The sequence below is a fragment of the Canis lupus genome, chromosome 2 (assembly GCF_048164855.1).
Source record: "Canis lupus baileyi chromosome 2, mCanLup2.hap1, whole genome shotgun sequence".
Taxonomy (NCBI): Eukaryota; Metazoa; Chordata; class Mammalia; order Carnivora; family Canidae; genus Canis; species Canis lupus.
Window position 1 is genome coordinate 22,170,232 of NC_132839.1, and position 144,179 is coordinate 22,314,410.

Genomic DNA, 144,179 nt, shown 5'->3' on the forward strand with positions numbered 1-144,179 from the left:
TGCAGGGAGCCCGACGTGGGACTCCAAGATCATGCCCTGGGCTGAAGGCGGCACTAAACTGTTGAGCTACCCAGGGATCCCTGGTTGTAGGAATTCTGAGAAACTCAGTAGCCCTGTAAATCTGAGTTTGATGGCTACACAGCTGTCTTCAGCGTCAGCACATCCCAGGCCGTGCTTACCATGAAAGTGCAGGTACCATTTTAATTCCACCTCAGTATTTGAGGGCAGTATTTATTATATTCTAATATTCTTCTAATTCTTTACAAAGTTTGACTTTTTTGGTTTATTTTTAGTGCCTTCTAATTGTAGAACAATGAATGAAATTCATGAAGCGTGATTTTTTTTTTTTTTTTTTTTACATAGAACAGAAGCTTAAGTTGACAACCTTCTTACGCAGTCCAAGTGAAGCAGCAGTGCTGCTCGTCTCTGTGTAGTGTTCATGCCTTTGATCCTGCTTCTCTTTTAGGTCACTAAGCTTTGGTATCAGAGCAAGGTCCACATTTATTTCTGAAAAGTCTCCTACCCAACCCCTTTAGAAAGTTTGTGGTTTTCTTTCATCTTTGACCCAACTAGTTACTGCAAGGCATACAAAGGTACATGACACATTTCCTATTACAGCTTTAGAGATGAAGATAGCATTAAAATATCAAAGGCAGAAGAGGAAATTCCTGCCAGGGGAATGGAGGATGATAGGTCAGTATCAGTGAAGACTGATGAGTGATGGATGGGGTAAGAGTAAGTTGCCGCGCACTAGGATTTGGCCCTCTTTTGCATAGTGTTGAAACATTTCTGGAGTGGTCACTGGTCTATCCCTTCTGGTCCGTCCTTTGTCCTGTAACCCAACTGGGCTACTGCCATGGCAGTGAAGCAGTTGTGACGGGAAAGGTCAGGGGAACTGCGTAGACACCAAGGAAAAGGAGGCTGTTCGCCTGCGTCTGCAGAAGAAACAGCCTCCAATAGCTGACACCTTTGCTATGCATCAATCTTTTAAAGCCCTGATTGTTTTTTTCCTGTATTTTAAAGTGTTAACTGAAGTGTTGCTCTTGGAAAGTTATTTACTGTGGAAAATGCTTTTCTGCCATGTACTTTTTGTAGGCCTTCTCTCCCCTGCACACTCATGGGAGAGAAGGAATTGTGATTCTTCTCTCCGGGCCTTGCTCTGGTGCTAAATTTGAACTGCCCCAGAAGGAGGAGGAGAATGATGAAACTGAATGCTGAGCTGTATTTAGACAGAAGTAATCAGTTATTCAAGATAACCCTTGGTTTTATTTTAACTTAAACCCTTGTGAATATTTCACAAAAATACATATACAGAAGCAAAACTATACAAACTAAATATGCAGCAGATAGAACAAGTAGTCAGAAGTTCAAGGATGGATAACTGTGTAAAAAAAAAAAAAAAATCAATTTGGAAATGAGTACTTTCAACAAAAGCATTCCAGACTTTTAAACACAAAATAAATTGTAATCTACAGAATGGATGAATGGGTAACATGCATTGATCAGTACAGTGACCAATAATATTTATTGAATTCAAACTATTTACTGTTGTAAACATTTAACGAAAGCATCATGAGATCTAAATACAGTCTTTGACAATTCCAACAAAATAAGTGGTATGTTTAAAAAATAAAGCTGATGAGCAATAGATCATATTTTCTTTCAACAGTTCCAGCAAGAGAAATAATAGCACAGTATTTTAAAAAAAGTATACAGCAAAGATTGTTCCTATTATAATGGCAGACTCTGAAAACTGTAAATACAAATAGTCATTGAACAGTCAAACGGTCATATTCCTAATCAGGAAGAAGTTACAGTAAGAACAGTCAGCAATCCAGTTAGAATCCTTTTCCTTGTCAGTTGGTTTCATAGTTCTTTTTCAAAGATGCAGCAAAACTTTGGCAATTGGATGTATTGAAAATATATTTTCCAAGTTCAAGGTATAGTCAGTCTCATAGCATTTTGTCATGTGAAAGGTGATCTGTACACAAAGGCTCAGATGTTGGTAAAGATTGATCCCATATGTGGAAAAAGTGCAAATTTCCTGCACAGATAGCTTACAAAGCTGCTGGCACATTTAGTCACCAGCAGAATCTTGGATTTTGTTTGTTTGCATAGCTCACACATCACTGGAATGTGGAAAGGTGTGCTATTTTTTTGGCAAGAGCAAAGGAGACATTGTACTGATGTGAATTACCATGTTGGGCATGCTGAATCCAAGCAGAACACTTGGGCCAAGGCTGCTACCTGACATCATTAGTTTTTGTATACTGGTTTTGTTTTTGTTGAAGCAGTTCTGTTATAGCCAGAAGCTTTTTCAGTACATGCTAAAACAAGGAAAAATAGTATGAAAATAATTAGTAAAGAAATGAAAGTTCAGTCAAATTTCTGGGAACCTGGATTTTGTAAATAGTCACGTTGATTCAAAGGAATTCATAAAATATTAACCATTTACTTAAAGCATAAAATTTTGATGCTTTCTATCATTAAGTCCTTGACTCAGTATAGAATTTTTGTACACTAGATAGAAATTCATTTGGCATTTTCATATCTACTTGCCAGAAGATAGATTTATCATTACAAAGGACATTATTATCCTTAGTGGATCGAGGATCAGAACTACACTGGGCCTAAAAATAGGCCAAATTCTCCAATAAGAATTTTATTTTAATTAAGGCAGATCATAATAATAAAATGTCCAGTGTAGCTGCAAGACATTGTATGTACCACAGACACATAAGTGGGCCAGTGGCACATACTCTGCTAGTGATTGATTAGAATCTCTGGTTGAAGAAAACTTGGAATCCACAAATACAATGCTTTATTTTAATCTCTTCTCCAAGGCCCCTGCCACATGGTTGGCCAGTACAGCAACAGCACTCAGGAAGAGCTCATTATTTTCAAGGCCACACTCCAGAATCTCTGAATCTGGAGCTTGCAAGTCATTTGACCACGTGCTGTGTACGTGTGATAAGCCCACATCACTACTGACTTGAGAGTTCATGCTGTGTGGTGTCAAACACACGCATTTCTAGTCTGGGTCCGAGATCTTTGGGGAGGAGGATTCAGATTCTTAAAAATATAACTGATTGATAAAATAACAATGTTGACCACAATTCAGCTACTTCTCTGAGTCTTATGCTGACATTCTGCTTAAGTGCTAATCAAACATCACTGTTAAGGAGGCTGGCAAAAACCTACCTGCTGTGCACCACGTTCATTGCTGAGCGTTCGTAGTTCATCTGAATGGGCCACACAAATCTCATGCAGTGCTGCTAAATCACGGGACAGGTCGGTTCTAGAATGCTCTGTAGTGTCCGGAAGTTCGGGTACATTCTTTATGGGAATGATAAGATTGCTTTTAGAAATACAAATCATTACAGTCACTTCTGAAAAGATCCTAATTGCTTATAATAAACAATTTTTAACATATTTATTCTCTTACATTTCTCCTAACAGTCTAAGATGCTGTGTAACCTTCAGTACTAAGATTCTGGGACCTTAATATTCACATCAAAACCAGGCTCCAATGTTCTTAAACAGGACAGAAACTCTTAATTGGTATTCAGAATAATAAGAATACCGAACAAGAGTTTCGGGGTTTTTTTGATTTGGCACATAGATCACAAAACAGTGTAACTGCTAATCTGGATTAAATGCAAGCAGAACTTGAGCTACAATAGTTTGTCCAGATTTATCAGTTTATATAAGTTAGGAGTTACACTGTGGAAGCGTGATGAGAACCTATCAGGCTATTATTGTGGCCTGTGCCCAAAACACTTGGTAATGTGTGGAAATGATCAGTGTTGATTATGGCATCTTCAGCTAAGGGTCATTAAATAACTTAGTACTTTTTTGTACTAAACACCAATGTTAGCTTGAGCCTTGGAATAAAATTCAACATGGGCTCAGATTGCTGGTACTTTTGACTAAATCCACTGCATTCCTAAAAACTGCGAAATAGTTTTCTATGCCATGAACAAACAATTGAAATATAGTCCATTCTTGTTAATTAACTCAGTTACCCATTTATTCATTCAGTGAATGGAGGATTCTAGAGGGGAAAGAGAACCAGTATTTGCCTTCAGAGAGCTTGCAGTCTCTCTAAAAGGTAAACCGACCATAGCAACATGGATATCCAGGATTGCAGAGGATACTTAGGAAGCAGATGAAAAGGTCTTGGACTCAGGTTTAGTTCCCATCAAAGCCCTTCTGAAGTAGATAATTTGAAGTGAGTCTTGAAAGAGTAGTATGGATGCAAGTAACTTCTTTCACACTGGTTTTATCCCTGAGGTAGCAAATGAGGGACACTCAGGCAGTACTGGTTAGCTGCACAGCATACTGGTGTGGTTGTATTTTTAACTGGATCTGAATACATTAAGGCCGAACATGGGCACCTCAGTCTCCTACCCTAGCATTCCCTAATGCCGTAACACCTGGCTAACCTGGGAATCTTTTTGATAAACCTATTTGTTTTTTAATGAACTGAATTACTAATATACTTTAGTTTTTAACTGACCCAGTATCTGTAGGTCTATAACAATAAAATTAAGCTTTACTAAGAAATACAGGGTCTTAGGGAATTTTTTAATATATAACCATTTCTATTAATTTATAAATAGTGATTTTTTGGTAGTCCCACTGAATGAAGTATAGTATTAAATCCATGTGTTTTATTCCTAGTGAAGCCCCAAGAACATTCACTCTACAGTCCATTTACTTATTTAACCTGGTCAGATCTGGGTCATCTATCTTGTTTCAAGTACAGCTAAGTACTGCAGTAAAGAGATGAACCAGCTAAAGGGATAATGGAAAAACAAGACATACTAAAAAATAACACAAGAAGCACAAAAGCTACCATAGTAAGTACTTGATATAAACCATTTGGTGTAAAAATAAGTGGTTATAATCAATAATTTGCTTATGAAAGTAGACAAAAATAGGCAGCTTTTTGCTTTTTTTTTTTTTTTAAGTGGAGCCCAATGTGGGGCCTGAACTCCTAGCCTGAGATCAAGAGTCAGAAGCTTAAATGAGTTAACTCTCACTATGTTAACTATAGGTCTCAAAGTACTTTAAAAATTATATACATACCCCAAGTTCATCTAAAAACATGATCATACGATGTTTGTTACTTTTGATAAATGGATTGACACCCTCCATATAGGGCTCCTAAAAATAGAACAAAAAGCTTACTGTATGCATCAAAACCAAATGTGTAGCAAGAATTCTTATGTATCTGATTATGTACATCAACAGCAGTACATGTTCACAAGAATTAACTTTTCCTTCTAATAAAAGCTATACCAAGGAACTAGAGTATTTTAGTGAAAGAGTAAGAAATTCTGGATAAAAATAAAACCCAGAGCACCACCCCAAGTGATCAAAAATCCATAAATAACTTGACCCCCCAAAACGTGACTGATAACCTAAAGTTAATTGACACATATTTTGTATGTTACATATATTCTATTGTGTATTATTACAATACAGTAAGGTAGAGAAAAGAAAATACTAAAATAAAATACATTAAAACCATGAATAAGTGGACCCGTGCAGTTTGAACCTGTGTGTCAGAGGTCAACTGTAATTCATTCAAAAATAATTATTGAGAAACTATTATTTGCCAACTGCCAAGATCAACATGGGCCCAACCCAGAGCTTAGAATCTAGCAGAGAATATAATTAAAATACAGTGTGCTAAAGACTGCAACAGGAATAGGTAATAGAACCTTTCTCACTATTCAGATAAATTCAGAAGCTAAGCCATACAATAAACTGCTCTTCATACTAACAACATATTAAGCTTATTTAAAAATGTGCTATGATGTAAAACAGAAAATGTTTAGTATTAACAGAAGCTCTTTTAAAGTCAATACACAGAAGATGATAAAGACCTCATCAGTCAATTCCAATGAAACAGACGTGAAAAATCAAAGTAACATTATTCCATCAGGTTGGCAAAAAATAAACAATACTGAATTTTGGCAAGGCTCTGGAAAGCAAAAAATCTTACTTAGGAATTTTCCTCCAAACTAAGTTTAAGGAAATAACTGGAAAACTTTGAAAGGAAATCTATATGGATACTTGTAACAGTGACAAGTTGGAAGCCATCTAAATGTTAAGTAAAAGACTACTTAACAGCTATATGATGATGTAATGATTGTTATGTTTCCGGGTATGGCAAGAAGTTTGTTAAATACTGACAAAATCAGGCCACATGGTACAACCACTACTAGATTATTAACAATCCTTATCCTTATGTAGGATCACATATAAATGTTTTAAGACCTCATCTGAGTTATTTACAGTAAATGTTTATGGTGAAAATAAATAATAGGTACATTTAAAAATATGCTTACTTTTATATTTAAGAGTAGGAAAATATGAATATATTGGAAATAGAAAATGTAATTTTCTGTATACTTGCTAAAACAGTGGTTTTTAAAATTTCATTAAAATATACATTTAAAATATACATTACTAAAATATAGTAACATTTTTAAAAAGACATACATACCAACAAAAATGTAATAGTCTTTATGCAAGAGACACTACTGAAAACTTTATATTCTATGGTTTTATCATCTCAAGGTTTCATTTGTGATTTATCAAAATGTTTTTACCTTAGCTCCAAATTCCACAAGATTTGCTAAGTTCTGCACAGATTTAGCCACTAATATCAGTGTTCTTGCAGCAATAGGAGATGGGGAATCTATAAAAGAAAAATTGGGCACAGGTAATGACACAGACTCCAAAGGCATTTTCAGGGAAAGCAGTATAAAGTTTAACACTTAAACATTTTTTTCCTGCTAAAAATACTGACATTCTTGGAAATGACATGACCTGTGTAATTCACAAGAAAACCTGAATTAAAGGGGGGGGAGTTAAATACATTTATTAATACTTCTAGTTTGTGAAAAGTTGCTGCTACAAGACTCAGCAATTCTCAGCTGGTTGATATTTCCCTTAAAGCTTTATCTTTATTGCTAAAAACACTGTCACTCCACACACCTGCTTCATGATAATTCACAGCTAATTCCAACCCCTTCAGGTTAGCAATTTGCAATCTGAGCAATTCCCTATTACCAACCTCCAAATGACTACAAAATCACTTTAGAGCTCAATAACAAAGATAAAATCTGGGACTTCTGCTATATATTGAAGAGAAAAAAAATAGTATCAACCGTAAAGATTAGTCCGGAAACATTTCCCTAGAGAATATACATAGTATGGTGTAAATGAAATCCATCTGTAGTGATTAACATATAAGCCCTGAAACATAACAGAATTATGTAACTAAAAATGTATAGGTAGGTCTATCTGACTGCCTGATTTTAGATTAATCTTAAGCTGAACTGTAAATGAGTATTGCCTAGTGGTTTGGAGGCCAACATTCAGATAAACTAATCTCTCCAACAGAATGCTAAACCCGTAATTCTTAATAGAACCATGGTTTTAACCATTTTAATAGCAATAGAAGATAATGACAAGAGATGTGATGACTATAATAAGGTAAAACTTAAGATGCAGTCCAAAGTATTTTTGAACACAACTTTGAGCTTCTAATTACTAAAAGAAAAATGGTTCTGGTTCCTTCTGTTTTTAATGGCTCATTATTACATTTGTAGTCACAAATAACACTGTTCACCTTTCTTTGAAAGAAACTTATGGCATCTGAAAGTCCTTGTATAATGGACATATGGGCAGTAAGCAAACTAAATCTGGTTTGTTGGAGTTTAACATTATCTAACTGGTCACAAACTTCTGTATCTCTCAAGGGCCACTGTCAAGTATTCACAGAGTACTACTGCAACTGTAGTTATCTTTTTGACTTTAAAATACAGCTTGCAATGGTAGTGACAGGGTCTGGCATGGGCTAAGAGAACACAGAATCCTCTTCCCAATTGAAAAAGCCAAGTTGCAGAGTGGAAAAAAATCATCATAATGAGAGTTGGAGACACAGGTGGGAATGGGGAAAAAGTGATACGTGTCTAATCAAGCCACCTCAGGTTTCAGATACTAGATGGAAAGAAAAGCAGCAAAATGCAGAAGGTAAAGTAGCAAAAGGAAAGAAGGAGATAAGGATGCGTTGGAATGTTTTATATCAAGTCTTAGAACTGGAGAATAATAAAAAATCAGATGAAAAAGAAAAAATGAATAACCTTACCAAATAATATGAAATTTTATTCTAATTTTTTTAATTCCAAAATTTTATCAAAAGCTGATTACCTGAGATGATATTAAACATCCGTGGATTCAGGATGGCAGGACAGATAAGTCGAAGAAAAACAAAACCACTGAATGGGAGGGAAATTTTTTCTTTTTAGAAAACTACTATATATGTTACATAAAAATAATAAACAAAAATTTTAATACTTGTAGAACCATGAGCTTTGAACTGATGTAAAAAGCCCAAACAAAGTTTTAAGAAAATAGCTTAAGTATCTTACTTAAGGTATGTGTATCTCTGCTTCTTACACTATTTACTTTTCCCAAATTTGGAATTTTCAGTTTATTTTGGGAAGATGTAAGTTACATCTGTAACATTTACTGTCTTGACAACTCCTTATTTATTCCAGTATACTTACTCTGAGGAAGCAGTAGCTTTAGGAACACTAAGATTTTCTGAAATACTATAGGAGTATGAATTAATCCTTTTTATAGAGACAGGCCTATATGGTGCTAAAACTCTCATTCTCTCACTTCTTTCTTTCCTTATTTAAATAGAATAGCCAAATAAAATCTGTATAAATCAAGTTGATTATAACTGATTTTGCTGGTGAATCCTAAAAATAAGAATCCATTCTAGTAGAGAAAAGTGACTTCTTGATAAATGGAAATGTATACAATAGAATGCTATAAATATAAAGCTTTTATTAAAAAGACCTCACTTTTCACCTTCTCCATTACAGAGAGGATAAGTCAACTTTATGACATTTACTTTCCAACCTAATGACAGCTTACTACTTTTTGGACTCTTAGAAAATGATTGTTACTTCTCAGATACCATTTATTGCAATTATAATACACAATTATCAGCTCTTTAAATATTTTTTTAAACTAATTTATGAAGAATCTTGCACAAATTTGCTTGAAAACATTTTGATACTTGTTTGAATTTGAACCATAACCTATAATTTAATCATGAAAGAATTTCAGTATACAAATCTATTTTCTGTGAATTTGTAAAGGTGATTTTAAATTTAAAAGGAATACTAGATACATACATATATATTTAAAGGCTTGTTAGTAGGGACAGAAATCATCACCTTGGGCATCAATACCCCTTAAAAACCCTATCGTGTCAGACGATTCACACAGCAGAAATTCCTGCTGTGTTTGCTTAACAATTATATTTGTTTGAAACAGTTTACAGAGGCTTTAATTTACATCACACACAAAACTGTGCTGAAACTTATGCCACTAGTGAAAAAATAGAGAATCTGTCATTCGTTCTTATGTCATATCATTACTAACCAAGAGAAATATTCTCTACGAAAGTAGAAGCCTCTTTACAAAACTTTGGTTGAGGGCAGGATTAACACTTTTTTTTTCAAAACTAAATGTATGCTATTGGTGTCTTCAGTGGTTGTCTAGTTTTTGTTTTTTTGTTTTTTTTTAATGGGATATAACATGACAGCAGGATGTATTCTACTGAATCTATTATTAGTAGACCCCTATATTCTCTGATGCTTTGACACTGATTTCCAGTGGTCTTCAGTGGGCCGGGTGTACCTATCAAAAGCCTACAATGGTGTCAGAGATCTGACTGGATCTTAGAAGGCTGGCCTTTAGTTCTGCCTTAGTACGACCCCTTTCTATATAAAGTTAAGCAAACAATTTTAACTTCTACAGATCTGCTTCCTCATCAGAAAAAGTTAAAATAGTGATATCAAAGTGTGTCCCGCTGCCGTACAGGAGGTACAACATCCTGTGACTTGCCCAAAGCAATTCCTCCTAATTACTGTGTGGCAAGCTCACTGGAACTGGAGGTTCTGGCTTGGAGCTTAGCACAGAACCACTGCTACAAACCCATCAGTCAGCACCGCAGTGGTTCCGTTATTGCTCTTCCTTGGTAGCACCACATCAAGCTCTGTTTCACTCCTCCCACTCTCCCCTTCCCTCTTCTTCCTCTCTAGATGTATGTACATGCGTGTAGGTAATGTGATGTGTATACGATTACTACTATATAAAGTTAGCTAAAGAGTTTGCTGGTTATGTAACTTTTAACCTTTCTGTCCACAGGATAAAAATTCCCAATAGTGAATTGATTATACGTAAGCGTTGAGGTTTTCAGAAATGCACAAAGTAGCTAAATATCTCTTGGTAACGTCCCCCCAAAAATAAAGTTAAAACTTAGTAGCTGTCCGAACTCAGCCAATATTCAACAGGGTTCTGAGATAAAAGTAAAATAAAAAAGTCTTGAGTTGTATACTGTTACTCCAAATTTTCAGCCACTCTGCATACTATACACAATGATATATAACAAGTAAATTGATGAGCCTTACCTAACAACTCTCGTTCTCATGGTGGTATTTGTAGGCCACTTGTGCTGGACAGATTTCTGTAAACACCCATAAATATATCTCAGTGTCCTGCCAAAACAACACAATCATCTCAATACACAAACCAAGGGAAAAATGCTGATCTCATTGCTGCCAGAAGCTTAATTTAGTAAATACACATATGAATGCAACTGGCCTTTCCCCCCAAAAAAGTACTCTGTTACAAGGAAGGAAGGACACACTCAGCAAGGGATAAGGAAAACAAATAGTTTTCATCATCATTTAGTCAATTCTTTACATTTACTTTGGAAGAAATCTTAACATTCTTACAGTGCCTCTGTATTAATGCGGGGAAAAGTACCGGAAATAAGTTCAGATTCCAGTGATATAGGATAACTTCTACCTAAATAAGTGAATTCACTTACACTAAAAGCTATTAAGCAGGTACAAACTGGTGTCCGTTTAACTAAGATATCTATGATCTCAAATCTGAGATTATAAGTCTCTATTCATGACCCAAGTTACTATATAAACCAGACATGTTAGCCTGTATGAAAACACAATTTTGTTTTAATGTAAATATTTCACCACCATGGTTTCTTCAAGTCACTCTTTTGCCTTAAACACAGTTTACCTTGTAAAGACAAAAAAAAAAAAAAAAACTTCCAGAGTAAAAAACATTAAGATAGTTCAAAAGTTTACATGTTTTAGAAATACAGATTTTTCAAAATGCAGTACCGTTTGTCAAATTAAAATTTCACCACTTACGGTGGAAGTATTTCTGAAGCCATGAATATTTTCTCCACAAGCTCTGAAAGTATGTTCAATAGGTGTGCTAAATTAGTGTTCACGTCTTCATTTTTTTCTAACTTTGATGGACTTAACTAAGAGAAGGAATAAATTAATATAAATGCATCTTGGCAATGATAAATGCAAATGAATCAAGGTAAACAGTAGTTCTTCAAGGTTCTCTGTTTTTCCATTTTTCAATCTGTTTTAGCTCTTGGGGGGGGTGGGTATAAATGGGAATTCTTAAGTAGTTTGCTCTATGGAACTCATTTACCACTGATTCCCAATTACTCAACTGTACAATAAGCAGTGATTACTCAGAACATTTTAGTTGCTCTGGGATTCATAACAGTGATAAAGTTCTCTTATTCATTTACCACAGATTTTTAATAGCCACAGAAATTAGATTAGACTTTATTTTTAAAACAATATTCTCAACTACAAGACAGAAATCCAGCTTTAGTGATCACATACACATAAATATACTGAGTATTTGAGAATAATGATCACCATGTATTATAAAATCTTTAATTATATTTGAAACAACCCTCATATTAAAATAGAAAGGCTTTTCTGAATGCTGTAGACAGAATAATGAACCTTTCTCAAAATTTTTCCAGTAGCCCTTGAAAATCTAAGACTTCTGATCTAGAATCAGTGGAGTAGATTCATCTACGTAAGTCTGAATTCCCTAGCCTGAATCTAAGGACTCAGCCAGAGACTCTCTGCAGACTTACTTCATTTCAGTAGGCCAACTATGGCATTACCCCAAGTTTTAAACACTAAATCCTCAATTTCTTCCCTTTAAGCTAATTAGTAAAAATTGACAACTTAGTGCAAAATTAGCCTCTGACAGCTCCCAATGTACATTATCAAAAGCAATTCCTTGTTTTATTAAGCTTCTATCAGATCTTTAAAAAATGTATCTAGTATCTTCCTTCTGTAGTTGCTCTAATTAGCTTCAAAATAAAATGAGACAAGAGTCCTGTGAGATTCCACTCTCTCTCTTCATGGTTTATTATGAATTTACACTGAAGCCTTAGTAATCCTAAAAGAATGTTTTTATCTGCTTTTGAATGGATTATGTCCTACTTCTTTACCCCCAAAACCTTCAAGGACACCCCTGGCTGTTATTAGGAAGTGCTTCATAGACCTTAGTAACTAGGTTATACAACAAAAGTCTCTAGCAAAACTCCCAATTTATGTCATGTACACTTTCTGAAAGCAGCATATACTTTGTACAGTAGGATAAATGAGAAAGTAATTTGATTAATTTCTGGTACAATTTGAGGTTTTTAATCTCAAAGTACATCTTTTTTAAAAAGTCTGTTTTGTCTAACATTTTTCTAAATGTATTTCAAAATGTGTAAATGCTCTGATGAATAATTTTAGAAAGCTAATATATTTTCCTTAAAATGTAATTAGCTATAAAGCATCACCTATTAAAATATGCTCTTTGCTGAAATACTTAAAATATGAAATCCGTACCTCGCAAGACTGCTTGCTTTCCATTATCTTTAATATAGAGTCTTTCAAAGCATGATGAACAAATTGTGTAGCAGTGGCTTTCATATACTGCTCCATCAAGGTGCTTGCAAGTGTTGTGGCTCGAAATAGAGTAGTGGCTTCATCTACATAAATATTTATATTAAAAGATTATTTATATAAAGGATTGTACTAATGTGAACAAGATTAGAAATTAAATGAATTTTTTTTTCCCAAACATAGCCATTTAAGTATGCTTATTTGCATGCAGCACTGAAGTATGGATTATAATGATATCCCTTTATTTCTATAAATTTAACTCTTCAAAGGACTGTATTACTTCATTAGATCAACAGGAAAAGGTGTTGACACTGCCATATTCATAAGAAAAACCAAAGGCCTAGAATGGTCACACGACTTGTTAGGACCAAAGAGCCACTGAGTGACAAAAATAGGATCAGAATTCAGCTTTGTTATCCACTGAGCCCTCGCTTTGGAAATTCTGGGTTAATTTCCGAATAAGAACATAGTGGTATGAATAATTAGACTTATCATGAGGGTCACTTGGTAATGTATAAAAGTACCAAAGCGCACTATGATGTATAACTGAAACTAATAGGATATTGCATGTCAATAACACTTCCAATTTTTTTTAAATGCAAAAAATGGGGGAAAAAAAGACCCACAAAATCCTAGTATAAATTATTACCTTAAAAAAAATAGCTATTAATGTAAAACACACAAATATTGCCCAAAAAAGACAATCTCAGTGTAACATCTTAACCATCACTCTATCTTTCCTGACAAATCTTATGTCTTTTATATTTTCTAGTTTATTGGGGAGCCTAGAAGCAAGCACTGTTACTGAGCCAAAGTGCTAGCTAGAAAGGGATTGTGACAAATTTGTAAGCTGTCACAAAGCACTGTGTGTCCAGGCCACTTAGAAGCTAGAAATAAAATGCAGCTGCCACCCAACTTTTGAGCACTGAATTAGCAAGTAAAATATAAACAAGAGAGTATTGGTAGGCACACCAAACTATGCTTAATAATCAAGCACCCTGAGCCACTGATAGGGTTAAGAAGTCACTTTCTTTTGACTTCTGATGGAATAATTTACTAGGACAGAAACCACCAAATGTTAGCCAGCACAAGGATCAGAACTGACATTCCAACTTTAATTTTTAATGAAGGAAAGACAGAATAACAACGTATTTTGCAAGATGATTTGTTTTAAAGTATCACACTAAAACATCTGTGCTTTACCTTCCATGCTTATTTCTCTGTCATTTAGTGTACATAACAACAATGATTCGAGCTTTTCATGAAGAAAAATCCTTAGCAGGATGCTAGCCAGTAGTGTTCGGTCCTGTCCACATACATGTGATAAAGCATAGACGACATGAAGCTCTTTTTGCAGTACAAGCTAAAAAGGACACCGAGAAAGATTGTTCAAAGTACACGGCATTAAACATTCTCAGTGAGATTCACAGGAATTATGTTCTTCTATTTAGAAATATGTTCTATTGAATATATTAAAAACAATTTTACAGCCTACACATTTATAGTCTCTTAAGACCAGTGTCATACTCCCACAAGACTTTTCAACCTTCTATGCCTCCCACCATGCACTAAGCTACGACATTAACTATGTTTAACTTAATGGATCTTGTGTTTAAATGTTAGATATTTGTTAATTCCATCAAAAATAATCAGACCGGTAAATAACTTAATACCTCTTTAAATTCGCTGTACTCTTCTTCTGGCATGATTTTTTCCATAGAGTATCGTGCTCGGACACGCAGGGATCCTGGTTCAATACCTTTTAATGGTATATGGGAGCTAAGCAAAAACCATTCATCTGTGGCATGTCCTTTCTGTAACCGGCTCAACTGGCAGCGCATAAATACTTTGATAGAAAAACATCAAATGATTACTTGTCTAAAAAGAGGACACTGTAATTTGTCATACCAGTAAATTTTCCTGACATTTTGTCTTCTCTATGGTGTTAAATGCTTTAAAGGAGTTTTCAGTAGTAACATAAATTCAATACTTGATGCCTGCTTCATTAATCTACTCAATGCCTATTTTGTGCTGGACTCTGGTAGGCAAGATACAGACATGGTCTCTGACTTGCATGGAAGTCACAGTAAGGCAAGGACTCAATCCTGGTACAGGGTGGTAAGTGCTGTTAACAGTGGTTAATGCTACCAAAGTACAGAGAAATAATATATAATTCAGCCCGTGGAAAAATCCATTCCAAACAGGTAACCCTTAAGTCGACATGTAACAGGATGTGGAGGTGTAGCTAAGTACAAAGGCAGAGAAACAGCGTACAGTCCAAATTGAAGGTATGGTGGGCACTTTTACAATCCGTGGATGACTTATGAGCGCTAAGAAGGCTGGTCTGTCTATAAAAGAATATACCAAAGATACACTTAGGAGAGCAACAGTGAGGAAGAGTGGAACAGGAAGGGCCTTTCCTCTGTGTTTACTATGGGTTTGGATTTTCTTAAAAGTAATGGGGGACCACTAGAAAATGTTAAGCATTTAAGTAGTACAGAAACGAAAGAATAAATACTTTGTAGAGGAAAATTCAGGCTTTGATCTGTTAATGCATATCACTTCTTTCCCTAAGCCTGACTTTTAAGACGGTATTAACCTAACTCACGCTGATGCGATCTAAATCCCCACTGCCACCTGTTTCAGCAACAGGCTGGGTGGGAGAAGATGTGCCAACTGAAAACAAGATCGATAAGGTTCACCAGAAATGAATACAATCATAGACTAATTTAAAGAAAACATGTTAATAGAGGGCTTTTAACCACTTAGGTAACAGTCTATGAAAACAGGAAAAATGTAAAAAAGTAGAAAGAAGGGATACTGGAAGCACCACAGAAGGACAGCCACTCTTCCTGTTCTCTTGCTCCCCTGTCCTCTGGGGACCAAAGGAAAGAGGAGAGAGAGTTGAGTAGCAAGGGCTGACATTTACAGTATGCACAGGTTAGCCATTTTCACCTTTTCTTTCTTATTAGAGAAACTTTTTCTCAATCAAAATTTTTAGGAGTACGAAAAGAAACTATGTCAAACTGTAGTATTTGCACTTTTTAAAATTTTCATTTTAGACTACATTTCATTATGAAAAAAAGTATGTAACATTTTTACTTCAGAAAGAAATTTCTGCATCAACTTACAGATATCAGGATCTTTGCTTTTCTTTGTTTTATTACTAAGAGTTATCTCAAATCTGTTGATGTCAGGAGGAAGATCACTAGAAGAGAGAAAAAGAATTAACAAAATATTCTGGCCTCAAATTCTAATTCTTTTATTTCTAGTATCAAATAAGTCCCTTATTTCTGCTACTAAACAATTTGAAATGCTAAATTTAAAACTAGATTCCAAACATATTATTATTTGAAATACAGGAATGCAGACAAGCAAATGATACTTTTCCTCCTATCTTTGACCATTATAAACATTTTGTATGTGTCTTGGTATATGTTTTTGAACTTGTCAGTAACACTAATTCCTATTAGGAACTAGGTGAAAAACCAAGGATATAGCACTTTGCTAATAAAAGCAGGGGAAAAAAATGTAAGTACTATTAAAATGCCTGGACTTGGTACCTTGTTCTGATAGTTCAGACAGACACCCAAAAAAAAAAAAAAGAGAGAGAGAGAGAGAGAGAGAGAGAGAAAATGCAATAGGGTAAAAGAAGAAGATTTAATGTAATGATAAGTGAGACTTACTCAAAGACAAACTCTTCTGACCATACAGGGTTTTGCCCTTCCCTTGCATGAGTTTTTGCTACCTGGACACTATTCAGGTAGATGTTACAATATGGATTAGTAAAATGTTTTACAGGCAGTTTATGGGCTTCTTCAATGTGTAAAACAAGACTGCTGACCTAAAAAAAACATAAAAATTGTTATCCCAGATTTCAAGAATTATGAGTTATGTTTCAAAAGCAATTATTTAAAAAATACCAAAACGGATTTTTTCCCTTTCTTCAGACATTATGACCTGTAATTATATTTTCCTCTTTATGTGATACAATGTAACATTCAAGCATTTAAATTATTTCTTGAAGTGCAGTTTTGCTTTTTAAGTTATTCCTCCAATAATATTCTTGTAGGAATTTAATGAAATGCACCTTTTTTACTTAAAAAATAAAAAAGAGAAAATGAAATAGAGGAGGATTTTTTTATTAATAAAAGTAAACAACTGTCATCCCCCAAATCAAAATCCTTATCTGGAAGATTTATCTATACACCTTCCACAGCCAGAAAACACTTTCACAACACGGATTATGCCTCTCATTTACAGATAAAGATACAAATCCAAAGAAGCTCAGTTATTCATCAGCTATGATGCCAAAACTTAGAGATCATTCACTTTCTAGCATGAGGGTCTCTTTCCCCCCTTAGCACATACTACTCGCATGGCGCAGGACAAGTCAGCCTCTCTGGACCTCACCTCCTCAGATACAAAATTAGAATAAAGTCTACACTGCAAGCTGTTTTAAAGATTAGAGGTAATACATGGAAATACATAGCAAAATGCCTGCAGAAGGGCTCAAGGCACATTAGCTATGATTTTATTGTATTATTTTTTATTCTATTATAGCTAAAAATGGTAACTTCATAGCTGAAGTCTCACACAAGACACAATCTGCAAAAACTGATTTTTCATGGCTTACAAAATGTTAAAATATGATTTGAGAACACATAATAATTATGTGTAAAATTAACTGTCCTTAGGGAAAGGGTCAGACTTTTGGTTACAGGAAATATAATGTAATCATCTAAATATTAACCATTTATTGACTTGCAATAGAACATTGTACTAAATTCACAAAGCTTACTGGAAATTTCCACGAATACAACAAGAATCACTTCGGTCAATAATACTGTACAAAATGTTGCTCCAAACTTAAAGAATAGTAAAATAACCTTTTCCAACTATCCAAAGATAACAATACAGGGGGGAAAAAAGCAAAGATACGGAGGGTATAGAGTTGACTTTACACACCTAGAAAGTCTAGCTTATTAACTCTCTATAAATTGAACATGTACGACATGTTAAAGTTCAAAGACAGGACACTACCTAACAGTTACATAACAGACTTCAAAGGCAATTACTATAAAGTGAAAAACAAAAAAATTTATTTGGAATAATAAAGTCAGATGATCTTTTCAATAATTACTTTTAGTTGTACTTTTTTGAAATAGGCCAAAATAATTTTTTCAATAAAAAACTAATGAAGGTGCCCAACAGAATGGTTTCTGGCTGTTGGTTTGGTATTGTTATTTCAAGTAGAAGGAAAAAAAAAATCTTTGGTATGTATTCAAAAGATGGCATTATGGACTAAAGTACCCAGCAGGTATATAAAGAATATTTTTTCATAAATATTTCTTCTGTTACTGAACCAAGTGAAAGCATGGCTTTAAGATGCCTGAAAAGATAAACTTCTCTTAAGAACTCAGAAGTGTCTGAAAGGTTACCCAAAACAATTCTGATAGAAATAAAGAGTAAAGTAATAAAGCGAAACGTGGGAACATGAAATCAAAGAAAATTAAGTTTCACCTGACGCAGGCGTTTATTAGATGTCCCTGGACTACTTTTCCGTAAATTGCAAAATGCCTGCAGACCTTTCATCCAGTCCTACAAAAAATAACAGCATTTCAAAAAAATATACTATACAATAGTTTATTCAGTTTTCAATAACCAGGGTTTTTTTTTCCCCCAAATTCAGGAATTCTTTCCTGCTCCAGACTACTATTTCTATACTCAGAGTATGCTGCACTTCAATATATTTGTGGCCCCATAAAACAATGATCAAAACAATTATAATCATCCCTAAAATTATATTTCTATTGAATCCCTAAATTAATGTTAAGTATGCCACGAGTGACAATTAGACAAAAAATATAATTCACATCAAGTTATTAAGCAGTTTTGTATTGTGAAAGGAGGGCTGACTGAAAAACCAACTGATCATGTGATGACTGACTTCATGACTAGCATTCTAATCTTACCTTGGACCATGATGATATAGGTAGAAATGTGTAAGGGGATCTGGGTTAATTCATAAGCTTTTCAAATATAACATGAGGTTCAAAAAAAATTTCATGCTAATTTTCACATTAAATTGAAGCTGTATTTTTAAATGTTTATCTAGTGGTCTGGAGAAAGGAGAAAACAATCTTAGGCTTATCCAAAATAAATCTAAACATTTCACTTTGGCTTACTTACTTCCAAAAGCTCTGCACTGCTGCTTTACTCAGTTATATCCTTACCTTGCTGACTATTTCAGTCTGAACTCTGAATGTTTAGAGGACATCTTTACAGAACAAAATACGCCCTAATCAATTACTATAGCTTTTGGAAATAGAAGAGAGTAACCAAAGATCCCATAGGCCACCAAAGTAACAGAGACTGGAAATACAGGTAGTATTTTTGGACTTTAAGTGGTATGTGGAAATAAAGAATAGGTAAAATAGTTTACGTATAAATACAGTAAGAAAATGTTCTACTTATACTGAAATGTTACCGAAGTATATAACACATCTTTATTGAGAAAGAGGGAACCTGGTGAAATAATTGGAGCATAGGATACAAAGGTTAAATTTCTTGACTAACTCAATTTCCAGCATTTAAAAAATATGTATCTGTTACTGAAATGTTTTCAACTCTACTTTTTGCATCTAAATATTAGGGATAATACCCACAAAACAAGGTTTTCTGTGTTATATGTTTACAGTGTTTATTTGAAATATTTTGCAAAGATTTCAAACAGGACATTCAGTTGTGAACCATAAAATAATGTGGCTCATTCATCAAGTTTATTCTGGACTCTAAGACTTTTTCATAATTTATGAATCAAGGACCCAAGCCAAGATCCAGTTCTAAGAGCTACTGCTCCATATCCAGAGTTGGCAAATTATCTTCTATTTACAATAAAGTTTTCTTTGACCTCTTAACCACCTTCAGATTCTTTCCATAGAGTACAAACAAAAAAATATCATATTTGTACAAAATACCAGTAAATACCACCCCTGAAATATTATGAAGAATTCCAAGTATTTTTAACAAGAGGTTTTTTTTTAAAACATTCTCTCATCACAGTGATGCTTAAAATTTAATAAAAGTTATAAGAAGGGCATTGCACATGGATCAATGCCTAGTGCTAAAAGTAAGACATCATATGTAGACTTAGAGAAAATAGAAAATTCCTAAAATACTTTTTATTTTTGATGACTGAACTTCTATTTTTAGACCTGGAGTTCACCCAGTGAAGAATAACACTGCTTCTCAGGAAAACTAACTGCCTTACCTTTCGATTGTACTGAGAATATCTATAACCTTTCTGCAGAAAGGACTTTAAATGAGCACTTTGAGTTGGCCTCAACATGACAAAGTATTTAAAGGTCAATTTAAAATGGAGTTTTCATTTCTAATAACCCTTCACTGAGTTTTTCTGCATTTCTTTAAAAAAAAAAATTTACACATCAAAGTTCTCATTCCTTGAAATAATAAGATGATTAGATTTCAGTTTTCCTTTTTATTACTTATCATAAATGCAGAAGTTTCCTAGTTAAAAAGAAACTTTGGCTAAGTAAAGGTTTGCAGTAATTGAGAAAACAATGAACTTACCTCTGCTTGTTCTGGAGTTTCTCCTGCAAAGTAAAAAATGTAATGTTCTTCACTAAAGTGCTGAACCACTATCTGAAAACAGTTTGGCCTTTAAAATATAAACAGAACAGTTATTAGGAAGCTTAACAAAAAGCATCAAATGACACCAACTTTTAAAAAAAGTCACAACATATAATTATATAGGTCAATTGACATAATTCTTAATTTAGAGAACCAATATTCCACTGTCCAGATCATTACTGAAAAGAAAATGTCAGCTGCATACATTTTAATAAACTTTTTGTCAGTACCACTGAAATTTTACCCTTCAAAGTTTAAAAATGTTTTATGCTAGAATTGCACATAGCTCATCTAAAACACTTTCTTAAAATTAAATGTTACTAAACTCCTTACTTCAGAATAATATATATTATACATTTATATGTGCTGGAAAAAAGACATGTTCTTAGACCAAAAATGTTCTTAGTGGTTATCTCTCAGTGGACTATGGGTGACTTTTTAGAAACTTTTTTTTTCTTTACAACTGACAATTTTTCCTCATCTTTTAAAATGGAAACATCACCTGCTCACACATATGCTTGTTCTGGTGATTAAAGAACCCAACAGTGGTATACAGCACACATTAGTTTTTGTCCTTTGTCCTCCAATAGTATGCACCATACTAGAATTCATTCCACATTAGGTACCACATCAGATAGTAGTTTATATCTTTTTTGAAGATCTGTTTTTTATCTTTCCAACAAGACTTGAAAATGATCATGAAATGTTTATTAAGGGCCTCCATGTTTTTGAAACTCAAAATTCAATAAATGTTATTCCTATTTCTTGCACTAACCAAAGATTGTATCTTTTACTTCAGTATTAGAAGACCACGGCAAAATACCCAGAGTACAAGTTTAACCTTTATTTTTAAAACCATTCTTTCATGCTTTGAAAATGCTATAAAATAATACAGGTACAAACTGAATACTTCAGCTTCTGAAAGTGGCTTGAATCACACTGGCCTTCCTGACTCCATAAAATACAAATAAAACAAAAAGCAACTGTTCGAAATCACTGGAGAACCACCAAAGCAGCTCAGACTCGAGAAGCCAAGATCACAGTGAGCCTGAACTTCTCCACAGCTTTTCCTTTCAAGGTGTCTGCCAATTCCTAAAATGCGCAGGGCAAAAAGTTGAGAAACTAAGCAGAAGGAAGGAGCCCCTAAGAGGCTCAAAAACTAACCAGCACGTTCAGCAGTTTCATATTGCCAAGAAAGACAAATGACTTTAGGACCTTTAAAAAGGAAGGCTTTCATCTGAGACTCCTACCCATGCCTTCAAAATAAGGGCACCTTTCAAATAACTGTAATTAGAAGGTTTAATAAAATAGGTAATAAAATAGAGAATTTTGTCAGCTAACTACATCTATAAAAGAATCAAATGGAAACTCCAAATTGAAAAATGCAATAAAATTAAGACCTCAAAAAATGCATTTAGCTGCAGAGAGCATATTGGTGAACTGGAAGACAAATAATATCCAGCCTAAGGCACATAAAGGAAAAAATTATGAAAAACATACAAAACTATATCATAGATACATGGGACACAGTAAAAGATGGAATATGCTAGGGCAGCTTCGGGGCTCTGTCAGTGAAGCGCGAGACTCTTGATTTCGGCTCAGGTCTTGATATCAAGCCCTGCTCAGTGGGGAGTCTGGCGGAGATTCTCTCTCCCCCTCTCACTCCGCCCCTACTTGTGCTTGTGCACACACATACTATCTAAATAAATTAATTGAATCTTTAAAAAAGATATACCCTGTAATGTGAATTTCAGAAGATGAAAGAGAATGTGGCAAAAGAAGTGTGTAAAGACAGAGTTACCAAGGCTTTCCTAAAACTCACAAAAGACATCAGGTATTGAACTGAAGAAGTTCTACAAATATTAGGATAAAGTTTTATCTAAAGAAAATTTACCGTAGGCACATTTTTGTTAAACTGCTAAAAATCTAAAGAAAAATCTCAACCAGAGAAAGATGAAATACAGTATACCTAAAGAGAAAAAAAAGATGTATTATCTCTAAAAGAGAATCATAAAAGAAAAAGTTGGAAGGCAGAAAATAATCCTTAATTAAAACACTGAAAGAAAATAACTGTCAACCTAAAAATTTAATATCCAGTGAAAACATCATACCTAAATGAAGATAATAAATATTGCCACAATGAAAGATTCAGCGCACAAAAAAGGTGTAAACATTCCCACATATTCACTACAGTAACTCTTTCACTGAAATGTCTTTCAACCTGTGCTTCTTAAATGATTATATTTAAACTAAAGCAATATTAAAAGTCGTAAGTTTAATGTAAAGAAATGGTGTGCTTAGTGACTTCTTAATATTGAAAATAATCTGGAAAACTTGCATAGCTCTGCAGCTAAAACAGTTCGGGAAAACAGGCCAATGAGCAGTGCTGCCTAAACATTCCCTCGCCGTGGCCTGAGTAAGCATGCTGTCATTTAACCTGTGTTGCAAGGGGCTGTTACCTTTCACATTACATTTCATTCAAATGCAGGTCAGGCAGCGTATTGGGTTCTATGCAGACACAAAGCATAAAATGTCCAGCGCCAGTCATTTGTGTCAAAGAAAAAGATAACTGCATTCATCCACTATTTCCCTTTTCGTACATGATATTTGCATTCTGTGTTACATAATTTGATGTCAATTTTTCATTAGTCCTACTATCTGGTAGAGGTATCTGTTCACTTCCTTGAAATATATTTTGCTGATGCTGTTTTTCTTGGGATCCACTCTTTCTTGGTACTTCCCATCTCTTTCCTAGTAAAGGCCCTCAAAAATAGAGCTGGTGATGGTATACTGGCAGACTTTGGGGGAAAAACTCAGTTCTTTAAAAATAAAAGACTTGTACCATAGTTCCTGTGAACATATCATTTGTAACACCAAGTTTAGACTTGGTATCATTAAATTCAATGTCAAATTCTTAAAAGCCACCTTCAACAAGAAACTCTGCACAAGAAGCAAGCTGTGATCCTGTAGCAAATGATAAATGTGTATTTACTGCTTTTCTGCTTCCTTAAAACTACTTTCTTGATAGTAACCATAATAGAAATAATTCGGTCTCTTTAAATTGCACTAAAAGACCTGTTCTTTAACTCTAGCCATCATTTTCTTTTTTTTTTTTTTTGATACTGCAAACTGGTTTTCAGTCCGCTCACATCCGTTCATAGAAAGTATGTCAAAAATAATTTACAGTTTTCCCCAACCACTTTTACACAGATGTAGCTTTTATTAGTCTAAATGATTCTAAGATTCTTGTTATTCAAATTTTAAGTATCACTAGGGAATCAATCATTTTTTACCTTCATTTTTCCAAAGTTGAATTTCTGCTTTGAATCCATAAACCATCAGAGCACATTAATATATTTTTGTGTTGTATTTCTAAATCTGAGGAAGTTTACCTATTCTTCAACTAATCTGTGATGTGGAAATCATTTGCCAAGAAGTTTTTTTTTTCTTGTAGATCTTGTAGACATCAGCAGAAGTCTCCTTTTGGACAGCTTATGGACTCTGGTATCAAATAGCTCAGTGGTACTCTGATCCCACTTCTTCCCGTGAAAGTGAAAACATGTGTAGCTGAAGCAGCTTGGATTTTATTAGACTCATTTTATGATATTCAATGTGGAATTCTGGTCTACAAACAGACTTTAACATGTAAGAGCCTTTCTGTATTGCTTATTTTCCAGAATGAATTTTTGATGTAAAAACCAATGATGAAGTTTCATCATTGATCATGAACTTAAATACTATTTCTACAACATCTTCTTTGTTTCAAAGGATTAATTTACTGTTTTGAATACTTCATATTTTATAATTTCTTTTGGTACTTCTTTGGATGGCCAACAATTTACCTCCAAGTATTTCTCTAATGTTTGCAGATTTATCAGTGTACAGTGAAAATGTAATCTCTGGATCTGTATACAGCCTATCATTTGATTCACCAATGCGTTTATTGATAATACTATCTGAACACAATCTAATACTATTTGAAAATAATATTTCTTCTATTTCTTTTGCTTTTTGGCTTCAAACATACAATTAGCAATGTCCATACAGACTGTTTCAACAAACAAATTCTCCAACTCTGCATGAAGCATTTTGGCTTTAGCTTTAGCTATTAATTCCAAGGTCTCCTAACAAGCTTCCCAAGTATACTTTGATAGTGTAGGAACAGATCTATGGAAAGGAGGGGGTTGGGAGGGGAAGCTGTGTGGACAGAGGGACTTTTACTTAAAACTTACAGTTCTTTAGGGATATGGTGCCAACACAATGTGCTTGGTACCACTGATTCATTCAACTTATATGCAAAATATTTAGGCTGAGGAAGAGAAGATTTACTGGATTTAGTTATCCCAATACATTTCTTAAGTGGCCTAATAGGTTGAATTTTTTAAATTAAGCCTACTGTCTTTATCTTGTGATTTTAATGACTTTCCAGCTTTATAATCATCTAATTGCCCTTGGTGGTAAAATAAGTATCTATACATTAAAGCCAATCAAAGAAGTAACAATGAAAAAAATATCTAAATATCTAAAATATCTAAACATCTAAAAAATATCTAAGTTATTATTTTTTGAGGAACTCCATTATATATTTTATAATAATGAAATTCTGAAATTTAAAACATTTAGTATTTTATTACAGTAACATTTTACAACAGTAACATTTTTTACAACTACCAATATCTCAAGGGACCCCTATAACCTATTTGTGACACATTGGTTGGGAAAGCTTTGATCTATCTAGATGAATGAATCCCCATCTTCCAAGACTCAGCTTAAGAACCACCAATTTCTTATTACCTATTTCCCCCAAATTTCTTCCCTTTTGTAGCTGTTCATAGTACAAATAAACCATGTTTGGTGGTGAATAATGCAGTTGTCTCCTCAGCATCCATTTCCCGCTCCCACAGAGAAGACCATTTAAAAAAGTCTATTAAAATTATAAATAACACTAATATGATGTCTGGAGAAAAGAAATGACAAGATTGTATGTTCCACAGCTACTTGTGAAGTTTTCTGAACTTAAACAGGATAAAGCTAGACTTGCTTAGTAGAAATGCCACCTACAACAGAAAAGGTTGTAAAAAACCGTGTTTTTAATTGTCTTTATTAAAAATAATACGTAATAAAAATAAGTTTGTCTAAAAAAGACTCTAGAATGGATTATTAATAATACTGATAGTGAAAGGTAAAGACAGGCCATTGTTCCTGATCAAAAAATTAAAAGTAATCAAGAGTTGCATGTGCTTTGTGATGGTCAGGATTCACTTTTAGCTTACACATTGATATTTATTTTTTTAAAAACTTTGAAATTAATTTAAGAAAAAATGCTTCAACTCCAAATCCAAAATACTCTCCTTTTCCCTACTGAAGCAATTGTTTTTATATTAGAATTATTTCTTAATGTCAAATTTTTTACGAACATGCTTATTATCAAGTTAGTAATACAACTGAGTGTACTCAGTACTATCAGATGCAATGAGTTAAAGAGAATGGGATAAAATGGGAGAGGACAAGACTCCCACTGAGTTACTCAAAAGACTGGGGCTAGGCGCAGGGAGGAAACATGCCTTACACAAGCCATGTTTAACTACAGGAGATGTCATTCCAAAGATTTCTATGTAATACAAGAGTGGAATTTCATGCACAGGTTAGTCTAAAATAAAAAAGGAAGACAGAAATCACCCTAGAAAGTAAATCGGACATTTTCAGATGATTTTAGGACTCTGAAAATCCACTGGCTATGCTTCAAAAAATGATGAACATATCCACTATTTTACGATTAAAGCAATTCCAAAAAGAAATAGGAAATTAATTTCTTACCTGCCAAAGAGACTATCATGAACAACATAGACAGAACATACACTGAGATCTATTAATCCTTTTGGTTTTGTAGCTCGTTTTTCACTTTCAAAATAAATAAGTTGGGCATCACTGCCTTCTAAGATAAAATATAAATTTTTCCACCGTTTTCCTTTGCCTGTTTAAAAAAAAGTTTTCTGTAAGCCAAATAATAAACTATGAAGCCATATATATTAAAATCATAAAAATTATTGCTGAAAAGAAAAATTGTATATCCATTTTTATTCCAAAGCTTCAATCACACATCTATCCTTACAAAATGACAAAATACCTAAATTTATCTGTAGAAAAATGCCTTATGCTATACTGCTTGTTTTAATGAATCACAGAGTAAATGACAATGGTACCTTAACTATATCTTTGAAAGTTTCATGAAGATAAAAATCTTTAAAATTCTTGCTTTGGAGTAATTCTTCTCTAATCATATGAAAATACTCTTCTACTCCACATCCTAATAACCAACCCCCTACATTTCTGAATGTTAAAATGAGGCAAATATATAAAACAGAAATATCAAAACAATGAATGTGACCAGTGTCATCAGAAGTCTCTCTTTAAGAAGAAAAATAATAATGAAGTGTGGGGTAGAGAGAGGGCAAAGAATCAAATATCTTGCACTGGAACTGACCTCAAGAATGAAAGACACACTTGGAAATATGTAAGCTTGTTTCATGAAACTCTGCTTGGAAATGTGGACTTGATATACCTAGACTCTAGATTTTTTTATTTAAATTCAATTAATTAACATATACTGTATTATTAGTATCAGAAGTATTGGTCAGTGAATCATCAGTCTCATATAATACCCTGTGCTCATTATATCACCCAGTTATTCCATCCCTCTAAGTGCCCCCTACCCTCCAACAACCCTCAGTTTGCTATCTAGGATTAAGAGTCTTATAATTTGTCTCCCTCCGATTTTATCTTGTTTTATTTTTTCCTCTCTTCCTCTATAATCCTGTTTTGCTTCTTAAATTCCACATGAATGAGATCATATGATAATTGTCTTTCTCTGATTGACTTACTTCGCTTAGCATAATACCCTCTAGGTTCCATCCATGTCATTGCAAATGGCAAGATTTCATTTTTTTGATGGCTGAGTAGTATTGCACTGTGTGTGTGTGTGTTTATATATACATCTTCTTTATTGTAGACTCCAGATTTTGAACGATGCTTATAAAAGCTTTAACCAAGGGTCAATTATTAATAATTCATATCAAAACTTATTAAATACATCAGTGGGAACGTTTATGCCAATATTTATAACGTGTCTATTAAATATTAATGGTAAAATACTAAAATTGAATCTTTAAAGTTAATACTTACCTTTTTTTAAAAGATAACCCTTTTTAACAATATTTTTATAAAAGGCATCCTTTGTTTTTCGACGAATTGTATTATAGATTTCCTTGCCATCAACTGTATCATTGAGTACTTGTTCTTGATCCTGAATTTTTAAAAATATTAAAATTATTTCATGAATTCTTGATAGAAATCAAATAAAATCTACTAAATTACCAATTTAAAAAACCAGGCTGATTGTCTATGACATTTAAAAGAAGTTTTTAAGACTAAAATTCTAAAAATGTAACAACATTAAGAGATCCTTTGTTTTCCAAATAAAGTCTCAAAAATACAATATTGTGTTACAGCAAATAACATTGAAAACATGAATTTGTCCCAAGAGAACTGATAAACTGGGAGCCAACTTAAGCATAAAACAAAAACCTGGTTGCTTATGCAAAGTTGTATCTGTGAGGAGGACTAGATGAATGCACAAAGCTATGCCCAGCTAAAATGAGATGCATGGGAATACAGAAAACATACCTCTAATACCTTACAGCTCTCAATTCACCAAGCATTCTATGCCACACTCATTCATCTACACCTGGTGATAGAACACCATCTGATTTCAAATAATCCTCCTTCTACCACTTTATAATAATCACAACCCTTCTGGTGGTAGCCTCTTCCACAAGTAAGCTTCAGGTCTTTTTCAAGGTAAAGTACCATATTTATTGTTCTGGTTAAACATTTCTTAACCAGTTATCACATATAAAAACTATACTACGTTTTATTAGGTTCTTATCTTTATGTGTTACTGATGAGGTTCTTGAGTGTTGTACCCCATAATCTCACCTTCCTATATAGCCTATCGTTCTTACTACATGGTTTTACATAACTGTGACTTGTAGGAATGGATGCATGTGTCTTAACTGCTAAATCCTCCTAAGTAACAAAAATATTTCTGACGTCAGGGAGACTATAAAGAGAAGAGTGTCTTTATAATGATCTTTCCAAAATAAATCAATCACCAATATTATCAATGGGATCCACTAGACTTAATTTCAGTTTCTTAGTTTCTTTTTTGAGCAGTTCTTACTATTTCCAAGGATTAATACTTAATGAATGATTTTTTAAAGACTTCATGGGTCTTTCTGATCCTTTTATAAATCTAAGATATGAGATTTTCGTAAATCATATTTTTCCTGTATCTTAAAACATCCTATTTCATCATCCTAGAAATCATTTCATCATTATTCAACAATTACTTTTCAAGTATACTAAAGAGCAAGAAGGGTTGGCAAACCATGGCATACGCACCAAACCCAGCCCACTGCCTGATGTTGGACATAAAGTTTTATCAAAACACACCCACATTCATTCCTTTTGTCTACAGTTGCTTTTATACAACAAAGGCAGAGTTCAACAGGTGAGATGGAGACTGAATCGCCTGCAAAACCTAAAATATTTAATTATCTGGTCCTTTACAGAAAAGTTTGCCAACTGTTAACTTAAAGGATGATGCAAGAGTGAAATAAACCATCTCTATTGCATCACCCTTTGTTGTTTTTTGTTTTTTGTTTTTTTTTTACTATGCTGCCAACCGTTGCAGCATCTTTCAAAAGTATAAAAGCCCATCTACCATCTGTGTTATCTTTTCAGTAGCCTTCACTGAACACAGCCCAGAACTCTCAATGTTCTGCTAACAGCAAAGAGAAAAAATTGACATAGGAAGATGTTTGACAATTATTAAAAGAATCAAAAGACTAATGCAAAGAGGTAGTGGCATTTTGGGATCTATTGTGATGATAACATTGATTTCTGATAAGCAAAAATCTCAGACTTTAATTCTTCTAATGCAGTATCCTTAAACTTTCTCAAACTCAAGAAACACTGAATAAATGATAGATTTCTACGTGGGGGGGAGGGATATGGGGTGTTTCTATCTAGTCAGTCATTTAGTAGGAAGGATGTCTTCATGCAATATTTTGTAACAAGAATCTAGACTGTCTTGTTTTGCTAAAAAGAAATAACGGTTCTTTTAAATTTTTATGTTTGTGCACCAAGATTTATTTAAGATGATTTGTAAGTGGCCAAAAGGTATTTTGTATCCAAAGGTTGCTGAAAGGAAACATAATGTAGAAATTTTAAAATTCACCATATTTATCACTGTAATTGATGTTTAAAAATCTAAACAGAAAAACATTTTACCCCTATGGAGTGAAGAAGACTATACTCTCCCAATAAAATTTATATAAACCATACAAGTTTTCAAAAGTATTCTATTTGATGGATGATTCAAGTACATGAACAAAAACCAAGAATCATCTGGAATCAGTATTGGATTCTGACCGTGAAAGTGTGGGAAGAATAACCTGAGTAATTATAAAGCAAAAATTAATTAGAGATGTATCTGAAATCTGGAATTAGGATTTAATAAGATGGATACGTTCCAGGTCCCTGCCTGAGAGTGGATTAACAGCTGCCTATTTTAAGCCTTTATAACCAAGGAAATATGGAAAAAAATTTTCAGTTTGCTATATTTAAATTCCTATTATTAAACTTTCTATTAACTTTTTTGGACTATATCTTTACTCCCACTTCTAAGAATTATTCATAAAATGACTTAAGAAGAAAAATTTTAAAAGGATACACTGGACCCAGATGATAAACAGTGATGACTACCTTCCCAGTTATATGGATGTGTACTTTTCAGTCTTTTATTTCAGTAATGATAATATTTAGTCTTGGCTACAGAATGGGCATATTTGTAGTGTGTGCATTAAGACATAACTATACTATTATTTGGATTTAAATATCTGATTTCAGGATGATCTCCATAGCACTTTTCTAAATTATATTAGGAGGAGGCTGATATACTCATCTACAACTTCTGAAAGATTCTAATATATTAGAAGAAATTATGGCCAAGGACAGAACTTTGCTTTCCAAACTCCAGTAAATCACTGGATGACAGAAGAAAAGGCTGAAATCTACATAGTTCCAGAGAAGTCTTAAATGTTTCCATACATTTAATTCAATAAATGTTAGTTTAGTGTCAGGGTCTGTTCTAGTTCTTGAAATACAACAGCAAACAAATCAAAGATTCCTCAAAGATTATCCTCAAAGAAATGAGGGAAAGAAATAAACAATATATAAATCATACTGTATGTTAATAAATGGTTAAGCGCTTTACAGGGTAAGGCAAGTACCAGTATTAAATAAGGTGTATGGGTAAATCTCATTGTGAAGCTAATTTCTGAACAAAACCTGAAAGAAATAAGAGAATGAGTGAGGCAAGTGGATATTGAAAAAAAAAAATCATTTTGGGCAGAGTGAACAACTAAAGCAAAGATCCTAAAGCAGAAAAGAATCTGGCATATTTTAAAAAATAGCAGAGAAGCCAGTATGACTGGAGACAAATGAGAGAGAGGATGGTAGTAAGAAGTTCAGAGGACTAATGAGATGACATCTATAGTCTGAGAAGCCACTCTAAGAACTTTGGCTTTCACTCCAAATGAAATATAAAACATGTGCAAGTGAGTATTAAACAGAGGAGTGAAATGATCTTACTCGCATTTTAAATGGATCCCCCTGACTGTTGTGCCATAGGGCAAAAGAGGGAATACGGGGACAAAGTCAGATTCTAACGGTGGTTATGTGTTAGATTTGGAAAGCAGAGTCAGCATAATGTACCTGACAGTATGGATACAAAGCATAGGAGAGAAAGAAGTCAAGGAAGACTCGATGCCCTAAGTTGTTATTTCCCTATTGTACAGTAGTTCAACACGTTGTTGAAAAACTAAATAAATTAATAAGAACAGTGTCTAAATCATGGTGCAAAACAAAAAAAAAAAATGTTGCTCATTTTATTGTGGGCTGCATTGGCTCAAAAGGCTCCTTCTCTTCTAACATCTGTCTTAACAAGTGTTAGCTCCAGAAAGTAAGCAAACCTACCAAAAACTGTTCTTTCTATTCCAGCATCTTACTCTGAGTGGGGGTAGGCAGTCACCTCAGGGGGAGTGAGCTAATCAGTTTTTCCATTAATAAAGGTTATTATTACACTTTCTGTTCTGTAATAGAAGCCTGCTGGGAAGGATAGATATCAGAAGGATATTCTGATTCCCAAACTTCTACAGTAACCTACTTTTAACTCCAGGCTCAAATTAAGAGACTTCAAATAGCATTTAATGGTTTTTATGTAGCAACCGAATTGCTTTGTAATTGGCATCAGTTATTTCTGAAGTATCCAAGGCACTAATTGACACTTTTACAAATGACAACAATTTGGGGTTTGTTGACTTATGAAACCACAACACAAGAGTGCAGCAGACTATATAGATGAAGTAATTCTTAAAACAACCTTATAACTCAAGTACAAAAGTTTACTAAAGGTCAAATACTACTTATTTATTGTGCTAAATAAGTTTTTATTCTAAAAAATAAACTTTTCTAAAAATTTTTAAATTAAAAAATTCTAAGCCCAAATCCAAGATGGGAAAACATAGGACTTAATTTTTAGACAGAATCTGTAGACTTCTGAAACAAATTAAAACCATCATTAACTCTAACAACCAGCGTGAATTAGAATTTAGGATACAGCCGTGAGACACAGTGGCACAATCTTCATCTGGAGGTAAAGGCACATCTGATCCCTAATAAAAAGACCCTGAGCAGTGCTTCTAGAAAATAAACTGTGATAACAAAAACAAAACAACTTTTTTTTTTAATTCATTTTAATATGCAGTCAGCAGAGCAGTGAACTGACACTGTCTGCCCAAACTGCCAAAGCAGGACATCAAGGCTGACTACCGTTATTTGGAAGGTGTCAACAAGGAGAAAGTGAAACTTGAGATGGATCTTAAAACTAGCAGTGTTTCGACAGTCCTAGAGGAAGGGGTGGACATGGAGATAACAACAAGCACAACGATATTAAGACACATTGTGATAATACAGAGGAGATGAAGTGGGTGCTTCCTACTGGAGAGCAAACAGTTATCCATTCAGTAACACTGATGCTACTCTAGACACTGGGAATATAACACAACACCCCTGGCTCTCATGGACCTTACAGTCTACCAGAAAAGTATGAGGAAATGAAGCTACCATAGTGTGACAAGATGGTGATGATTCTTGAATGGATATTAAGCATCAGAAAAATGATCCCCCACCGCAGCAACTTCAATGACTAGCAGGGACAACCCTCTGAAACTAACATGTTAGGAGGGAAAACTGAGACGCTAGAGACACTATCAGTCACTGGAAGTTTAGTTGGGTACCCCCAAAAAAACTTTATGTCCCTGAAGTATCAATTCCTCCATTTTCCACATAGACAATTCCTAATCACTCTTTTGAAATACCTGTTCCTAGCATCTGCTAAAATCTTTGCCCACCACTCTTCAGAAAGTCTAAGTACACAGACTAAACAATCACCCTATGCATTAAGCAGCTAATACTGAACAGGCCCTCTTGTTAAGACCAATCTTCCTTCTTATACTGTGGATTTTAGCCACTCTTGCCTGCCCTAGGAAATTGTACATCAGGTACTGCCACTACCACATCTCACCCTCCTCATCACTAGTGGCTTTACACAGAGTATGCAGACACGCACAAAACTCTCTCACCATAAATCTATAGCCAAATAAACCATGAAATAAAAAGTTTAAATCCCTCTCAACCCTACCTTCTTCTAGAATTAATTTTCATTTTATTTACCAAGCTCACCTAGGTAAGCCCAGCTGTGATTTATCCTTGTGGTCTCCACTTTTGCCTCCAACAAACTCATTCATTCCTTGACCCAATGTAACATGGCTTCTGTCCCACCACTGCTTCTATTCTCAAAAAGCCACAAAGGCTAGAATCAACAGAAATAAAAACTAAGTGATTCTCTTACAATGTACTTTCTGAAAGAATCTGAGTAATGGCAGTTTTAAATTTTATCCAATTTTAAATGCATGACTGTGTGCATAAAACATAACACCAAAAATGCATTTTAAAATAAAATGCTTATTACTGCAAAAAGAAAAACAACACTGACCTGCATTGGTACAGGTTCCTTAAGATAATACCCTTCAACAATTTGTTCTTTTCGATAGTGATCTATGATGTCCCCAATGCTGTTAAAATAAAAATAACTAACATTGACATAATTTGTCTTATAAAAAAATGCAAATCCTGAAAATACACAAAGACCCTGTTGGCAAGAATTATGTATTTGCCAGTTTTTTCCCAAAGAATATAACCCAAATACAGCAATAGTACATAGGATTATAATAGTTCCATTATTTTGGAAAAGCAAGATTTGGTTTACAGGTCAGAATACCTGAGTCAGAGATTCCAATTTTGCATGCACATACTGAAAGAGTCAGTATAAGTAATGAAAGAATAAAAGCCTACTTTTTTTTTTTTTAAAGAGTATTTCTGAGGAACTGAGAAAGAACTGATAGAGAAATAGCATTTATATAGCAAGTTCAGGTAGATTTTAAGAATTTTTATCATGAAAACACACATTCAGCTTTCATAATAATCAGATGAGTTAGATCGTAAAACATATTAACAGCAAGTAAAAGGAGAAACAAACAGAAGACCAACAAACAAACAAACAAACAAAGAGATAACTTTACATATAGGATTATCACTACAACAGAGAAGGCTTATTGATGATTTTGATAAACACTATAAAATATTCTTACTATTTAGGAAATTTTACAAACAAAACTGAAAATAAAATGACATTGTATAATGTATTTTAACACATATTTTAGAAAGGCATAATAATGACTTTTCTCAATATTATTTCTGTATAATCAGTAGCTCATTTTATTGTCCTAACTATTTAAGTTCTAGACTTTTAAACTTCCCTTTAATATCCTGCAGGAATGGGTATTTTAGGGACACCTAGGAAACATTTCTCAAAAACAGATCTTGTTTAACCTTCCACTTGATTTTTTCCAGTTCTACTGATGGAATTGAAATATATATATTATCTTCAGAGACACATATGTATATGTGCGGATACACACACACACAAACCCCTCTCCAAAGATACACACACAAATATATACATATATATGTCTCCAAAGAAAAAATATCTCTGCTATACTACAAAATTAATTTAAACCAAATGTTAAAATAGCGAAATAGAAGACTTGAAAGGATTAATGAAAAACAATCATGAATGGATATGAACTAAATACCAGATGCAGCATTCTACACAAGGGGAAGGAGTGCAAAATGAGACAAATAAAAAGGTATTAACATTAAAAAAGACAAGGATGGTTATACATTTTTAGAGGAAAACTAATGCTACATATAAATCCAAAAATGTTAAAAGAAGAAAGAAAATCAGAAAAGAATACATTTGTAGACATAGAGATGACTATGTGTTTCAAAGCAAAAGGAAAAAGCATCAAATCTATATAAAACAGTAAATATCAAAGGTTTCTGATTCATTAACTATAAAATGCATTTGATCCTGTGGAGCTTCTCAGTGTTACAATGTAAATTCTTGTCTAGCAGCTCAAAGATAGGATACTGTTGTGGAATGCAGTTCAGGCTGCCCAAGAGCAAATTTAAGTGTGTGACAACCAATGGGAAATATTCTTACAAGTGAGCTAGACTTTCAAGATTTTTTTTTTAAATTACTTTATATTCTACCCAGATATACCTAAAGAAACAGTCAAGGAAGACACAGCAACCCAGAATTTCCTAGACATTCCATGAAAGTTTCAGATATGAAATCAGATAGGTTTATATTTCAGAAAACTAAAACATGTTCACTATATGTCAGTGAAATAAATGTGAGTTCTGAAAGATACTATATCCTATACTTTTATTTTAATTAATTTACTTAATAAATAAAACCATGTCTCTCTCTTTGAACCCCCTAAATGTTAGTAAGCTTCAATGTTTGACCAAAATCTTCCTCTCTCTCTTCCTTCTCATCACTACCTCAACTGCTCTCTTTCCACTGACTCTCCTATGCCTATGTGTACATCCCTGAACTTACCACAGTCAGCCCACCATCTTTTTTCATAAACCTGTACCTCACAGAACTTTCTCTTTAATGTATATGCACAGGATCTATACAATATATTTCAAAAAGCAAATTAGTTAATAAATGCTTGCTGAATTATATTTGCTTTTAAATGTTTCTCTTGCTTTTCTTAAAGTTTATTTATAGGAAAGTTAAGAGTTATGTCTCAAAAGCACAGTTTCTAAATGAAACAGACGTAACTACCTCTCTTTACCAAATGATTAATATTGAGTTAATGGGGAGAACAGACAGTAGAGTATGGCTCTTTTATAAACATTTATTGGATAATTCAACTTTACACTTACATATCTAAACAATAACTGATAATCACAAAGGTGTATCTTCTTTTTTAAATTCATTTATCTTTTCTTAGTAATCTCATCCAATCCATATTGGATAATTCAACTTTACACTTTCATATCTAAACAATAACTGATAATCACAAAGGTGTATCTTTTTAAAATTCATTTATCTTTTCTTAGTAATCTCTTAGTAAAACTCACAACCCCAAGATTAAGAGTCACATATTCTTCCTAATTGAGTCAGCCAAGTAACTCACAAAGGTTTATCTTCTAAGATTTACTTTATTACTGACACTAATGCTGAAATGGTACATATATATATATATATATATATATATATATATATATATATACACACACACATATATATATATCCATGCTGAAATATATACTTCCAAAACAACTATAAAACTGCCTTTTTCCCCAGACATCAGATTTACATAAATATTTCTTTTAAAAATTTTTAATATTAATACTAGAAACAACAATCCCCCTTAACTTTACCAAATGAACAGAACTATAAAGAAAATTTGTGGGTGTGGGTGCACCTCGGTGGCTCAGTCAGTTAAGCGTTGGACTCTTGATTACAGCCCAGATCAAGATCTCTTGAGTTGTGAGATCAAGCCCCACATTGGGCATCGCACGCTTGTTGGAGAGTTGGCTTGGAAGATTTTCTCCCTCTGCACCTCCCCCCCAACTTACACATGCTCTCTCTCTAAAATACATAAATAAATCTTAAAAAAAAAAAAAAAAAAAAGAAAGAAAGAAAGAAAAAAAATTAGGGAGAATGATCACAGTCACTAAATTAACATGTACATGTATTTAAAATTTTGTCATTTTGTAAGCAGACTAATAATTTTGCAATTTAGAAATATACTTCAAATACTTCTTTCTTCCTGCTTCACTCTAGTCTTTATCAATAAAAAAGATAATCTTTATACAATTTACAGATTTCCCCCTTATGTAGGAAAAATTTTCATCTTTGCAGAATGTGTATCATAAGGAAGTTTGTTTACTGACAAAAAATAAACCAAGTAAATTATTTTATCTTTAAAAGTTTCCATGGACATTTATCAATTCAATTAAGAATATATGTTTTCAATTTACAGTTTTATATATTCTAAGTGCTTAGAAAACTGGACAACGGGACAAAGTAGTTTACCTTCATAAAGAGCTCAAATTGCAGGTAGCTAGATTTTCCGTGAGGATGTCTAGATTGGACTATTAATGTAGAAACCACTCAAGTAGCATTTCTGTATAAGGTGTGTGAAAGGATTCAAACGTCTAGACTCACGTCTTCCAGTTGATGTCTTATAACTGTCCATGGGCCTTCTGTCAAGCAACTACAACTTGTTTTTGTTTTGTTTTGTTTTCTAAGATAAACCAGTTGCTGGATCTCTATACACACAAAGGTCAAGCTGGAATTAAGAAAAATTCTAAATGGGATGGAGAATACTGCTGTGGTATTAAGGGATTAAACTAGGCAAATGCCACCACTTTTGTTTATAAAAGCCTCCAAAAAAGGAAGACAAAACCACTCTAGAGTTAACTCATATGGGAGATTATTCACATTCAGAAGAAAATAAAGAAAGAAAAAGAAAAGAAAGATTCTTTTCTAATATATGGGGGGGGGGGAGGTTCTATTACATGGTTTCTTTATTTTTTAAAAAATATTTTATCTATTTATTCATGAGAGAGACAGAGAGAGGAAGAAGATGGGGTGGGGCACAGACAAAGCAGAGGGAGAAGCAGGCTCCATGCAGGAAGCCCGACGTGGGACTCGATCCTAGGTCTCCAGGATCATGCCCTGGGCTGAAGGCAGCGCTAAACCGCTGAGCCACCTGGGCTGCCTTATCATATGGTTTCTTGATTAATTTATTTTCTTGCTCCAGTGGCTATAGTTCATTCTGAGTTATGGGATAAGCAATGATTTTACTGTAATTTTTAAAATGAGAAGTAGGAACCAATAATCACAAACAAGAAATATCAACTTGAGAACACCCAATAACATGGGTAACATTTGTAATAAGTCTCAGTTTACTCTTTAAGAACTTTCTTTCTAGGGATCCCTGGGTGGCTCAGCGGTTCAGCGCCTGCCTTTGGCCCAGGGCGTGACCCTGGAGTCCCAGGATCGAGTCCTGCGTCGGGCTCCCGGCATAGAGCCTGCTTCTCCCTTTGCCTGTGTTTCTGCCTCTGTCTATCATGAATAAATAAATAAAATCTTTAAAAATAAATAAATAACTTTCTTTCTATTAAAATGTCTCCCTAAAAAAATAAATAAATAAATGAAATGTCTCCCTAATAGAAGAATGTAATATATTTTCTTTATCTTAGAACAAATGTTTTGTTATCCTATAGTTAAGGACTTAGCACATTTGCTGTAAACAGTTTGCATATAATCAACAAACAAAAATTATCTTAGAGGAAAACAAATTACAAGTTATTAACTTACATTCATGTTTTACATTGTCTGAATGTAATGTAAATTGGACATTACTACTTGGACATGACTACTACTAAATTGTATCAAAGGCCTTATAATTTTAAATGTTAAAAAGTCACAAACTTTTATGCAATTTTGAATCTGATACACTAAATATTGAGATTTCAACTATTTTTGCCAAAAGAAAAAGATAACTAAAATTTCTCACAACTCACCTGTTATAATACCGGCCTCCCATCATAAACTGATTGTTTGGTGTTGGACATATTTTGAATCGCTGAATATTTTCATTGGTCCGAAAGTAAAGTGAATAGTCACCAGGAGTATTATCTGAGGGCCTCACAAGAAAACTGCAGACTTGGCCAACTGTAAAAATTAAGCTGTTAGTTTTATTTCCTAATTATCAAATAAAAAAGAAGCAGTGTTAAGAAATGTAACTATAAATTACATTTAAAATACATCAACTATGTAAATTTTCACCTGGAACTTGTTTTATAATAAAGGCAATTTTAACACATTTTTGTATTTTCTAGTTTATAAGTCACAACCACCCATGATGGTGCATGTCTGTATTACATAAAAATAGGTCAGCAGCAGTGATTTCTGGTTAATAATGTCTATACCTGTCATGACTTGGAAAAAATGATCTAACCATGGGTAGAGGACACTGGCCAAAATGGGCACATTCTATTTATAAATCCTCTTAAGAAGAGTCTAAAAAAAGTTTAAGTAAATTTTGTATAGGAATACTCTATACGGGGATCCCTGGGTGGCTCAGCGGTTTAGCACCTGCCTTTGGTCCAGGGTGCAATCCTGGAGTCCTGGGATCGAGTCCCGAGTCGGGCTCCCGGTATGGAGCCTGCTTCTCCCTATGCCTGTGTCTCTGCCTCTCTCTCTCTCTATCATAAATAAATTTTAAAAATCTTTTTTTTTTTTAAAAAGGAATACTCTATACTTAATGCTTCTGATTAAACATTAAAAAGTAATAACTGTAATAAAATAGTACCAACGCTTACAAAGGTAGATTCAAAAATGAAATATGTGTGTACCTTATCAAAATCAATACCTGTACACTCTTTCCTTTAAGAACCTGAGAAGTCATATAGAAACAAATTATCATATACTAAAGATTCTCACACTAATCTTAGAGAAGGCTTTCTAATGTCTTCAATTGGCAGTGACTCTTAACACCAAAATACTTTGTCTTTCCTCTGCCTTAAGTCCTAATGACATAGAAAAGATCAGAACTTGATTGCTTTTAGGAAAACACATTGAATACTTAGAATATCAGATGTAATTTTTATGTAAATTACTGAGAGTTCCAATCATCTAGCTGAGACACTTACTACCAAATAATTTCATGTTTAATACACAGAATAGGAACTCATGCAAAATAGTGCATGCTAGTGATTATGTGCATTTTTCAGGGAGAAAATCACCAGATTCTTAAAAAAGCACATGACCCGAAGAAAATATAAAATAACATAAAGAAATTAAGTTTAGCTCCATTCAACTTGAAATGCATAAAACAAGAATGAGTGCCTCAAGTATCTGGGGATCCAGTTCAAAAATATAAACTTCTATTCAAAAGTATATAAATTTAAAATAAATATTTTGGCCCCACTCTCAAAAGCTGATAGCAGGTCACTGTGGTTGAGCATCTGGTCTCTATTACTCCCATAATGTATCATCATGTTCTTTATTTTTAATCTACTTAATCTAGGTCCTCACAATAAAATTGAATACTTCTAAAACCTTAAATCTTACAAAAGAGCCAAGTATTAATTAATTACATTAGATTCCAAAGCCCACAGTTCAAAAGAGTAATTCAGATTACATCTTTAATAATCAGTAGTTTATTCACCATATATGGAAACTATCAAACAGGTTGTTTTTTAAAGAACTAAGATTTCTACATTATAGATTATGGCTTCAACTTGTGTCAAATCCTCATATGTGTACAGTTTATGAAAAAGATACTTGGTAATTAAATTAATTCTGTCTTAAATGTTAGGATAAATGATGACAGGACAGTTTTTAGTTCAAATAATAAATCCAAAATAAAAGTCAATTTTTACTTTGCATATCTCTATAACCAGACTTTTAGAAATGTTAAAATAATATATTTTAAATAAGGCACAATCTATAATTCCACAAGTGCACAACGATAAACAAGAACATATGCTGCAGTTGAACAACAAAAAAACCAAAAATATAAACTACACAATATTCCTCTAAAGACAGATAATAAATTATGGTTTTTATATAACAGAAGCTTATGGTCATTCAAAAGAATAATGAAAACTTATATATAAGTAGATATAGAATGATCTCCCAAAATATATCCTAACAGGAAAAAAGTATGTTGCATGTTCCTAAAGTATGTGTGCGTGTGTGTGTGTGTAAGGGTATGTTTAGGAGAGAGAAACAGAGATACACACAGACACTGAAAACTTATAAAAATGCAGAAAAAGAAACTCGTCTGGTGCTGCTTGTAGGGAAGAGAACAGGGACTGGGACAGAGAGAAACATTTCACTGAGTTTTATACTACATGGATGTATTCAACTAAAAAACACTGCATAAGAAAATATACAAGTTTCTCTGTGGTGGGCAAGAAATTACAGTATTTTTAAATTTTAAATGAGCACTAAAGGCAAAATTGATGATAAATGGTCAGTTTGCTCTTTTATTCTTTTTAAATAAAGTTATTTTAAAAGGCAAGTGAATATACAAGTACCTGTCATAAGTAAATTATAAGCTTCTTGTTTGGAAATTTTCCCATGGAACCATCTTAAAAAGAGAACAAATAAGATATGTAAATCTGAAGTCCTTTTTGCTATTATACAATCAAAACTAAACAACCACATAAGTTTAATTCAAGCTGACAAAATGAAATAAATGCAAAAGCAATTGATTAAATTTTGTCATCTTTTACATTTATGTTATTGCACTTTGTAAACGTATATAACTTCAGCGAAACAGAAAAATAAGGGACCAGTATGAACCATAATTTCCATATTAACAATACAAAAACAATAATTATTTTTAATTCTGATAATGACAAACTGTGCATGCTTACATCATAGCTAGGGTTCTCTTTTCTTTGTATTAGGAGGGAGGATGGTATAGGTAGAGCCCACTACAGAATTATCCAGAAAAAAAAATTAGTAAATGAATTTTCCTCATATTACTCTCAAAGTGACCTTCCCATATTACAAGAGGTAAGTTCTCTCTTGAAAGAAAACAGACATGGCTAATTAATACTTCCCATATTAAAGTCAGAAAGTAAGATTGAGTGATGACAAAGAGTAGATACCAGAAGGACTGAAAGAAATGAATGGCTTCGCATTCCTAATTCTATCTGAGCTAATGCCCTAACAAATTAGATGGCTAGAGTATTTTAGTTTCTGTACACTTAAAATAAACATTTAGAAATTATTATAAATGGCATTATAGTTTGGATCCACTACATATAATAACTAAAGTATTTAAGTTTACCTTAGAATAAAATAACAAACCTGGTATTACAAATTAATCAGTAATTAAATTTCCTAGAATCTCTTCTCATTTACCTGAAGGACTATTATCTATCTTGCTGATTAACACCTCTTAAGGCCAGGCTGACAACTCCAGATCATCCCTCTATCACTTTGCCATAAAAACTTGGGATCTACTATAACTTTTGATAGTGGCTTAAAAAACAACTTAGAAAGTGAAAATACTGCAAGACACAAAAAAGCAAGACACATCCATATGCCGCCTACAAGAGACTTACCTCAGACCTAAAGACACATGCAGATTGAAAGGGAAGGGATGAAAAAATATCAAGCAAATGGATGTAAAAAGAAAGGTAGATGTAAAAAGAAAGGTGACAATACTTATGTCAGACAAAATAGGCTTTAAAAACAAAGGCTGTGATGAGAAAAGAAAGACATAAAATGATAAAGGGAACAATACAAGAGGATATAACAATTACAAGTATCTATGCATGGGAGCACCTAAAGACATAGAGTCACTATTAACAGACACAAAAGAAACAACTTGACAGGAATACAATAACAGTAGGAGACTTAAACATCCCACTTATATCATAGATGGATCATCCAGACAGAAAATCAATAAGAAAAAAGTGCTTTTTAATGACACATTATACTAGATGGAACAGAGATAGATAGATAGATAGATAGATAGATAGATAGATAGATAGATAGATAGATAATCTGCAGAACAATGCATCCCAAAAACCATGAATACATATTCTTTTCAAGTGCACACAGAACATCTCCCAGGATAAATTACATTAGCCCACAAAAAAAAAAAAAAAAAAAAAAAACACCTCAAGACATTCAAAAAGACTAAAATCATATCATGCATCTTTTCTGTCCACAACAGTATGAAACTAGAAATCAATCACAAGAAAAAGTCTGGGAAGAATACATGGAAGCTAAATAACATGCTACTAAACAATGAATGGGTCAACCAAGATTCAAAGAGGAAATCAAAAAATACATGATACAAATGAAAATGAAAACAGTCCATAATCTTTGAGATGAAGCAAAATATGTTCTAAGAGGGAAGTTTATAGCAATACAGGCCTACATCAAGAAATAAGAAAAATGGGCAGCCCAGTGGCTCAGTGGTTTAACGCCACCTTCAGTCCAGGGCCTGATCCTGGAGACTGGGGATTGAGTCCCACATCAGGCTCCCTGCATGCAGCCTGCTTCTCCATCTGCCTGTGTCTCTGCCTCTCTCTCTCTCATGAATAAATAAATAAAATCAAGAAAGGAAGGAAAGGAAGAAAGAAAGAAGAAAAAAATCTCAAATAACAACCTAAACTTAACACCTAAAGGAGCTAGAAAAGAAGAATAAACAAGCCCAAAGCCAGTAGAAAGAAAGAAATAATAAAGATTACAGCAGAAGCAAATACAATAGAAACTAAAACAGTAGAAAAGATCAATGAAACCAGGAGCTCATTCTTAGAAAAAATACACAAATCTGTAAACCTTCAGACAGACTCATTTTAAAAAAAAAAATTAAAAAGCAGGGCTCAAATACTATCAGAAATGACAGAAGAAAAGTAACAACCAACATTATCAAAATACAAAAGATTTTAAGAGATATTATGAAAAATTGTATAGCAAACAAATTGGACAACCTAGAAGAAATGGATGGACTCCTAAAACATATAACCTTCCAAAACTGAATCAGAAAAAAATAGAACATCTGAATAGACTAAATACTAGCAATGAGGCTGAATCAGTAAGCAACAAACTCCCAATAAACAAAAGTCCAGGACCAGACGGCTTCACAGGTGAATTCTGTCTACCAAACATTTAAATAAAAGTGAATACCTATTTTTCTCAAACTATTCAAAAAAAAAAAAAAAAAAAAAAACAGAAAAGGAATGAAAACTTCTAAATTCATTCCACAAGACCAGCATTATCCTGATAACAAAACAAGACAAAGATACTACCAAAAAAAAAAAAAAAAAAAAGGAAAAAAAAAAAACTGCAGGTCAATATCCCTCATAAAGACAGATGTAAAAATCCTCAACAAAATATTAGCAAACTGGGATCCCTGGGTGGCGCAGCGGTTTGGCGCCTGCCTTTGGCCCAGGGCGCGATCCTGGAGACCCGGGATCGAATCCCACATCGGGCTCCTGGTGCGTGGAGCCTGCTTCTCCCTCTGCCTGTGTCTCTGCCTCTCTCTCTTTCTCTCTGTGTGACTATCATAAATAAGTAAAAATTTAAAAAAAAAAAATATTAGCAAACTGAATTCAACAATTCATTAAAAAACCATTCAACACAACTAAATCAACTTCAGGGATGCAAGTAGGGTTCAATATTTGCAAATCAATCAACATGATACACCACATTAACAAGAGAAATGATAAAAACCATATGATCATCTCAATAGAAGCAGAAAAAGCATTTCACAAAGTACAGTATTCATTCATGATATAAAAAAACAACTCTGGACAAAGTAGATTTGGAGGGAAGATAATTCAACATAATAAAGGCCATATAGGGGAAATCCAAAGCTAGTACCATACTCAATGGTTACAAACTCAAAGCTTTTCCCTTAAGACCAAGAACAAGACAAGCATATTTACTCCTAGTATTTTTATTCAACAAAGTACTGGAAGTCCTAGCTGCAGCAATCAGACAAGAAAAATAAATAAAAGGCATCCAAATTGGGAAGGAAGAAGTAAAACTTTCACTATATTTGCAGATGACATAATACTATATATGAAAAAGTCTAAAGATTCCACCAAAAAAAACTACTAGAACTGATAAATGGAATAAGGTCATAGAATATAAACTAAATATACAGAAATCCATGCATGTCTATACACTAACAATAAAGGAGAAGAAAGAGAAATTAGGAAAACAATCCCATTTACAATTGTACCAAAAATAATAAAATACCTATGAATAAACTTAACCAAGGTGAAAGACCTGTATTCCAAAATCTATAAAATAATGATGAAAGAAACTGAAGAGATAAATTGAAAAATATTCCATGTTCATGGATTAGAACAAATGTTAAGATGTCCATACTACCCAAAGCAATCTACAGAATCAAAAACCCACCATATTTTTCACAGAACTAGAACAAACAATCCTAAAGTTTGTATGGAACCATGTATCACCTTGAATAGCCAAAGCAATCTTGAAAAAGAAGAACAAAGCTGAAGTTATCACAATCCTAGATTTCAAGATATATTACAAAGCTGTAATAATCAAAAAACAAAAAAACAGACCTATAGATCAATGGAACAGAGAGCCCAGAAATAATGTATGATTATATATGGTCGATTTGTCTACGACACAGGAGGCAAGAATATACAATAGAGGAAAAAAATTCTTCAACAAATGGTACTGAAAAAATGGACAGCTATATGCAAGAGAATGAACCTGGGCCACTTATTACACCATTCACAAAAAAGAATGTTAGTTGCCATTTATCACCACACTTTGCGCTGTTGTTTGTATCATAGGGAAATAGTTCCATATAGCAAAGAGGTAAAATAGCAAAGATCAAGATTACTGTAATTTGAGAAAAATAGAGGAGTATTTACACCTGACTCACTTCATCTGCTTACATTACTGGTATGTCCCTTCCAAACATTAATTAGAATTTGTAATCTAATATAGGTAGTGGAAAGACTTCACACTAAAAATAACAAGGTACAGACTCATTCATGGAGCCTATTTTGCAGTTACACAGCTATACAGAATAAGGAAAATGAACTCAGAAAACATCTCATATGTTCCACATCTAAAGAAAGGGGGGAACTAACCGAGATTTACTGAAAGTAGAGAATTCAGCTTAATGTTTTTGTGTTCTAATGGTTACAAAACAGAGAAAGCAACCACTTGAGAGACAAGCCTTAAATTCCATTCATAAATACTAACTGGATGGTAAAAAGAAAAAAAAGTTCCAGTGAAAAAAGAGATCAAAAGATGAACAGTTTCTATTAAAATCATATGAATAAAATAGAATTGGAATTGAGAGTTAATATCTTCAGAAGAAAATTAATATGCAAATAAATGAGGTGATAAGCAGGACACTAAAAAAGATCTCCAAGGACAAAAACAAAATTAGAGTAAATTTCCCATAGGAGATTATTGTTAACAGCTAATAACTTCTGAAATATGAGACTATGGCAAATAACAAGTATAGTAATACCTGGTCTTTGAATTAGCCCTTACAAGATACTTAAAGTCAGCCTGAAAAGATTATGAAAAGAAAGGCCTTGCAGATTCTTATTAATATGGTAAAGAACCATGATCTGGAGTAAAGTTACTCCCTTTCTCTCTCTCTCTCTCACACACACACAGACACAAACAAAGAAAAGAAAAAACTGAAACATAAAATACCCAAAGGATGTAGTCACAAAAACAAGAAATGCTATAAATGTATCAGTAAAAAAAGAAAAATATGAAGAATTATGATTTATAATGTTATTAATGTTTATAGAAAAGCCTTTAGTTTAGTGACAGAAGAGTTGCATATAGATAAAAGACATCTTCATTATTTAAAAATAAGACTATCAGTAGATCCTAAAGAAAATACTAACATATCAGTTCCTGCACCAAAATAAAAACAATTCTTTGGTCAGCCTCAGAAGTAGCAATTTTCTTTTAAAATAAATTTTGGCCTAAGTATTCCAATTTGTAGGTTTACAACATATTTTCTTTTTCCTTTTAGTAATTAACACAAACTCACATTTTGCCTTCATGTGGATCTTCTTCCCGGCCCTAAAGGGTAAGACATTAAGACAGTATTTTATGTAACTTAAAATATTAATCTGTTTTTATTAAAATTAATAAAAATCACATCTGCAAACATACCTCTACCCTGTTCCTCATATTTACTTGTGCATATACAAGGAAAGATGTATCAGTTCAAGATATCTTTCCAAAACTCTCTCCCTTTACCATTACACTCTTTTCCTCTTGTTGTGGTTACTGTAATTCAGGCCCTTTTCCTCCCTTTTCTCAAACTACTACCACAACCCAGTGAGTTTAATTACCCCTATGCCCTGTCCCACCCCATCATCTCACCACTCCAATCTGGACTTATCAGTTTCAAGTGCAACTTTGTCTTACAGTGAGAAACACCAAACAAAACTAAAAGAAACAAAACCAAACCTGTAATACCTCTCTGCTCCCTACAAATTCCTCCTTTGATAAAACCAAAATCCTTTATCATATCACTCAAGTCTACATTCCTATCTCCCATTACCAATTCTCTTTAGTTATCTATAACAATGGACACACATAACTACTGATGTGCTAAACTATATTCTCACACCACTGGCTTATTCTTTTTAACTTAGAATATTCTATTCCTGTTTGTTAACCTAAACTATCCAGACAGGATCTTCCTCAAATACTAGTCCTCAGTAAAACAGAGTCTCTTCTAAAACATAAACTTCTACTTTGAATAGAAAAGAAAACCCCCTTTTTTTTAAGCATCTTTTGAAGTTTACCTTACTCTGACATTCCTATTAGGTAAGATACACCGGTGTTACTCATCCCACTATAAAGGCTACAACCACCTTAAGATCTTAACCCTTCTTTGTTAACACCCAACCACCACTATAACCACTAGCACAATGCTGGACATATAATTTTCACTGAATATTTGTTGAACTGTACTCCTAGTACCCAGCAAAACTGGGTACCTGGCACCAGGTTTTCACTGAGTAATAAAGGAAAAAAGTAGAAAAATGGTCTGTCTATATACATGGATTTGCTTCTCTCCATTTGTTCCCTACCCATCAAATACCTGACAGAACTAAAATCAAATAACCACTGAATGTCTTAAGAAAAAAAAATTACACAAAAACAAAATGCATAATCACTGCCCAAAAGGAGTTAATCTCTATAGAACAGATTTACAACATAAATTTTATACAATAATTCTAATAAATTCAATACAATACAATAATTCTAATAAAATATAGAATTAACAAAGTGCTATAAAAACACAAGATGAAACAACTTAGCCCAAGAAAGACATAAATCCTCTGTGAAAACAGGAGCAACACCTGAGCTGAATTGATAAAGATGAATCAAATTTTACATGGCAATAGTCTAGCAGGGCAAGAGTTATCAGGAAAGTGTAGGCATAAAGAAATTCATTCAACAAACATTTGCTGAAGGCTTAATAATGCCAGACACTATACTATGCTGTGGATATACACATCATTGAATCAGAGACAAAAATCCTCACGGAGCTTACATTATAGATTTAAGGCATAAAAGTATAAATGTACTTGGAGAACAGTAATTAGAATTTCAGTGGGAGGGATCCCTGGGTGGCGCAGCGGTTTGGCGCCTGCCTTTGGCCCAGGGCGCGATCCTGGAGACCCGGGATCGAATCCCACATCGGGCTCCCGGTGCATGGAGCCTGCTTCTCCCTCTGCCTGTGTCTCTGCCTCTCTCTCTCTCTCTGTGACTATCATAAATAAATAAAAATTTAAAAAAAACTAAAAAAAAAAAAAAAAGAATTTCAGTGGGAAAATCCTTAAATCCAACTACCAACCTAATGTCTGATATCTAGAAAACCTCCAAATGGCTTTTCAAGCTACAAGGAATCACTATGCTCCAATGAAAATCATTATGAAAACTTATTTTAACTATTAGGGTAAAAACTGTTTATTAATTCTAACTTGGAACTATTCCACTATTAATTGAAAGTGCTTATATTCCTTTTAGCAGCCACATAATATTGTTCATTCATGCTGACTTGTTAACTTCTTTTTTTTTTTTTTTCCTTTTATTGATGTTAGATCATGAGCCCTTATCTTAAATTGGGATTTTTTTTTTCCTGTACTCATTGGGTAACTTTCACTTATCCTTCTTAAAGTTTATCTTATTAAGTTTGACCCAGAATCCCAAGAGCTGGAGAAAAGTTAAACTATACTAAATCCTTCAAATAGTCAGGAAAAAATCGGGCCGGGGGATGATAGCAGGGAGGAAAAACTCCGACATAAAAAAGTTTTAACTAAGAAATTTGTAGTAAAACCAAAACAGTAAGGTTCTTCTGTCTGAACACTTCTGTCCTATATAAAATAAATTACTCTCCCTACTGTAAAATACCAAATACTAACCTAGAAATTAGGAGTTCTAATCCCAGCTCTTCCACCAAGTTACTATGTGCAGGCAATGCATCATACCATTTCCTCAACTGCCCTCCACTTTTCCTCATATGTTCTACTTCTACTTATCAAGATCTATTAATCAAGAGAATTAATAACAAAGAAAAATATTCTCCACTGCTATCTTCCTGGAAAATAATCAAAGCACAGAATATTACCAAGTTCCTGACATAATTTAAAAACAGTAGCTCCAAGGGTTATAAAAAGGAAACCATTCCATCATACTAAACAAATCCAAAAAGAAAGGATGAATTCCAAAATTGTAATATATTTGATAGGATTCAGTAATACTGGGTATTATCACTGAAATGCAAATGCTGCTTGAAAGCAGACCTGCTATCAAAAAACCACACAATTATCTATACTGTGTGAAAGACTACTGATATGTATTATGTGGTGACAATGAAAGTGGGAATACTGGAAATGTAGAAACATAATAATAAATGTGTAGTACAACTAAGTTTTTCCAAGGTTACTAGAAAATTGTACATATATTTGGGAGATAACAAATCTGAAAGCAAACACGTGCAACCCTATTTGATTGATTCCATGATCATTTTTTCATAGCCTCACTTACGAGGAAGACCACTAAAAGATACAAAGAAGGACAAATGTTCATCTTTTTTTTTAATTCTTAGAAACTCATAAAAACTTTCTGAAAATTGACAGTTAAAGATTCAAACACGCTAGCTTAGTTATGCTCTTTACTTCAGTAAATTAGTAATGTTTACTACAGTAAATATATTTTAATGAAAAATTCCTCATACTTAGGAAATTGAGGTTTTTCATTCAACAAAGTTTCATTTCTAACTTTGCCTGATTATGGTGAAGTTCCAAAAATGTACATAATATTTAAAATTCTAAGAGTGAGAGGAAAAGAACAAAACTTACCACCTCTTCCACCAGGTCTTCAACAATAAGGCCCTGTTCATCTGTTCTTAGATTTGTAACCCACATCCATCCATCTTCTAATTCATTGTGAACAATAAACATATCTCCTTTTAGGAAACTGAAAACAGCAATTATGAACTTATTAAAATTTAACTAAAATTTTAAACATGGAAATTTGAGTAATCATGTGCCATAGTACAGAGATAATATGATGCAAGAAAATGCAAGAAATTAAAGTCAAATACCCTGGATTTTTTATCCTGTTTTTGGTATCATCTATACATAAAATTCTGAAGATACTTATTCTGAATCTTATTTCTTCATATGTAAAACGGATTTAATAATGGTATCTGCACTATCTACATTATTGGATTACTCTTAAATTCAAATTATAATTTTTGTAAACAGTAATTATATATGTATTACAGGCTTTAGGGAATAACTCCAAGAAGACTGAGCTTAAAAATTTAAGCTTCCATGTAATTAACTCTTTCAGATGTGGGCTAGATATAAAATTATAATATAATTAACTCATTACACATACACAAGATACAGTTACTTTAGAAAAAATTTAAGTAAGCACAATTAGCCTTATCAGCAATTGTTTATGAGAACTAACATTTTTCTCATAAAAAACAGTAAGGTTTATTTAATTCAATTAGATAGCCATGATACAACATAGCACTTGTTCTCTGAAAGCTGTATCAAAGGATAGGAGAATGCATGCATTTTTTTCTGTTATCAATTTCTGAGTGGGGGGATGCATACACAAACTAGTTTCTTTTTCTTGTAATCTATATGTTTTCAAACTCCACAAAAATCACAGGAAGAATAAGTTTTATATTGATGCCCTCTATCAACACCAGTAATTCACTGAACTTTTCATTTTAGGCCTGAATGTATGCCTCTCATTGTTTAAGGTTTTAAGATTGATTGGTTGCTGCTATTCACCCTATATCTGTATCAGTATCTATTGCAGGTTTCTTAATCAATTTTCCTTCCAGTCTAAATTTTCACAAACCAAAGTTCCATTTAGCAAATCTCCTCTCATACTTCTAAAAACTGTTTTTCTCCAGAAAAATCACAAACTTCAGTGTGGACAAGTTTAAGACTAGAAAACTTTAGATGAATACTGTATCAATGAGCATGTAATACTGCATCTCATCTTGATTCTACAACTCTTCTTAACAGTGACCAATATTTCACTGATTGGCAGCAGACATAACTACTTAACCAAATAAATTATTCCTTTCTAGAACCAATCTCCTAAATAACTACATTAAAGAACAGAATTATGAGTAAAAGGAGAATACATATGGACAAAAATACAGAAGACAAATGTGAAGTGACAAGTTTCATTTCTTGGTCAAAAACAGTCTTAAGAGAATTCTGTGGTTTCTAGAACATGAAATATATGGTACAAAAATGAAAAAAATTTAATAAAATGATTACTAACACAAACAATATAAACATAAGATTCTTTTTTATTTTGCATTTTCCCCAAAAAAGGTTAAGATGCCTTATTAAATCTCATTAATCTTCAGATATTTTTACCTAAAAGAAAAAAAAAAACTTCAGATACATACAAATTTTTTAGGACTCATACATTCCCGTGTATTTCTATGATCAAATTAAAATTTATACATTCTAATTCTTATTTAAATTTTCTTCTTCTTAGACCAGTAGTTGTCAGTTCTGAAGGTCTCTCAGGAACCTTTATATACCTAAAAACTGATACTCTGATAGGCTTTTATTTACAGTGAATTGTATCTATTGATATTTATCATATTAGAATTTAAAATGTTCTTAAATGTTTACTAATTTCTTAAAAAATAATATACCTCATCACACATAACATAAAGAATATGAAAAATTATTTTTTACAAGTTTAGTGTGAATAATATTGTTTTACATTTTTGTAAATCTCAACATCTGGCTTAACTGCAAACTGCTAGATTCTTCTCCTTCTACATCCAATCTACTGTTTTACATTTTTTTGTTCAAAGCATATGAAAAAAAATCTGGATAGCCAAAATTATGTAGTTGTGAAAGGAATGAGTATTTCAATAGCCTCTCAGATAACTACAGATATTCTATGATATTACACCAAAAACTCAACAATTGGTACTTGGAAGGTTAGTTGTAACATGGAATCTACACCAATGAACTTTCCGTACCCCATTTCAGTAACATCTATTTACCCATAGACCTTTACCGAGGCATAATTCTTTAACAGCGTGCATTGATCATTTAAAAAATACTGATTCACTGAGCTGATCATCCAGATGTAAAGACATTTTACACAATCAAAACATCACATTCTTTAGCATCTCTACCAATCTCATCAGAAAAATCAGGAAGTATGTGGGAAGCTATCAAACTCCTGATAGCAGATACAGGATTTCCAAAATTCTCATTTTTGCTTGCAAGCTCAAATTTTGTCATCGGCAACAAACATCACCAGTTATTCTCCCTAATGTAACATAATAGATTTACTCTTAAAAAAAAAAAAAAAAGACAGATACTCTAGACAGAATAACCATAGTTTGCCTGTCATTCTCTTAAGTACAAAGGGTGTGCACAAAGGCAGAAGCTAGCTCAGTTCTCAACTCACTGCTTTCCTCAAGACAAGGACCTGGGGTACGCAATGAAGATACTTTGTGTGTACTTTACATTTCGTCACACTGAAGATTAAAAACGTATTCACCACACAGAATATTCAAAGAGTTTAGATTTTGGCAGGAAAAAAAAACCACCTTTTTACAGTCTCATCAAGAAAAATATGAAAATATGAGGGGAAACTGGTTGGTACTATTTACCTCCAAGTGTGTGGCTGTAAAGAACACTGTATACTTTGGTGCCACTGCACTGCCTTGATTTGTGCTAAGGCACTAACAATTTTACTGCTTGATATTTTGTCCCATCAGTGTAAATGGCACAGTGAAAAAGGCAAATTATATGGTAGTCTTATTAAGAATAGTTTTGCTCTCATGAATTCTCTAAATGGATCTCAAGGATCTCCAAGGTTACATGGATCACACTTTGAGAACTGCTGTCCTAGATGATACACTGGGAATTTACAAGTTATTCAAAATTCCTGAATTGGTAGCTCACCACTGTTCTTCTTTATTGTATACATTTCATTCCTTCTTTCTTTCACTGGCTTTTCCTGATTAGATCACAAATAAAGGTATGCCAATAAAAACTAAATGAGAAGTTGTTACTTCATGCACAATCATATAAAAATGGAATCTTTATTCTGAGATTCCAGATAGTTAAATCTTTGTTTTTTAAAATATCCTATTTCCAGAAATTTCAGTAACCTCCCCCCAGTTACTGTTTTTTAAATGCTGCTGTTGACTTCAGTGAGAAGCTGTACACTTAGAATCAGTAAACATTTTACCAGTAAGAAAATTTTCTATTGCAAGGTTAAATAGCTTATAGAAAGGAACTGATAATTTCATAATTAATCAAACACCAGATTATATAAAAATAATAAAAACAAGTTATATATATCAAATTATATAAAAATAATTTTTAAAAATTATTATGTTCTGTAGTTCAATGCCATACTTAAACTATTCACTCATCATGTAAACAGAAGTTCAGTCATCATTTAGGTACAAATTACATTTGAAACATAAATGCCACATATTAATAAAAATTAAACTAAAGAATATAACAATTATCTTTACTTTGTCAGAGACAGTCTAATAAAAACTGAATTTATTTCACCTGCCATCTTCACTGTGGCCACTCTGATCCAAATCCATTCTCTGAACAAATAAGCCAAACACAGGAGTACAGAAACAATGAACTCCATATTTAAGGCACTTTCACCTTGTTGCATGCTATTTCCTCAAATTCTAAAACCTTCCTAGTCCAAGAGTAGCAAGTTTTCAAAGTCTGTCAAATGCCTAATTCAAATGCCTACAGATGAGACTATGTTATAAAATACCTTATTTCATCAGTGTCTGGAACCTTTGTATAAGGTAGAATGGCTCGGACACGCCTTCTATCTTCTACTGGCTAGGAATCATAAAAAAATAAATTTTACAAAAGATAAACTCTTTATGTCAAAGTCAAATCAGGTATGTTCACATCAAGTTAAAACCAACAAAAATCCACATTATGAACACCATAGGATCCTTCAAATTATTCTTTAGTAAGGTTCTAAATACTCAAAGCCTAGAAATACTTGTCTTGTTTCTGTTTTTTCTTTAAAGAAATTCTTTTAATGGTATAACCAATGTTTTTATCAAGTAGTATGAACAACCACTTGATTTTAAATGAACTATGTGGAACACATAAATTAACCTTTCTCTAATGATGTATAGGCATTTCAGAATCTTGCAGCAACTTCAGGATTACCTATGCTATTAGTCATTACTCTTCATTCACTTAAAAATATTTGTTAAGGTATCACCATATGATATTGTAAAAAAAAAAAAGGCAACTTAAATAGAAAATTACAGAAAAAAATTTTTTTAAGAGGGAATCGGTTTTGCTCACAGTACAACCAGAATTAAAATTTAAAACAACAAATATATTTTGAAATGTAATAACACCATAAGAAACTGAACAAGAGCTAACCTCATTAGTAAAGTGAAATAATAAATTTTTGAAAATTATTTTATTAAAGTTTTACTTGCCTCTGGTGGTGCAACTGGATAAAGCAATTTTTCTCCTTTAAGCAAACAGGAAACATGACTGTAATAACCTATTAGGTCTGACAATGAAGAAAAACGTCTTCCACCAATGTAGTAATCTCCACACATAGCAATAATCCTATTTGTACAGGAAAAGACATACAGTATAACAAAAACCTATAGAGCCAATTTTGAAGACCAATTTCTAAAGAAATTATAAATCCCTAATTTTCATACTGTTTTCCTTTAACTATATCTTTGCATTACAATGATACCATTTATTAATATCTACGTCAATGCAAATTTACCTGAGGTTATTTCTTCAAAAAAAATGTGTATTTATGTGATATGAAATACATTATGTGACTACAAACCAAACCCCATTACATAACTCACTGCAATATTTATAAATCTATCCTCATATACCTCTGCTCACTTTTCATATTTAAGGCTGAATAGCAATTTTAGTAAGTTTTCTCTGGCTAAGAGTAGCTCACAGATCTCAAAATACTTAGAGGATTATAATTTTACATTCTATGTGTGGTATAAAATGCTCTTAAAATTTATTTTAAGATCTGAAAGTCAAGGGTATACAAACATTTTATCAGTTAACATAGGCAGCATATGATTTTTTCAATGTCTCCCATAAAAATGAAATTAAAGACAATAACATAGGGACATGTATTTATATAGACTTTGATATCTGTACTTGAAAAAATGCATACCTTTGACATGAATGTTTATAAAGAATTTCAGAACAGCAAAGCAAAATGAATTAAAGAAAAAGCACACATCTTGACTCTTAAATACTATTTCCTATAATTTATTACTTTGTAGTCTAAAAATATACATTTCATTTCTGCTTTACCGTTCAAAGTTTCTTCATAGCTCTTTATACTTTAAAAGTGATAATTATTTTTGAGATTGGCACAGTAATGCCCAATGTTTTTAAACCAAAAAAGTAAACATTCAATTATCTACTCTATATCACCTGATTAAGTCACTTAATTGAAAACAAATCACTTTCCCCATCATTTAAATATGAGTGAATCATTCACCTTTATTAAGGCAGATATATTCAAGAACAGCAAAGTAAACTATATTATCTAGCCTCATATTAGAAATAAATACTTACCTAAAATGGTTGACAACACTTGTCTGGCTAAGAAATGAAAGCACAAAGGACCCTGGCCTCCGATCACTCTCTCTTATAAGGTAACTGCCGGACTTCCCTGCCTGCCTTAGGCGTTCTTCTGCTATAGTTCTATCAAGTTTTCCATGATACCACCTACAGGGAAAAAAATTGACATTAGAATACAAACAGCAAACATAAAATTACTATTGGTAGTTGAAAACTTACCACTAGAGGTTTTAAATACCTAAATGTAACTTAAACATTTACCCTTTACTCTGCGTTGGTTATTCCAATTTTAACTCAATTGTTTCTAACTTCTCCCTCTCTCAAAAATTCATTTACTCAGTTTCTAATTTGTTCTATAAGCTCAGGGCTAATCATCTCACATATAAACTTCTTCCATGTCTGTCCATCTGTCTCCCTCCAGGATTGTCTACCTCATGAAGATATAAACACTTATAACAGTCAAATCTTTATTTAGAAAAATTAGAATATGATAGACAATGGAAACAATTACCATCTCTCTACATACTAAGGAACCTAAGTATATACCTATCACTTGACATAACAAGCAAAATACATGGTACCTGAAAGAAAATAAAACTATTCCATTTCAGTGTCTGTGCTCTAGAATGGGAAAATAGAATGACACTGTTGAAAGACTACTGTTCTAATTTCCTATTTTGACATGAAGCTGATTATTTCTACTACTCCATAACCACACATATGACCTTAATTCCTCACATGTATTTAACAAACATGTAGGAAATAAATAATACCTTTGTTCCTTTAACTTTCCTATTCTGAAATTAAATATATTCTACCTACCATGCTACTAGATAATCTGCTTAAATGACTGGCTATAAATCTAGCATCACCCACGCTACCAATTTATGCCTATAAGAGACTCATGGATTGATATAAACAGAAGCATAATTAGAATTAGGGATCCCTGGGTGGCGCAGTGGTTTAGCGCCTGCCTTTGGCTCAGGGCGCGATCCCGGAGACCCGGGATCGAATCCCACGTCAGGCTCCTGGTGCATGGAGCCTGCTTCTCCCTCTGCCTATGTCTCTTCCCCTCTCTCTCTCTCTCTCTGTGTGTGTGTGACTATCGTAAATAAAAAATAAAAATGTAAAAAAAGAAATGTATTGGAATTTTCACATGGCCATGGTAATAGTTCTACAAAATAATTATGAAATATTTTTACACCTTCCATATGTTAGTCATCCAAAGTCATCTTGATACTTGTAGTCTCTTTTGAAACACTCAGGAAAACAATAAAACATTCATATTGTACTGATATATTTAATATCTAAAGAGAAGTCAATAGTCAAAACTATTACAGTCCTATTTTTGTAGGCTTGTTGTAAGGAAGGCTAACTATTCTAGACTCATTAGTTTATTTAAAAAAAAAAAAGCTTAAAACTTATCAAAAGAATTTTCAATTTTCTTTTAAAAAACCAACCCATTTATTTGAAGTCTATGCAAAAGACAAATAAAATAATGAAAAACTTAATCATGAAGCTAGTTTTAACTGAATAGGAAGAACATAATTATAAATTGTATTAGAGAAAGGAGGCAAAGAATAATCAACACTGCATTCTTCTAAAATTCTAATCTCAGTTCAATCATATATTTGAGGCTACTGACAAGTAAATTCAACTTTCAAGAGCTTTTTTTTTTTTTAATCTAAAAGGAAAAGTTTAGACTAATGATGATTAAAAGTTCCTTGAAGAGCTAAAATTTAACCATATATGATCACGACAAAATTTATTTAGAGGGCACCTGAGTGGCTCAGTCAGGTAAGTGTCTGCCTTCAACACAGGTAAGTGATCTCAGGGTCCCGGGATCAAGCCCCACATCAGGCTCCCTGCTCACCAGGGGAGTCTGTTTCTCCCTCTTCCTTTGCCCCTACCCCCGCTTGTGATCCCCCCTCTCTCTCAAATAAATAAAAAATAAAAATAAAGAGATTTTAAAAGTCACCATTCAAAAAAATTTATTTAGAAGTTTATTTTGTCATGAAAATACATGGGACATGTCCTTAGAACATGAAATTGGTACATTATTACCTAAAGCAATGAAGCTATCCCACGGGGCAGATTTACACACTGAAAAGACAAAAATTAAAAACAATTATAAGCAGAGCACCTGGGTGGCTCAGTTAGTTAAGAGGCTGCCTTCCTTCTGTTCAGGTCATGATCCCACCGTCCTGGGATGGAGCCACATCAGGCTCTCTGCTCAGCAGGGAAGTCTGCTTCTCCCTCTCTCTCTGCCCCTTCCCCCAATTGTGCTATCACTCACTCACTCTCTTTCAAAAGAAAATCCTTAAAAAAAAAAATTATAGGGCAGACCGGGTGGCTCAGCGGTTTAGTGCTGCCTTCAGCCCAGGGTGTGATCCTGGAGACCCGGGATCGAGTCCCACATCAGGCTCCCGTCATGGAGCCTGCTTCTCCCTCTGCCTGTCTCTCTCTCTCTCTAATAAATAAATAAATAATCTTAAAAAAAACAATTATAAGCAAAACTCCTATTTTTATATAGCTTATATTTGTTAAAATTTCTGTTGTTTTGCCCAAAATGTCTAGATTAAAACATTTTAATCTCCATCTTGTAAACCCACCATGAGGTGATACAAAAGGCTTGAGGTGTTACACAATTACTAATTCATAAAAATACTTGACTAAAAACTTTTACTACTATATAAAAGTATATTTGTGATTTTGTTTTTAACTCTATGTACTTTCTGTAAGATTCTGGCATTAACACAGGTATTCAGTTTAAGACAAACAGTATCTTAAACAATTTTGTTTCTTGAATACTAATAATTCCCTTTATGCCAAAAGCTCAGGAAGCTTCAAATACATGATGCAAAATATGTCAATTCATTATTATTTTTTTAAATTGTTAAATAAATAAACTAAAGAGAATCAGACCTGTAAATACAGAGAACTAATGGTTGCCAAAGCAGAGAGGAGTGGGGGGATGGGCAAAATGGGTGAAAGGAGGTGGAAAATACAGGCTTTGGGTTTGAAATGAGTAAGTCATGAGAACAAAAGGCACACTATAATTAATATAGTCAATAATATTGTGGGATCCCTGGGTGGCGCAGCGGTTTAGCGCCTGCCTTTGGCCCAGGGCGTGATCCTGGAGACCCGGGATAGAATCCCACATCGGGCTCCCAGTGCATGGGAGCCTGCTTCTCCCTCTGCCTATGTCTCTGCCTCTCTCTCTCTTTCTGTGTGACTATCATAAATAAATTTAAAAAAATTAAAAAAAATATTGTAATAGCCATCTATGATGATAGATGGTAGCTATACTTAAGATGAACACAACATACTGTGTAATTGTCAAGTCACTAAGTTGTATACTTGAAACTAATATGTGTGTCAACTACAGTAAAAAAAAGTCATTGATTATGGTTATAAATAGAAAATAAGTTATCCAGTAATAGCCTGGATGAGCATATATGTAGTTGAGTTGGATACTCTAAGTGTTGAAATTCCATTGTTAAAATCCACTGGCTGTTCTACAAAAAACAAACCAACAAAACTGAATTGTCTTAATCAAAACTCATACTTTCTTGAATTATCTTTATTGTTTATTTGAAATTAAGGTAAATCATACAAGAATATTTTAAATGTACCTGCACAGCTATTTTAAAGCTATTATTGAAGAATAAAAAGCACTTCAAAAAAGCGGTTACAACATGCAATCTTTTTCCCATTTAAAAACTTGGAAATAAAAAAAAAGCAGTATCATGCTAGGTAAAATAATAATTTTATTATAAATGCATATAGTATCACAATATGTAGGTAAAACAAATATTTTATAAATAGATCACAATTCCAATGTGATATGATTTGATTAAAGTACTTCAGCTTTATAGAACCTAAGCTCTACATCCACAGAGCACTGGTCCTTCGGTCTTTAAAACAATGTCTCTCAACACCGTTTTTTAACCCATGAACTTTTTGATAAACATAAAATTTCACCTACCAGGAAATCCAGAATACTTAAGCTGTCACATTCTCACAGAGAAGCATTATAGATTCTATTTAACCCCGAGTCAAAAAAAAATGCTATCTACTTTCATTTTCTGAAATTTGTAATAAAATTCATTTTATATAAAAAACGTGTATGAGGATCCCTGGGTGGCTCAGCGGTTTGGCGCCTGCCTTCAGCCTGGGACGTGATCCTGGAGTCCCAGGATCGAGTCCCACATAGGGCTCCCTGCATGGGGCCTGCTTCTCCCTCTACCTGGGTCTCTGCATCTCTCTCTCTCTCTCTCTCTCTCTCTCTCTCTCATGAATAAATAAATAAAATACTTTTTAAAAAATGTGTAATATGGCTTTCCAAAACATACCCCCATACCAAAGATGTGAACCCCCTAGAGGATATGTGCCCCTAGTGGATATTGGTTTAAGATCCATTTTACAAAAATGCTACACTTTCTGACTATACACAGTTACAGCAGAAATATTACAAGGAAATAAAAAAAATCTATTTAATCATTCCCACTATTTCTTAACAATCTTTACAATCAAAGTCTTATTATATCTTGATAAGGGTAGTTTCACTGGTGATTGTTTTCAAATAAGTTTTAAAAATGTGAATCTGGAATATCTCTAAGGAACGCAGAATAACTAACTGGTATTGTATTGGAGTATAAGGATATTCTGAGTGGAACACGAGATTACCGAATATATATGGGCACCACTACCTAATGTAAATTTGTTACTCTACTTACTACATTTATGGCAAATTTTAATCACAGAATATACCTGGCACATAGTAATATTAATTTTAAAAGCATTTGTTGAGGGATGCCTGAGTGGCTCAGTGGTTAAGCGTCTGCCTTTGACTCAGGTCATGATCCCGGGATCCTGGGATTAAGTTCTGCATCAGGTTCCCCACAGGGAGGCTGCTTCTCCCTCTGCCTATGTCTCTGCCTCTATCTCTGTGTCTCTTATGAATAAATAACTAAAATATTTTAAAAATAAATTAAGAAAAGCATTTGTTGAATGAAGGAAGAAGTGTCAAATCATAAACCATAATGTTGGGGAAATAATTTTTTTTTCTTCAATGTTCATAATAAGTTAAGTCCTGATCTTTGAAGACTGCCAGCTAGGTCTAAAATGAATATGAAAATAATTTAGACCAAGGGAGCTCAAAGAGAGATGGCTACACTGACACCTCCTAAACATGTTCAGAAGAGACTAAACCAACTGGAAAGATAAAGACTTACCAGAAACCTCCATGATTCTGGTCAAGCCTCTACATTTTGTTACTTATTACTATCAGTTATGAAATATGGAAAACAATTTTCATCTAACCTCAGAATAAATTACAGATTTGTCCTAAACTCCTTCAAAGAAAAATATAAAAATGAAAAACTACTACCTAGGCTATAATTGCATAATGGTTAAGTAAAGACTCTGGAGCCACCCTGCTCCTGATTGAATTGTAGCTCTGCCACCAGACTGTACAAGTGTGGGCAAATGACTTAATTTCTGAGCCTCAGTTTTCTCCTCTATAAAAGGCATATAATAACAACATCTACCTCATAGTAGGTTGGCTTGATATTAGATGAAATAATACATATAAAATTATATATATACATATAAAAGACTATACGACTGATTAATACAATTTCATCAGTGAAAATCCCAAATTTTATGACTCTGGCATAATGGATAATTAATTTGTAGATCACATAAGCTCCAGTTATCTTCCTATTTTCCAGTCTTGTTTCACCTTCCAGCTAATTTGGGGAAGAGAACACAATGTCTCTGCAAAAGTCTTATTTTTAAGAGAAAATTTCTTCTCCCAAAATTCCTTTTCTGAACATTACAGATCATACACGTTAAGTGGCACTGGAGATGCCACTGTATTCATAAACTAGAAATTCTTCCATTTCTCCTGGCAACTCCAGGAGAAAACCTGCAGATAGCCCCATTCTTTCTCCAGTGGATATATTCTCTGGAGGGATGACAAAGAAAATATGCATTTGAGATACTGTGATTTAAACTTTGCTAATGTAGCATTTTAATAATAAAGTATCTAATGTCCTCCTATTTAAAAGTACCTCTCTCTTTTTCTCTTTCTTTTAAGGAGGTAGGGAAAAGAAAACAGTGGGAAATTTAATAAGTAATATATTTTTCTCGGCTAGCTTTGTAAATTTTTGTTGAGAAATCTTTTCCCCAGTTTTTATTTAAATTCCAGTTAGTTAACATACAGTGTAATATTAGTTTCAGGTATACAATATAGCGATCTAAGACCTCCATACATCACCTGGTGCTCAGCACAAGTGCCTTCCTTCATCTCCACCACCTATTTCAGCCATCCCACCCATCCCCTGGCTCACCTCCCCTCTGACAACCATCAGTTTGTTCTCTATAATTAAGTCTGTTTCTTGGTTTTTCTTTTTCTCCCCTACATTCCTTTGTTTTGTTTTTTAAAGTTGAGAAATCTTACAGGCAGATACAGAGCTGATTTCATCAGAAACTACATAATCAGTTTATCTAAGATAACATGCCATACAAGATGATACTATATATTTCAAGAGTCAACAATAAAAGAGACAAGTTGGACACGTTGCAGGAACCAATTTACTTTAAAACTTGGAATCACCTGAATTGTTTTTATAAACTTATGTTGTGTATCAGTAGAGGACATTTGATGGGCCTTATAGGAGCTTTTGTGCTCTTTAGTTTGTCTTTCTTAATCAGGAAAAATAATACAGAAACCTATGCAATGAGAAAACCAGCTGGTGTGAATAAAGAAAGACACTTCAAACTATACAATTACTTTATACTAACTTGACATTCCTCTATGGAAACTGTCTACTACAGTAGAAAATAATTAAAACAGTGTCACCATCAACATACTTCCTTCTAAAAAGCAAACTACATTCAAGTTCCCAGTTCACTTTTACTTTCCACAATGCTCTTCCTCTTAATTATGTCACTGACAGACACCAACGTCCTTCCTGAAAATTGTATCTGCATGTATCCTATTGCAAGAAATCCCTTCTGTCACCTAGTCACCTGGGATACTGTGTGCCTGATCATACTACAAACTCCTAAAGTGTTTCTGTAATTCTCAAAGATGCTAATCAGATTTTCTTACATGCTTGTCCTTTTTTAAATTGAACTGGTTATTTCAAGATGGTATGATATATTTTTAAAAAATTGCTAAAACTAGTATTCATCTCTTAAAGCCCCCATTTTTCCTTTCAACAGACTTCTTACAGTCACTAAGTCTGGGCCGATGATTAAGAATAACAAACTGACTTTTTAAAGTGAATGAAAAGTAAAGAAATCATGCTTTACACTGAGAGACTTTACTTGGTCCTTTTTTTCATATTACTATGCATAGACATTAAAATTTAGTCACTAATAAATTCATTTGAAAAACCACTGGACTAATAAGCATAAGGCCCCTCAAATGCCTTCTACCCTTGTCCAACTACATCACTTAAAACTTGAGAAAAAATGCTTATGTATACAGTAGGTATATGTAATACTTATGTGCATATATGTTAGGTACCTTGAGTATATTTGTGCATTGAGGCAAATATCCTGTGTATATTTAGTTATATGTTTCAGATCTAATTAGCTCAAATCAAGAGTAGAAAATCTATTTCCTTTTATTCATAAAAGTACATAGTTACAGAGTCCAAAAGAGTTAATTCCTGAGAGTACTTCTAAAGAAAAGCACTGCCATGTGATCTACCCACCAACAATTTAGTCTGCTAAAAGACTAATATATGAAGATGGGGACCAACACACAATGCTTACACAGGCAAAAGTTTATTTATATTAAAAGGCACTCAACCAAGATAGCCTCATTCTCATCACCCTTAACTCCCATTACCCTAGGTAACAGTGAAGAGCAGAAAAAGCCACACCCTCCCCAAAAACGTTATGCACCAATCATATATGAGAGAGAGAGAAGGAGGAGGAGGAGGAGGAGGAGGAGGAGGAGGAGGAGGAGGAGGAGGAGGAGGAGGAGGAAGAAGAAGAAGAAGAAGAAGAAGAAGAAGAAGAAGAAGAAGAAGAAGAAGAAGAAGAAGAAGAAGAAGAAAAGGGAAAGAAGAGAGAGGAGAGGAGAGGGGAGGGGAGGGGAGGGGAGGGGAGGGGAGGGGAGGGGAGAGGAGAGGAGAGGAGAGGAGAGGAGAGGAGAGGAGAGGAGAGGAGAAAGGAGGGAGGGAGGGAGGGAGGGAGGGAGGGAAGGAAGGAGAGAGGGAAATGAGGAAAGAGGAAGAAACGAAAGAGGAAGAAACGAAAAAGCACAATATCTACTAGCAGGAAGCTAGTTATCAATTCCTACCTCTATGGTCAATCACTTCTATCTGTGTAATTTCATTCCTCAAAAACTACCAATTCTTAGAACCTTAACAATTACAGTGTCATAAAAGTAACTGAGCACATGAAAAACAGGAGGAAATGACTTGTAGCCACCTTGCTGCAACAGAGTTGTAAATCACCTGTATGTAAAAAGAAACAGTTTCTTTAGTTTCATAATGTTCATTCTAAAACTTTGAAGGAAATAGTGATTCAGTGGCTATCTATTACAACCAAAATATTTCTTAACCTGTATTTTAAAATATATCTTTAAAACACTGAATCTGAAGGTTAAAAGCAAACTTAGTCTAACATTGCCTTTTAACTTAGTCCATCTCCAACAAACAATGGCCAACCATGGTGCTACATAGGAAACAAGTTAATGCTAATGAACACCATGACACAGAAATTTATGATCTAGTGGAGAATATAGACAAAACAAGCAACTGCAATCTGGTCCAGTAAGTATCAGAATATGAGGGCATAGAGAAAAGCATCAGTCTTAGGATTTTAGAATACACTTCCTAAAAACACGGATGGCTAAACAAAACTTAAAAGATGAATAGCAAATGATTCAGAGAAAGCAAGGGACTGAGAAAGTGAGAAAGTTTCATTAGGCAGAGGGAAAAGTATAGGCAAAGAAAAGTTTACATACAGATATAAAAACATAAGAATACTTCAAACTTTCAAAATATTGCTTACACATCAAATTCTTAGCAGAAAGAAATGTAAAGAATATATGCTTTAAAATTAGACTAGACTTACAACCTTACTTGCTGAACTTCTTTCAGTTCCTCAAACGGAAATATACCTCAAAGAACATTTTAAAAGTTCAAGATATTCAGTTCTATTCTCTAATCAGGTCCCAGACATAACCCTGGGGAGTTGGGGGGGGGGGGGCATTATACCATATCTCAAAATTCTCCACAATGTGCCCATTTATTCCCCTATAAACCCCTATATCTTGACCAAATTACATTTATTCATTCAACAAGTACTTTTTAAGCACCTACTATGTTTTAGGCACTCCCTCTCTGTGCTTTCTCAAGGTCTCTTTCCTACATAACTTTTTAAATAAATAAAGGTGGAAAGATTAAGCACTTTAGCCAAAGGCCATCCTAAAATTAAAGCATTTCCTGTAAGGTTTTTTATTCTTTCTCAGTTTTCTGTTCTCTATTATTCTTACTCACAGAATATTATTACTAATAATAATTAGTAATAATATTATTCAGTATCAGCTCAAACTATAACCTTCATGAGAATAATTTTCCAACTTCTTTTCACTAAACCTGACTTTCTTCCTATGTATCAGGCCTAAATTAACAAGTACCTGCTAAGAATCTTCAACTTAAGGGTGAATATAGCCAAATCTAAAAAATTGGCAATTACCCCTACTAACACACACCCATTCTTCCTCTTTACTTCTCTATGCTGTTAATGACATCAGCATCCTTCCTAACCTTCAAACTCCCAACTTTGATTCTTTCCTATCTCTCTAGCCATAATACTAGTGCCAACTTGTATACCGCCTCTCCAACATCACTAGCATTACAACAGACAAATTATTCTCAAGTTTTCCATTCCCTCCTCCATTACTCTGGTTTAAGCCCTCTTCTCACATTGTTTCAACCCTTCCTACAACTGTGGAAAGATTCACTTTCCCAACAGGCTTTTCCTAAACCATGGGCTCAAACACTTTACTCTAATAACTCAAGTCTACAAATAGCTATGCATTACCAAATACCAGGTATAAACTATTCATTAATTCACTTAGCATTCAAAGGCCACCACAAAAGGCTCCAGTCTTTGAGAAAGAGAGGTACAGAATTTAGAGAAAAGAAAGACAAAAAACCAAAAAGGTTTAAATTTTAAATTATGTTTGTCATTATCAAACTTAACATTTGTCTGTTCCTCATCTAGAAATGAGAATAAGCTATCCGTTGACTTTTAAAAATTTTTCCACAACTATATTTTACATTTCTTTAAGTGCATTATGAAACCAAAAGGCCCTGAATCGTATGACCATGGTAACTGTCTAAAGAAAGAATTGTTTAGCATGGCCAGAACAGTGAGTGATACCTTACAGGGTGTTTGTTAAAGGCAGGAGAGCCATAGCACAAGCTAATAATTATTCCTTATATTGATTTTAAATTTATACCCTTCTAGCTTGTGTCTTCAAATAAATAGATCTGGCCTCAAGGTATCTGTACCACTAAGAAATTAAACATTAATAGCTCTCAAATCTACCCACAAAAGTATCAGTAGATAGATTTGAACATCTACTATCCCAATTTTTGCTAAATTTTAATGAATTACAGATAAATTGTCTAAGAAGCTATAGAATATTTTGATTAAAATTTTGAACTTTTGGGATGCCTGGGTAGCTCAGTGGTTGAGCACCTGCCTTCGGCCCAGGTCATGATCCTCGAGTGTCGGGATCAAGTCCCACATGGGGCTCCCTGCAAGGAGCCTGCTTCTCTCTGCCTATGTCTCTGCCTCTCTCTCTCTGTGTCTCTCATGAATAAATAAATAAAATATTTTAAAAAAAAATTTTTGAACTTTCATTAACAGAAATCAAAGGATCAACCCACATATTGACTTATAAAGATTAGGGGGGTTCTTTGACCTAGAGTGCATTCTATTTTATATCAAAATTGTTTCTTAAGCCAGACAAATAACCATAATTGCTGGGAAGTATTTAATTTGCTTCATTACTAATGGAAAACAAAGCTGTCATTCTCAAGTTGCTTCTTATTACTAGTACATAAAATACAACAATGGCAAAAACAATTCTTCAATCCTCTCCCATATGAAGCATTCTAACATGAAATAACAAACAGGACTCTACAGTTGGCCCCTGAATAATGCAAGGTTAGAGGGGTACTAACCTCATACAGTGGAAAATCTGTAACTTTTGACACTCGCAACAAATAATAAATAAATAGTCTACTTTCCACTGGGAAGTCTTACTGATAATATAAACAGTCAATTTACAAATATTGCATATGTTGTATGTGTTCTACATTGTATTCTTACAATTAAAAATGTTAAGAAAATCACAGGGAAGAGAAAAAAACATTTACTATACTATATTGAAAAGAATCGCATGTTAGAGGAACTGTGGAGCTCAAACCTGTGTTGTTCAAGTGTCAACTGTACTTATTCCAGATTGAGATGTTTTCTGAAAACCCTAGATGATAGTTTACCTCTTTTAAAACCCTAGATTTTTTAAAAAGGAAGCTTTTGCTTGTTGGCCATTAATAAGAACTGCAATATAATTCTGTTATCTATGAACACGGTGTTCCCTCACCTGGACATTCCAAGCACCCTTACTCTGAATTACCATAATATCTATCATCTATACAACTTGCTGAAACTCAAAGATGCTGATTTGGAAGTTGCCTGTTTGGCAGCCATCCCATTCAGGGAAAACACACCCCCTCTCTGGGAGGTCTTTCTTCCTCAATTTTAACAACATGGTTTCTAAGGAAGCTTTCATTTTCTTTGAAGAACTTGGCTTAGTCAAAATTCATCACTCCATGGTAAGTACCTGAACCAAGCAGAATCAAACTCTTTTCAAGTACTCCGTTCTCGCTCGAACTAAAAAAGAGTCAGTCTTTCTCTGATAGCATAAACTATAGGATGCACGGTCAAAAAGTGAGGAGGAGGTTGTATGTTTGCTAAACTTCCCATCACTTGGAAGAACCAGTCTATAATAAGAAAAAATGAAGCTGACAGGACTAAACAAATACAAAGATGGAAATGGAGATTCATGGGGTGCCTGGATGGCTCAGTCAGTTAAGTGTCCAACTCTTGATTTTGTCTCGGGCCATGATCTCAGGGTTTTGAGATTGAGCCCCACGGTGGGGTCTGCACTGGATGTGGAGCCTGCTTAGGATTCTCTCTCTTCCTTTCTTGAGAAGAGAAGAGAAAAAGAGAGTCATGACTGTGTTCAAATCCCTGATTCCAGTTCTCTCTGAGATCTCAGTAACAAGCCTACCCTTCCCTTTGTTTAGCTGTTCATCTCATCCTTTTTTATTACCTATACACCAGCTATTGGTCTCCATGTCCTTTCACATGTTTTCATTTTTTTTTTTTTTAAGATTTTATTTATTCATTCATGAGAGACAGAGAGAGAAAGAGACACAGGCACAGGCAGAGGGAGAAGCAGGCTCCACGTAGGGAACCCGACATGGGACTCAATCCAGGGTCTCCAGGTTCACACCCTGGGCTGAAGGTGGTGCTAAACCGCTGAGCCACCTGGGCTGCCCCTTCACATGATTTTTAAAAAACTACAGCACCAAACAAATTTGTTTATGTGGGTTGTATATATCAATATTAGCAGTATTAGAAATAAAACTGAGAACCTTATCTGGATATTCATATCTGTTTCTACATTTAATTAGTTGCTGCTACTGCTTTCCTTCATAGTATATGCAGATTGTTACTTAATATAGTTACTAAAGGTTAGATGAATATAGTATCTAACCATACCTATAAATGTTTCATACTCTGCTAGGTTAAAATCCACTGCTCTATCAGTTACTCGTGTATATTTTGTAGCATCATGCAATAGTCATTTGACAATACTGGTTCAATGGCCTATGACAATCTTTCAAGTTTTAACATTTTATAATACCAAAAATCACATTCTTTATAACACCACTAGACAGAAAACATACTTGGGGGGGTTGTCCAAACTATATACGTTTGGCCCTTGACTGGCTGCTGGGAGATAACCTCTAAGCCTTTTCAATACCTGCTCAAAAAGAGTGCCTTAGTTTACTAAGAACCTTGGGCTATACCAGATTATTTATGATAACATAGTGATTTCTGTTGGGGATCCTAGACTCAAACTGATGGAGTAACTAAGGTCAGCCACAGGGGGGCTCCACACCTATTATAGGACCAACTCTTAATAAAACTTCTGGACACTAAGACTCTGGTGAGAAAAAAAAAAAAAAAAGACTCTGGTGAGCTTTCTTGATTGACAACTGGTATTGTCACACAGCAGTTGGGAGAATTAAGCAGGTCTGTGTGACTCCAGCAAGAGAGGAAATTAGAAGCCTGTATCTAGTCTCTTCTTGCCTCTGCTGTATGCACTTTCTTCCTTTGCTGATTTTAATCCATATCCTTTTGTATAATAAGTGGTTACTGTGAGTCTGTTTTGACGAGTTCTGTTAGTCCTTCTAGAAAATCACTGAACTGGAGGGTGGTTTAAGGGACCTCAAACAACAACCATCAGTATCATCAGAAAAGTCATTAAGTATTTGGGAAGTTCTCAAATTTAAAAATAGAAGGTTCTTAAAATTCTAATTTTTATTTAAAAGCTCAAATTTTGCTTGAAAGCACCAAATATTGTCAGTTATTTTCCGTAAAGTGACAGGCTCGCTTTGTTCTTTTTCAAGAAAAATATCCATTAAATATTCAAATCTGAATTACCATAGTCTATTATTCTTTATAGCAAAAATAGTGTGCCATAAAAGCAGCACCTAGTTAAGCTCCTAAGTCAATCACACAACCGTTTTCCCCAAGACAATGTACTCAGGAATACAGTATTATGTGTGTACTGATGAATACAGTTTTATGTATATTTTCCATTTCACCACACAAAATATTTAAAAGACAAACTCTCAAGGACTGCAGCTTAAAATAATTCTTACTGCTACATCAAGATATTCTTAATTGAAACTGGTTTTCTTTTTTTCTACCAGTGTCTGGCAATGACAAACACAATGACTTAAACTAGTACAGTATGGTACCACTGCATGAAACAACTTTAAAATACCACAAGTTTTACCTCCCAGTGCACCACTGTGCCAACATCAACAAAGTGGAAACAGAAATAGGAGTTTAGTATTATGAAAACCATTTTAACATTACAGACCTCTTGAAACGGTCTCCAGCCTACCCTCCAGGTAGGGTTCAGAACTAATACCCAGTCGAAGTAGACTAGAAGAGGCTATCAATCCCAGGGAAGATATTCCAATCTCTTTCACAAACAACTTCAGCTCTTATACAGAAGACAAGGCCATCACCAGCATAACCAAAATTTTGATTAATTTCTATTTCTTTATGCGAAGATCACCCAGCCTCCATTTCTTATACATGGTTGTACTGTCATTGTTTATAAATAAGATCAACTCTATTATCAAGTACCTTATTTCCAAATAACTTATTAAATCAAACATTATATTTTACTGACGTGCTTCAAATGTTTTAACTTCCTAGCTTTGACATCTTTCTTCTGCCTACTAATATTTTGATGATCAACTGTTTTCTCTTTAGATTATTAATTTTTCCTTAGTTGAATCACAGGCTTCTGGAATTCCTTAAAATTCTTTTAAAATTCCTGTTTCTACTTAACAATTTGCTATATTCTTTACCTTTAACATATTTTAGCTGTTATTAAGTCTTACTTACTGATAACTTTAAGTTATGCACAAAGAAATGAACTTCAAGCCAGCTAACATGTAAATTTTCAAAATCAATCAATCCTTGACATTACTTGACATAGCAAACAACATAAGTCTTCCCTCTAGTCAAAAGATTATATACACCTGCTTCCTCTTCTTCCCCCCTAAAGCTTTTCCTCAAGGTACCCAATTAGCAACAATATCTTTCAACTACTATGCACACACACACAAAAAATAAATAAAAAGAAAACTACTATGCACACATCAATTCCAGAAAAGGCCTTTATTATATATAAAAATGTAATAGAAAGTGGGAGGCACAGCACAAAAAGTATTCAATAAATAGTTCTACAATAATCAATTAAATGTTTGGAAATAACTTAGATTCCCAAAAATAACAAAATAAATGCCAGATAAATTATTTAAAAAATGAAACTATGAAAACTATAGATTTATATATATGAATCTAGATAGATGACAATCTGTGCTTAGAAGCCAAAAAGAAAAAAATACACACAAAGATGACAGAGATTTTATTCCACAAAAAAAAAAAAAAAATGAATACGTCAAAATAAAAGTAAAGCAAAGTATTAAATGCACATAAATGCTCAAATAACCCACAAGGATTATCATAGTAGCTGTATACAATATGATTATATAAAACTGAATTATTTAATGGCTAGAGGACTAAATAAATTAGGTACATCCAATAGCAAACTATGTTGCTATTTAAAGGAATTCACAAAAAATCTCTGAGTCCTATTCAAACCACCCTATTTAAAATTACACCTTCCATTCTGGCACCACCAATACCCCTTTTATTATTATTTTTTTAAGATTTTATTTATTCATTCATGAGAGACAGAGAGAGAGAGAGAGGCAGAGACACAGGCAGAGGGAGAAGCAGGCCCCATGCAGGGAGCCTGACGTGGGACTCGATCCCCGGGACTCCAGGATCAGGCCCTAGGCTGAAGGCGGCGCTGAACCGCTGACCTACCCGGGCTGCCCCAATACCCCTTTAAAGTGAGCAACATTTTCTTCTTTTTTTGTCTTAGCACTTACTACCTCTAGCATTTTGCACAATTTATTACATTGTCTTTCTACTCCTGGCAAAATATAACCTCCAAAGGGGAAGCCATCTTCATCTGTTTATTTATTTGTTCTAAGTCATCCAGAACAGTGTTTGGTAAAGAGACAGGTTCTGAAAAAAATTTACCATTAAATAATAAACATACGAAAAAGTGGTAAATGGTTGACCTTAGAAAGTATAATTAGGGAACCTAAAGCCTGTAGTAGAATAATTTTATCCCTTATTTATTTACATTTATTTTTATTGAAGTATAGGTTGACAAACTTGAGATGTATAGCAGTGATTCAACAACACTATACATTATGCTGTGCTTACCGCAAATGTACCTACCATCTCTTATCATACAATGTTTTTACAATATCACAGACTGTGTTCCCTATGCTGTACCTTTCATCTCTGTGACATTGATTTCATAACTGAAAGCCTGTATTTCCAAACTCCTCTTCACTCATTTTGCACTGCCCCTCTGCCAACTACCATTTTGTTCTCTGTATTTATGGATCTGCTTCTACCTTTGTTATTTCTTTGTTCATGTGTTTTGTTTTTTATATTCTACTTATTAGTCTTTCTCTTTTCATATTTCTCTTATACATACTTAATTTTTCCCCACATGCAAACATAAGCTGCCTATTGGAAAACTTCATAATCTTAACACTCATACTAATCATATATATATACACATAACTCGTAACAATCACATATATACATATATATAACATGCACTACACATATATTTATGAACAAATACACATATAAATAATAGCAATGGTAAAATAATGAGATTAAGGAGTTATAAAGGAGTGGAGACTTTCCTGTATTGTTTGGTTTTTGTTTATTTTAAAAGAAGTATTCATCTAATACTTGTAACTTTGCTCACAAGCATAATAATCCTTCCACCAAGAATAACTTTCTCAAGCAAATAAAATACAAGAGGAAGAAAAAAAAAAAAGGAGTCTGTCCATTTGAAGTCATCCCAGAGTTACTTCAGGCATTCACAATCTGAGTAGCCCAAATTTCACAGGAAGTAGAGCGCCAGCAGCAGCCACACTGCCATTTTTTCCCTCAGAGTATTTCCAACTGGGGTCACATAGAGGCTGAGAAAATAAGCAAATGACCCAGGTCTTCTGCCTGGGTCCTATTTAGAGGAAAAGAATCCAGTGGAGGTTTTGATAGTTTCACGAAGCTGGTAAAACACATGAGAGACTTGAAGAGGATTCCAGTCATAAAGGAGAGACAGAGGAACTAAATTCTCAACTAGAGGGATAATGAAACTTAGCAAAGACTCTGCATAGCAAAATGCATATTTGAAAATTCTGTGATTAAAGTAATTTGACTGCAGGACACATGGGTGGCTCAGTGAGTTGAGTGTCAAACTCGATTTCGGCTCAGCTTATGATTTCAAGGTTGTGGGATAGAGCCTCACGTTGGGTTCCCCTCTCAGAGCAGAGTAACACAGTCGGCTTGTCCCTCTCCTTTTGCTCCTCTCCTCTACCACCCCATGCTTGCTCTCCTTTCTCTCCCCTCTCTCTTCTCTCTCTCAAATAAATAATTTTTAAAAATTTTTTTTAAAATAAAGTGATTAACTGCATTCTACCTGCTTAGCAGAGGAAAGGGCAAGCTATCCTCTGTAGTAAACTATCATTCAGATCTCCTATAAACTGTTAAACACAATGTTAAACACAATGTCTGGCATTTAAAAAGTAAGAGCACATCACGAGACAGAACCCAATAAAGAAAGCAAACAAGCAAACAACAACAACAATGTATAATATAAAAATTCAGGAAAAAAAAATCAAAAGTTGTTTCTCAGACTAATAAGAGCAACAGACTCTAGCAAAATTGATCAGAAGGGGAATAAAAAGCCACAAATTACCAATTTCCAACCCACAGATGAATAAATCGCAAAGTAACAGAGACTGTAGCAATTCAAAAAAATATAGGAAAAGATAAAATAAATAAAAAGATGGAATTTAACCATAAAAGCGGTATGATTAAAAAGCAAATTTACAAAGTTAAGAACTAAATATGAGATTAGTATTAAAAAAGAGATTAGTATTAGATTAGGCATATTTTTAAGAAGCTACCAAATGATTAGCTTTCATAGAAAATATCCTATAGAAGCACAAAAATAATACAGATATGGATAATAACAGAAAAGAGCATAGAAGATAAAGAGGATATAATTTTTTTAAAGTGATTAACATATATGTTAAGTCTCAGAGGAAAAAAGAGAAGAGAACAAAAGAACATCTAAAGAGAAAATGACCAAAAGTTTTTCAGACTCGAGGAAAAATAATCCAGATTCAAGAAGCTCAGTAAACCTCCAACACAGTAAGAAAAAAGAAAGTGAGAAAGAGAAAGCCACATCTAGGCACACCATAATCAAGATACTAAAAAACAGTAACAACTACATTTTAAGAGCAGTCAGAAGAAAAATGTATTATCTTCAGAGAAATAACAATAAAATCTTTGCTGACTTTGCAACAGAAATACTGGAAGCCTGAGAGGATAAAATTATCTTCACATGGGAGAATAACTGCAAACCTAGAATTTTATGCCCAAAAATAATCCTTCAAAATCAAAACAAGCATGTTTTCAGATGGACAGTAAATTTGGTGACAGATGTTTACCAAAAGAAATACCAGAAGTTCTTGAGTTAAGAAAGAAAAGGAAAGAAAGGAAAGGGAAGGGAAAGGAAAGGGAAAGGGAAAGGGAAAGGGAAAGGGAAAGGAGAAAAGAAAAAATATTTCCTCACAGGAAAACATGGAAATGCACTATGAAGTAAAGCAGGTAAATACATGGGTAAATCTAAACAAACACTGGCCGTATAAACCATTAATATCTACTGAGTATTAAAGTTTATGTACAACAAAAATTTAGGACAATAGTTAAAAAGCGAAAGAGGTGTAAGTAAAGTTCAAGCATTCTAACTTCTTAGCATTGTTAGGGAAGTGGTAAAAGCAAATATTTTCAGTCGACTGCAGAAAGTCAATATGTGTTGTAATCTCTAAAGCAACCACTAAAAGATCAAGACTGTCAGAAGAGATAAAAAATAAAACATATTTATGAGAGATACATCTTAAATAAAAAAACACAGAAAAGTCAAAAGTAGAATAGAAAAAGTTGTACCATACTAGCATTAATCAAAAGAAAAATGATATTAGCCAAACTAGATTTTAAGACAAGAAGTATTATTAGACATAGGGCAGAAATTTAAACTAAAATAACAATGCATATACCCAATAACGTAACATCAAAATATAAAGCATTGTAGGTTGGGAAACAAACTTCTCTATTTTAATAATTGACTACAGAAGTAAACAAAAGAAAAAATCAGTAAATATAAAAAGATATGACCAAGATTCTTAAATATAATTACCTATATAGAAAACTGCATTTAATAACAAAATATATATTTCTTTCAAATGAACATGGTACATTTATCAAAACTGCCATATGCTAAATTAAAAAAAAAAAAAGCCTCGTTTAAAGGACTGAAATCATTCAGACTTATCTTCCCTGCCTCAGTGGAATCAAAGAAGTAATCACTAAACCAAATGAACAAATAAAAAATAAAACCTATTAACAACTATGAAGAAATTAAGAAATGAACTCTTGAGTCAAGTAAGAAATCACAATGGAAAACAAGTATTCAAATGGATGATAATGAAAAAAGGACATATAAAACTTATGAGGGACATCCAGCTGAAGCTTTACTTGGAATTAAATATATGACCTTAAAGGCTTACGTTAAGAAGATGGACAATAATTATTTAAGTATCTACCTCAAAAAATTAGTGAAAGAACAAAGAGTTAAACATGAAAAAACACAAAAAGAACAGAATTAATGTAATCAAAAGCAAAGGTATGGGCAGCAGCCCCAGTGGTCCAGCAGTTTAGTGGTGGCCCAGCGGTTTAGTGCCGCCTTCGGCCCGGGGTGTGATCCTGAAGACCCGGGATCAAGTCCCATGTCAGGCTCCCTGGTGAAGCCTGCTTCTCCCTCTGCCTGTTTCTCTCTCTCTCTCTCTCTCATGAATAAATAAATAAAATCTTAAAAAAAAAAAAAAAGCAAAAGTGTAACAAAACTTCAGAAGAAAAATTAAAGGTTGATTTTTGGAAAGATCAGTAAAACTGAGGATTCTGTAAGACAAGTCAGAAGAAAAAAGTCATAAATTGTCAATTTCAATAATAAAAAGGAGGGACTCTTAAAGGTCCTACAGAAAAGTTATTATGCAATCATTTATCAAGACTTATTACAAAGGTAATACAATAAACCAAAGGAAAAGAACCGAGATGTAAAAGACTTAATCATAGACTGCTGTTAATTTTTGACAATGGTAAAACCTGAAAAAGATGTTTTTTTGGTGAAAATGCTGCTGGTTCAACAGGATATGCATATTTTTTAAGGGGGGGGAGAAAGAATGTTAACCTCTTCCTGGTCCATACACAAAAATCAATTCCATATGTATGTTACATCTAAAAGTGAAAGATAAAACAATAAAGCTTTTGGGAAAAAAGATAGGCAAATATATTCACACCTCTAGGACAGGCAAAGATTTCTTAAACACGCCCCCTCCCCCAAAAAAAGAAAAAGAAAAGCACCAATCAAAAAGGAAAAAAGCCTGACACATATAAATTGGTATAAAATAATAGAATTAAGAACTTCTGTTCATTAAAGATGGCATTAAGATGGTAAAAGGGTAAGATACAAATTGACTTCTCTAAGATATACATCCAAGAAAGGATTCATAGAGGACAAAAACAACTAGAAAACACTAAGAAAAAAAAAAAAAAAAACCAACAGAAAAACAGCAGAAGACTTTGAATAGACAACTTATAAAAGAGGTTTCAAAATAGTCATTAAAGGGGATCCCTGGATGGCTCAGCAGTTGAGCCCCTGCCTTCCACCCAGGGCATGATCCTGGAGTCCCGGGATCAAGTCCCACATCAGGCTCCCAGCGAAGAGCCTGCTTCTCCCTCAGCCTATGTCTCCGACTCTCCCTCTCTCTCTCTCTCTCTCATGAATAAATAAAATCTTAAACAAACAAAAAAAAAGTCAATAAATATGAAAAGATACACAGCATCATTATTCCTCACATCAGGAAAATACAAATTAAAACCACAAGGGCTATTTCATCACCTACCCACAAAAACAGCTACAATGAAAAGGATAAAGCACTATTAACTGTTGGCAAGAATGTGGAGTAACTGGAATTCTCATATGTTGCTACTAAGAATGTAAACTGATACTGGCACTTTGTAAAACTATTTAACAATATCTATCAAGCTTACCATATGAACATCCTACCAGTAATTCTAATTGTAGGTATACAACTAATAACTGCATATATATGTTGATCAAAAGACAAAGACATTGCCAGAAAGTTCACAGTAGTACTATTTCTAATATAAAACTGGATACAACTTAAATGTCATGTCTGTCCATAGCAGAAAGATAGGGGCACCTGGGTGGCTCAGTGATGGAGCGTCTGCCTTATGCTCAGGGCGAGATCCCTAAGTCCCAGGATGGAGTCCTGCATAGGACTCCTGGCAGGGAGCCTTCTTCTCCCTGCCTATGTCTCTGCCTTTCTCTCTCTCATGAATAAATAAATAATGAAATAAAAAAATAATGTTTAAGAAAGTAAATTTTTAAAAAAGATAATAAACTGTGGTATACTCACAGTATAACAGTATAAGCAATGAGATGAGTGACAATGGATAAATCTGACAAATCTAAAAAGTTTTTAAACACAAAAGAATATGTGCTATATTACTCACCTTACACAAAATCTTATTTCCATAGAATCAAAAATTCAAAAATAATCTATGGTATAAGATGTTAGGATTATGTTTATCTTTGGGAGAGGTGGCATAGGTATCATACTGGGAGCAAGCACAAAAGGACTTCTAGGACACTGATAATATTCTGTTCTCAAATTTAAGATGGATTACAGGGGACCTGGGTGGCTCAGTTGGTTAAGCATCCAACTCTTGGTTTGGCTCAGGTCATGATCTCAGGGTCATTGAGCCACATAACTGGCTCCTAGCTCAGGAAGTCTTCTGAAGAGTCCATTTGAGATTTTCTCTTTCCCTTTTCCCTTCTCCCACCCCTCCTGCACTCTCTTTCTTGCTCTCTAAAATAAATAGATAAATATTTTTTAAAAATAAAAGATGGATTACATAGGTATTATGGTAGTGGCAATGGCAGTAGTAACATACTAATAGATATTAACACATAGTATCATACATATACAATACCTAATAATTATGTATAAATACATAGATACTACTTGTTAAATAAAATAATTATGTATAAATACATAGATACTACTTGTTAATATTCACCGAGATGAAACCTTATGGTGCTAAACTTTATGTATGCTGTACTTCAATATGTTATCCTCAGGGGATCCCTGGGTGGCGCAGCAGTTTGGCGCCTGCCTTTGGCCCAGGGCGCGATCCTGGAGACCTGAGATTGAATCCCACATCGGGCTCCCAGTGCATGGAGCCTGCTTCTCCCTCTGCCTGTGTCTCTGCCTCTCTCTCTCTCTCTGTGACTATCATAAATAAATAAATTAAAAAAAATATATGTTATCCTTAACCACATACTTAAGAAAAAAAGTAATTCTAAATAAAGAAAAAGTCTTTCTACTAAAACTTTCATCTTAACATTAAAAGGGACCATGCTTAAACATATTTTGTTACACAAACAATATTAGGCAAAGTTATATCCACATTAGACACTCATAATAGTATATTGCCAACTGTTGCCCTCTCCCTCATCGATTACATCGTCCTGGACTCAATATCCCTTAACACCCAATACTGCCAAATGTTAGCAGAAGCCAAGACTGTGCAATGTTATGTTCTGCTCAATAGCCTAGGACTCTATGATCAGTACTAGCAGCTGAGTCAATGGATGACAGACCAAGGACCTAGTCCTGTCTCATCTGTTCTGTCTGCCTGTGACTAACAACTCTGACCACTAAGGTCAGAGAGAGCAGAAAATACACACTTCTACCTCTTTTGGCATGTGTATTTTTATATGTCTCAGGGTTTTGTCACCATTTTTCACTTTTTCTATTCATTAATTATGTAAACTTCAATCATGTCATTTTTAAGCTTTTCAGTGATTAAAAAAGCATCTGAATACTTTAGTCCCTCTTCAAATAAAAAGCTTTTTCATCCCCAATTACCATAAGGATTATTCTAAAACGCATACAATTTTAAGTTCCTTAGTACAAAGCAATTAAACTAAGTATAGATGTTATCTCAAAAACAAATGCATATGATTTTATCCAAATCTCTTCTGTCATGTTCCTATCCTACCTCTGTCATTAATAAGCAGGATAAGATTCCCCACTGGGAAATTTCCTCTTTTATCTAAATCTTAATAAGTAACACTAAAATGCATATTTATTCTTGTTTATTGTTATTTCATCCTAGCCACATACTATTTTATGTGCAAAAAAATTATATGAAAATCAAGTTATTAGCACTGCTGCCTATACATACATAAAGTTAACAAGCAATTCACTTATGTACTTGATTCACTTACTATTTCAATAATTATACAGGTTTCTGATTTCTGTGACAATTCACATCAATGTCACCTGCTTACCTAAAGGTAGATGTGAAATGTTCACTTTCTTCTTTAAGAACCACAAATTAACCTTATATGTAAGTGCTTTACAAAAGCTGTTTTTATAACTATGAAACACCAACATCACAGGAAATTAAAAAAGGAGAAAAGCTACCATATTTTACAGAAAAACTGAACCAAGAGGAAATTAAATAAAATTTCCAATAGTGATTCACTAAAAGCATTAAAAATAGCAGCTCAGGTTTCCAAACTCTATTGTATACGTTCTTCCTCTATATACTACTTCCTCTATAAGCACCAGGTGGATAGAAACATAGCTACTTACACGGTTTCTCAACACGTTCCACAAACAGTGTTCACTAAACATAGTAATTAATAAGTAAGTTCAGGAAAAGCAGAGTTAAATGAAAAAGTTTTTTTATCACAATAAAAACTTAGGAATCTTGCACCACATGCATTCTGGATTTCTAAGAACATGGATCCAAATTATTTAACTATCAAAAATGTCATAGAACACTAATTCTTATGATTGAATAATGCAGTGCACAATTTAGGAAATGCTATGAAACACAAAACAGTGGACACTGGTTGGCTAGTAATTCCCTCTTTTGTTCAAACTACTTTCTTCTAATGATAAAATCTCTACCTTGTTTTGCAAGTTTTTATTAAATATATTAATATATTTTAAAATAAAGCATTACTTACCTTTGAATACACTGAAATAAAAACAAGAAACCCAAGCTAAATGACTATTTAAAAACACATCTAAGTATTTACTATTAGTAATAAAAATATTCTCATTCAAATTACTTCTCTTTGCTATTTTGAAAAAGCTGCTACTTTGCTATATGTCTTTTACTTTGCTACCATTCTCTTAAAGGATTTAGCCTCAAAATACCCATAAACCAAATTCATTTTAAGCTCTTTAAAACCTTTAACTTAAAACAATCCTTTAAGTCACCTGCAATTTTTTTGTCAGGCACATAAGGTACTTAGAAGTTGCTACTCTGTCCGAATGACAAGTAAAAAGCTCAACAAACTGAATAGTCAACAATTCCTCTTGGATCCATCAGAGAAATGAGGTCATAGGGCAAACAACTGCCCCCAAACTTGAGAAGAAAACAGGTGATTAATGAGAATCCTAACTTATCTGAGCAGATACCTCCCTGAGGAAACACCACCAGAGTAGGAAAACATAAAGCACAATTGAGGAATTAATTACTGGAGGTTCAGTGTGGAAAACTCTGAAGAATTAAAAACTCTAGGGAGACTCAGTAATGGAGGAGAGGAAGCAACACCTTTGTGACTTTTACTTTCAAGACCTCTATCAGGTCCTCACATTAAGTATCTGACAAAAATCACCTCATGCTTCTAGGAAGCAGAGAGAAATTAACCACTTTGAAATCTCCAGAGCAATCTATTCTTAACAAGGCCTGCACCCATAAGAAATTAATTTATCAATGTCAAACCTGCTGGAGTCCTACCAAGAGTCCAAAGCACTAAAGGAAGGGAAATATCCTACTCAAGCCAGCTTTAGCCTTCAATATAGGAAAAGAGAAATATTCTAGCCTTCTATAGCCATCCTGTTCCACCTAAAGGGATAAAAAATAAACAAATTAATAAACATTGAGGTTCACAGTCCAGGGACACAGGATCACCAAAGAACTAAGACCTAATCACAGGACTATAGAACACTTCCTTTCCCCCACTCCTTAGCACTACATTGTTAAAGACCTATCCACCAGTTATTTTACCCAGCACATCATGTCTACTTTTCAACAAAAAATTACAAAACATGCTAAAAGGCAAAAAACATAATTTGAAAAGACAGAGCAAGCATCACAACGAGAATCAGCTGGGGCAGGAATGATGGAATCATGAGACCATAAATCTTTTTTTTAAACTTGTTATTAGTATGCTAAGAGTTTTCATGGAAAAAGTGAGCAAGAATAGAAAGGCAATGTAAACAAAAACCTGTAAATTCTACAAAACAATCAAAAAAGAAATGTTAGGTATAAAAACGCATTGTAAGGGAAATGAAAGTTGTCTCTGATGGACTCATTAGTAACTGGAAATGATAGGAAATAATTAATGAACTTGATATAACAATAGAAACTTCCATAACTGAAAATAAAAAAAGAAAAACGCCTTAAAAAAGAACAGAACATCCGAGAACTGTGGGACAAGTATAAAAGATCTATGTGTAACAGAAAAACTAAGAAAGAAAAAAAAGAAAGGAAGAAAAGCAATATTTATAGAAACATAAAATGCTCAAAACCACAAAAGGCAAAGTGTGTTAAGATAAAAACAGGAACAAGAAAAAAGGACACCAAATCGAAAACAGTAACAATTAAAAGGGATATTAGTCCAACTATATCAATAATTAAAGGTCAAAGTTCTAAGGCACCAATTAAAAGACAGAAATTGCCACATGTATCAAATAGCAAGACCCAACTGAATGCTGTCTACAAGAAACCGACTTTAAATAGAAAGATACATAAATATTAAAAAGAGATGGAAATCTTGAAAGTTCTCACCACAAGTGGGGGGGGGGGGGGAGAGAACACTGTAAAACAGACAAACAAAAAAAGAATAAAGAGGGACGCCTGGGTGGCTCAGTGGTTGAGCGTCTGCCTTTGGCTCAAGGCCTGACCCAGATTCCCACATGGAGTCCCACATCTGGCTCCTTGCGTAGAGCCTGCTTCTCCTCCATCTGCCTGTTTCTCTGCCTCTCTTTCTTTGTCTCTCACAAATAAATAAAATCTTTTTAAAAAAAATTTTAAAAAGTAAGGAGATACAGAAAGATAGATCAGGTTAATACTATTTAAAAAATAATTTTGGGGGTGCCTGGGTAGCTCGGCTGGTTAAGCGTCTGCCTCTGGCTCAGATCGTGATCTCTGGGTTCTGGGAAAGAGCCTCACATCAGTCTCCTTGCTCAGTGAGGAGTCTAATTCTCCCTGTCTGTCCCTCCCGCCCCCTGCTCATGCTCTCTCTTGCTCTCAAATAAAGAAAATATTTTTAAAAAATAAAAAATAAAGAAAATAAAGTAAAAATAAAGTAAAAAATAATTTTTTAAAAAGCTGGAGTAGCTATAATAATTTCCAACAGAACAGCTTCAGAGCAAAGTTATCAGAGTTAAAAAACATTACATGATACAAGAGTCAATACTCCAAGAAGACAGGACAATCTTTAGTCCATATGTGCCTAACAAAAAAGTATCAAATTATGTGAAGCAAAACTGATAGAACTGCAAAGGGAAATACAATAATTCACAATTATAGTTAACAATCCTCTTTTAGAAATGAACAGATACAAAAATCAGAAAAGACATAGTTAGGGACATCTGGATGGCACTGTTGGCTAAGCATCCAACTCTTGGTTTGGGCTCAAGTCATGATATCAGGGTCCTGGGATTGAGCCCCACATCAGGCTCCACACTCAGCATGGAGTCTGCTTGAGATTCTCCCCCTCTCCTTCTACCTCTGCCCTTCCCACTTGTGTACCTTCACACATGCACTCTCTCTCCCTCTCTCAAATAAATAATAAAATAAAACTTTAAAAAAAAAAGGGGGACACATAGTTAAATTCCACACCACCAACTGGATATAATTGACACCTATGGACTATTTCATCTAACAACAGCAGATAACATATTCTGCTCAAGCTCATATGGTAAATTTATCAAGATAGACTACATTACAGGTCATTTTAAAAAAAAAGTAACAAATTTAAAGTAGAGAACAATGTCTTGTCTCCGACAACAATGGAATGAAAATATAAATCACTAACAGAAATATAGTTTGAAAGCCTCAAAATAGAGATGACACATTACATTTCTAAATAACATATGCCTCAAAGAAGAAATCTCAAGAGAAATATTAAGATATTTTTAACTAATTAAAAATTAAAATAATATAACATTAAAAATTTATGGGATGTAGCAAAAACTGTCCTTAGAAATTTATAGCACTGAATGCTTAAATTAGAAAAGGTCTAGATTCAATATCCTAAGCTTCCTTCAGAAAATAGTAGAAGAAGAGCAAATTAAACCCAAAGCAAGTACCAGAAAAGCAATAAAAATTAGAGCAAAACTCAGTATTTCAAAACTAAAATTGAAAACAAATCAATAGAGGAAAATCAATGAGACCAAAAACTAATTCTTTGAAAAGATCAAAAACTTGATAAGCCTCATGCTAGGCTAAGATAAAAAAGAAAAAAGATGCAAATTACTAATATCAGGAAAGGACACCACAACAGGTCCTACAGACATTAAAAGGATTACAAAGGAACATTATAAACAACTCTATACCCACTAATTTAAAAACTTAGATGAAACAAAAACCAATTATTTTAAAAACACAATTTGCCCAAGCTCATACAAGAAACAGATGTTCTGAAGAGAGTACCTATTAAAATAAACAATTAATAACCTTCCAAAATGGGATGCCTGAGTGGCTCAGTGGAGGAGTGTCTGCCTTTGATTCAGGGCATGATCCCGGGGTACTGGGATCGAGTCCCACATCAGGCTTCCTGCATGGAACCTGCTTCTCCCTCTGCCTGTGTTTCTGCCTCTCTTTCTCTGTGTCTCTCACGAATAAAAAAAAAAAAATCCTAAAAAAAAAAAAAAAAAAAAAACACTAGCCCAGACGGGTTCACTGCTGAATTCTACCAAACTCTTAAGGAAGAAATTATACCAATTCTCTACAATCTCATCCAGAAGACACAAGTAGAGGGGAATAATTCCTGATTCTATGAACCCAAAACCAGACAAAGGAGTACAAGAAAACTGCAGACCAATATCTCATGAACAGATGTAAAAACCCTCATTGAAATATTAGCAAATCACTTACAACAATGTGTAAAAATATACATCATGACCAAATATTTATCCCAGATATGCAAGGATAATTCAACATTTGAAAATCAATTAAAGTGATCCATCACATCAAGTTGAAGAAACTCACATGATCATATAAATGCCAAAAAAATTGACAAAATCCAACATCCTTTAATGATAAGACAACCTCTCAAAAATCTAGAAATATCAGGAAATTCTTTAACTTGATAAAGATCTTAAAACTTTAAACAACTTCATAAAAAAATTACAAGTGACATCACAAATGGTGAAAAATTTGAACTTTTCCCACTAAGACTAGGAATAAGGCATGGTTATCTTCTCTCCCCATGCCTTTTCAATCATAATGGAAAGTGCTAACACATTAGACAAAAGGAAATAAAAGGTATAGAATCAGGAAAAAAGAAATAAAACTATCATTGTTCCTAGATGACATGATTTTCTGTAGAGAAAATTGAGAAGGATCGGAAAAAAAATCCTGTAATAAGAGATTATACAGCAAGGATGCAGGATACAAAGTTAATATACAAAAACCAACAGCTTTTCCATTACAGGCTATGAACAAGGGGAATTTGAAATTTAAAACACATCGCCATTTGTTTCAGCATCCAAAACACCCAGTTATTATTTTTTTTAAGATTTTATTTATTTATTTATTCATGAAAGACACACAGAGAGAGAGACAGAGACACAGGCAGAGGGAGAAGCAGGCTCCACGCAGGGAGCCGGATGTGGGACTTGATCTCAGGACTCCAGGATCACGCCCTGGGCCAAAGACAGGCGCCAAACCACTGAGCCACCCAGAGATTCCCAAAAGACCCAATTATAAATCTAACAAAATATGTTTAAGATCTATATGAGGAAAACTACAAAATTCTGATCAACAAAGAGATAAATAAATGGAGAGACTATCTATATCCATGACCATAAATAGGAAGACTCTGTATTGTGAAGAAGTCCTATCTTCCTAATTTGATCTTAATTCTAGGCAACTGAAATCAAAACTCTAGCAAATTATTTTGTAGAAATTAAGAAGTTAATCCTAAAGTTTACACGGAAAGGCCAAAGACTAAGAACCAACTCAATATTAAAGAAGTTGAAGGACTGGTATTATGTGACTTCAAGATTCATGGCAAAACCACAAAAGACAGGGTGCTATTGGTGGAAAACCAAATGAATAGATCAACTGAACAGAATAGAAAGCCCAGTAGCAGACCCACATAAATATAGTGAACAGGTCTTAGACAAAGGAGGAAAAGCAATACACAGAGCAAAGATAGTCTTTTCAACAAATAGTGTTGAAACAACTGGATATTCAAAAGTCAAAAAAAAAAAAAAAGAAAGAAAACCCTGCACACACCTTAAATCCTGAACAAAAATTAACTTAAAATAGGTATCAGATGCAAATGTAAATTGCAGAACTACAAAACTCCTAGAAGATAATACAAGAAAAAAAACCTAGATGACAATGATTTTTTAGATACAATACCAAAGACCTAATTCAGAAAAGAAATAATACCTAAGCTAGATTTCATCAAAACTCAAAATTTCCGCTCTGTGAAAGACAATGAAAATACTAGATAAAGACTGGGAGAAAATATTTGCAAAAGACAAATGTAACCAAAGGACTGACACCTCTTAGAATGGCCAAAATCCAAAATGCTGACATCAAATCCTAGAAAGGGCATAGAACACAAACCTCCATTCATTGCTGGTGGGAATGCAAAATGTTACAGCAACTTTGGAAGACACTTTGGAAGTGTCTTAATAACTAAATATACTCTTACCATATAATCTAGTTAATTGTACTCCTTGATATTTCCCCCAAATGAACAGAAAACTATGGCCACATAAAATCCTGCAACAGATATTTACAAGCAGCTTCATTCATTCCAACTTGAGTGCAACAAAGATGCCCTTCAGTACTGAATGGATAAACACAATGAGGTATACCCAGAAAATGGAATAATATTCAACACTAAAAATATATGAAATATCAAACAATGAAAAGACATATAGGAACCATAATTATGTATTACTAAGTATAAGAAGCCAAACTGGAAGACTACATACTGTATGATTTCAATTCTATGACATTCTGGAAAAGGCATAACCATGGAGACAGTAAAAACATTCTAGGATTTGGAGCACAGGGTGGGGTGGGGAAGAAGGGATGAATAGGCAGCACACAAAGGATGTTTAGGGCAGTAAAACTATTCCCCTGTGATACTGCAGTGGTAGATACATATCATTTTACATTTGTTAAAAAGCCTTTAAATGCACAGCACCAAGAGTGATGCCTAATGTAAACCACAAACTCTGGGGGATAATGATGTGTCAATTTAGGTTTGTTGATTGTAACAAATGTACCAGTGTGATACAGAGTGATAGTATACATGTGTGGAGAAAAGGAAATGAGAATTCTCTGTACTTCCTGTTCAATTCTGCCTTGAACTTAAAATTTCTCTGAAAAATACATTGATTAGTTAAAAAAAATTCAGTTAAGATAACATTCCTTTAAGCTTATCTATAATCATTCACTGTTTTACTCAAACAGCACTTCTATTAATTATTCATCACCTTTAAATAATAAAATCCAACACCCTTCTGATATGCATACCCCTGGCTCTTATTTACTTTGAAATGGTCACTGTAAAAACATGAAATGAAAGGATGCTAGACAGAATCAACTTGCTCCAGCATACTTCATGAGATCACAATAGGCGAGGTGACTTCTCTAAGGTCTATAACTCAAAATCAAGTTAGTCAAGTTTCAAGAGATGACTCAAGGTCGTCAATCCATTCTAACAAAATTCACAAAGGACTAATATAGAAACCGTAGTAATTTTTCTATTAATAACAAAAATGCCTGCCTGTATCTCTTCTCAGCTTATTCTGCAGAATGCGTATTAAGCAGGAAGCCAAACTTATCCCAAGGTTGTGTAATGAACGCTGCCAACTAGGAAATTTCAAAATAATAATAAATAGGACAAAACTCACCATCTTATAATACCAGTACAACAAAGTAACAACTGATTCAGGTAAAAAGCATCAAAGAATACTAAAATCACTAAGTATTCATTATTTATTAATTACCTATTTTTAATGGCAAATCTGGTGGGATCCATCTTAACCAAGTTCAAACTTCTATACATCAATAAGACAACTGACATTGTGTGCCCCTGGATATGATGTATGGAAAACTCATGACTTATGGAGTATTTCTGCCAAGAATGGTTAACCTGCATCTAATTCTGAGGCAACAAACAAATACAAATTGAGACACATTCTGCAAAGCAACTGTCCTGGACTCTTCAAAAATGTCAATGTCATAAAAAAAAAAAAAAATGGTGGATGAACTGTTCTAGATTAAAAGAGACATAAATACAATTCACTAAAATAAATAAGTAGGTATCAAGGACAAAGGAACAATGGTCAGTATCTAAAAATGAATATTAGTGTTAAATTCATTCTATTTGACTACGCAAGCTACTGTCCTTATTCTTAGAAAACACATGATGAGTATTTGAGAGTGAAGAGACATGATCTCTGCAAGTAACTCACAAATAGTTGAGTGGAACTATGTTGGTATAAAGGCAATCAAATAAATGAAATGTGGTAAAATGTAAAGGTAAATGAAATATGGTTACTTGGTACATTTTCTTATAATCTTTTTGCAAATATGAAATTTCACAACATAAAAATTTACAAAAACGGTTGCTCATGGAGCATAAAATCTGGACAAAAAGATAGCATTAATTCAAGGGAGTGGCTGGCTGGCTCAGTGGGAATCACAGGACTCTTAATCTCAGAATACAGAGAATTCACATATTTAATATAAGTATTTACATAATAAAAAAATAACTGCACCAGATATAAATCAGTTTCATCCTCGGGCTTAAAAAAGCCCACTCCTGGGAGGCCTGGGTGGCTCAGCAGTTGAGCCTCTGCCTTTGGCTCAGGGCGTAATCCTGGGATCCAGGATCGAGTCCTGCATTGGGTTCCATGTGGGGAGCCTGCTTCTCCCTCTGACTGTGTCTCTGCCTTTATCTCTCTCTGTGTCTCTCATGAATAAATCAATCTTTAAAAAAAGAAAGAAAGAAAAACCCACTCCTTTGAACATAGATGATCACTGACAAGCTTACCCTTTATATGGCTCCATTTTCTATGAACCCATTATGATCATGTTATTTAAGTCCCCATTATTTAAATACAGCAATAGCACCAACCACATTACCGCCGAGACTTTCTAACCAGAAACATTTTTTATTCATCCTGTGTTCATTTAACTGAGATATTGCGGTTTAATTCTCTGAGAAAACATTTCTTTCCAAGTCTGTTTGATGAAATCATTGTTATTACTGCTTAAGAAGAAACCTTTATTTTTATCATGATACACTACTTTGGGTAATGTCTCAGCTGTATTTTAGAAAAATGAGTGACAGTTTGTCACACAATCAAGATAGAGAAAAGGGCACTCCAGACAGAAGAAATAGTAAATTGGAGAAACAAAATACCACATCAAATTTAAGGAATAAACAGTATGGTACTGACAAAATATGTAATAATGGAGAACAGGGTAGGAGTCCTGTTGTATGTCATACTAAAGTAAGCTTTAATTTTCTTTTCTTTTCTTTCTTTTTTTTTTTTTTTTTGTCTCAACCTGCAGGTCTCAATCTTTTAGTCAAGAAATCAATTTAGTAAGTCACAATCAGCATTTTCTTTTAATTAAGTGAAAAAGGTGAGAACAGAACAGCAAATGGTGTACCTCATAGGCAGTAAGGGTAAATTTTTTTCATTGAACTTTTGTTTCCATTATAAATATCTGTTTATATGTGTATACTGGGTCACAGATGTAAAATCTATTTCTTTTGGTGAGTGATGGTTAAACTGAAGTTTGAAAGCCACTACTCTCCAGATGATGCAGACTCATGGAAGGAAAGGTTTCAAAAAAGAATATGGTAAAATATGTCTTTAGAAAATCATGCTGGCAGCTAATACAAATCAGCTTTTCAAGTTAATGGGAGTCTCAAATTAAATTTACTCTCTGCCAGTATGTTTAAGTAGAACAGTATTAAAAAGAAAAAAGAACAGGTAAGTAGTAATTTATACTTCACGTTGGTTTCATTGTTTTGTAGTTTCACATACACGCACCCAGATAAATTCTGTATAACAAAGCACAATGAATTTCTTAATTTTTACTTGGATGAAATAAAATTTTTGGAAGTCAGTGATAAGGAGAGTGGCTAACTGGCAGAGAAAGAGATGAAGAACAAAGAAAATGTACAAACTATTCCAACAGGAGGAAAAAGAAAATGAGGGTTTGAAATCATAGAATATTTAAAAAGAAAAAGAAAACAAATATTAGATCTGGGAGCACTTTAGGAGGTACAAAACAATCTTAGTAAATGCTTAGATAAGAGGGGGAGAAAGAGAAAAAGAAAGCCAAAATGACTGAAATCTTAAAACAAGAAAAACTATTTTGAGTAGTAGGAAAGGCTTTCCCTCTGGATTCTACACTATAATGCACAAGCTCCTTACTGTGACATTTAAAGCATAACATGATAGGTCTGCAATCTATTATAGTTCAACTGTTCTTCACTGTACTCACAGTCCTTGTTACTAGGCAAATAATGCCATTTCCATAAATATCAATACTACTTTTATTTTTAAGATTTGATTTTATTTATTTATTTATTTATTTATTTATTATTTATTTATTTATTTATTTATTTATGAGACACACAGTGCGAGGGGCAGAGACATAGGCAGAGGGAGAAGCAGGCTCCCTGCAGGGACCCCAGAATCACACCTTGAGCCAAAGGTAGATGCTCAACCACTGAGCCATCCAGGCATCCAATACTACTTTGTTATAAGATATTAATGACTCCACAGCACTGTAAGATTTTGTATGATTACAGCGCTAAATGCTATTTCATCACATCACAGAGAATAGATTCCTTAAAAAAAGTCAAACTAAAGATACTATTTTATTTTCTATTCACTTTTTATTTTAAGATTTTATTTATTTATTCATAAGAGACAGAGACAGAGAGAGAGGCAGAGACACAGGCAGAGGGAGAAGCAGGCTCCATGCAGGGAGCCTCATGTGGGACTCAATCCCGGGTCTCCAGGATCACACCCCGGGCTGAAGGCGGCGCTAAACCACTGGGCCACCGGGGCTGCCCTCTATTCCCTTTTAAAATTATATCAAGAGGCACCTGGGTGGCTCAGATGGCTGACGTCTGCCTTGGGCTCAGGTCAGGATCTCTGGGTCCTGGGATGGAGCCCCATGTCTTGGGCTCCCTGCTTAGGGGGAGTGGCCTTCTTCCTCTCCCTCTCCCACTCCCCAGGCTTGCGCTTTGTCTGTCTCTCTCTCTCAAATGAATAAATAGAAAAAAAAATATTTAAAATCCTATCAAAATAGTTTCATGATGAAAACATTCTGAGGATGATATTCTGGAATTTTAGTATTAATTAAAGGATGCAGTCTCTTGCAGTCTCTTGTCAGTCTGATCTGTGTTCCTTTCTTTTCAATTTCATGAGAAATTTATGTAATGACTACAAAGAAACATCAAATCACATAGTTAACTTGTCTCTAATTGCTAGCAATGACAAATGAAGACAACTCTTATAGAGTTTCAAAGAACTACAGATGACTCTTGAAGTACAGGTTTGAACTACACAGGTCAATTTACATGCAAATTCTTTTCAGAAAGTACAGAACATTACCATAAGTATATTTTCTCTTCTTTATGATTTTTTAGTAACATTTTCTTTTCTCTAGATTACTTTAGTATAAGAACACAGTGGAAAATACATGTAACATAGAAAACGTGTTAATGTATTGTTTATATCATCATTAAGGCTTCTGGTCAACGGTAGGCTATCAGTAATTAAATTTTAGGGGAGTCCAAAGTTATACACAGATTTGACTCTGCGGGGGTCAGTGCCCCCAACTCATACGTTGTCTAAGGATTAATGGTAGTGAAAATTAATTTAAATTTTATTCCTCTTACCACCAATCATAAGCATTACTATGTCCCATAAGTAAATAGAGTAGTAACTACACTGTAGTAACTGGATTGGTTTTCTTAGCTAAGAACTAAAAGGCAATAAAATATACTAGCTTTCATATAGTCACTGATTAGGAATTTTCTCTAAATCAATGCTTATGTAGCCATGCTAAGACTCAACGGATATGGACAAACAACCAAGCTCACTATATGTACATAATGAGTGACCTTATGGTCTCTTAAGTGAAATAATATGGGGAAGAATATCCACAGTTGTTCCTCAACAAATAAGGAGGGGTAATAAGGATTTACTTTAAAAAAAAGAAAAAAAGAAAAACACTAATGCTCTTAAAGGAGGTACAAATCTTTTTTTTTTTTTAAAGATTTTATTTATTAATGAGAGAGACACAGAGAGAGAGAGAGGCAGAGAGACACAGGCAAAGGGAGAAGCAGAAGGAGGTACAAATCTCTAAGAAAAAAAAAAGGCCTATTAATACTTTCCATTCAAATTTAAGGAGATTTTAATTTATTTATTCATGCGAATGCATAAACAGAGGTATATCAAAGCTCCTTTCTCCACTACCAAAATATATTATGTATGTATCTAAACAAACTTAAATTATCTATAAACACATATAGTGAACTACTAAAACATTATTCAAAATATTTTAAGAATGTTATTAATCTATTGATGATTCCTCCTCAAAGAAGTTCATTCTCCTATTGAAACAATTTATCTTAAGTGATTTTTTTAAAAAAGAACAAGATAGAGTATTCCATAGTGGTTTAAAATACAGACCTGACCCAGTGACTCAGTGGTTTAGCGCCGCCTTCAGCCCAGAGCGTCATCCTGGAGACCCAGAATCGAGTCCCACATTGAGCTCCCTGCATGGAGCGGGCTTCTCCCTCTGCCTATGTCTCTGCCTCTCTCTCTCTCTCTCTCTCTCTCTCTCCTCTCTTTGTATTCTCATGAATAAACAAACAGAATCTTTAAATAAATAAATAAATAAATAAATACGTACAGACCTAGGGTTCAGAAGCTTGGTTTGAATTATTTGGTAGCTTTGTGAACCAAGAAAGTTACCTAAAACTCTCATTACTTCAATTTGCTCATATATATAAATGCTAGTTATAATTATATGGCAGGAAAATAGAAATATGCAAATATAGTTCCTTTCAAGAATATTATGTGTGTGTGTGTGTGTGTGTGTGTATATAATGTGTATATAATCTACAAAAAATTTAACAGTAGCTACCTTTGGTAGTAAAAAGAGTGATTTTTTTTTCCTTTGTATTTCCAAGTCTCCAAATTTTCTACAATAAAAATATACTCATCAATATTAAGGGTAAAAGTGATTTTTTTTAAAATTGCATAATAGGCAAAAAACCCAACATCCAACCAAAAATTACCCATCATACCAAGAACCAAGAAAATGACTACTTGAATGAAAAAAAGACAATCAACAAATGCCAACATTAAAACGAATTACATATTGGAATTGTCTAACAAAGATGTGAAAGCACAGGGCACCTGGGTGGCTTAGTCGGTTAGGCATCCTACTCTTGGTTTCAGCTCAGGTCATGATCTCAGGGTGGTGTGATCAAGCCCCATGTTGGGCTCTGTGCTCAGCAGGGAGTCTGCCTGAGATTCTCTCCTTCCCTCTCCCTCTGTCCCTCCCCTGCTCATGAGCATACATGTGCACTCTCTCTCTTTTAAATAAATAAATAAAATCTTTTCTCAAAAAGATGTGAAAGCAGCCATCACAAATAATTTATCAATTAAAAATTCTCTTAAAAAAAAAACAAATAAAATAGGAAATCCAAGCCAAGAAAAAGAAATTATAAAAGGGAACCAATTAGAAACTACAGAACTGGAAAACTATAATAAGAAAAAAAAAAGCTAAAAAAAAAAAAAGAAAAAAAAAAGCTTAATGGACAGCTCAACAGTAAGAATAACAAATGGCACAAATTAGCGATTTTGAGGATGGAATTTACCCAATCTGACCAAAAGAGAAACATGACTAAAAAGAAACTAACAAAGACTCAAAATCTATAGGGCAATAACAGAAGATCCAATTCTGTATTCACTGGAGTCCCATAAAGAAAGAAAAAGTGGGTTAAGTTGAAAAGGTATTCATAAAAATAATGGATGAAAACTTCCAAATTTGTAGAAACACAAAAACCTACAGATTCAAGTGACAACTCCAAACAGGTAAATCCACAAGAATTATACCTTGCCACATCATTTCACATCTGAAAACAAAGAAAAAAATCTTAAAAGCAACCACAAAGAAAGGATTACCTATGAGGAACATGAATTCAAATAACAGATTTCTCATCTGAAATCACAAAGGTCAGACAAAAGTAACAAAAATTTTTCAAGAGCTCAAAGAACAATCAACCATGAATTCTATATCTGACAAAACTATCTTTCAGAAATGAAACAAAGACATAAGCAGGCAACAGAATACTAAAATCTGTTAGCATATGTATTCTTCAGGAAGAGCTAAGGAAGGTCTTTCAAATGATAAAAGAACGAATCTTGTAACATCAGGAAAGAAAAAAGTACAATGGGAAAAGCAAGAATGAGTAAAACCTATAGATTCACCAGACTACCCTTCTACTACTCAATAAGTTTTAAAATCATAGTATTGATGGATGAAATAAAAATTATACAGTCAACCAAAAAATAGAGTTCATCAAAATTTTTAAAACTTAAGTACATCAAAAGACACTATCAACAGAGCACAATGGCAACTGATGGAAGAAAATATTTGCAAACCATTTATCTGAAAAAGGATTGATATCCAGAATATATAAAGAACTCCTGTAATTCAAGAGGAAACAAACAGATTTAAAAATGGACAAAAGACTTAAATAGGTATTTCTCAGAGTATGATATACAAATAGCCAATAAGCACATGAAAATTTGCTCACTCATTAGAAAAATGCAAGTCAAAATAACAATGAGATAGCACATGAGGTCAGCTATTATGAAAAAGGAGAAGGAGAAAGGAACAGGAAATTACAAGTAATGGTGAGAATGTGAAGCAACTGGAATCCTTGTGCATTGCTGGTGGGACCGTAAAATGATATAGGCACCATCACAGACGGTATGACAATTCCTCAAACACTTAAATACAGAATTACCATATGACCCAGTAATTCTACTTCTAGGTATATACTTAAAAGGAGGGACTGACTTAAAGAGATATTTATGCACCCTGTTTGAGCAGCATCACTCACAAGAGCCAAAAGGTGGAAGTAATCCAAACGTCCATCAATGGGTAAATGAATAATCAAAATGTAGGAGGCCAAAATAGTATTCAGCCTTAAAAGGAAAATTTCAATAAATGCTACAACATAGACAAACCTTGCAGATATTATGCTAAGTGAAATAAATCAGTAATAAAAGAACAAATATGATTTGTATGTATGATTCCACTTAAATGAGGTATGTAGAGCATTCAAATTCATAAAAACGGAAAGTAAAATGGTGGATGCCTGGAACAGGGGGAGAGAGAAATGGGGAGTTAATGTTTAATGGGTACAGAGTTTCATTTGGGCAAGCTGAAAAAGTTCTGGGGATGGATGGTGGTTAACAGCTGCACCACAACAATGTGAATGTACTTTATATCACAGAACCATACACATTAAAAATGGTTAAAAAGGTAAATTTTATGCCATGTATGTTTTAGCACAACAGGAAAAAAAATATTAACACTATCTGATCAGCTGTTCAATGTATGAAAAAATATTCGTAACAGTGATATTTACAAAGTGGGAGAGTAAAGGGGTCTAAATGGAAGGGTAGTTTCCATACTTATGGTACATATACATCTTAATATCCAGTACAACCACTAAGAAAACACTACAAAGTGATATATTTGAAAACAATTATAAATAAATCAGGATAAAATACTAATAAATGCTCAAGTGACACATAAAAAGAAAAGAGAAGGGGCACCTAGGTGGCTCAGTCGGTTAAGCACCTGCCTTCAGCTCAGTCATGATCCTGAAGTCCTGAAATACTGTATTGCATCAGGCTCCCTGCTCACCAGGGATTCAGCTTCTCCCTCTCACTCTGGCCCTCCTCCTAGTTCACGCATGCTCTTTCTCAAAAATAAATAAATAAAATCTTCAAAAAAAAAAAAAAAAAAAAGGCAATGCCTTTGGCTCAGGGTGTAATCCCGTAGATCCAGGATCAAGTCCCACATCGGCCTTCCTGCATGAAGCTTGCTTCTCTCTCTGCCTAGGTCTCTGCCTCTCTCTGTGTTTCTCATGAATAGATAAATAAAATGTTAAAAAGAAGAAGAGGAGGAGGAGGAGGAGGAGGAGGAGGAGGAGGAGGAGGAGGAGGAGGAAGAAGAAGAAGAAGAAGAAGAAGAAGAAGAAGAAGAAGAAGAAGAAGAAGAAGAAGAAGAAGAAAGAACGAAACAGAGGAATGAGTAAGAGAGAAAAAACAGGAAATGAAAACAAAATGGCAGAAGCTCTAAGAGCAAATGACACATCCAATGAAGGGTTAGTATCCAAAATACAGAACTTATAAATCTCAATACCCAAAAAATAAATAACCCAATTAAAAATGGGCAGGGAGACATGAAAAGACATTTCTCCAAAGAAGACATCCACATGGCCAACAGAAACATGAAAAGATTTTCATAATCACCATCAGAGAAATGCAAATCAAAACTACAATGAGCTATCACTTCACATTGTCAGAATGGCTAAAATCAACAATACAAGAAACAAGTGTTGGTAAGGATGTGGAAAAAAAGGAACATTCCTGCACTGTTGGTGGGAATGTAAACAGGTGCAACCACTGTGGAAAACAGTTATAGAGGTTCCTCAAAAGGTTAAAAAGAGAACTACCTTATCATCCAGTAATTGCACTACTGGGTATTTTCCCAAAAAAATTAAAAAGCACTAATTCAATGGGATACATGCACCCCTGTGTTTATGGCAGCATTATTTCTGCAGCCAAGATATGGAAGCAGCCCAAGTGTCATTGACTGATGAACTGATAAAGAAGTTGCAGTATATTTTTTTTTACAATGGAATATTACTTAACCATAAAAAGAATGAAATCTTGCCATTTCCAACAACATGGATAGAGCTAGAAATTATTATGCTAAGTGAAGTAAGTCAGAAAAAGACAAATACCACATGACTTCACTCCTATGTGGAATTTAAGAAACAAAACAAACAAAACAAACAAAAGAGAAAGATGAACCAAGAAACAGATTGGTTCCCAGAGGCAAGGGGGAGTGAGTTAAATAGGCGATAGGAATTAAGGAGTGCATTTGTAGTGATGAGCACCAGGTAGAATATGGAATTGTTGAAATATTGTATTGTACACTTGAAACTAACATAACATTGTATGTTAACTAATTGGAATTAAAATAAAAACTTTAAAAAAATAAGCCCTAACATTATCAATAATTAAAATAAATGTAAATTTAAAATATACCAAATAAAGGCAAATACTGCCAATGTGGACTTAAGAAGAAATGATCCACAAATAGGCTGTTTATAACTCACTCACTTAAAATAAGAAGTGAAAAGGTACCAAAAAAGATGCATGGAAACAAAATAAAAGCAGAATGGCTATATTAATATTAGACTTTTGAGCAAAGACAATTGCTAGAGAGAAAAGAAAACATAATACAATGATAAAGGATGGATCCAACAGAAATACATAACAATTCTAAATGGTACACACCTAACAAAATACACAAAGAACAGATAGGTGAAAGGAGAAACAGACAAATTTTATCATTGGGAATTTCAAGACTTCCTAAAACACTAAACAGAAAATCAGCCAAAACTTAAAAGTTCTAAAGTTCTAACACAATCAACCAAAAGGATCTAATTGACATACATAGAATATTTGACCAAAAAAAAGCCAAATACCTATTTTTTTTTAAATCCATAGAACAAACACTCACAAAAACAGGCCATATACTGGGCCACAGAACAAGCATCAACAAATTTTAAAGTATTGAAATCATAAGAGAATATTCTCTGACCATAATGGACTCGAATCAGAAATCAAGAAGTACAACTAGCGAATCTCAAAGTAAGTCTCCAAGTAAAGTTAAAAAGAAACATAGAATTGAATAAAAATGAAAAGACAACACAGAAAAAACAACATCAAAAGACATGGGATACAACTAAAGCAGTGCCAAGGGGAAAAGTTATAGCATTAAATGTTTACATTAGCAAAGAGAAAAGTTCTCAAATCATTATCTTACATTCCTACTTAAATTCCTTTCTAGCTTTCAAGAAACTAGAAAAACAGGAAAAAATAAACCCAAAATAATCAGAAAAGAAATAATAAAAATAAAAATGAAAATCAACAAAACTGAAAACAAGAAAACTACAGAGAAAAAAATGAAACAAAAGGTTAATCCTTTAAAAAAATTAATAAAATTGATAAATCTTTAGCAAGACTGGCAAAACAAAAAGAAAAGTACAAGTTACCAAGATCAGAGATAAAAAAAGAAAGTATCACTGAACATTTTACAGCCATTACAAGGGTAATTAGGAAATAATACAAACAAGTTTATGCCCCTAAATTAGAAGAAATGAATCAACTCTTCAATCAACCACATAAAGATCTTCCTCTACTTACCATAGGGCCACATGCAACTAACCCATTGTAAACTGAAAATATCACAAATCAAAAATGCATTTAATGTACCTGAACTACCAAATATCAGAGCTTAGCCTCACCTACATTAAGCCTCCTCAGAAAACTTACCTTAGCCTACAGTTGGGCAAAATCATCTAATGCAAAGCCTATTAAAAAAAAAAAAAAAAGGTGTTGACAATCTCAGGTAATTTACTGAATACTGAGAGTGAAAAACAGAATGGTTCTAAGGATACAGAATCCTTTTAAGTGTTATACGTTGTGGTTGTTTACCCTTATGATTGCATGGTTGACTGGGAGCTATGATTTGCCACTACCATCCAGCATCACAAGAGAGAATCTTACCACATATTGTTAGCCCAGGAGAAGATCATCATTCAAAATCCAAGTATGGTTTCTACTGATTGTGTCTCACTTTCACATCATCATAAAGTCAAAAAAATCTTAAGTCAGGGACTGTTTGTTCTACCAAGATTCAACTGAAATAAATAATACATAAATAATCCTACAACCACTAAACAATTTGTAATTTTAATTCTCAAAAAGAAAATCTCAAGCTGAAATGTTTTCACTAGAGAATTCAACCAAATATTTAAAGAATGTCAAAACTTCACAAATTTTTCCGAAGAGCAGAAAAGGAGGGAATGAGTCCTACCTCAATCTGAGGCCAGTATTACCCAAATACTGAAACAAAACAAAAATATCACAAGAAAAATGCAGACTAGTTTCTCTAATGAACTCAGACACAAATTCTCAACAAATCAATAATCTAAATTCAGTAATATCTGAAAAACATTATATATCATAACCACATAGGATTTATTCCACATATGCAAGTTTGGTTCAACATTAAAACAAAACAAAACCCCACACATCAACTAAAGAAAATAACTCTATCATATAAATTCACTAAGAATTTGACAAAATTTGACAAAATCCACCACCCATTTATAATAACTCTCAGTAAACTAGAAAGACAGGTGATCTACCTTGATTTGATAGAGTATCTAATCAACTACGCACTCCCCCCGCAAAAAAACATACACTTAATACCATATTTAATAGTGAAACACTAAATGTTTTCCACCTAAACAAGGAACAAAGCAAGGATATCTGCTCTTACCACTGTGAGTCGATACAGTACTAGTTCTAGCCACTGCAATAACACAAGAAATAAAAGGCAAAGAGATTAGAGAGTATACTGTAAAAAGCCTCTAAAAACTAAAAGGTTAAAATTTTAGCAAGGTCAAAGAACACAAGATCAATGTAAAATATCAATCGCATTTCTATGTATTGATAATGAACATTTGAAAACTGAGATAAAAAAATAATATCCACAAAATTTCTCCAAACAAACAAAAAAAAAAAAAGTAAGTATAAATTTAACAAGAGGCATACAATAGGACTTGATATATATACTAAAAAATACAAAATGCTGATTAAAGAAATCAAAGACCTAACTAAATGAAGACCATGTCAATATAGTACAGATGTCAATTCTCCCCAAATTGATCTATAGGTTTAATGCAATTCCTATGAGAATCTCAGTAAAATTTGTGTAGATATGGGTAAGCTTGTTCAAAAATTTATATATGAAGACATAAGCCTTTGAATAACTCAAACCATATTGAAAAGTGAGAGGAACCACTCTATTTGGTATTATGGCTTATCTATATCTACATTGTTATAGTAACCAAGAGTGCAATATTAGCAGATGGAAACATATAAACCAACAGAACTCGATAGAGAACCCAGAAGTAAACCTACACATATATGCCCAATTGATTTTTTATAAAATTGCAAAAGCAGTTCAAAAGAGGAAAGATACTTACCTTTTCAACAAATGGGGCTAGAGCAATTGGATAGCCATAGGTAAAAATATGAACCTCAATTTAAATGTATCTTTTATAAAAATAAAATCAAAATAAACTATGGACTTATCTGCAAACCATTAAAGTATAAAACTTTCATAAAGCTATCATAATAGAAAATTTTTGAGACCAATGCTAAAGAGTTCTTAGACTTGGCTCCAAAAACACAACCAAAAAAAAAGTAACATTAATAAATTAAGCCACAACAAAATTAAAAACTTTTGCTCTCAGAAACACCCCATTAAAAGGAAAAAAGCGATAAGCTACAAAATGAGAGTATTTGCACATAGCAGACAATAGAGTAATATTTGGAATTCTCAAAACTCAACAATAAAACAATCCTATTGGAAAATGCACAAAAGACATGAACATTTTACCAAAGAGGATATACAGATAGCAAATTAGCATATGAAAAGATCTTCAACACCACTAGCCATTAGGGAAATATACATTAAAACCACAATAAGATCAGTAGACACCAAGAGAATAGCTTAAAGAAACACTTATGACAGTATCAAATGCTCGTGAGAATACAGAATCTGGACCACTCATACGTTACTGGTGAGAATGTAAAAGCATCCAACCAATCTAAAAAATAGATTGGCAGTTTCTTCTATAACTGAACATATAATTACCACACAATCCAACAACTGCACTCTTGGACATTTAACTGACAAAAATGAAAACTTATGTTTACAAAAAAACAAACAAGAATATTCATAGCTTTTTTTCCTAATAGTCAAAACTGGAAATAATCCAAATTGTTCTCCAGTGGTGAATGGCTAAAATGTTATACAGCCACACCATGAAATACTCAGCAAATGTAAAGGAACAAAGTATTGATACATGCAAGGACCTGGATGAATCTTGAGGAATTATGCTGGGTTACAAAATGCTAACCCCAAAAGGTTACATACTTTATGATTCCATCTGTACAACATGGGGTTTTGTTGTTTGTTTTTGTAAAACTTTTTTTGAAATGACAAAACGAAAAACAGGTTAGTGGTTGCCAGGAGTTAGAGATAAATGGAGAGGTGAAAGAAGGGCAGCACAAGGAATCCTTGTGGTGATGAAACTGCTCTGTGTCTTTACTGTAGTGATGATTACACAATGTGATAAAACTGCATAGAACTAAAACCACATTGAACACATAGACACACACAACTGTATGCAGAACTAGTGAAATCTGAAGATGTAAATTAAATCAATATTAATTTCTTGTTGCCATACCAGATGTTGCCACTGAGGAAAAAAAATGGGTGAAGGACACATACTTTGTATTATTCCTTACAACTAAATTTTAATCTACAATTACCTCAAAATAAAATTTAATTTAAAAATCTGAGAGATAAATCAATATCCAGGTAGGTGGGTAGACATGGATGGAGGAGAGATATGGTGCTTTATATAAGCGTCTTAGCTGTGAACCCAGTCTAATAGGTTATACCTACAAAGAAGCCTTAAAAGAGTTAAGAATCTCTAGGTCTTTCCCTTAAGCTTCAGACAGATATGTAAGAGAAGGGGAATTTTAAAAGTAACACTGAGAGAGCTTCCAGTTGGTGAACACATAGAGGAGGGAGAGTGGCTAGAAGAGTAGCATCTCTAGACAGGGCATGGAAGCTCTGTACCCTTCTCCACATACCTTGTCCAATGCCTAGCCTTCCATTGTTGTTCCTGAGTTCTATCTTTTGTATTAAGCTGATAATCTAGCTTGGTAAAACCTTGATGAGGTGTTTATCTTACTTATCCAGACAAAATAATACTAAAAAATACTCACATATACACACACACACACACACACACAAACAAGTAACACCGAATATTACAAGGAACACAGAGTGAATACAGAAATTTTGCTGAAGTAATGTCTCCCCCACAGGATTTCCCATGGGTACCATCATGGTCATATATAAGACCTTTTCAAGCTATAATACTCAAACATGCATTTAAATAATTTTTCCATCTTTCAACACACGTATAGCCAAAAAAGGAGAAATAAACCACTAGCATATAAGGAAAGAAGGTAAAGTACATGGAAAGTTTTTCTTTCCTACAGTGGAAGATAGGAAATATAAACATGAGGACCCTATTTCTCAAGTAGTAAATGTGCAACTGACATGCATCAGAATCAGCCAAAGCCATTGTTAAAGAGACGGGGTTACTCAGAGTGTCAGTCAGCTCGGACTATCATAACAAAAACCATACTGGATTGCTGAAACCACAGAAATGTATTTTCTCACAGTTCTGGAGGCCCAGTCTAAGATTAAAGGGCCAGCAGAGGTACTTTTTAATGAGGCCAGTCTACTGGGCTTCAAATGGCCACCTTCTCACTGGGGGTTCACATGGACTTTTCTCTGTGCATGTGCACTTCTGTGTCTCTCCCTCTTCTTATAAGGTCCAGTAGGATTATGGACCCACCCTTATGACCTCATTTCATCTTAATCACCTCTTTAAAGACCCTATACATATTCAGCCACAATGGGACTTGGGGTTCAACCTATGAGTTTTAGGGGAACAAAATTCAATCCGTAATACCCAGTGGCTGGCCAGCCCGGAAGTATATTCTATGAGTGAACATAATAAGTGTGTATTATACTTAATGGAAGGGGACAAGGCAAAGGAAAAAGTATAGTATTGGCATCAGAATTCCAATTCTATCACTTAGTTTTCCCAACAATAAAAATGAGGAGAGTATCTGACTGCAGACCTTTGAGAATTAAAATAATCTCTGTAAAGTGCCTAGCATATATGGTAAAGGATTAGTCAATCCTAGGCCTCTGCCTTTCATCTTCTACCCTCCACCTCCCAGCCCCGGCCAAATTAACTATAAATATTACTCAAATCTAAGCATATCTAAAAAATTACCGGAACTGGGTAGCCCCAGTGGCCCAGCAGTCTAGCGCCACCTGGAGCCCAGGGCGTGATCCTGGAGACCCGGGATCGAGTCCCACACGGGGCTCCCTGCATGAAACCTCTTTTTTCCTCTGCCGGTGTCTCTGCCTCTGCCTCTGCCCCCCCCCCCCGTGCCTCTCATGAATAAATAAGTAAAATATTTAAAAAAAAATTACGGGAACTAAATTCTGTCCCAGTTCTACCACTACCTATGTACCTTAGCCAGACCACTCTACTTCTGCATCTAGGCGGCTTCTGCATCTGGGCAATGAGGGTTTCCTTCATCACTAAAATACTATGTATCTATGCATACTACTTTTATGATTACAATAACAAACACCAATACTATGAAAATTAATCAAACTTCCTATAAAACTCCAGTAAAAGAGGATTACAGTATGAAATTTCAATTTATTCTTTCAAATACTTTCATTCTTTAAACTCTTCCACACTATCCTCCAGTTTGAAAAATGTTATCTGTACAATATATCTGTAAGATTAATTTTACCATCTTCTCTATCATTAATGCTTCCTCTTCCAAGTGGACTGTATATTCTTTTCTATTTCTGTTCCCCCAAATGTTCACTGTTTTACTCATAAAAATCACTTAATCACTGAAATGCCTAAAATCATACACCAAATCCCATTGAAATATGATCAGACATATGGAGAAGTTATCAGTAAATTGTATCTGACAACTGTTTTTAATTTAGCTCATGACTGAAATGGGTTGTAGGTGATTTCAAGATGCTACACCTACCACCCATACACTGCACATTCAAACATTGAGCCATAACCAGCATCTATACTCCATAACTGTGATTTAAAATTAAGATAATGGTGGTCAGAATCAAAATCTATTGTGAGGATATCTGATTCGTTTAATAAACAATTTACCGTGTTAAAGCCTAAGAGAAGAACTTGTAGGGAAGCCTGGGTGGCTCAGCGGTTTAGCACCTGCCTTCGGCCCAGGGCGTGACCCCGGGGTCCTGGGATCGAGTCCCACGTCGGGCTCCCTGCATGGAGCCTGCTTCTCCCTCTGCCTGTGTCTCTGCCTCTCTCTCTCTCTCTCTCTCTCTCTCTCTCTCCCCCCCTCCCCCGTGTCTCTCATGAATAAATTTTAAAAAATAATAAAATCTTAAAAAAAAAAAAAGAACTTGTAAGTACTTGCCCTTTCTCCCACCTCATCCCTCACCACTCCTATCCTAGTATTATCTGGTATTACATGTATATGAATAACACACGAGGTAGGTTGTTAACTTTGGTCCCCTCAACAAATCTCATCTCCCAGTACTGATGCCCTTGTATAGTCCTCACCCATACTAAATCCAAACTGGTTATGTTATTAGCATGGACTATTAGAACATTAGCAAACATAAGAATACAGACGCCTGATATGTGTTGGCCCGGTGAAGCTTGTCCTCTTGAAATGCTCCCTTCCTCATGAAACCCAGCTTCCATGCTGTGGAGAAGCTCAATCGAATTAAGTGGGGGAGGCTACCTGCACGGGGTAAAGGGAGAAAGGGACAGAGGCAGTCATATTCCCAGCTATCCACCAGCTGGTCCAGCCATCCCAGCTGATGCATCAGATTTATGAATTAAGAAGCCACCTTGGATGTTATAGCCAACAGAAGACATATGGAGCAGTCCCCATCAAGCCTAGCTCAACCTTCAAAATTAAGTGCAAATAAACACTGGTTTAGTTATAAGTAAACAACACATGTAGGCCAATTAGAACAGTTCTTGGTAGGCAGTAAGCAATCAAGAAATATCAGGAGTAATGACAGTTATTGTTAATTATTATGTCTCACCCCCACCAAGGTACATTCTGGGTTTTAGAGCTGCCATTCTCTCATTTCCCTCATGGCCGGTAAAGCAACCAGAAAGGCCTACATTTTGCTTTCCCTTTCTTCTTCCTAATTTACAGCTGTCATTTTTCTTCTTTTTCCAGCTCCACACACAGTGAGGAGCCCAACACAGGGCTCCAATTCAGACCATGAGATCAAGACCTGAGCCAAGATCAAGAGTTAGACACTTAAATCACTGAACCACCCAGGTGCTCCTGTGCTTTTACTTTTTATCTCTACCAATCATGTTTGCCTGGTTTCCCCAGAGTGCCTCATCAATGATCCAAACCAATTCTAGCCTTTGGCTGTGCTCTGTATTCCCAGAGACTACAGGCATCTCCTTCAACCTCCTTCCAGATCACAGGTAAATAATTAAGGAGTTCAGTAGGACAAACCCTACATTCAGGGTCAAAAGTTTATACTACTTTAACTTGTAATTCTTTTTTACATGATAGAATCATTAGACAAAGGGCGTGGGGACCAATAAGGTCTTATTTAGAAAATAAGCAACAGGGATAACATACTTGATAGTTTTCCTCAAAGACTTACTGATCCTAATTGCCTAAATTTTGTATTATTTTAAAGCCCATGACCCTTTGTTCATACTTCATTCATGATGTTTATCTTAATCTAGCCTGAATTATAGAAGTTGGTTGACTTAACTGCCTACTAGATCTGTAACTGCCCCAGAAAAGAGACTTGAGAAAATGGGCATCTTACTCATTTTTATCCCTTATATCGAGCACCTACTATACTGCTCTACAATGCATACAAATATGGTTTAAAAAAAAAAAAAAAAAAATCTGGGTCCTGGTCAGCAACCACTCTGTACACAACTAATCTTTGCAATCCTCACCCCCCATGTTTATTAAGAAATAATGACTCACCCATAGTTATAATGCAATTAGTAACAAAGCTAATGAACGCTACATGTCCTAACATTCACCTCTAATAATTATTTGGCTTAATTAAGAATGATTTTATTTTTGTAGAGATAGTCACATGTTTCTTAAGGAAAAGAAAGGTATCCTGTACATTATTTATTTCCTTTTCCTTCAAGTTTCAGGCTTGAGAAGCCTTCATCTTAGGTCCAGGGTATGATCTAACCTGCCAGGCAGATAATATCAAAAGGCAAACGAAGCCTAGTGAAGACTGCAGCAAACTAGAGCTCAGAACTCACCTAAAAGGGGCAACACTACTCAGCTCTAGCAATCCACAAACAGGAAGAGCAACCAGGTAGAGCCAAATCTTGTGATTTTGCAAGTGATGCTAGAAAGTGAGACTTCTTAAATGTGAAGTCTTCCTATTTTTAAATGGTGGCAACTAATTACTCAATGTTCCAAAATACACCAAGAGAAAGCAATATATATCTGTGGGTTGGATTCAGTCCAAGGGCATCCTGCTACTGCAGGCTCATAGTTTAAAATCTCTACATATAATTGAAGGTGGATTAAGAGGAAAACACTCCTTTTACCATCACCCTCACTTCTAAAGCAAAGAGAAAAAATAACCAGGAGCACTAAAAGCAAGTAAGTTCATAAAATTAGAAAGTGTCCCGTGACAAACTCCTTTAACTTTTTTCTCTCTTGAAAAAGCAATCTGCGGGAATTTTAGATACAGAAACTTCTACAGCATAAAAATACATAGGAAGAATGTTATGCTTTTTGAATTTTCCTCAAAACTTGTAAAAGGAAAATATTCAAATAAATAGTTAAAACTATATAAACTTTTCTGTCCTTAACCAAACTAATGAAAACCCTCGGTAATAAACATGAGACAATGACTCACCATGCACGCAGGAAAAACAAGGTACAAAATACTAATGGCAGTAAGGTATTTGCATTTGTCCATCCATATATCGTCATTTAACGGCTCTTGTGACCAACAGCACCAAACTAGCTGGACACAGGGTTGAACTCCATGTGCAAGGGAACTCTACTCTAACAAACCACTGTGGACTCAAACCTGTGACCTGAACCCCTTAATATCATGCTATGCAATAACTAAGGTGACCACTCACTAGTAAACAAATATTCACTTAGTCCAAGAACATTTCTTCAGTACCTTACAAAAGATTTGGCATTAGTTAACCAAATCATTAAAGCCCTTTAAAAATAGGAATTCAGGGATCCCTGGGTGGCGCAGCGGTTTGGCGCCTGCCTTTGGCCCAGGGCGCGATCCTGGAGATGGGATCGAATCCCACGTCGGGCTCCCGGTGCATGGAGCCTGCTTCTCCCTCTGCCTCCCTCTGCCTGTGTCTCTGCCTCTCTCTCTCTCTCTCTCTCTCTGTGACTATCATAAATAAATAAAAATAAAAAAAAATTAAAAAAAGGAATTCATAGAAAAGATCTGAACTTCATCTCTAAACCTACTTAACCTGATGGAAACCTTTATGAAGTCATAATTCTTAATATAGCTAACCATGGTAGCTAGACCTCTGGAGTACGAACCATTGCCTAAAGTAACTATCAGTGAGGGAGTTCCCTGTACCAATAGAATCAGTAGGCAATTTAATGGCAATAAAATATTACTGTTACTTTGGCATACTATTTACTGAACACTTACTATGTGCCAAGCACTGTGCTGACTGAATACTTCAGGGTTCTCATTAAATCTTAAAAACGATGCTATGACGGAGGTACCATTATTATCCCCATTCTACAGATGGGGAAACTGACCTTTCCAAGATCACACAGTTATAAGTGGTAGAGTCAGGATTCCAACCCAAATCTTGTCTAACTTCAGAATTTGCACCCTTAAACACTACACTGTATTGCCTCCAGTGACTCTGGTTTGATATCTAAGATAAAGAAAAGAGGGTAATTTGTACTCCTCAGTGACAAATTTAAAAAACATACTTGAAATGGAGGATACTTTTCAGAACATTTACGATTCTCATATATACAGTCATGCAAGTATTATTTTTATTCCCAAATATATATTAATGATGATGGAAACCTCACACAATAGACTTCTAAAAATTTTTCCAAATACTCCTTCATGTTTATCCTGAAAAATCTAATGGGAACACTATATTTTCTGCCCAGTTTTGCTGTGAACCTAAAACCATTCCACAAAATCACTTTTTTAAAAAAATTTATAACTACAATATACAAATATGCCTAATATAACTCAGTTACAAACACTGGCAAAAGACTGCCTTCTTTCAGTATGAAAAGTTGCACTTTATTATAACCCTAGTGCTGAGCATGGAGTGATGTAGTGAGCGCTTAAATATTTACTGATTCTTTCAAAAAGGCTTGAAGGTGTGTAAACAGTGCTGTAAAATTCAAATTTTTCACACTCCCAGAACACCTTCAGAGGTCTATAAAACAAACACATAACATGGTAAGTTGGAATAAAGTTAGACAAAAAAATTAAACTCTTACTGAGCAGTATACCACGGCTGACACAAATCAGGCTACTTTTACCTTTCCCCCTTAAATATCAAAAGATGTAGCCCTAGGTTAAGAATGGATTATCACAGAATCTTTTTCTAATCATTTTCTAAGTCCTTTCTAAATCCTCCAAAGCTTATCCAAAACAAACAAATACTTTCAATTGTCCAGAGTGAATGTCATCATATGAACCAAATATTTTTTCCTCTGATACACCAAGGCTGTCGAAATTCTAAAGGTCAGATAATAACTGATGTGAAGGATCCGTAAGAATGGTTTTGCCATCTATTACCCCTTCCCAGTAACACTCTCCTCTCATCAAGGTCCACCTTTACAAACACACACCTATGTTCACTTATGGAGGGAACAAGGGGAAGGTACTCACCGTGTGAAAAAAGCCATTTGCCCTAAATGCCCTGCAATATACCGTCGCAACTGATTGCCAAATGGAACACTGCACTGGCCACCAACAAAGTATTGAAGTATTGACAATTTTACTTGAGAACTGTGCTTACAAAGCCTCAACTATAAAAAGATCAGGCTGTTATCAATAAATGGGAATTTCACGGCCTACGTCACAGACCCCGTAAGAGGAGAGAGACCCTTCACCACACCTGTAATTCGCAGAACTCCTTTCCTTTCTCGCCGACCCCCATCTTCAGGAGAGACCCGAAGACTTTTCTGCATCGCTCTGCCTCCGAAAGGCTGGGGATGCACAGCACCACAAAGGCAAAGCCTTCTGACCGGTGCATGTTTAAAATGGTCATCAATACCATACTCCTTGGAATACTTGCATACCCAAAGCCTTATGACTAAGGATAACCTGACTTCAACAGGGAATGCACGCACAGGCTGAGAGAGACTCTACGGCCCGGGCAGCTGCAAGCTCAGCTGAGCCCCGGGGACGCAACCTCGGCTTGGAAAAGGCAGCACCGTATCCGGTTCCCGATGGATACACATGCCCCCCCTCCCCCCCCCTCCCCCCCACTCTCCATGCTTTCCTAGCTCAAAAACTTCACTTCTTCCCAGGGTCTAACCAGAAAGATGCAAAAGACGCCGAAGGCAGCGTGCATGCCCTCAGGGAAGAGGAGCGATCCAATCAAGTCCCGACGCACGCCAACCCCGAAGGCTCCAAACTTTTTCACCAACGGATCGCAACTGCAAGAAAAGCTGCAGGTCCTAGGGGTTCGCACTTGTGCCCAGGAGCCGGCGTCCCCGGGCCCGGGACGGCTGCGTGCACTTACTGGTTAGTCGGAGGCGCGGTCAGGGGGATGGCCACCTCTTCCTCCTCGTATTCGGGTCCATCCAGGGAGTCCCCTTCGTCCACGGTTCCCAGGCCGGCGGCGCCCAGGGCGGGCAGCTGAGGCGGCGGCGGCAGCGGGGGGAAGGCGCCGCCCGCCCCGAAGGTGTCCGCAGCCAGCGAAGCGGTGCCCTTGGCGAGGGCCGGCTCTCCCCCGGCCCCGGCGGCCCCGGCCCCGGCCCCTCCCCCTGACAGTCCGGCTCCCCCCACGGCTCCCGCCCCCGGCCCGGCGCCCAGCGCGGCCCCGCCGGCCTCCGGCAGCCCGGAGCAGGCGACGGCTGGCACGGGCAGCGCGCCGGGCATCCTCACCCTGCACGCCGCCGGGCAGGCGCTCGAGCCCGCGGCCGCGCCGCCCCCCGCCGCCCCCGCCGCCCCCGGGCCGCCCTCCTCGCTGCCGCCCTCGGCCGCCATCATGTTGAAGCCCGCTCCGCTCTCCGCTCTACGCTCGCCCGGGAGCCCCGGGGGCCAGCAGGCCCGGGCTCCCAGCCGCCCCACCCGGGCGCGTCCCCCTGGCGGCTCCCCGGGCGGAGGAAACGACAACAAAAGGACCGAGCCCGCCGCCGCGCCCCCTCCTCGGGCCACAGCCCAGGCTCCGGAGCGGCCCGGGTTACGGGAAGCCGAGTGGGCAAAAAACCTACCGCCGGCACCAACGCCAACCCGCACCTTCAGCCTGCACACCCACACTCACACACATGCACACTAGTGAGAAACTTCCTGGCCGCGCCAGAGAGGAAGGGAAGCACAGAGGAAGCGGCTGGCGCGGCTGCCGCCCGCTCGGCCGCCGCCGCCGCTTCACCACCCCAGTTCCGGCCACCCCCACCGCAGCCACCGCCGGTGCCGCTGCTGGGGCCCGGGCCGCGGCGGCCGCTGCATCCTCCGCGGGGCTGGAGGCGGGAGGGGTGGGGAGAGGAGAGGAGAGGAGAGGAGAGGAGAGGAAGGGGCGGGGGGCGGGGAAGCGGGCCGAGCGGCTGCCGACCTGGAGCGCTCGCGGAAACCGACTAGAGAGAGAGGGAGAGAGAGAGAGAGAGAGAGAGAAAGGAAGGCGGGGCGCCGGAGGAGGAGCCGGCCGCGGGAGGAAGGGCGGGGAGCAGGGCCGGGGCGGCTTGTGCGCAGGCGCGGCCCTGGCGCGGGGGCGGCCGCGCTGCTGGGCCCGAGGGAAGGAAGCGGCGGGGGCGCGCGGTGCGGGGGACCGGCCGCGGGGGGGCGCCCGCCCCGTCCCCGCCCCGCCCCGCCCCGGGTCAGCGTGCGCCGCGGAGGGGCGGGCCGAGGGCTGGGGGGCCCGGCTCCGCGAACGCGGCGGGGACGCTGCAGGGGAGGGGGCAGCGCCGAGGAAGACGGCAAGGAAGATGCCGCGGAGCCGGGGCCCTGCTTCCTGCTGGTGGAAAATAACGCCTTTAGGAAGCGGCGCTGCCGGGGCCCGGGGCCGAGGGGGAGTGGCAGGGCTATCGATTTGTTTGATTTTCGTCGCATACTAGAAATCACTATATGACTATTCCGTGTTTTATTTTATTTTATTTTTAAGGTTTTATTTGTTCACTCATGAGAGACAGAGACACACAGGCAGAGGGAGCAGCAGGCTCCACGCTGGGAGCCCGATGCAGGACTCGATCCCAGGACCCCGGGGTCACGCCCTGGGCCGAAGGCAGGCGCTAAACCGCTGAGCCACCCGGGGATCCCCCACTACGTATTTAAAAAAAAAAAATTCAAACTACGTTCTGAAACTCAAGAGAAGTAAAGGAAATAGATAAGGGGAGCCTTACGGGGTGGGGGGGGGGCTAAGAATTTTGGTAGAAATAGTGGCAAATTCTGATTTCTAAGACCGTACACGTTTTGTTTTCCTCATTCACAGCACCATCTCTCCTCTCTGTCATGTCCCTCCCCCCCCCCCCCCCACACACACACACAATTACCTGTGCCATCTCAGGTCTTGGGCACTAATGACGTGTGTAGAGGAGCGGGTGCCACAAACAACACTTGTGTGCAGAAGGCAGGGGGCCTGTTCCAGGACGCATATGTGAAGCATGGAGAACCTTGAACAAGGCCAATGTCAACGTTGCAAAGTGCCAGAGACAATAATGCATAGTTTCAAAAATTATCAATAAACTGATGTCTCAACCTAAGTAAAGCCAGAAATGGGTTTTGTTTCCTCTTTTATGCTAGAATATGTATAAACGATTGCGTTCATTCATGTAAGTGGAAGAATCACTCCCATTATTTGAAATTACAGTACGGGCAATTTGCCCCTTGCATTCATATATTGTTCTTTTAAATTCTCCCAGGAGAAAAAAATAAATAAATAAATAAATAAATTCTCCCAGGAGGAATCTCACATTGACTACCTTCGAATATTGGTCTTTGAGATCAATGTTTTCTCTGCTAAAGATGATCCAACCAACAGAGGAGTACATAAGGGATGAGTAGGGGCTCTAACAGGCTCATGGAAAAAAAGGGAAGCCACTGAAAGAGGTGGCAAGGTGCACACAAGGCATTTCCTTTTCTTAGAAGTTTGCACAAACCTATTTGCCAAATCATTGACAAACTTGATTAATCCTGAGGACTCTCATTGTGCTTACCTCTTATGCAGTGTACCACTTGAGAGAGCAAAGATTGATTAGTCACAAGAGTGGTCTTAGACCAGCTGTAATCCTAGGAACCTGTTAGAAATGCAAATTCTTGGCCCCATCCCAGACCCTCTGAAATGGAAAGCCCAGGAATCTGTTTTACTAGGCCCTCCAAGTTGACATACTTAAGAATCATTGTACTATAGTATGCTAATCAAGGAGGAGGTGTGCAACACTTCAAGAAAGAAGAATAAATGAGAAAGTCAACTCCATGCCATTCATTAGGTAGGTGGATAAGAGAGGTAGGTATTGTGTTGCTAAGCCCTACTATTCTAGACAAGTGGTTGGGAAATGAGAAAATGCATAATGAAGTAATTTCATAATACTTAACAGAATAATGCAGTCCTACTTCTTACACTTGCCTCCCTGGAACGGTATTTTTTCTTTTAAACTTAGACCCTCAAAGTAAGAAGAAAACTTCAAAGTACCTATTCCACCCACTCCCAACAAATTTTCATGTAGCCTCTGGTTGAAAACGACAGTGCATTTAGCATCCCAGTCCTCCAACACTACCATCCCAATTACCACCATCAGCCTTTGAATGTAGGCCTGGCAGGTTATCACCAACTCTTATCACTGATCTCTGAGTGTTCACACATCATCCGTGTGCTGCCAAAGATGCCAGGTCGGCCTTACTACTCTAATTTGCAGAATTGCCTTTTCCCCTTTTGAAAATTCTTTAGCAATTAAAGGCCAATATTTAATGCTGTCCAACAACAATTACATACTGAGTTGTATTGTTTTCTAGTTCCTTTTAGGTGTATGTATCTACAAATCTACACCACAAATACAACATATAGTCTATCCTACTGCCTACCCCAGTGCTAGGCATCTATGCCAACAGTTTTGGACAGGCCTCCATTCTTTTAATTCTAGATTAGATCAGCTTGCATCTTTGGACATCAACTGCTCAACTCATAGGAAAAACCTACTGTGTCTGTCCATATATCAACCTAATACCAATATCTTACCATATATTCAGTCTTAGAGTTGTGCAGTCCTTTTTTATCCAAAGAGATTGCCACTTGCCTTTCATGAGGCACTTCCAAATATCTTATGTACTCCTTTTATTGGACAGATCTAGGCTTTGATCTTTACTAATCCCTGTGTGCTTCCTGAATCTCAAGTCACTCTTTTATCTTCAGTGACATTTTATTTTTATTTTTATACCTTATTTTTTTGTCTGTTCCCTTTTTTCTTTTTCTACTCACCTTGACCTTCTGTGCTTCTCTCATTTATAGTCTCATGTTCTCTTTTCTCCTGCTAATTTCTCCCTCAATTTCTACTTCTGTGTTTCCTTTTCTCTTTTTCTAGGCCACTGTACTTCCTGACTCTTTGAGCTTTCATGAGTCAAACTCCTTAAAGTTTCATGAGTCTAAAACTGAAGAACAATTAAAAAAAAAATATGAAATATCTATTCAGAGAGAGGCATTACGGAGATTCTGCAGGAACTGATATTAGATGTGGTGTTATGTAACATCAGTTAACAAAGGGAAGTAAACAGTCTGTTAATTAAATTCACAGATAATATTAAACAAGGAGGTACTGAAAAACAGAACAATATACAAGAAAGAGGAAAATTCAAAATAGCATTTACCATTAGTAAAACAATCTTTGATATCTGTGATTTTAAAAAAGTTATACAGATATTGAATTAAATATAGTATTTAAATAATTAAAATGCTGGGCAAAGACATTGGTGAAAAGAATCTAAACATTTTTAATTAAAAAAATTGTCTCATTTTGATTTTATTGGCAACTTAAATATGAATGCAATACGTTCCAACCTATTTTTTTCAGCCTTGATACCTGTGTATGTAAAAAGGTACTTCTTAGGCAGTAATACAATTTTAGAGAAACTCCAGGGGGCTTAGAGCAAATATATGAGTTGTTTCTGAGGGGAAAACTAAGCAAGAAGTAACAAAGAGCTTACAGCTGTGTTTGAAGAATCCCAAATTGTGTTTCATGCCCTACTACATACTCAGCTATACAAATAGACTTCCAAGTTCATCTAAATACTATCAAAAGGTTTCAATGACCCAAAAAAATCTTCAAAAGAAACTTTTACTCCTAAGCCCTAATATTCCTTCTGCATTTGCTGACCTCATCTCAAAGTCCTCAAGAGCTCACATTTCCTTATTAGGGAGATGTTTTGAGAAAATAATATTGAGGAGACACAGGCTAAAGGAAATTATTTTGATGAAAAAGTAAATAGCTCTACAGAGATTACAGTATATGGTATAATAACTAAATAAGATTTATGAAAATTATAAAACCACTGTGAAGAAATTGCATAATAGCCTGATCTCTGAGGCTGTAAAATAAACTTCAAAGAAAATCATCAGAAGCCCTCTTCTGATGGCTAAAGGAGCTTAGAGCAGTTGGATCTAAATATTCTTTCTCTTGAAAGAAGAGTAGACAAATGTCTTTATTTTTTATTATTCTTATGCTTTTATCTTTATTTTGCCAGTTTTTCATTATTCTTTAACTGAAATTTTCCTCCATTATTTCTAATCTGTTTTTCTTTGCCTACAATTTTCTTCTGACCAGAAACATTTCTATATTTCTTGACTATACCTTGGTTCCTTTACATGATTGTGCCCTATGAGAGAAGTAAAAGAAAAAAAGGAAGTGGACGGTTTTGGGGCAAGGGAAATGGGAAAGTCAGGATGAGTAGGACTCTAGGTCTATGTTTTCCGAACTCTATGTTTCAGAGTTTGCTATATTACCATACTCTGTGTCAGCCATAATTTACCACCTAAAGCACAGTCATGGAATCCAACTCACGTTTGGCCTCTTCACTTTAGAAGTTCTGCAAAATCTCTAATTCGGGTTGCAACCCCCTCCATCTCTAAGTTCAGTTAGTACAATAAATACACAGGCATCTTTAATAGTCTTCTTAATAACTATATGATGAAAAGGTAAACTGTGGTCTTGAGTTAATTATAGATAAAATAAGGTGAGAGTTTTAGGTACATCAGAAGAAGTTGTGAGTAATGTAAAGTCACAAAAACTAAAACTACCTTTCTTAGATATTTCTAACTATAGTTATTTCTCAATTCACATTTCCCTTGAAGAAATAATCAATTTCACCTGTTAACCCATTTTTTATTTTTTAACTTTCTCTTCATTCTTTCTCTTTTTTTTTGTTTAAGATTTTATTTATTCATGAGAGACACAGAGAGAGGCAGAAACATAGGCAGGGGGAGAAGCCTGATGTGGGACTAGATACTCGGACCTAGAGATCAGGACCTGAGCCAAAGGCAGATGCTCAACCACTGAGCCACCCAGGTGCCCCTCTTCATTCTTTATCTAATTGTTAAGATAACAGTGATATATAACACATAGGAGAGCAATGATTTCTAGATATCTGGAGTTTACAAACTACTAAAGCTTCAACAAAAATTGAGAGACTATCAAATTGTTATGAAGTTGCTGACTTTTGGGTTTATTGTTGCTATTAAATACTATTTCCTACCACTCTATTTCATAAAAGGAAAGAGTGTTTCAAGGCAGAAAGAAAGGGGTTGGGGGGAGGGAGAAAAAAAAAGGGAAGGAATTAATTCAAGAAAGTCTTGAATTACATAAATCAGCTGTCATGAAAAGTACATAAAATATTATGTCCTTTTTCATTTTCCCACAAATTTATTAAAAATTGGCATTTGGGGACGCCTGGGTGGCTCAGCGGTTGGGCACCAGCCCCTGGCTCAGGGCGTGGTCCTGCGGTCTCAGGATCAAGTCCCACATCAGGCTCTCTGCCTGGAGCCTGCTTCTCCCTCTGCCTACGTCTCTGCTTTTCTCTCTGTGTGTCTTTCATGAGTAAATAAATAAAATATTTTTTTAAAAAAAATTTGGCATTGGTTTGCTGACAAGGTATCTTAGTCTGGCCTTCTCCAGAAGCAGACCCTGAATAAACCTTGAGTGGTAAGTCATTTATTTGGGAAGTGGTCACAGGAAACCTCAGAAAGAGAGTAGGAAAGGAAAGGAAGCTAATACAAGATGTGTTAACGAGCAGGTTACTGCTGTGAGTAACTGGGGCCCAGTCCCACTGGGGAGCCCTGGGAGACAACACAATGCATCTGAGAGTTTGTCATACCTAAGGGACAAAGAACCTGGTTTTTGGGGATCCCTGGGTGGCGCAGCGGTTTAGCGCCTGCCTTTGGCCCAGGGCGCGATCCTGGAGACCCGGGATCGAATCCCACATCGGGCTCCCGGTGCATGGAGCCTGCTTCTCCCTCTGCCTGTGTCTCTGCCTCTCTCTCTCTCTCTCTCTCTGTGTGTGTGTGTGTGACTATCATAAATAAAAATTAAAAAAAAAAGAAACTGGTTTTTGCTCATCAGCTCCCATTTGTCATTGATTGAGGGCTACTCCTGAGAGTATCTCCTCTGCAACCCCTCTACACTGCCTTCTACGCAAGCTGAGTGTCTCCCAGGGCTAGAAAAAGCCCTCAAGTAGAGTTAACTGGTGTTTGCAGTGAGAGGTTATCGAATGTACAGAAAAAGTAAGTGTCCAAGGACTATGGAGTTGGTATGGACAGTACCTACTATCCCAGGGTTTGAGAACGTCTGTAATAAAGAACTTATTTCTGTTAAATATAGGTACTATGGGATGTTATTTGTTACACTTGAGCCATTTTACATTTAATTTATCTTACTCTATGACCTATTAAGTTTATTTAGCACAACTGGCTAAGAGGCTTATTCAGTGTTAATCATGGCATAGGTGGAATGAGAACTCATCATTTCCCAGTAATGCATATTATCACTAGAGCAATGCTAACCAGAGAGTGGTTTTCTAAGATTCTCCATTTATTGCTTAATATTAAACATATTTCCTGTCTTTTTTAACATGTATTTTGATCTAGATTATAGAATAGAAGCAAAGGTGATTATGCATTGGACATAAAATAGCTTATTCATAATGGAAAAGACTAAAAAACTATTATGGATTTTAAAATAGCATTTTTGAAGAAATAAAGTATGTTTTACTTTATTAAAAGTGGTTCAAAATTCAGTCCTTGTATTTGTAGAAAATGTTAAAGTCATCTAAGTGCTTTCTCATGCATTGTCTTTTTCACAATTCTGAAAAGTATAACAATACTGTTATTTCCAATTGACATATCTATAAGCTTTTGAGTTCCAAAGGTGTGGTCAATTCACCTCAAGTCATGGTGGTTTATTATAAGGATGCCTGGGGAAGTATGGTAGGAAAAAAAAAAACAACTGTCCCACAATAAAATGTCTAACCTCGTAGGGAACTGTAATATCTTTTTTGTTCAGGACCCAAAAGCAGTTTTAGGGAACTAACAGGAATCCTTGTGGTAATGCCTCAAGAATGAGGACCATGTTATTATTTCCTTCAATGGCATCATTCCCATGACTCAAGTGTTTGGTCACTACTGTATTCTGTTTCTCTGCTCAACATACCCCCTCTAACAACCACCTCTCTTGACACCTCCCTGTCTCCTAATTCCTGCTTATTTGTGGCTTCCACTACTTCCTTGCTTCCACTTACAGATATTTAGTAAGTGCCAGCGAAACAGTGGTGAGCCAAAATAGGTGTAGTCTTTGCTTTCATGGAGCATACAGTTTGGAGAGAGACAGACATTTCATCAAGTAGCCATATAAATAGATGCAGCATCTAACACTAATATAAATTATATTAGGGGGAAAAAAAACTAAAATGACTTGAAATCTTTATAGTTTTTATAGTAATTCAATAGAATCTTTGTTGAGTGTTCACAGAGTGTTACAGTATAATAATGCAGACAGTGTATCATCCCCCAAACTGGGATGCTAGGAGAGAGAGACTGGATTTAAATCCCTCCTTTGCCACTGCTAGCTCTATAACTCTAGTCAAATTACTTAACTTCTCTGGGTCTCAGTTTTCACATCTGTTATATGTATGGAAAGCAATATCTGTTAGCTTTAGTTGGGTTCCTACAGAGGCTGATCCCAACTAGAACTGGATCATAAGTTATTTGGTAGGTGATCCCAAGAAACTACGAGTATTTATTCTCCAACTCCCTCTATCTGTGGTGAAGGCTGCTCTGAGATTCTTTTAACTTCCTATACTTCTGAGACGTCCCATGCTCACAGGCAAGAGAGACCTCCCAGTCACTAGGTAGATTCCATGACCATGCACTAGAATAGTGAGTGACAAAGGAACATGGGTGGGGTGCTGACAGTTTTTAAACCTACCTGTAGGGGGTATTTATGAGGATTTGAGATACCCAGATAATGGAACAAAATAGGAGCTCAAATTGTATCCACTAAAATGGATAAAAGTCTTGTTGAGAGGATGAGATATACACTCATGAAATAGTAACATAATAATACATTACAGTGTAATTCAATATATAATTGTTAACATGGGTTAACATGTTACAGAACTGCAATGGTAGTTCAGAAGAGTCAAATCAGTTTGTATCCTGGAAAAAAGGTAAAAAAAATTTTTGTTTGAGCTTCTATTTCTCTGTTAACTCCTTTAGTAGTAAAAGATACTAAAGTAGTAGTATCTCCCAGGCAAGGAGATAAGGAAAGGTGAGAAGAAAAGATGAACATTTTCCTGTGGTAAAAACAAAAAACAAAACAAAACAAAAAAAAAACAACAAAAAAAGAACAGGGGTTGGGGTACAGCCTTACTAGAGAGGAAAATACGTAACCAGAAAGCAAGATAATGGTAAAGTTGTAAGTTAGGGCAAAGTTATAGAGGCTTTAAAAAGCCAATCAGAGGCATTTGGATTTCATCCTCAGGCAAATAGGCAGCTTCTGAAGTTACTGAATAAGGAAGACTATCATGGTAACGAAAATCTAAAGATGAACATCAAGTCTTAGATCTTAAAAGGGACATTGGAGTTCATCTATTATTAAATCCTCCCAATACAAAAGGTCTTTCTAGAGAACTCTGTGACTTTGTAAAAATGAACATTTTCAGTGGTTCATATGATATGGCATTAGCTGTGTTAGAAAGTGATTCCCTTTATTGGGCAGACATGTATTTTTGGTGACGTCCTTACACTGGTCCTAGTTCATGTTTCTATATTTATGTTAAACCCAGAGCCATTACAACACTTGAAGATGCCTAACAAGTCGTCCAAGACATCTTCCTAAATTCTAAATGTTGGGAGTACCCTTGGCTTTTTTCACTAACTTCTGCTCTTTCTAAATCATTTGATCCAGATTTATGACTTTAAATACCATATATATGCAGATGACTCCAAAATTAATATCTCTAACCCTAGGCTCTCCTATTATCCCAAACTGTCCTTGGCATCTCCATCTGAATATCTTATCTTCAAAAGGAAAGTCTTGAATCTACTACACCTGAAACTTCTTCCCCCAGTATCCCCATGTAGTAAATAGTATCAGCAGCTCTCTTCATGGCCAGAAATTTAGATTACATCATTGGTTCCTCTTTCTGTCCCATCCTACACTTAATTTATTAGTGCACCCTCTCAACTCTGCCTTCAAAATATATCCTGTATTTCATTTCATTTCAATCTTAATTGCTACCACCCCAGTCTAAGCTACCATAATCTCTTTCCTCAACTTCCATAAGAGGATTTTACAGAAGTGTTCTGGCTTCTGCTTTTTCTCCTCTTGTCTGTTCAACACACACTAGCCAGAATGACCTTTTTAAAAATGCAAATCAAATCACCTCTCATTCATTTTTGAAGTCTTACCATCACCTGTAATAAAATGTAAACTTCTTGCCATGATCTCTAAGGCCTTACATACCTTGGCCTCTGCCTCTTCTTTAAACCTCAGGCCCTACCACACACCTCCACTTCTTAACTCTAGTGTTGTTACACAGAATATCTACCAAGAATCCTACTATCTCAGAGCCTTTAGACTTATTATGCCCTGTATATGAAATACTCTTCAATGGAGTTTTACCTGGTTTACTTCTTCCCTTCCTCGAAGACTGCTCAAATATCATGTCCTCATAAAGTTCTTCACTGACCACTCTAACCACAAAAACCTTCTACTTACACTGTTTGATTTTTTCTTCTTAGTGCTTTTCAGTGCCTGAAATGATGGCATATTTTCTTTGTTTACTTGTTTATTGTCTACTTCCACCAACAGATTATAAGCTTCATGAGAATAGGATTTCTGCCTATATTAACTGCTATATTCCACTTGCTTTGGGCAGTGTCTGCCACATAGTAAGTGCTCAGTAAATCTCTGTGGCAGGAAAGAAGAACAGATAAAAAAGGAAAGAAGAAGGAGGGAACTAGAATTTTTGGAAATTCACATTCTACTGTTGGAAAACACTGCATTTACAGCAATTATCATTGAAACATTTCCCTATGAATATTTGCCAAGTCTCCCCACTGCCATCTTCCTGCAGCTCAGTACTTAATCTGGTGCATTGTTTTAGTTTGGGTTGAATATTTCAGCTTTCAAGATAAAAAAAAAAACACATTATGTAACACAATATATTGACTATTTTTTCTACCATTTTGGTATCTATGATGGTTAATTTTATGTATCAGCTTGGCTAGGCTATTCTAGCCAGTTATTTAATTAAATACTATCTAGGTATGGCTGTGAAGGTATTTTGAAGATTTGGTTAATAGTTAATAGAAGTTGTCAACTCCTACCAAGTTTCCAGTTTGCTGGCCTGCATTTCAGATTTCAAACTTGCCAGCTCTACAACTGTATAAGCAAATTCCTTAAAATAAAAATCTCTCTTTGAGGTGTCTATCTATCACCTATCTATCTATCATCTATTTATTATCTATCTCTCTCCTCTTGGTTCTGTTTCTCTGGAGAATCCTGACTGATCAATCCCCAATTACTTGAAAAGCAAATAATGTATATTATCACTCCAATCCAAATCAGTAATATGATGAACAGAACAAGGACAAAGTTAGCAACCTTTCTACATGGACATGAATCCATTATTTAATACTATTTAGGTGTAGTTGCTCAACAGGCAAAAAAGTCCTCTTAGCCTACCTTTAGCTTATTCCTATGTTTAGTATAAGTGATTTTGAAAAACACCTTGCTAATTTCAAAAAGAATGTCTGTAGCATTTTTTTCTATCAATTTAATAACTTAATTAAAAAATAAAGGAGAGCTTGGTATGTCTTGTTATAAAATTCTTCTTGATGATCATAACTAATCCATTGTCTCTGTTTCCACACTCAAAACAACTGGTTAATAATGTTTTCTAAAGATTTGTTAGGCACTAGTGTATTTAATAAGCATTTCTAAAAAGTTTTTTTTTTTAATAGAAGAGCTAATATTTAAAATTCTATTCTGTGTTATATGTCATCTCATCTCATTTAATCCTGCCAATGACCTTAAGGAATAGATATTTCTATTTACATTCATGCAGTAAATAAGAAAACCAAAGCTTCTAAGTTTAAACTACTTGCCAAAGTCACAGTATATCACAGTACTCTTCTAGTCATCACATGTATCTAAAATCTACCTTTTGGTTTCTCTTGTAATTATTACAACAACTTATCCAACTTATCAGGGAATCCATTACATCTATATGTTCTTTCAGTAGACTAAGGCTAAGATGGAAGTTTTATGAAGCTTTTTAATGGAGCCCATTTAAATCAACCATGTTGATCCCTGGGTGGCACAGCGGTTTGGCTCCTGCCTTTGGCCCAGGGCACGATCCTGGAGACCCGGGATCCAGTCCCACATCGGCCTCCTGGTGCTTGGAGCCTGCTTCTCCCTCTGCCTGTGTCTCTGCCCCTCTCTCTCTCTCTCTCTCTCTCTCTGTGACTATCATAAATAAATAAATAAATAAATAAATAAATAAATAAATAAATAAATCAACCATGTTCCCAGGTAGTATTGTCTAACTTACCTTGGATCACAAGTCCTTACTCAACCATATTAAGAGTTGACTTGGGAAAGGAATTGAAAGGAGTTTGTAAATGACTGGATGTGAGAAGCCACGAAGACAGAGGTTTTTTTTTTTCTGTTTTGTTTTTGTTTTCTTTTTAATAACTCCAACATATTAAATCTAATATAGCACTGGTGGACTGTACTCATCATGAGTTGCTCTCTGATTATATGTACCCACATATTACCATGTGACTTATAGTACCTGCCTGTCAATGGAATATACTTTCTAGCCTTATTGTTTGGTTTGGCCATGTGATTTATTTTGGCCAATGATATATAAACAGAAATGACATACACCATTGGATATTTCTGCCAATAATCTTGCTCTTTCCATTGCCGTTAGAATAAAATGTTCTAGAGGTGCCTGGGTGACTCATTTGGTTGGGCATCTAACTCTTGGTTTCAGCTCAGGTCGTGATCTCAGGGTTCTGGGATCAGCCCTGCATTGGGCTCTGTGCTCAGTGCAGAGTCTGCTTGTTCCTCATTCAAACACTCTCCTCCTTACCCCCACCCCCCATCTTGGTCACATGTATGGGCATACTCTCTCCAAAAAAAAGAAGGAAGGAAGGAAGGAAGGAAGGAAGGAAGGAAGGAAGGAAGGAAGGAAGGAAAAAGGAAGGAAGGAAGGAAGGAAGGAAGGAAGGAAGGAAGGAAGGAAGGAAGGAAGTGTTCTACACAAAGACTGTTCCTTCAGTCAAAGTCCCAGAATAAGAAGATACATAGGAGCAAAACCACAGGCAAACTTGTTGACAAACATGTAATATGAGCAAGGAATACATCATTGTTATTTTAAGTAACACATTTCTGGGATCACTTGTTACTGAAGCAAAGTTGACTAATAAAGGCAAAGGGTCTATAACAGAATCAAATATAGTAAAAAGTAATGGTTATTTAGGATTATGCCAATAGATCAGAGAATGTTGCAAGTTTATATAGCTTAGAATCTGAATTATTAATAAGCTTCTGCTACATTTGGAAATAACCAAAAATATCTTCCAAAAGTTTATGAAGATTATTGGAGAATAAAAAGGCTTTAAAAATCTGAATTAATCTAGATAACTGTCTACATAGCCATAGCTAGGTTCAAATATAGCAATTTATAGACAGAATTTGTATAATCATGATACATAGCATAGATAATTAGGTTTTTGTTTGGGTTGGGAGTTGTTCTTTTGGTCTGAGGTATTTTAATTGATTTTCTATTTTCAGTTTTGCCATTCCTCATCTGCTTTATTAATACATTTTGATTCTGAATCTGTACTTTTGTTTTTAGTATAAATTTGTTTAAGTCTTGGTTGCTGAAAAGGATATCCATTAAATCTCTATACCTTGGAAATGCTTGAACTAGCTAGAAAAACATATCAAAATTTTGTTTTTTGTTTTTTGTATTTCAATTAGAAAAACCAAAACAAATATATTAGGTTAAAAAAAAAAAAAAAACAGTGCCATGTTAATTTCCTAGTCAGTTACAAATTCGTGATTTATCCATATAGCTTGACTTATTTAAAATTGTGCTTTATTCAAGTAAAATATTCAGTCTTTTAAGACTTGGCATTAACCAAGGCATGAGATGATTTTGGCCTGAAGTTTCTTAAATGCATTATGTATTGATGATCTTATTTCCTGAGCTTTCTGAGATCATGGACAATATGCTGCTTATATAATCTTCATCCTCAGATGATATATAGTATGTTCAGCTTTTTGAAATGTTCTGCTAAACCAATTGTAATAACATTACAGGAATAAATTCACCTAATTAAATAAGTTTTGGGAGATTACGTGGTTGTATGTATTACTATTTTTTTCTGTGTTCTGCATCTACAAAGGCTTTATATCATATCATTCATCTGATGTGAAGAAAAGTTCTAAAATATTAAAAATTTGTGATTTGTTTTCATCTAAAACAATTTGCTGTCCCTTATAGTAATTATTTTTTTAATTGATTTGAAATTTGAAATTTTTTTGATAACTTGATAAAATATTAACATTTTATTTCATTTTATATAGACTAGATAAATATTTTCTTAAAGACTATTCTGTTTTTCCATATTATAACAACAGTACTTATTTCTAAAAACTTTATATTAGTCTTATGCTCTGTTACAGCAATATTTCATAATTTATATTTTTGTTTAATATTTGATATATCAGCACTTATTTTTTACTTCTGTAATTAAAATAAAATGTTAGGGGACACCTGGGTGGCTCAGCGGTTGAGCATCTGCCTTCAGCTCAGGGCATGATCCTGGGGTCTGGGATCAAGTCCTATGTTGGGCTCCCTGCATGGAGCCTGCTTCTCCCTCTGCCTGTGTCTCTGCCTCTCTCTCTCTGTGTCTCTCATGAACAAATAAATTAATCTTTAAAAATAAAATGTTAGAAGATAAAACCAGGCAATGCTATGACAAGACTTATAAATTCTGTAGGAAAAGAACACTGTGATTATGGCAGATCTTCTTTGTTGTTTATCTGTGAACCTCCTCCTACCTCCTTTCTTGCTAACTGAATCTTGATTTTGATTAGGATGGCAATGAATCTATCCTGAGCAATGAATCCCAACTGTGCCAAGCCAATCTTTAGCAATCCTGTTCCCCTTTGGCATACACTTAATTTCCCAGCCACCCTTGCAACCCAACATGACCTATGATCCACTTGGGTTCCTTAATGATTTCTGGATTTGTGTCACGTTAAAAAGCCCTTCTTCATTATTGTAATAATTTTAGAAATTCTTCCAGTTATCTTCTGGTGTTTTTATGGTTTACAATTTTAGGTTGTTTAAATCTTTCACTTACTTGGAATTTATTTTAGAATAAGGAGTGAAAAAGTCATCCACTTTTTTTTCTCTTTCCCTAAATATAACTTCATCCTTTCATACACTTAGTCATTGTCTTTACTTTTTTCCCATTACATACTTACCCTGGTTTAAAATATTTTTCATTCTCAGAGTGAGGTATTATTAAGAGGAGGAAGTAATGTTAGGACTCTCATATTTTAATTATCTTTGGCATTCAGGGAAAGCTTCTATTATATTTAAAAGTTTGAATAATGGGAGATCAAGAACAACCTGCTTGAAATACCTCTTCCTTCCTCCACTTTATGTAAACATCCACTTTAGAGTGGAAATACCAAGAAGGAAAAAAGAAACTTCCATAAATATATGTGAAATATGATGATTTATCAAAAAATTTGTTGGAAAATTTTTGGGTGTCAAAGAGATTTCTGACACTACATTTTTAAAAAGTTAAACAGAGACCTTTTGTAGTTAAATGCTGTGTTTTTATTTTTATTTTTTTTAAGATCTTTTATTTATTTATTCATAGAGACGCAGAGAGAGGGAGAGAGAGGCAGAGACACAGGCAGAGGGAGAAGCAGGCACCATGCAGAGAGCCTGACGTGGGACTCGATCCAGGATCTCCAGGATCACACCCTGGGCTGCAGGCGGCACTGAACCACTGCGCCACCAGGCATGCCCCAAATGCTGTGTTTTTAACAAAGGAAAGAATCACTTCTTGCTTTCTGTAGAGCAGATATGCTTCATGTATCCCCCCTTTCCTCTGAATGGACCATGATTCTCTTTACAGACAGAAATAGAATACACCCATTCATAGTTATGATCCAGGTTAGGAACATATATTTACAGGAAGATTCCCTTTAAAATAGTATGAACCCTTATTAGTAGATTTGAGAAAAGGTGATTTTTTTATAAAACTGGCAAACATGAATACTTGTGGAAGATGGGTGGTGATGTAGTTGGATGTTTATTATCCTATTCATTCTGCTTTTATGTACATTTGATAAGTTCCATAATGAAAAGAAAATAATGATATTTTAAACATTTATTAGTCATTTATGCCTTACTTTGTGTAAAGATCCTTAGAACAATGGGGGAGGAGCTTCCAGCAATAGATGAGGAGGGCTCACTTCAAAGGGATGCATTTGTATCAACTAACAACTGGAAATAAAGTTACCATTTTCCAAGCATTTGGAAATAACTCTTGTCCATCCAAGAGGAAGGAAAAGCCTGAAAGGGGAACCAGACAAAGTCTTCAAAAGGTAATACAAAATGGATCTGAAGACAACTATCAAACATTCTTGAAAACAATGTCTCTCCATTAAACTAAAGTTGTATTACATCACTCCATGAGTGTGGCTGACTGGTTGTTATGAGTCAACATCACACCCCAACTTTCAGGACATTATGTCATAGTTTTGTAGCTATTTATTATTTTTGGGGGGAACAAAAGGTCTTTCTCTTCACTATCATTTTGAGCTATTCAGGCAAATTTAGACTCTAAAATATAAATGGTATGGCATTTAGATTATTAAAGACCCAAATTAATGAATTAACAAATACTATATATGATATTAAATATCATAATAATTATATAATATATTCAATATCATATATCTATCCTCTGATTTCCATTTCAATTCTAAGATTCAAATATTCTTTGATTTGAAATAAAGAATGAAACACAAAACAGTTGATATTCATTAAAGCCACATTGAGCCACTAATCTCATAGCTTCATTTTTATCAATATTCAGTTCTGCAAAATGGTAATTAAAAGAACAAGAGAAAAATGTTGGTGAATGTTATATGATTTCTTCCTAAGCTAGATTCCTCTAGTAGGTGACTCAAGCCAAAAGTTATATCATGTTTATTCTCATCATCTCCCCCTACCTCAAAACACACACACACACACAAAGAGCGGAAAAAAAAAAAAAAAAAAAAAAAAACATTGGGCCGAAAGAGACTGAGATACATAAAATATCAAAATAATTTTCAAGTATATCACAAAGATGTAAATGAGAAGACCTGGACTATAAAATGACCCATTTTAAATAACAAAGAAATGGCAACAGAAGGAATAGATAAGAGAAAAAAACAATATGAAGATGAGGAAGGGAATTGTATTTTGTTATTGTTTTGTTTTGGCAGGGAAAGCAAGAAATTTTGGGGAAAAGAAGATGTATAAAGAAGGTTTTTATGAAGTTTGAAGAATTATTAGAATATGTATAATATGCTTTTAGAGTCATATCTATTTATTTTGGATGTGTTGACATAAGTCTGTCTGAAGCTGAAATAAAATAGGCCCAGTTTTATTCAACTTTCAATTCAATAAAATGAATTTCACTTACACTAGCATAAAGCATGTGTGTTAATGCTGCTTCTTAAGGTCACTATTTTTTTTTTTTTTGCTTTTTTAAAAATTTTAAATTCAATCAGCCAACATTTAGTACATCATTAGTTTCAGAGGTAGAGTTCAATAATTCATCAGTTGCATGTAACACCCAGTGCTCATCATATCATGTACATAGCACTCATCTCCTTCATGCCTATCATGCAATTATCCCATCCCACCACCCAACCTTTCCTCCAGCAACCCTCAGTTTGTTTCGTAAAGTTAAGAGTCTCTCAGAGGGGTTTTTCTCCCTCTCTGATGACTTCCCATTCAGTTTTTCCTCCCTTCTCCTATGATCCTCTGTGCTGTTTCTTATATTTCACATATGAATGAAATCATATGATAATTGTCTTTCTCTGATTGACTTATTTCACTCAGCATAATACCCTCCAGTTCCATCCATGTTAATGTAAATGGCAAGTATTCATCCTTTCTGATGGCTGAGTAATATCCCATTGTATATATAAACCACATCTTTTTTATCCATTCATCTGTTGATGGACATCTCCGCTTTTTCCGCAGTTTGGGTATAAGGTCACTATGTAAAAGACGTTAAGTTAATTTTATTTTCAGTGACTCAAATACTAGTTAATGTTAAATCAAAGACTGGGAGGAGACTTAAATATTGGAAACCCTCATCACTCATTTTTCTTTCCTCTAAGTTCAGATACAGTATTAGTAAAAAGATCACAGGTATTGTTTTTACCTAGAACAGCTTCTGTTCCAGATCTGCCACATACAAGGTGGGTGATTTTAGACAAATCAAACTTAATGGCTTTTATTTCTACACATATAAATTCAATGATTATATTTTTTATTCTAGAAGTTCCGTTTGGTTTTTTTTTTTTCAAAATTGCCTTATACTTATTGAGAATGTCATTTGTTTTTCTAAGTTTTTTAATTTTTTAATTTTTATTTTTTAAAGATTTTATTTATTTATTCATGAGAGACACACAGAGAGAGAGGCAGAGACACAGGCAGAGGGAGAAGTGGGCTCCATGCAGGGAGCCCCATCTGGGACTCCATCCCGGGACTCCAGGATCACACCCTGAGCCAAAGGCAGATGCTTAACCGCTGAACCACCCAGGTGTTCCTCTAAGTTTTTTTCAAATCTTGAATCATTTGGGCATACTTATGCTAAAGTCGATAACTAATAATTCTACTTTCTGAAGTTCTTGGGGTCTAAGCATGCTGTTTGTTGTGTTTGTTGACTTTAATTGATGACCGGTGATTTTTTTCATGTACCCATGCATTAAAGCAGAGCTTTATTTGTGGGAATCCTGTGTGATGTCCTTCTAGAATGGTTTGTACTTTCACATCTGGGCAAGATGGAGTAATGGAAACTATATTTATTATCCTTCCAGAAACAACTAAAGTTCTGGACAAGATATATAAACAACAGTTTTAAAAGACAACACCATTAAGTGACAAAGACAATGGTCCTTCAGAAATGGGAAATGAACGAAGTAAACTCCTTAATTAGGAGGGCTTCCAATGAAAGGGCATACAGAAAAGGCCCAGCAAGGTTTTTTGAAGTGAAAAAAAAAATGGAATTGGGAATGTGGAAGACCCAGGAAACTAGTTAGATATTACAAATCAGAATAGCAAGGAGGAGAGCAGCAAAGAAAAAGAATTCCAGATATCTGTAGAGTGTCTCCTCACATCTAACATGCTAATTAAAAGACAAAGATTGGATAGATTGAACAAAAAATAAGACCTAACTATATTCTATCACAAGAAACCCATTTCAAATTATAAAATACAAAGATAAAAGGACAGAAAATGATATATCCTACCAACGCTAACCATAAGAATGGTGGTGTAGCTCTATTAATGGAAGACAAAATAGACTTTACGGCAAAGAATATTACCAAGGATAGAGAGAATCACTTTATAGACTGATTTGGTATCTCTTGCTGCAATTCTCCCCATGAGTATTATTGGCTTTGATATTAATGGACAACAGGGAGAAGAGTGTAGGCCTTAGTCAAATAAAAGGCAAGATGTTGGCAAGAGAGCTGGGAATTTCTTGGCTTAGAGGTTTCTAGGCCCTAGAGAGAAAAACACTAATCTCAAATTGAATGTTATCCTCAGGCAAATTCTGAGGAGACTTTGTTTTCTGACCCAGAATGCAGTGTGATGACAAGCTTTGTCTTTGGTGTTATAAAGTTAATTTTTTTCTACTTCACCCTTTTGGGGGATTGCAGTAAGTCCATCTGTTCACAAAGGGTCTCAGTGCTAACCCTCCTCCCCCCCATCTTAACTCATCCGAGGCTTGCCTCCCCATATGTCTATGCTTACAACAAATGAGAATACCTCTCATGCCTCAACCCAAGACAACAGTACCACCAATTCACAGTTTTTAGTTCTAATTTTTAGTTTTTTCTTCACACTTGATCTCTGTGGATTTCTTTTACTTTCCTGCAAGCTCAGCTATGTATTCAAAGGATGTTTGTTATATTTTACCAGGTTTTTGTGCATCTTTTTTGGAGGTTTTACAGATAAAGATTGCCATATTGCTGGTACTGGAAGTCTGCCTCCTTTGAAGTGAAAGGGGGTTTTAGTTTCACAGGATAAGGGTAATATTTGAAGACTAATATTTATAAAATGCCCAGCACAGTGCTTGGAGTATGGTTAGTGCTTGACACAGATAGTTATCATGGGGTGAGTGACCACAATGTCAAAGCCATGGTGCTTTGAAGATTACAAAACTCTAGAAAGAGTGCACTCTGCAGAACAAAAATAGGTTGGACACAGATGTCTTGTTATTTTTGTAGAGTGTCAATAGGAATTTATCAATACTTTTTTTCAAAAACTTTTCTTTTTTCATATTAGTGATTCTAGTTTTTTTACATGAAGTACTCTTCCCTTTTTGAGGAAAAAAATAGTATATAAAATGGCTCGGTTATTTGAGAATAACTAACATCTAAGCAAACTATATCGATTAGGAGATAATTCTTTTTTTTTTTTTAAAGATTTTATTCATTTTTTCATGAGAGACATAGAAAGAGAGGCAGAGACATAGGTACAGTGAGAAGAAGCAGGCTCCCTGCAGGGAGCCTGATGCGGGTCTTGATCCCAGGACCTCGGATCACGACCCGAGCCAAAGGCAGACGCTCAACCACTGAGCCACCCAGGAGCCCCATCAAATAGGAGATAATTCTAAAGAGGGAAAAGTTATCTTTTTGATATCTTTGTTGAAACTAGTATTAGAGATACCGAGATACAAAATAAACGGTTTTTGCCCTAATAAAAGCTAGGGATCTGGTGGAAATATGAAACATACATACTTGCAAAAAACCAACTGACTGTGTTACCAGAAAATATATGGTTTAAAAAAAAACCCAATGATTACAGTTAAAAAATACTATGGGAAGTTCAAAAGAGGGAAAGCACCTTGGTTCAAATTAGTCAGGAAAGACTTCAGAGCAAATGTGAGAATAACTAGATAGAATTAGGTAGTGGGAGAAGAAGGTAGCCAGAAAAGAGGGTAAAAAGAAAGGCATGAGCATGGAAGCAGGAAAATGAGGACCTGAGAAGGCTCGCCTAATAAGGTACTTCATAAAAAAGGAGGACAAATCACATTGAGAAAGGCTCTGAATGTCAACAAGTTATTTTAAGCATTAGGAGCAAATGAAGATGGAGACAATGACATGGAGAAAAAGACTTTATAGGATAATTGCCACTCCAATATATTATATGAAATGCTCTTTTATATATATATCTTCCTTATTGCACTAGAAAATATGCTTCTGAGGGCAGGGGCTTCAGTTGTCTTATTCACTGCTGTCTTCTTAGCATTTAGATCACAGCTTGATAGCGGTGCCAATGAAAGAATGAATGAACGATTCATCTGGCAGTAATATGCAGAACAAATTAAATATAAGGAGAGTTTTGAGGCAGGACAACTAGTTAAGCTTTTGAGATAAAGCAGGTGCAATGAGAATGGAAATTACAGGAAACATTGTAAAACCACTGGTGACTTACTCATTGTGGCAGTTCTAGTGCCTGGCATGGTGCCTAAAGGCAGCAAGCCCTTGGTAAATGTTTATTTAATGAATGAGGGGAATGATATTAAACTTTGTGACTCTATTTGTTATAGGAATACGGTAGGGAAGGGCATGGAAGATGACTTTGAAGTTTCTATTATTAGTAAGTGGAAGGATGGTGATGCCATCGATAAAAATAGACAAATTAGGAAGGAAGAGTTGTTTAAGGGAAGAAAATGCTGTATTTTATTTTAGAAATGTTGAATCCAGTTTAAGCTCTAAGATATGTGTACATGCTTGTAGTTATTAAACAAGTTCAATATTAGCTTATGTTTCACAGGTATGTTGGCTACAATATAATTTTTCATATTTTTTGGCAAATGATTTCTAGAATTATCTTTTTGGTAAAATACCAAAAAAAAATCAGTTTATTCTTGCATGAGTCCTCTTAAAATGAATTATTTTAGTGTAAAAAGTAAAAATACTGGTAAACCAAATGTGTTTCTATTTTTTTTAAAGATCTATTCATTTATTTGATAGAGCAGCAGGCAGAGGGAGAGGCAGAAGCAGGCTTCCCGGGAGCAGGGGGCCAGATGCAGGGCTCCATCCCAGGACCCCGGGATCATGACCTGAGCCAAAGGCAAACCCTTAGCCGACTGAGCCACCCACATGCCCCTCTATTTTTAAATTGTATATTATACTTTGCATGATAATGTTTAGTACATGTAGTTTTGTATTTACATTGTTTTATTTCTGTAATTTTTAACACGGAATCATCAGTTTTTCCTCCCTCCCTCCTTTAAATATCTCTTTCACATTTTTTCTAATCTTCATATTGTAACAGACCGCTCTGTTTTTATTTAAACATGTTCCATATGTTGGGAATTTACATCATATGACCAACGTGCACTTTTGGGGGTGAATAGGATTCTAAAACGACCTCCCAAATCCCCATTCCTTGGTGTATAAGCCCTGTAGAATCCTCTCACCTTGAATATGGATGGGACCTATGATTATGATGAGATAGTCATTCCCTTGATTAGGTTATGTCATGTAAGACTTCATCCATGCCAACTGAACAGACAGATTCTTCTGCTGGTCTTGAGGAATTGCCATATTGTGGAGAGGGAATGGTGGGCAGCCTCTAGAAGCTGCAAACTGTCCCCGGTTGACAGACAGCAAAAAAAAGCAAGAAGTTTAGTCTTGTAGTGGTAAGGAAATGAATTCTGTCAATAACTGATGAGCTTGACAAAAGATCCCAAATATTTAGAAGTGATCATAGCTTCTGCTGACACCATAATATCAACCTGATGAGAGCCCAAGTTCTAGACTGTTAACTTGTACCTGGACTCCTGACCCATGGAAACTGTGACATAATAAATCTGTGCTGTTTTTTTTTTTTTTAATTTTTTTATTTTATTTATTTATGATAGGCACACAGTGAGAGAGAGAGGCAGAGACATAGGCAGAGGGAGAAGCAGGCTCCATGCACTGGGAGCCCGACGTGGGATTCGATCCCGGGTCTCCAGGATCACGCCCTGGGCTAAAGGCAGGCACTAAACCACTGCGCCACCCAGGGATCCCAATCTGTGCTGTTTTTAAGCTGCTAAATTTATATTTTTTATGCAGCAATGGAAAACTAACACATCACCTATAACTTTATTATAAATCACCATGCTTCTTTATCTTACACATTATTTGTATCATATTTTTGAATTTTAGACTGATGACCCTAGTTCACATATTTCTTTATCTGTAATTTTCCAAATCCTAGACTTTAATGGCCTCTGTCATGGATTAGTAGCTAAATTGCTTCTCGATTATTATCATTTTAATGTTTAAGAACAACTTTATTGGAAGATTAATTATCACTGACAAACCATAACCTTCTCTTCAATATTAATATTGTTAATCATATACTTTGATTCATAATATTTTTAGTCACAGGGCACCTGGGTGACTCAGTCAGTTAAGCAACCAACTCTTGGTTTAGAATCAGGTCATGATCTCAGGGTCAGGAGATGGAGTCCCTGGGTCGGGTTCCATGCTCAGTGGGGAGTCTGCTTGTGACTCTCTCTCTTCCTCTTCGTCTGCTCCTTCACCCCACCCCAGCCCTGTGCATGCTCTCCCCATCTCAAATAATAAATAAATCAATCTTTAAAAAATAATAGGAATATTTTTAGTCACATGTTTGAGATGCAAATTGAGGTTCAAATATGAAATAATTATAAATAATCATCTTTGGTACTGCAAAAAAGGAATGACACTACATGTGTGTGGGAGTAAGATATCTATAAGTTATTAGCATACTTTTTTATTTCAAAAGGATATTTAGTGCTTAAGTAGTTTTATATGTAGTTTTTAGCAACAGCCTTAACAGTCTTTTAAGTGTCAATGTTTAGTTAAATTAAATTTTCAGGTATGGAGAAACAGGTCAGTGAAGTGCTATTATTTTGAAGGTTTTTTTTTTTTTGGTGAGGATTTGCTTTTTAATAAGGTAACAAGGACATCTAACATGTGAACAGAAAGGTATAAATAATATCTATACTGTTTAGTTGATTTTCAAAAATGAGCACTCCCGAGTGATTAGCAATCAGATCAATACATAGAATGATAACAGAATTTCAGAAACCCCTTTCCAGTCCCTACACCTCTCACCCCGTTAATAACCACTAACCTGACTCCCAACAGTCCAGATTGATTTCACCCGTCTTCAACCTAAATCAATGGACACATACAGTATATTCTCTTTAACATCTGAGTTCTTTTACTCAGCATTATGTTTGTGAGATTAATTTACATTATGGTAATTACAGCTCATTGATTTTTTTATTGCTATACAGTATTCTGTAGTACGAATCCAGAATAATTAATTCTGCTGTAGATGGACATTTGGCTTGTTTCCAATTTCTAGCCGTTACAAATAGTGCTGCTATGATCATTTTTACCCATGTCTTTTGTGGAACATATGTACATATTTCTGTTGGGTTTATGCCAAAATGTGGAATTCCTAGAATATATGACATGCATATATTGAGCTTTAGTAGATGCTGCCACTTTTTTATAAATTTATTTTTTATTGGTGTTCAATTTGCCAACATATAGAATAACACCCAGTGCTCATCCCATCAAGTGCCCCCCTCAGTGCCCATCACCCAGTCACCCCAACCCCCCGCCCACCTCCCCTTTCACCATCCCTAGTTCGTTTCCCAGAGTTAGGAGTCTCTCATGTTCTGTCTCCCTTTCTGATATTTCCCACTCATTTTTTCTCCTTTCCCCTTTATTCCCTTTCACTAATTTTTATATTCCCCAAATGAATGAGACCATATAATGTCTGTCCTTCTCCGATTGACTTATTTCACTCAGCATAATACCCTCCAGTTCCATCCACGTTGAAGCAAATGGTGGATATTCATCCTTTCTGATGGCTGAGGAATATTCCATTGTATACATAGACCACATCTTCTTTATCCATTCATCTGTCGATGGACACCGAGGCTCCTTCCACAGTTTGGCTATTGTAGACATTGCTGCTAGAAACATCGGGGTGCAGGTGTCCCAGCGTTTCATTGCGCCTGTATCTTTGGGGTAAATCCCCAGCAGCTGCCACTTTTCTAAAGTAGGTGTTCCAATTTATACTCTCAATGACACATATGTGTTCCAGTTGTTATTTCATTGGCTATTTGGATATACTTTTTTTCTGTGAAGGGCTTTTTAAGTCTGCTATTCATTTATCTATTGCATTGTCAGTCATTTTTTTATTTATCTGAGTTCTTTATATATTATGGATATGAGTTATTTGTTAAATATACATACAAATATATTTTCCCACCCTATTGCTTGCCTTCTTAATTTCATAATGGTGTCTTCTGATAAATAGAAAATTGAGTTGTTGCGGACCACGACAGCTACTTGAGCAGCTCCCTGAGCTTGGGCAGCCTCAGTGGCTCCGAGTCCCCCAGCCTCGAATTTTTTTTTCTTGGAAACTTTTTTTCTTTAATTTAACTTTCAATAAAAATATAGACTCCTAACTTAATGTAAAGACAGCAGTGAGAGTAATTATCACACAGGAAGAACTCAACAAAATGTCAAAGTCTTTAGTTTTCAAGTGCCATGTCATGACCACGTCCTTCTCTCCTCAGTGGAATTCCAAGAACTGGTGGTTGAGTTCACTTAATCTTCTCACTGGGGCTGGTCCTTTCCTGCCATTCACCCAAATCCAGAATTCCCTATTTGTGGCCCACAATACTTCAGTCATCTATAAAAGTATCTGTGCAAAGGCTACTGGACATGTCTCTTTAAACACTAGATTCCAGCTCTTTCTCATTTTGCCTTAGGGATCCTTTCTCTTTAAGCTCTTTCTCACGGTCTGAAGAAATACTTTTTCTATGGTAGCGACAGCATCCGAGTCCAACCTTCTTCTCTTCTTTAGTCGGTGCAAGTGGGATTTGGATTTTATGTGTGCTGCCCATTCACGGTCCCCAATGATGATTCGATCACAGAGGTCACACATGTCGGCCAGTATATCTTTTAATAAGATTTCATTTATCGCCTTTAGTTTATCACTTTTTGTGTCCTTTTAAGAAAGCTTTGCCTGATTCAAAGACATGAAGATATTCTTCTATGTTTTATTCCAGAAGCTTTATATTTTACCTTTCACATTTAGCTCTACAACTCATCTGGGATTGATTTTTGTATGTAGTCTTTTGGATATTCTATGTACATGATCATATTATCTGCAAATAGTTTTATTTATTTCCACACTTTGAGCCTTTTATTTATTTTTACTGCACGGGCACTTGAAAAGAATTTGTATTCTAATGTTGTTGGTTGTAGTGTTCTATTTACATTGGTTAGTTCCAGTTTGTTCATTGTGTTGTTTAAATTTTCTATACCCATAGTGATATTTTGTCTACTAGTTTTAGTGACTCTTGAGAGAGGTTTATTAAAGTACCCTATTATGTCTGTGGTTTTATATATTTCTTCTTTGAGATTTATCACTTTTTTCTCTCTATATATTTTTGTTTTAAGTAGGTGCCACACCCAGCATGACGCCCAATGTAGGACTTAAACTCATGACCTTGAGATCAAGACCTGAGCTGAGATCAAGACCTGAGATGAGATCAAGAATCAGATGCTTAACTGGATACCCAGGCGCCCCACTTTTTGCCTTATGTAGTTTATTTTATTTTTTAAAAGATTTTATTTATTTATTCATGAGAGACACAGGGAGAGAGAGGCAGAGACATAGGCAGAGGGAGAAACAGACTTCCTGCAGGGAGCCGGACACAGGACTCAATCCCAGGATCCCGGGATCATGACCTGAGCCAAAGGCAGATGCTCAACCACCTAGCCATTCAGGCATCCCTGCTTTACATATTTTAAGTCTATGTGACTAGGTGCATTCAAATCTTGAATTATGATATTCTCCTCATGGGTTAGTCCCTTTATTGTTATAAAATTTCCCTCTTTATCTCTAGCGATACTCTTGCTTTTATGTTCACTTTGTTCTGATACTATCCTAGGAATGTTTTGGTTTCCTTTCAGGATCTCTTTAATTTAAGCTGTTTTAATACTAGATTCCCTCAATGTGAAAGGTAAGCTTTCTGGTACTAGGGGACAACCAAATACATTTAAATGTAATACTGATAATACCTTAAACGATATTTTAATTTTTTTTCAAAATATTTTCATATTTTTTTGTATTATTTTCATAACCTACCTTTGTAGGCCAGGTTTATTTGAAAATACTTATATCCAGGTGACTATAGTCAGTATATTTGACTACTAGTAATGCATGGGTAACAACCAATCAAAACAGATATTGTTACATAGGGCATAATGCTAGTAGATATAGACTAAATATCAGTTCAGGTTACACCTAAAACATTCTTTCTTCAATTATTAAGCCTATTCCAATAAAATCAAGGCAGTTTGAATATTTGCATGATAAGAAATAAGATCAAACTAGGGAATTAACCACAAGTGAGTCAATCTAAGGTTGATGGTACAAAAAGAGAAATCCAGGGAAGACCAGAATAGAAATTATTGTTTAGCTGTCCTTAATGATGAGTTTTTTTTATTGAAGAGAACTCCATTACATTAGCTTTTAAAGTCAATATGCTTAATTGATTTATATATGTAATACTAAATTAAATATGTTATATATCACACTAATTTAATATATATATAAACTTAATATATATCATATATACACTTACATGAACTATGTAATGGAATATAACTATTGTTCTATATAGCTTCAGAAATTCTTAACAAAAATTTATAAAAATCACAGTAAAAGAACTCAGCCAGGTACTCACTGTTATAGTTAAATAATCTCATCAAGATAATCTTCTGGTGCTCAGATTAGACAAGACTACATAAACCATACCCCTATCAGAGTGTTTTCTAACAATTCTTTCTGCCTTGGTGTTTTATGAACATTTATTATTCTATCCTTTTGTTACTTTCATAACATGTTTTCTGACTTCTTTTCCTAATAGCTACCTATAAAGTTGCCCAAAATATACTTGCCAAGGGTGATATTAATTTAAAAAGAAATGAAAGAAATCACAGGAGTGACCAGATCATAGCAAACTTAAGATCACTGAAATTTTTTCTTTAATAAGAGTTTATTTCCTTCTTTACAACATATTTAGCCAGAGCTAAATTTAATACTCAATTATAACAACTATATTAGACATTGAAATGAACAATTTGGCTTCTTTTCAACATTTCCAATTTTTTATTAATGTTTATTCAACTTTATTTACTTATTTATATTCTCCCCTCAAATCCTTTTTGAAAAATAGTGATATATAAATAAATACTGTTCAGACCAACAGGTATCAATTTTCTATAATACTAGGAAGCCAGTAATATTTAAGAAGGGTTATGTATCATCTTTTAAAATCCACTATAACCTAGTTTTATATGTAACATCAAGCCACCCAACACTGATTTAGTTTCTTTCAAATAACTTATAGTCAAACTTTTGTTGACGGCTCTTTGAAATTTTACTGATTTCTAAGAGTATGGATTGCATATTTACTTGAATGTTTTCCAATTTGATATGCCATATTTGCAAAGATAGGGCAAAACTCCAGAATATTGATTGCAAATTTCACCTTAAATTTAATAGTATAGTTATTCTAAATGAAATAAATCCTGTTTCACATGCCACAAATACATAAAAATTTATAGTTCAACTATATTAAAAATAGATTTGAGATGGGATTGTAGTCTTATTTACTCTAAGCTTCTTTCATTTAAACGTAAAATACTAATGGAGATATATTTATTATTATACATTTTTTTTCTTTGCATTGCCATTCATATTTTAATTTAGGATTTATTTTCTATTTAAGTATGACATATTAATGTCACATAAGTGTATATGAATAGGACAAGATGTGTGGTTATTAAAAATATTAAGAACTTAGTTCTAGAATCACAAGAATTTTATGGTGATATGTTGCCTTGTGTGGCTACAGCTCTAACTACAATCTCCTCAGCCTCCACCATAATTACTGCTGGAATGAGCCGCTGCGATAGCACATTGAGCTTAAGGAACAAAGGTGACATAGAGAAGTAGCAGGATGAAGGCTGATCAGGGCACTAAGGCTGTTCCATAGTCTCCAGTTGGCTTCATTCTCTATCTACAAAGTCTTACACTTGGCCCCTTTTATTAAAATTATCTTACCCTAACTATGTAGCATATCAAAATTTTATTCATTTATTTCACAAATACTTACTGAATTCCTACTATAGATCAATATATTAGTTTTCTATTGCTGTAGCACAAATTATCACAAATTTAGCAGCTTGAAACAACACAAACTTACAGACTCACAGTTCTGTAGGTCAGAAGTCCAGGACAACATGACTGAATTCTCAAAGTTTCATCAAGCTAAAACTAAGGTGTTGGCTGGCGCTATACTTCTTATATGGGGCTCAGGTTGTCATCCAAGGTCATCCAGGTTATTGGCAGAATTCAATTCTGTGTGGCTGCAGAACTGAGGTCCCTGCTTTCTTTCAGGCCCTCAGGTGGGGTCTACTTTTATTTCCTAGGGGCTGCCCATTTTCCCCTGCCATACGGCCTTTATTCACAGTCTGATTGTTACATTCTTCTAGATCAGTCAGGATGTGTCTTTCTGACTTCTTCTTCTATGACCACCAGAGAAAACCCTGTTTTTAAAGACTCATATGATCCAGTCAGGCTCACCAAGGTGGTCCCTCATCTTAAGGTCAAAAGATTAGAGACATTAATTGGATCTGTAAAATCCTTTCATAGTATTACATAGATTACTATTTGAGTGAATAAGTGGAAAAGATATATGGACAATAGGGGCCAGGAATTTTGGAGGACCATCGTAGAATTCTACTTGAGTCAGTTATTTATTATGTGTCTCATTACTTGGACACATTAGAGAAAAAAATATTTAAAAATACCAGTCCATGTGGAGCATGTTTAGGGAAAGTTAAGGGAAAAAATTATACGTAAGATATTAGTATCCTCTTGTTTCAGGAGCTTTAGAAAATATCCAGATATAAAGTTACCAGAATAGGCTAATATACCTGTTTCATTTTTATTATTCTTTTCTAGTGTTCAGTTAACTATTTTTAACAGATGGCATTTTTTCTTATAAACATGTTCATAATTAAAATATATAATTTATAGTTTGATCATTTCAGCGCTCCTTTTTTATTTTAGATTCATGGAACTAAAGGAGGGACCTTAAAGATCATACTGTCCTTTATGAGCATTTAAGGGTAAGATAGTTGAAAGGAGAGCTTTCCTGTTTATAGCTAATAAAATATCAAGGTTCTATTATATGTTTTATGAATATGTGTATTTCTTTTCAAATGATAACAGATGTGACCATCCTAATGAGTGCATTTCTTGAAATAGACCAGAAACTTAAATAGCTAGAATGGGCAGGATACCAAGGAAACAGACTAATCAGGCAGATGGTGACTGTTTCCTAGGGAAAGTCTGAGTAAACCAGTAACTGCAACAGGGATCTGAAAATAAAGGAACATACATGAGCATGGAAAACTTAATGTTTTTCATATATTTTTTCATTACATTATAATCATTAGATTTATATATATTGTTCTTCATTACCATGATGAAATTTAAGTTGTTTCCTTTATAATAATGCCTTCTTTTCATATTAACAAAATTTTGCCAAAAAGACACTTTAATAACTAAGATGCAGCAATAGTTTACTTTTTTGTCTTTTTTTTGCAAAGGATAAAGCACCTTTTGAGCCTTTCTACTAGTCTTTTAAATTAGTCATTTTGAAATGATTTACAAATTTAAAAGAGATGTATAAATGACCAAACTCTGTTATATAAAAAAGTAAAAATCACAATAAGCTGAAATGCATTTGCTAAAGAATGAAATTTTACTAAAAAACAAAAGTAAAAAAAAATATCCTAGCAGGAAACCAGGAACGGAATAAAAACACAGAAAGGTATCTCTGGCGCAGTGCCCTGAAGGTCAACAATCATGGCCAAGAGCATGAGGTAATGTCAGAAATAAGAAAACACCCTGGGTCAGACCTTGTCACTCTGATCCTAAGACCATTAGTGATCATGTAAAAATGTAATCAGTATAGTTATTTACAAAATTGTTATATATTTCATCTCATCTCTACCTTATAACATCCTGGTGGGACAAAGCAGTTCTTGTTTTCCCCATTTGACAGATATATATAGAGAGAAATTAGTTTTCCAAAACTCAGAGTTAGTAAGTGGAAGATCATGAAGAAGAGCTAAGTCTTCTAAATCATGTGATTCCATAATGCACTGAGAAAGGTTCAACATGCTCAGACAGTCCTTTCCTTTTCAGTGAGAATGTTAATGATCAGGGTGACCCTGAAAGTTATTTGTGGAAGGGTTTATTTCTTCAACCTGGGTCCATGAATGACTGCATGAAGACGAATCCTTTCCAGCTCTGGCCACTAACCTGCAGCTCTCCTAGGTTATTTATGTGTGAGAAAAATACATTGTTACTGAGTTTGAGCCATTGTATACTTTGAGTTCTTTCATTAGAGTTTTCAGTCTACCTTGCTGTATTAACTTGAGGAAGTGCTTCATCCAATAATACTCCTGTGATTTTCTTCACTCATTATTAGTAGCTGCCAAATCTATTTCCATAGCCCATATTCAGTTCTCCCCAAATTCAAGTTTGAAATATTTCAGGCTTGATACCCCACTCTCATCTTTAATTATATTGTATTTAGGTCCTCTTTGTTTTTAAGTACCCTCAAATTAGTCATTTTTTTTTACAGTTTTTAGTCAAATTTACCAACTTTTGTTTTTTCCCACACAGACATTGCTTTTTGCAACTCACATACTTTAGCAGTTCTTTTATGCATGGTCTGCAAATAGTAAACCCTCTGTCTTTTTTTTTTGAAAATTATTTTTATTTCATAATAAATCTTTAATGATAGTTTAGTCTTTGAAGATATTTGTTTCCCAGCATCAAACTTGTAAAAATGAAAATGGATTAAATTAAGCTGTAAAATACAGAGATTCTCAGATTGGATTTTATTGGATTTAAAATCTAAGTTTAAGCTATTTTTTTCAAGAATCACACCTAAAATATAACAATCTCAAAAGATGAATAATAATAGAGTAAGAGTAATGGGATGAAAACAGTTATACAAAAAATCCAACCAAAATGTATTTGGCAGAGAAACACTAATATTAGAAGAAACACTTTATAGCAGTAACATTATTAGGGTTAAAAAACTTGATTACTTAATGATAAAATGGTCAATTCACCATGATGACACAGACTGCTAGAGCTGATCAATATCCATTTTCTCCTCTTGTTTTTTGGCACACAACTAAAATACTTTCACAGGTTTCTTATAATTTTATTGGGATCATGGAGTTGACCTTTAGCCATTGGAATATGTCCAAAAGATATTTGCCACTTCTAAGTCTCTTCTAATGTTAACTCTTTTGATTTATGACTTTTCAGACCCTCTCTCCCCATTCTTCAGTGATTTTTGGATATCTGTTGCTGGAGATGGATATGTACTAGGTACTGCTACTTGCCTTCCATTTTTCCCCTTTACTAATCAGAGTTTTTATTATAGTTAGTTCATGATCTAATATTTTATATTAGATGTATGTATGTTTGTTTGGGAGTGGTGGTAAAGATAAGTTGTGTCTTCAGTTCATAGAATTCCATTTCAGAAGAAACCAAATATTCATATTTGGAGAAGACTGCACATTCCTTGGATATCTTGGATTTTGAGCTGAAGGTACTGACTGGAAGGGACATTCAGTTATCTGGGGAGGAGATAAGTATATTCTGCATGTAGAAATAAGAGTAAAATGATCAAAGAATGTTTTCCCCCTCCTTTTCTTCCTGGACAGCAATTCAAATGCATTTCTCAGAAGTCTTACAGTTGAGTTGAAGTCATTTGGACATAAGTGATTTATGCCACTTCCAGTCCTGGTACACAAAAGCCATTTATTTGCTCCATCATCCATTTTCTGTTGCCATCCTGGGGTGATCTTGGAGACCACACGATGAAGATTGTGTGCCACAAGAAGGATGATTGAGGTCCTTGATTAACTGCATTGATCAATAAACCAAAACTTGGGTCTTCTCAAAGAGTAATAAAATAGATAATCTTCAGAAAGATAGATCAATAATTCAAAGAGAGAGCACTGGTAGATAGTATCAGGAATGATAATAAAATAATTATAGATATGGTACAAATTAAAATATCAAAAATCATAAGAAAATTATTAAAATTTTATAAGAATAAATTTTAAAACACAAATGGAAAATTCTCTATATAAATTTAAATGACCTAAATTAACTTGAGAAAAATAAACCTGTGTCTGAGGATATAGCAGTCAAGGAAATTCAATCAGCAGGCAAAAAGCTATCCAAAATAAAGACACCAGGATGCCTGGGTGGCTCAGCGGTTGAAAGGTCTGCCTTCTGCTCAGGGAGTGACCCTGGAGTTCTGGGACGGAGTCCCACACTAGGCTCCCTGCATGGAGCCTGCTTCTTCCTCTGCCTATGTCTCCACCTCTCTCTGTGTCTCTCATGAATAAATAATAATATCTTAAAAAAAACAAAAACAAAGTAAAGACACCAAGCCCAGACATACTGAAGCAGGTTTTACCAATACTTCAAAGGACAGAAAAATCCCTCTTTGCAACAAAATATGATAAAAAGTAGAAAAAAGAAGCAAATTATACAGCAGCTTTTATAAGGTTAGTATATTCTGTATACTAAAACTAGAAAAACAAATAAGAGAAAGAAAAATTATAGGTTAACCAAGCTTATAAGTATACATGTAAATACATACAGTTTGTCAACACTTATAGTTGAATCAAGTATTTAAAATATGTGATATTTTCCTACTAGGTTCTGATATCCCAAAGATATATTAATAAAAATGTGCTGTTATTTCAGGGATAAATTAATACACCAATAAAACAAAATTCAGAGACAAGAACAAACACACATATGTGAGGACTTGGTGTATGACAAGCATGGCATTAGAATTCAATGAAGAAAGACCAGACTACTCAAAAAACTGATGCCAGGACAATTGTTAGCCACATGGGAAAACATACAATGTCTGCCTCAAATTATTTGTAAGAATATATTCCAAATGAATGAAATTTAAGTGAAAAGAGCAAAACTTAAAAAATTTTAGAACAATATAGGAGAATTTAGGAATTCGAGAAGGAAGGATTTCATAAACCAGGCACAAAAGAAAAATATTGTCAACTTGATAACATTGAAATTTAAAATCTATGTTCCATAAAGGATGTCAAAATAAAATTAAAAGATAAGTCACAGACTGGGAGAAAATATTTACAATATATACAACTTATAAAATGCTTCATATCTAGATAAAACATAGATAAAACTTCATATCTAGATAAAACATAGGCACAGTTCACAAAAGAGGAGACTCAGATGACTAATAAACATGAAAAAATGCCTAACTATTTTAGTATCAGGAAAATGCCAATATGAACAATTGGGTTTACATATAACACAGAACAGATAGATAAAACTTGAAATTACTGAAAAAAAAAGCTCCACTAAACCCCTAATGTGTTAGCATGTAACACACACACATACACACACACACACACACACACAACCTCATAACAACACAAAACACAAAACCAGAAAGTCTGCTAATAGGAACATAAATTTGTACAACTGCTATAGCAGATGTCATCAGCTGCCTATCTAACATCCATTCCCCTTTCTTCCTAAAGAGCAGAAGTCCAATTTTGTTCAGGACAAAAAAAAAACTGGGTTCCAAATAATGGTTCATGACTAGTCTTAATTCAGTCATGGCAATCTTGTCCCATCCCTCTCAGCTGTGCTTACAGATAGGAGCTCCATATGAAAATTTCTGGCCAATGAGACACAAGGAGAAATATTCTGGGGGTGTTCCTGTGAAAA

At 34.9% G+C, this 144,179-nt stretch overlaps 1 protein-coding gene across 1 annotated transcript; it reads right to left on the reverse strand.

Annotated features, from left to right (window-relative positions):
- Positions 1-1,243: 1,243 nt before the first annotated feature.
- RASA1 (RAS p21 protein activator 1) lies at positions 1,244-110,050 on the reverse strand. Its single transcript, XM_072792677.1, has 25 exons — positions 108,988-110,050; positions 55,761-55,913; positions 54,629-54,764; positions 53,935-54,005; positions 49,977-50,094; positions 46,646-46,677; positions 41,151-41,203; positions 38,628-38,778; positions 33,670-33,748; positions 27,675-27,795; positions 26,310-26,466; positions 20,433-20,520; positions 18,363-18,440; positions 16,526-16,683; positions 15,971-16,047; positions 14,513-14,685; positions 14,043-14,202; positions 12,783-12,925; positions 11,274-11,389; positions 10,509-10,595; positions 8,230-8,297; positions 6,624-6,712; positions 5,092-5,169; positions 3,202-3,336; positions 1,244-2,327 (listed from the first exon to the last, which is right to left on the reverse strand). The coding sequence occupies exons 1-25, from the start codon at positions 109,455-109,457 to the stop codon at positions 2,244-2,246; spliced, it is 3,075 nt and encodes a 1,024-aa protein (XP_072648778.1). The 5' UTR covers positions 109,458-110,050; the 3' UTR covers positions 1,244-2,243.
- Positions 110,051-144,179: the final 34,129 nt, after the last annotated feature.

What these genes read in the sequence shown, in the direction of transcription:
- RASA1 (XM_072792677.1), bottom strand. Translation starts at nt 109,457, where the DNA reads ATGATGGCGGCCGAGGGCGGCAGCGAGGAGGGCGGCCCGGGGGCGGCG. An exon ending in AAACTCCAGAACAAGCAGAG is followed by an intron (nt 18,441 to 20,432) that starts GTAAGTTCATTG and finishes TATTTTTTGTAG; the next exon opens with GACTGGATGAAAGGTCTGCA. An exon ending in AAGCAAAGATCCTGATATCT is followed by an intron (nt 14,686 to 15,970) that starts GTAAGTTGATGC and finishes TTTCTATCAAAG; the next exon opens with TATTTATGCGCTGCCAGTTG.